The 144,179-nt window shown below is 30.2% G+C and overlaps 12 protein-coding genes, 3 long non-coding RNA genes and 4 pseudogenes across 23 annotated transcripts in view; 9 read left to right on the top strand and 10 right to left on the bottom strand.

The window, feature by feature from the left end:
- The first annotated feature begins 269 nt into the window (after positions 1–269).
- LOC149889540 (uncharacterized) lies at positions 270–1,052 on the top strand. Its single transcript, XM_090083746.1, has one exon. The coding sequence runs from the start codon at positions 270–272 to the stop codon at positions 1,050–1,052; it is 783 nt and encodes a 260-aa protein (XP_089939872.1).
- Positions 1,053–7,994: 6,942 nt separating this feature from the next.
- On the top strand, positions 7,995–34,911 carry LOC149889541 (uncharacterized). 4 transcript variants are annotated; one of them, XM_090084760.1, is made up of 8 exons: positions 7,995–8,087; positions 12,404–12,449; positions 12,720–13,208; positions 14,723–15,208; positions 33,177–33,416; positions 33,621–33,928; positions 34,439–34,593; positions 34,734–34,911. In XM_090084760.1, the coding sequence occupies exons 1-7, from the start codon at positions 8,079–8,081 to the stop codon at positions 34,475–34,477; spliced, it is 1,617 nt and encodes a 538-aa protein (XP_089940886.1). In that variant the 5' UTR covers positions 7,995–8,078; the 3' UTR covers positions 34,478–34,593; positions 34,734–34,911. The 4 variants fall into 4 exon arrangements, with proteins under 4 accessions (XP_089940886.1, XP_089940885.1, XP_089940887.1 ...); XM_090084759.1 differs by having other exon boundaries at positions 33,177–33,458; positions 34,734–34,903; XM_090084762.1 differs by having other exon boundaries at positions 8,034–8,087; positions 12,373–12,449; positions 33,177–33,458; positions 34,734–34,903.
- Positions 34,912–57,424: 22,513 nt separating this feature from the next.
- Positions 57,425–63,041, bottom strand: LOC145183104 (DDB1- and CUL4-associated factor 5-like). Its single transcript, XM_090085393.1, has 9 exons — positions 62,459–63,041; positions 61,394–61,540; positions 60,423–60,459; positions 60,205–60,338; positions 59,644–59,773; positions 59,267–59,480; positions 59,127–59,187; positions 58,783–58,895; positions 57,425–58,638 (listed from the first exon to the last, which is right to left on the bottom strand). The coding sequence occupies exons 1-9, from the start codon at positions 62,625–62,627 to the stop codon at positions 57,682–57,684; spliced, it is 1,962 nt and encodes a 653-aa protein (XP_089941519.1). The 5' UTR covers positions 62,628–63,041; the 3' UTR covers positions 57,425–57,681.
- A 5,710-nt stretch (positions 63,042–68,751) lies between these two features.
- On the bottom strand, positions 68,752–69,862 carry LOC149889542 (uncharacterized; annotated as a pseudogene). Its single transcript, XR_016451908.1, has 3 exons — positions 69,526–69,862; positions 69,178–69,412; positions 68,752–69,020 (listed from the first exon to the last, which is right to left on the bottom strand). The product of XR_016451908.1 is annotated as an uncharacterized LOC149889542 (transcript).
- Positions 69,863–70,404: 542 nt separating this feature from the next.
- Positions 70,405–71,359, top strand: LOC145192507 (uncharacterized). Its single transcript, XR_016452258.1, has 3 exons — positions 70,405–70,543; positions 70,893–70,955; positions 71,118–71,359. It is a non-coding gene; the product is annotated as an uncharacterized LOC145192507 (long non-coding RNA).
- Positions 71,360–71,803: 444 nt separating this feature from the next.
- LOC149889543 (uncharacterized) lies at positions 71,804–73,720 on the bottom strand (annotated as a pseudogene).
- A 350-nt stretch (positions 73,721–74,070) lies between these two features.
- On the bottom strand, positions 74,071–74,904 carry LOC149889544 (uncharacterized). The gene is made up of 2 exons (XM_090086420.1): positions 74,647–74,904; positions 74,071–74,422 (listed from the first exon to the last, which is right to left on the bottom strand). Exons 1-2 carry the CDS (start codon positions 74,902–74,904, stop codon positions 74,147–74,149), a joined length of 534 nt encoding a protein of 177 aa, XP_089942546.1. The 3' UTR covers positions 74,071–74,146.
- Positions 74,905–80,266: 5,362 nt separating this feature from the next.
- On the bottom strand, positions 80,267–80,900 carry LOC149889545 (uncharacterized; annotated as a pseudogene).
- A 4,174-nt stretch (positions 80,901–85,074) lies between these two features.
- On the top strand, positions 85,075–95,414 carry LOC145182909 (sphingolipid delta(4)-desaturase DES1-like). 4 transcript variants are annotated; one of them, XM_090084936.1, is made up of 5 exons: positions 85,249–85,402; positions 86,394–86,471; positions 88,698–90,304; positions 94,350–94,558; positions 94,641–95,414. In XM_090084936.1, exons 2-3 carry the CDS (start codon positions 86,414–86,416, stop codon positions 89,618–89,620), a joined length of 981 nt encoding a protein of 326 aa, XP_089941062.1. In that variant the 5' UTR covers positions 85,249–85,402; positions 86,394–86,413; the 3' UTR covers positions 89,621–90,304; positions 94,350–94,558; positions 94,641–95,414. The 4 variants fall into 4 exon arrangements, with proteins under 4 accessions (XP_089941059.1, XP_089941060.1, XP_089941061.1 ...); XM_090084933.1 differs by lacking the exon at positions 86,394–86,471 and having other exon boundaries at positions 85,075–85,402; XM_090084934.1 differs by lacking the exon at positions 86,394–86,471 and having other exon boundaries at positions 85,075–85,402; positions 95,074–95,414.
- Positions 92,019–94,686, bottom strand: LOC145182707 (uncharacterized). The gene is made up of 4 exons (XM_090084932.1): positions 94,532–94,686; positions 93,689–94,452; positions 93,348–93,575; positions 92,019–93,273 (listed from the first exon to the last, which is right to left on the bottom strand). Exons 2-4 carry the CDS (start codon positions 94,023–94,025, stop codon positions 92,474–92,476), a joined length of 1,365 nt encoding a protein of 454 aa, XP_089941058.1. The 5' UTR covers positions 94,026–94,452; positions 94,532–94,686; the 3' UTR covers positions 92,019–92,473.
- A 3,497-nt stretch (positions 95,415–98,911) lies between the features above and the next one.
- On the bottom strand, positions 98,912–102,071 carry LOC149889546 (uncharacterized). Its single transcript, XM_090085558.1, has 3 exons — positions 101,358–102,071; positions 100,404–101,294; positions 98,912–99,731 (listed from the first exon to the last, which is right to left on the bottom strand). The coding sequence occupies exon 3, from the start codon at positions 99,703–99,705 to the stop codon at positions 99,388–99,390; it is 318 nt and encodes a 105-aa protein (XP_089941684.1). The 5' UTR covers positions 99,706–99,731; positions 100,404–101,294; positions 101,358–102,071; the 3' UTR covers positions 98,912–99,387.
- Positions 102,072–106,942: 4,871 nt separating this feature from the next.
- Positions 106,943–110,735, bottom strand: LOC145182864 (uncharacterized; annotated as a pseudogene).
- A 2,527-nt stretch (positions 110,736–113,262) lies between these two features.
- On the top strand, positions 113,263–119,371 carry LOC145183376 (phosphoserine aminotransferase-like). 2 transcript variants are annotated; one of them, XM_090086228.1, is made up of 11 exons: positions 113,263–113,311; positions 113,400–113,486; positions 113,756–113,816; positions 113,972–114,041; positions 114,153–114,238; positions 115,048–115,106; positions 115,232–115,364; positions 115,501–115,595; positions 115,718–115,887; positions 116,010–116,276; positions 116,477–116,829. In XM_090086228.1, the coding sequence occupies exons 2-11, from the start codon at positions 113,427–113,429 to the stop codon at positions 116,580–116,582; spliced, it is 1,107 nt and encodes a 368-aa protein (XP_089942354.1). In that variant the 5' UTR covers positions 113,263–113,311; positions 113,400–113,426; the 3' UTR covers positions 116,583–116,829. The 2 variants fall into 2 exon arrangements, 1 of the variants encoding a protein (XP_089942354.1); XR_016452145.1 differs by lacking the exon at positions 113,263–113,311 and adding an exon at positions 118,478–119,371 and having other exon boundaries at positions 113,328–113,486; positions 116,477–116,763.
- A 2,590-nt stretch (positions 119,372–121,961) lies between these two features.
- On the bottom strand, positions 121,962–128,142 carry LOC145185497 (uncharacterized). The gene is made up of 2 exons (XM_090086236.1): positions 128,049–128,142; positions 121,962–124,689 (listed from the first exon to the last, which is right to left on the bottom strand). The coding sequence occupies exon 2, from the start codon at positions 124,356–124,358 to the stop codon at positions 122,997–122,999; it is 1,362 nt and encodes a 453-aa protein (XP_089942362.1). The 5' UTR covers positions 124,359–124,689; positions 128,049–128,142; the 3' UTR covers positions 121,962–122,996.
- A 359-nt stretch (positions 128,143–128,501) lies between these two features.
- LOC149889547 (uncharacterized) lies at positions 128,502–129,222 on the top strand. Its single transcript, XR_016452036.1, has 3 exons — positions 128,502–128,625; positions 128,800–128,918; positions 129,188–129,222. It is a non-coding gene; the product is annotated as an uncharacterized LOC149889547 (long non-coding RNA).
- Positions 129,223–129,263: 41 nt separating this feature from the next.
- LOC149889548 (zinc finger BED domain-containing protein 4-like) lies at positions 129,264–130,811 on the bottom strand. The gene has a single exon (XM_090085143.1). It carries the CDS (start codon positions 130,809–130,811, stop codon positions 129,264–129,266), a length of 1,548 nt encoding a protein of 515 aa, XP_089941269.1.
- On the top strand, positions 130,498–135,310 carry LOC149889549 (uncharacterized). The gene is made up of 4 exons (XR_016452035.1): positions 130,498–132,023; positions 132,233–134,127; positions 134,360–134,529; positions 134,624–135,310. It is a non-coding gene; the product is annotated as an uncharacterized LOC149889549 (long non-coding RNA).
- Positions 135,311–136,156: 846 nt separating this feature from the next.
- On the top strand, positions 136,157–139,862 carry LOC145182791 (vesicle-fusing ATPase-like). The gene is made up of 3 exons (XM_090083913.1): positions 136,157–137,360; positions 138,159–138,442; positions 138,606–139,862. The coding sequence occupies exons 1-3, from the start codon at positions 136,595–136,597 to the stop codon at positions 139,761–139,763; spliced, it is 2,208 nt and encodes a 735-aa protein (XP_089940039.1). The 5' UTR covers positions 136,157–136,594; the 3' UTR covers positions 139,764–139,862.
- Positions 139,863–140,318: 456 nt separating this feature from the next.
- Positions 140,319–144,179, top strand: part of LOC145182845 (uncharacterized) — an 8,997-nt gene continuing 5,136 nt past the window's right edge. Inside the window, exons 1-7 of the mRNA XM_090083914.1 lie at positions 140,319–140,533; positions 140,687–140,768; positions 140,858–140,989; positions 141,435–141,540; positions 141,963–142,020; positions 142,138–142,304; positions 144,134–144,179. The exon at positions 144,134–144,179 is cut by the window's right edge and continues 85 nt beyond it. Coding sequence (XP_089940040.1) covers positions 140,397–140,533; positions 140,687–140,768; positions 140,858–140,989; positions 141,435–141,540; positions 141,963–142,020; positions 142,138–142,304; positions 144,134–144,179 — 728 coding nt within the window. The 5' untranslated portion in view covers positions 140,319–140,396. The remainder of the gene's footprint in view (positions 140,534–140,686; positions 140,769–140,857; positions 140,990–141,434; positions 141,541–141,962; positions 142,021–142,137; positions 142,305–144,133) is intronic.

Genomic DNA, 144,179 nt, shown 5'->3' on the forward strand with positions numbered 1-144,179 from the left:
GCAAAGTTCATACCTGGAACGTGCATTTCTCCTGGAAACTTTGCCCATGGAAGCTTTATTTTTTTTGAAAAATTGTTGATCGATTCCACCAAGTCTCCTCCGCTAAGCTCATGCGCAGAAACAAACTTGCATTTAGTCGTTCCGCAGATGACGCAAGTCCCTTTAAGCATATTTCTATTGCTTTTGCTTATTGCATGGTGCAAGTTGCTCGTTTCTGTTATTCTTTTACATTTAACGCAATACATTTTTTATATTCAACATAATAAAAAATGGAAGTGATTGATTTGTCATGGAATGTAAATAAAAGCAAAAGGAAAAACAACAAACTTTTGCCTAGAAGTATACGTGGAATCATTATTGGAAAATCAGGTTGTGGTAAAACGACGCTGCTACTCAATTTACTTTTAAGACCTGGATGGCTAGACTATAATCATTTGCAAGTGTTTGGAAAATCCCTTTTTCAACCAGAGTATAAAATATTAAAAAACTCGTTCGAGAAGAAATTGTCTAAAGAGGTTATTCTTGATTTGTTTAACATTCAAAGCAAAATTGAGCAATTAAACGTGAGTCCTGAATGTGTTATTGATGAAATTTCAAAAAAATGGAATAACAAAGAGGATATGGAATGCCAATTTTTTGAAACAGCAGACGATGTGCCAGAACCAGAAGATCTTGATTCATCCAAAAACAATTTAATGATCTTTGACGATTTGCAATTGACTAAACAAAACAAGTGCGAAAAATACTACATCCGAGGAAGACACTCTAACGTCGACTGCTTTTACCTCGCTCAAAACTATTTTATGCTGCCTAGACAAACCATCCGAGAAAACGCTAATTTCATTTGTCTGTTTCCACAAGACTCTAAAAACATTAACCACATTTACCAAGATCATGTTTCAAGCGATATGAAAATAAAAGAGTTTAAAAAGTTTTGTAAATATTGCTGGTCTCAACCTCACGGTTTTGCCGTCATTGACTTGTCCTCAAAAAAAGACAATGGAAAATATCGAAGCGGATTTGACAATTTTTATTTTCCCAACTCTATATAAAAAGATGAGCGGATTTTATCTCCTTGCAAAAGCAAAAAAAGAAACTCCAACCGTAAGAAACAGCGTCATCCAAACTGAGTTTGACAACCCCATCGAATTCGAGCCTAATAAAAAGTATGAAATGGCTCTTGTTGGCTTTGACTCTGTTCACAGTTACACCAACATCAATTCGACAAATAATGTTTTCAGATACAGCCCTAACGCCGGTTCAAACAGCTACACCATTCTCATCGAAGAAGGAGCGTATGAAATTAGCGAGATTAATGATTATATTCAGAAGGAAATGGAAAAACAAGTTGGAAACTTGTATAGAGTGGATGGTGTTGTTATCGGTGCAAACCTAACCACTTTAAGAACTACTCTGAAATTTGGAAAACCTGGAGCCACAACAAAATATTGGGTGGATTTCAACGTGAATAACAGTTTAGCTACTGTTCTTGGATTTAATAAAGAAGAATATACCTATGTAGAGAAAAAGGAAGATCCAGCAAATCCAGATAAAGTTACAAGTTATATTGACTATTACGAGTCTGAATCACTTTCGAGAATAGATGATATAGCCATCATCAGAATCACAAACGATGTTATTGGATCCTCTTATGATAACGGAAAAAGAACATCTGACATTTACTCTTTTCATCCAGACTCTCCTCCAGGCTATAAAATTAGCGAAAAGCCTTTCCACTTGATATATCTGCCTATCATGGTGGGTAGAATTTCAAGAATGGAAACAAGAATTGTAGATCAAAACGGTAACTTGATCGACTTTAGAGGTGAAGACATTATCCTCCGATTTCACGTTAGAGAAAGAATAACCTCTGTGCTTCAAGATCTTTTTACGAGCAGCGCAGTTCAGCGATAATTTTTTTCTTTTATTTAAAAAATGAGTTACCAAAAAGTAAAAATTAACATCTCGCAAAGTCAATCTGACAAAATAAAAAAAGCCATTCAAGATAAGACTGATGTCAATATAAGACTGTCTCATTCAGATCTAGAAGGCGAACATGTTCTCGCTATCACTCGTGCGCAATTGAACAAAATTACAAAAGCGTATGAAGCTGGTAAAGGAGTCACTCTTAAATTGAGCAAGAGGCAATTATCATTCAACTCAACCATTGAAGGCGGATTCATCGGAGCTCTTCTACCTTTATTGGGTATGTTAGGCAGCACTCTTTTCACAAGAGTAGTTCCTGCTCTAGCCACCGGATTGTTAGCAGGTGTAGGCTCTTCTGCTGGTTCTGCTATGGTTGACAAAATTGCAGGAAGAGGCGTCGTTTACTTGAAAAAGAATGGAAATGGAATGAAAATGACTGCTGCAGGATCAGGAATCTTTTTAAGACCTTGGGTAAAACCTACTATTGGTGAAGGACTCTTTGTTAAAAATGGAAAAGGTTATCAATCTATTGGATCTGGCTTATTGCTCGGACCTAACTCACCCTTCTCAAGCATACCCTTTTTAGGTGCTATTCTATGAAAATGTAAATTTTATATATATTGCTGATATATAAAATTATTCTTTACTTGTATCTAAATTTGCTTTCATATTACTAACAATTTTTTCATTATAATGGTGATAAATTCTTTTTGCTGAGAAAGCATTCGATAACCCTTTAACCTTTGTTTTTTTCATTTCAATACGATTATATACACTCATAATAATTTTTAATCTTCTTAAAACTTCTTCTAATGGTGTCGTTTTAATCATTTCTATAAACGATATTTTAACACACTTTGGAAGCTTTCGAACGTTTTTTTCGAATTTAATATATCGACTAGATTTCTCAGTAGAACATTTCACTTCTTCACCACTAAGCATATTAATAAGATCATCTTTATATATCGCATCCATTTTTTATATATAAAAAGAAATTTATTTAACTCAAAATTAAAAATTTTTTTATTTTACTATCGTTGACGATAATATAGAACAAATACGATAGCTCATTAAAAGAATTAACTCGCTCTCATTAAAAAAATGAGCATTGTCTTATTAAACGCAAAAATCATGGAAAAGTTTGACAAGGATAACAGTGACGATATAGCGCAGTTAAAATCCATATTTCTTCTTTTAGAAAACAAACACGAACTATCAGATGAAGCTCTTAAACATCTGTTGGAGACAAAAGACGAATTGGATAAACGCAAGACTGAAAAAATAACGTTTATCGCCAGGACAAACCATCTCATTCAGCGATATCAAGACATATTGCAGACGCAGCTTTCGTTTGAAGATCGTGCTAAATTTGACGATGAAAAAAATCAACTTCAGCGTCATTATTTTACCATCGCAGAAGAAACGCTTTCTCAACGACAGTGGACCGATATTAAAATTGCTCAAAAACTTGTCTTGCATACGAAATGTAAATTTTGCATCAACGACGATCCGAGCCAGTTTGAAATGGACGACAGCGATAAAAAATACTGTCTCTTGTGTTCGGGTCAGCAAGAAATGTTAGAAACAACTGTCCCGTATAAAGACTACGACCGGTCCAATTCGGTAAACAAATATACTTATTCGCGTATTATTCATTAGAATGCATAAAACAATATCAAGGCAAACAAAACTGCAAGATTCCTGAAGAAGTCTTTGAAAAATTGGAGAAAAAATTCAAGGCGTTAAACTTATTGATCGATTCTGAAAACACAAATGTAAAATATTCTCGCATTACCAAAGAACACATTTTAATCTTTTTAAAACAACTCAACTATACCAATCAGTATGAAAATGCCAACTATATCTATTACGTGCTTGTCGGTAAGCGAGACGATATAGAATACCTCGAAGAACAGCTTATCAAAGATTTCAAAGATTTGTCTTTCTTATACGATCTGGTGTACGGAAAAGACAAACCAAAAGAATTGAAAAGAAAAAGTTTCATGAACGCCCAGTACATTTTGTTTCAACTGCTCCAAAATAGAAGTCATCCATGTCGGCTGGAAGATTTTTCAGTTTTAAAAACCATTGACAAGAAAAGATTTTACGACGACATTTGCTCCCATCTGTTTGCAAAACTCGGGTGGAATTTTACCCCGACCTTTTAATTATAAAACCGTGCTTTACATTTATGGACTATGATCAACTCTTCAGACCTGATGATTAATATAAACTCAGAACACGATGTTATCCTGAAAACATTAACTATAGCAAATCACAATATTATAAAATGTTAATGCTGTACTAAGAAAATGTCAATGAGCCAGAATGCACAATTCATGATTGCAGAAAATTAAAAACACGACGCCATCTTGAATTCCTTAAGTATGGAAAAATGTCAATGTGCCAGAATCGATATTGTGTCTTGAAAAATGTCAATGCATATAGAAAACTGTCAATGTCCTAGAATCGGCAATTCATAGTAGTTATGTATGTATGTATGTATGTATGTATGTATGTATGTATGTATGTATGTATGTATGTATGTATGTATGTATGTATGTATGTATGTATGTATGTATGTATGTATGTATGTATGTATGTATGTATGTATGTATGTATGTATGTATGTATGTATGTATGTATGTATGTATGTATGTATGTATGTATGTATGTATGTATGTATGTATGTATGTATGTATGTATGTATGTATGTATGTATGTATGTATGTATGTATGTATGTATGTATGTATGTATGTATGTATGTATGTATGTATGTATGTATGTATGTATGTATGTATGTATGTATGTATGTATGTATGTATGTATGTATGTATGTATGTATGTATGTATGTATGTATGTATGTATGTATGTATGTATGTATGTATGTATGTATGTATGTATGTATGTATGTATGTATGTATGTATGTAATATATGTCTTACAGAATACTGATTATACTTTGAATTAGAGCCTTAAACTCTAAATGTTTAGAAAAATGGTTTGTTATTTGGAATTCTGAAATGCCTTTGAAGTGTGAAGTAAAATGTAGTATAGCACAACCAAAAGAAAACTGTACTACCCATTTATTTGAAAGAAGACTAGCAAAAAAAACTTCTGATTTTTTTTATTAATAGAAAAGTCCAAGTTTGCAAATCAAAAACTAATGTTGAAAAATGAAATGACCAATGTTCGTGCATTGAATCAGGCTTAATGTCTCCTTACTGTCTTACTGTCAATTACTGATTACGAAATATACGAAATATAGAATGAAAACGTGATTTTTAAGTATTTTAGTCGATGTTCAATCTGTCCACCTAAGTAAAAGCAATATTAATTAAAAAAGGTAAATAAAAAAAAAAAAAAAAAATTTTAGAGATGAATCTTCCATCTAGGTAATGATGCAAAACCTACGGTAGATTAACAAAATATTTTTTAACGTTTAAAAAAAAATATTTTTAAATGGCTAATAGCTTAACAATTAAAAAAGCTGTGCGATTGCATCATTCTAAGAATATTACTTACGATGTTTAGTTAAAAACATTATTCACTTTTTTTGCTCTTTTTAACAAGGTATATAAAGTTTGTTAAAAGCTTGTAAAAAAAGTCATCTGAAAATAAATTTCTTTCTTTTGTTGGAGGCAATGTTGTGTTTACATACTATATTTTTTAAAAACAATAGTTGGTCAAGGACTAAAGCCGTTTTATGAGTTCAGTTAAAGATATAAATAAAAAATATATATATTCTATATTTAAAAAAGTTAGAAAACAGTAGGAAAATTTGAAACTTGCATCTAATTAAATTTTAAAAAGGTTCAAAAAACGTCCAACCAAAATCTATCTTAAATTTTAAAAAATATTCCTGTGAAAAATTTTAAAAATATTTCTGTATAAAATGGTTGAAAAGAGACAACTACGCATCTTGGCATATTTTCAATAGAGACCTTTTTGTGTGTAAATGCTTTTTCTGAGATTTGTCTATTATTGGATGAGTTATTTAATGCGAAGATCCAGCATTACCCGATAGAATTGAGCAATGACACCTGCAATGTATCCCACTCAAAACTTATAGTCATACTTTCTATAAATTTCGTTCTTTCAGAATGCAAAAAACTATAGACTGGTTGGATAATATATAGAGGAGAAAATGATGTACCAAAGGGATGTGCTTAATAAATGAATTGCTGCAAACGAAAAAGTACAAGCTATAGAATTTCGACGAGAAGGAAATTGTTTGAAAGCAAAAGTTTAAGTTCTACGGTGTTATGAAACCAGGGGGTTCGACAGTTCATATTTAAAGTTAAATACAAGATTGAGTTTACAACGTTAACTGGTAAATCAATTCACTTTACAATCAACACAACATCTTAATAGAACTGCTATATTTGCAGCAACTTGAATTATCTTCAGCAATTTGCAATATCTGACGCAATTTACAATATCTGCAGCTAAACCTCGAAAAATGTTGAAGACAAACACGTTTAACGAGAAAAACTTTTTGTGAAAAGATAAAGAAATACATTCAAGAGAGTTTCAGAGAAGAACCTATACGTTGATATTCTCCTATGTATGTGACCTCCATTTTTGTTCCTTAACATTTTGAGAATTTTTTATTTCGGTTTTAGAATCTCTAGAGAATAAATTGGTATTATTAATTTTTTTGTAATATTTAAGTAATTTTTACTCTTTTTATGTTATTGTGAGATTTTAAATTAACTTTTTAATTTCAAACTATAGAATTGGAAGATCAAAAGGAATCTCGCAAGAGAAACAGGAGCTGATTATTCAAAAAGTTTTAAAAGATTTTTCTCAGCATCAAATTACAGCTCAATTTTCAGTCTCCAAGATTTTATTGTCGTAGGACAAAAAGCGAGGTGGTGCATTAGTCAAAAAATTTACAAGACGACCTCGCTTTAGCTCTCAAAAAGACGATCCGAGACTAAGAAAGTAATTGGTAAAAAACCACTGTTAAAACAGTAAAACAACTTGCTTTAGCGTGCCACCCACTATTTACCGCATAAATTTACCCGATTTTATTATAAAAAAGATGTAATATAAAATGGGATCAGTTGATAAAAAAAGTTTATCCATGCGACAACTTTGAAGACATCTTTTAGATTACTAAAAATTGCTTAAGAACCATTATATATTACCATTTTTTTGCTTTTTTGTCTGATAATTTAATGCAAATAGTTTAAAGTACCAAAAAATATTTTTAACATGCCAGGGTAAAAGTGTAAGCAAACTGTATTCTGATCAAATGGAAACGACTTCAAGATATTTGATGATGTCACGAAAAGTTTTATTTACTTTTTTTTTTTTTAGTCTATTTTTTCTTAAATTTTTCATTTAAACTAAAAGAGGTTTAGGTTGTTTTTTTTTTTACTTTTGAGACACGGACTCTTCTGCACATTTTTTTCAAAAGCCAAGCCAATTATTTAATGATTAACTTAGCTCTTTTTGTGTATGTCTAGACAAGCTAATTCTTATTTTTGAATCAACAAACTTTGATTTTTATTCCAACTAGAACTTTTGACACCTGTCAAAAAGATTTTCTCTCTTTCTAAATTCATCTTTTGTCCGAAAGAGAGCAAATATTCTATCAACTTAAGGAGAAAATAACTTTACGACGTCAAACTTAAACATAAAAAAGAAGCACTACTCAAATGAGATCGTATCCAAATATACATTCTAGCCTTTATAAAAAGGAGATCGACAATAAGAATGAGGGGTAAAGGAATCTAAAGAGAGCCATCCAAGCTTTATGAGAATTATAAAGCTTAAATAGCGTTCTTTAAATTCCTTTCCCCCTCATTCTTATTGTCTATCTCCTTTATTTAGAGTATAATCTCGTGATCTCGTAATTTTGAACTGTGTCAAAAGTTCTAGGTTATGAGATTATATTCTAAATTATGAATGGAGTAAATAGCATCTATAAATATACTCAATGCATTATGAATGTTTACTTCGCGCCATGACTCAATATATTGAACAGAAAAAAATAATTACTAATTTATATTTAGCAATATTTTCAAAAATAATTAATTATATATAGTTGAATATTTAAATATACTGCTAAAAATATAAAGTAATAACTCTAGCCATCTTTTAGCAGCGCGAAGTTTTACAAAATTCATTTTCTAACGACTCAATGAAAGAGGTTAAGTTTAATGTTTTATTGGTATTTATTGTCATATAAATTTTATTGTCATATGAATCTTATTGTCATATGATCTTATTGTTTTTTTGCCATGAGAAAGATTTTTAACTATAAAAAGTTTTTTGAAAATTAAAAAAAAATTTGTTATGATAATTTTATTCGTTACGATTATTTGTTATGATAAATATGAAGTATTCCATGTTGCGATATGAGGTCTTACATGTTGCAATATAAGGTATCTCACGTGAATCGTTAACAAGTTATTGAATCAGAAATTTAAAATCTTTCCTATAGTTAAGTAAAAAACACTTTCGCAACTGAAAAAGCAATAGCCACATTTGCGACGAATAAAAATTCACGTATTTATTATTTTATCCACCACTGAATTTTTGACTTTAAAAAAGTCAAAAATTCAGTGGTGGATAAAATAATAAATACGTGACCAGCACATTTAGAAAAATACATTTTATTCTCTGCAATTGATGACAGTTTATGTAACATTTTTTAACTTTTGCAATTTTTAATGTTACCACATATATCTTTAAAAAAATTACTAAGTTCTCTTTGATTTTTCTTATTTAACTAACAATTATGTTTAAAATACCTGGAAAATTAGTAGAAAAAATAATTAATGCAGAAATAGTTAATTTCTATCTTCCTTTGTTTCAAATGCAATTGCTTTTAGAATATTTGTTTGACTGCGTAATATTATAGGCATAGGATAACTTAATATGTTATGAGAAGAAAGTCACATCGCACCTCGGCTGAGCAATTAGTATTTTAAAGACTTAAAAATAGTGTTGTTATCGACTTTGACTAAATCGACTAAAAGTCGACTAGTTGAAAGTCGAAATTAGTTGACTTTGAAAAATCGAATAGTCGATTTAATCGACTTTGGGTTTCCTACTAATCGACTAAAAGTCGATTTAATCGGGATTTTATCCTAATATCCTTATTTCTATTTTTTCACTTGATTTAATTTTATCAATCTTTAATATTGTTATGATGCTAACCAACTAGTAAAGAGGTATCTTTGTAAATAGTTTTTCTTGTAAAGATAATTTATTTGTAGATTGAGCCGTGCGTTTGAATATCATTCAAAGATTGAGCCGTGCGTTTGAATATCATTCAAAGCGGTTTTTTTAATTTAACCAAAATATCTGAACATTGAACCTAATTTGCTGTATCACATAAACTTAACTCTTAATTACTGTATGTACCACCACTTCATTAATATGTTTCCTTTTTCTCATTATGATGACCAGTTGATGCTTTTCAAAACAAAACGTTAAATTATGTGTTATGGTAGGGTAGGGTAGGGCGGGGCTAGGTGAGTAATTTTTACTAAATCTAATAGATCTCTTAAAAGGTACGTCGGATTTACATAATTTTTTCACTATTAGAAATAAAATTTTATCTGCTAAAAACTGCTTAAGGAAAAAAAGCGTTTTTAAATTTGTTTGAGAAAATATTCCCTAAAGTTTACCGAGCTGCTCAACCTTCCCCACCTGGGTAAGTCGAGCAGCTGTGTAGGGTAAAATAAAAATAACGTTAGAAAGTTATAATTTTTTTTCTGAACTTTTGATTTATACATATTATTTACTAAGTAATATTTAAGTATTAAAAATTAAAAAGAAGCAAAAATTTTATAGTTTTAAATCACATTTACATATTTAAAAAAAAAAAGGGTTTCAGATATTATTTTAAATTATTACGAGTATTTAACAATGCTTAATTTAAAAGTGTTTATGGACCTTAAAATGTTTACCAAGCGAAATTTGTTTCTCCGTATCCAATAATACCGTTTTATTAATTAATTTTTTTCAAACCTTCTCAACTTACCATGCCTAGAATAGGTGACACAAAAGCGAGGTTATAAAAAGAGCTATAATACTTTGGGAAAAATGGCTTAGCATAATCGAAAGTCAAATAAATGGGTAAAATATCAACACTTAAGTGATGCCAGATAAATGTTTTTTTTAAGAATCTAAAAGAAAAATAGCAAAAAAAAATTTTTTTTTTTTTTTGGTCCAAAATCGAAAAAGTGCCCGTGCATCTCACTTGACCGCCATCCAACAACCATTTGATGCGCATTTTATTACCATTATATATACCTATCTTTCATCCATTAGATGTTTTGTCATTTGATGCGTAGTTTTTGAGATATTTTAGTTTCCCAACTTGCCCCTATGTTCAACTAGCCCCGCCCTACCCTACTCAGTTAAGGATGCGAAAATGTTTTATAAATCTGTCACCACAAAAAAAGGTTAGCCGTTCCTCTGCCCCCACCTATCTACGCCACTGTTTTTTATTAATTAAATTTTTTGTTAATTTTTTGCTTTAGTTGTTATAAAAAAGAGATATGAAATGCCCATCCGTGCTTTTTTTCTTTTCTTTGTGATTGTAATTTCCGTTTCATATATTTTGTTTATTCAAATAAACAAACTGTCAAGCAACATTAAAGTATATGACTATAATAAAATTTTTTATTCAAATATTTCGACTAAATCAACTTTTAGTCGACTTAGTCGATTTTCAAAATGTATTAGTCGATTTTAGTCGACTTTGAAAAATACATTAATCGATTTAGTCGACAGTCGAATAATTTCAAAGTCGTAACAACACTACATAAAAAGAGTGGAAATTTATATAGAGAGATTTCAAGAGTAACTGAGCGTTCTGTTGGAATGGTTCAAAACACTTTAAAACCACAAAGAAGTGTGGAACCTAGAGGTCGCAAAAGAAAAACAAATTACCGAGAAGATAGATTTATTATTCATGATGCTAGATAGGATCCGTTTATCTCCAGCAACACTATTAAAAAAGATTAGAGTTAAATATAACCTAACGTTTTACGATTATAGGACGTTTAGTTGAAGTAAATTTATTTTTAGGATCACCTAGAAGTGTACTTTTATTTTAAAAAATGACATCTAAAAGCCAGAAAAGAGTTTTGTCTTGGAAAAATAAGAAACGGGGCTTCGTTTTGTGCGCAGACGAATCTAAAATTAATACTTTTACCATCAAATAAAAAATTTGACCCACATTACACTAAAAAAACTGTAAAACTTAGTGGTGGATGCATTGTGGTCTGAGATGTTTCTCGTCATCTGGTAATGGTCCTATTTACTTAATAACAGACACTATGACAGCTGAAATTTATGTTAATATACTTCAAGAAAAAATGCTTCCGGATGCTGAAGAAAACATGCCATTGCTTTGGATGTTTCAACAAGGTAACAATTCAAACCATATGGCTTCTATCGCTGGTTCCAAAATGATAGTATTAAACAATTGGATTGGCTAGCACAATCGCTAGATTGAAATCCAATAGAAAATTTATGGAAAATTGTAAGAGTTGCGATAGCAAAACAAAAGCCTATGAACAAAAAGGATCTGTGGGAGGCTGTAAAAGCATCATGGTATGCTATTCCATTATCAACATGCCAAAAATTGGTCAACAGCACGCCCAATAGTCTTATTGAAGTTAAGAAAAGTAAAGGACATGCAACAAAATATTAACTAATTGTTGTAGGTAATGTATAAAGCAATAACATACCTTTTTGCGAAGATAAAAAAATAAAGTTGTTTCTGTTGTTTATTATTTTATTATTTATTTTAACTATGTATTATATAAATATTGAACTTTCTTGATTTTTCTCAAAATGAAATCAAACTATTTCTGTATTAATCATTTTTTCCACTAAAGTTCAAGCTACTTTAAACATAATTGTTAGTTACATAAGAAAAATCAAAGAGAAATTGTTAGTTACATGAGAAAAATCAAAGAGAAATTGATAATTTTTTTAAGATATATGAAGACTCCACGGGAAGAAACGGCAGGGTCACATTTTGAAAGTTTTGACTTTTTACACTTTCTAGCTTTACTAACCATAATAGCATATTTTGTATTTGAATTCAAATCAAATAAATGATTTGATGCATATTTAAAGTTTTTCTAAATTTTCCTAAAACTTCGAAACTTATAAAGGTTTAAAAGTTTAATAATGATTTATCTCAAAATTAAAAAATGTGACCCTGCCGTTTCTTCCCGTGGAGTCTTCATATGTATTAAAACTAAACATTATAAAAATTAAAAAAACGTTATAAAAATTATCATCAATTGCTGAGAATAAAATGAATTATTCAAAGTGTGTTGGTCAGGTATTTATTATTTTTTCCACCACTGTATAATAAACAAGCGCAAACAATAAAACCTTTGACAAGGTTCGTTTACAAAGTTTTAGTAACTTTAATTATGTTAATATTATATTAATAATTACAGGTATTAAACTTAACGAAACTGCTTTTTACAGGTCAACAAGCTGCTTGCTCTGTTTCTATTATGTCTTGGAAGATGCAGTAAGTTACAACTTTTTTGATCAGCACCAATTATTACAACGTTATTTGTAAGATTCTGATAATTTGAACTTTATTGTGTTTTTTTGATGTTGAGTTTAATACTATTTTTTTATAAAATAAAATAATGAAAATAACTTCTCTCAAATAAGAATAAAAATAAACATAGAAATAGAAATAAAAATGGAGATAAAGATAAAAGTAGAAAAAAAATCTAGTAAGAGAAATAAAAGAAGAAATAAAAATAGATGAAATACTTAGTATATTTTATAGAGCTGATCTACATAAAGGAAGATGTTCAAATACAAAGAAGTCAGTTGTTAACAATTCTTACTACTCTTCCTTACGAATATGAAATATCGTTCGAAATCAAACCAACAGCTTACAGCGATCAACCTTTTGCGTGCATCATACATTTAACCCTCAATACGGATAGCTCAACTTTAGGAGACAGAATATACGGAATCTGGGTTAATAAAAATCATCAACTACATTTTAGTTTGTCTATAAGTGGTGACCTTTCTCAGTATTACGCAACAGCAGATATCTTACCAATAATGAAATGGACAAAAATAAAATTAACTCAAACGGTTGTTAATAATCAATACACTACTTCACTTTATGTTGGGGAAGTAAACGTGTTGACAGCTCTAAACAGCGATCGAAGAGCATTTGAGAATGTCAAGGTATATTTGAGCGATCCATGGTATGATATACAACCAGGCTTTATTAAGAATCTGTATATTACCAATGCTGTTGTAGGTAGTACTATAAAAATATTTATTTCTAGTTTTGTTTTTAGATTAAAATTTTTTAATGAAGTTAACAGCTATTGTTCATTTTTAAATGAAGTTAACTACCATTGTTTTGTGTAATTTCTCTATTGGGTTGTTAAAAAAGTAATTTCGTTTTTTCCCAAAAAAAAAAATACGACCCGGTCTTATTTTTTCTCACCCAACTTCATACTTAAGCCGCGTAACCATTATATATTTAGACAGCTGATATAGCAGGGCTTGTTTGTTAAAAGATTTGTTTGACTCTTAAAATAGTTTTTCTTTGGTGTCCAAGATGAAAAGTTGAAATTAAAGATGAAAAATCCAAAGTATTTTCGGCAAATGTTACTCTTTTACTATTGAAAAGATAAAAATGCAGCTCAAGCAAAGCAAAAGTTATCTGATGTGTATGGAGAAGATGTATTGACAGAACGACAATCCCAAAATTGGTCAGTTAAATTACGTTCCGATGTTGAAGATGCAACACATTCTGAAAGGTTCTTTGATGAAGGCAAAATAAAGGCATTGATAAGTGCAAACTGTTTGATAACAACTCGTGAGATAACTGAAAGATTAAATTTATTGAGTTCGACCGTTTATAATCAAGAGAAACTTTTGGTTTTATTTCAAAACTTAAAATATAAGTTCCTTATATTCTTAAAGAACGAAATTTGCTTAGTTGTATTAACAATGATTTACTTCTCAAACGTCAAGAAAATAATCCATTTTTGAAGCGAATGATTACTATTGACGAGAAATGGGTTGTTTACAAAAATGTTAAGCACAAGAGATAATGAAGTAAAAAAGATGAACCAGCTCAAACCACTTCGAAAGCCGATATTCACCAAAAATAAACGATTCTATCTGTTTGGTTGGATTTTAAGGGAATCGTTTTTTTGAGCTTTAACCAAACTATACCATGGTTAATTCTGAAGTGTACTGTGATCAGCTGGACAAAGTGAATAATTCACTCAAACAGAAAAGGCCAGAATTGATCAATCGAAAAGGTAAAGTGTTTTACCAACGTAATGCAAGATCTCATACAAGTTTGGTTACTGGCCAAAAGTTTTTGTAGCTTGAATGTGATATACTACCACAACCACCACAATCTCCAGATTTGGCACCTTCAGACTAGTTTTTTGCCTTCACTTAGACTAGTTTTTTGCCTCCAAAGATCATAAGCTTTATAAAGGTGGAATCCAATCTTGTGTCTGCAAGATGGCAAAAAGTTTTTCGACCAAAAAGGAGAGTATGTAATTTATAAAATGTTTACACACTCAAAAAAATCTTCAATTTTGCCAAAAAAATCTTCATTTTCACCACAAAAATCTTCATTTTCACCACAAAAATCTTCATTTTCACCACAAAAATCTTCATTTTCACCAAAAAAAAACGAAATGACTTTTAGAACAACCCAATATTAGTATGAATTCTACATTTAACATATTTAATTCTTTATTACAGTTCCTAGAATATGAACAAGTTTTTTCACTGTTTTATTAGACAACTTTTACATCACAGAAGAAACAAGTTTAGTTCAAAACCGTTTGGTTGCAGTTCTCAATAAACTTCCTAAAGAATATCAGCTATCATTTGAAATAAAACCAACTCAATTCCTAAATGATTCAACCTGTGTCGTCCATTTAACTAATGGGGAAGGTGATGGCTTATACGGTTCTATAACTCCATTACTATTAATTGAAGCAGATACGTTTGTTTCGGTGTATTCAGCTATTAATAGCGATTGGAATTATTCTTCACCAATTGAGATGTCTATGCCGCTATTAAATTGGACAAAAATTAAAATAACTCAAATATATTTTGAAAATAACTATATTTTCTTCATTGAAATAGACGAAACACGAGTATATGAAATTGTAAACAACAATGCAAGAGAGTTTGAAAACGTTAAAGTTTACTTGAGTAGTCCATGGTTCCCAGTACAACCCGGATATATTCGAAACTTCATTATCACAAATGCAATAGCAGGTAAAGAATTGTTGTGATCCATTTTAACTTTTGATGCTTGTTAAAAACAGCCGTAAAAAACTGCAATATTTTTCTTCAATAAATTCTAAAAAAAGAGGCAGTGATCTGCAAAACCCTTTTTTAATGCTATTTCCATGCGTTTCGCGCTTTTTCTTTAAGAATTACTTTGATTGCTTTTTCAAAGTTTACACTTTTAAAATTTACAGTTATTCAACATAAAACCAGACTCTAATAAAATACTCAACAGCAGATTAAAAACTAACTAAAGCAAACATACGAATCAAAGTCTTCATCTTTAACAACCCCATTTATTGCCTCATAGTTCTCATGATTACAACATTATTCCACAATGTTTGCAAGAGCTGTTTGTACCGTCTTTTTTTGGTTCTCTTTTATTATATATAACTTTTATTAAATAAGATAATACGCAGTTATTCTTCAGCAGCCGCTTCTGAGAAATCTGAGCTTTCTGCTAAGTGAGCTATTCCTTTTCCTTTAATTTTTATTGAATTGCTTCACACCAATTCCTTGACCTATTCCTTTTCTTTAGACACTATTTTATACTTAACCTCTTGAATCTTTTTGAGTTTCTTTAAATGTCAAGATGAAATATTTTGATTGCCCACCATATTTTTTGCAGTAGACAGTAAAATCTTTTTTGGGTATAACATTATATCACTATCTTTGTCCTCAGGATGTGATCTAAAACATAAGCTGTGAAGAATTGCTCCTTGATTATTTGGAAGAGTTGTTAATACAGGAGATAAAAATTTTTCCATACCAAAAACGTTTCATCACTTTCAATCTTGAATCTTTTATCAAAACAAAATAAAAAAAATTGGTGCTGTTGTTTTGTCAAAGCAGATTTCAAAATATCAATTAAATTGATTTGTGAAACAGCACTATAACTGCTATAACAATTATCTACATTAACTATCATAATGGGCATGTTCAAATCACCACAAAATGCATTAGTCACTTTTTTCTCTACATAATTAGTTTCTACCCAAAAATCTATCAGTGTATTACTTCCTGCAGAAGATTTATCCATTTGAATTGGTTCTTATGTGGCTGGGTCAGTAGAGGTTTTCCAAAAATGGATTATCAATATGCTTCATATTCAATTAATGATTTTTTTTGTGTGTAGCTTTAGGCGTAGCCATTTGTTTCATAAAGATTGTTTATAGATTAGCTTCTGGTGGAATTGTGAAAGAATGGAAAAATATCATTGGCACCAAATCCATTGTACCAAATACACTCCAATAACAAGGTAGAAGTCAATGGGATGTTTGTGCTAGCATTTCAGCTATAATGATGAGATTCTTCATAGCTAAATCAATTAATTCAATAATGTGATGAGATCCAAGGCCATCCGAAAAGAGAGTTTGAGGTTAATCAAGTCATAAGTGTGGCAGGAATGGTTCAAAAAACCAAAATAATGCTTTTCCCTGTTTAATTTATCCAAAATCGGAAACACCCCAGGTATTTCGTCTGGGAGCTGTAACAACTTCAAAGGTATTTAAGGCTCCCCTTGTTTTACTTACTACATTAATATGACGAGGCACACAACTGCCTAAGGCACTAATTTTGATAATGGTGGTTCTTATTTCATAGTTTGAGTGGGAGTCATAACTCTAGCTAAAACCAAAAGTTCATAAAACCAAATTTATAAACATTGTTTGAAAGAAAATAGTAACTTTAATCAAGTTCCATACTTTTAAATAAAATTTAAATAAAATGTTTTATAAATACATTTTAAATACAAATAAACACATTTTTTCGCTATATTCAACAAGTGCTTGCTATAATAAAGCGTGTACACGAAATAAATGTGAAAGTAGAAAAACAACTAAAAAAAAGTACTCCTCAATTTTTATTTCGAACTAATTAATAATTTTAATACAATAATATAAGAAGATCAAACATTAAAAAAAAATTAATTATTCCTGTGGGAATCTAATAAAATTTCGAGCTTTTGCTTTAGTGGTACCCATATGCTTGCGCACAGAATAAGAATCAAAACTATTTGATGCTTTTTTAAATGATATTTTAATATCTTTAATTTTTCTGCAAAGCTTTTTTGTTTTTTTCATTTTTCTTTTAATAATAGCCCAGTACTTTTCAATAACTCTCAATTCTGGGCAGTTTTGAGGATTTTCTGTTTTAGGCACAAATTTCACATTATTCTTTTTATACCATTCCATAGCTAGTCTACAATAATGAATTGATGCTAAATCAGGCCAGAACACAGGTCTGTTATTGTGTGATTTAATGAGAGGTAAAAGGCGTTTTTGTAAACATTCTTTAACATATATTTGACCAGAAAGTGTGGACTCAGAAATATAAGGTCCTGATTTTTTGCCACAACTGCAAATAGCTTGCCAAATCAAAGCTTTTTTAGCGAGCTTGTCATATTTTGTGTATTTAAATTTCTTATCTGCTTTTCCTCTATATTTGGCAATATAATAAACAGCACCAGGAGTTTGTTGATGATCGTACTTGATATAAGTTTCATCATCTTCAATAAAACACAAATTTTTAGAAATAAAATTGTCATACAACTTTCTGCCGCGGGTTCTTGCACTTTTTTGTTGGGTTTCAGAACGGTTGGGCACTTTTTGTGCTTTGAAAGAATGAAAACCATGTTTGTTTCTAACTTTTGCAACGAAACTATGAGAAACTCCATATATTTTTGCGCGTTCCCTGAGTGAAAGGCTTGGGTTATTCTTAAAACTGTTAACCAGTTTTCTAACTAGTTTTATATCTTTAAAACCTTCCTTTCTTCCACCACCAGATTTGCGTTTGATCAATTTTGTTTGAGAAAAACGTTGAATAACACGACTAACGGTGTATGGATGTATTTGCAACGATTTTGCTATCGAATTGTAATTGGCATTTTTGCATGAAGGTATCTATTCTCATCTGCACTTAGTTTAACCTCTTATTCAACCTCTTCTTTCTTTCTTTGTTTTTTCAATGAGATTCGTTTATTTTTCAATAATACAAGCAACTATGTATACGTAAAACAATAAATAGGTTTATCAAATGAAAGTAAAATCAAAAATGATAAAGATTAAATGGTTTTAATTTTATTTAAAAAACCTACTTTTTCAGATTGGGTTTAAAATTTATCGTTAAAGAATATCAATTTTTTTTTGTTGAAGAAACTAAGTATATATCACTACTACAATATGCGGATTCTGGGACATTGATACTTTTCCATACTTAAGGAATTCAAGATGGCGTCGTGTTTTTAATTTTTTAATTTTTTAATTTCTGCAATCATTTTTGTTGACTTACCTTTTTTGTGTCCTCGTGTTCTAGACCAAAGAGTTGATCATAGTCCATAAATGTAAAGCACGGTTTTAGTTTGTAATGCCCAATAGCCAAGGTGTGAATTCCGTCTTGCAAGATGTGTCTTTTGTCATCGTTAGCGCTGAGTGCGACTTTGTTGATTTCTTCGGTGTAAATGTTATGCTGATGTGATCGGATAACGTTCATGGTTTGTTATTTTTAAAAAAAATTTATTCTTTAAAAATTTCACCACAAGGTATTGATAACTTCTTGAAAGTCAAGACCTTCATTCAATTTTTTTAAGATGTAAAGACACAAATGACCACAATAAGACGTATCACCAAACTGAACTCTCTCGCTGTTATAATAAACAGAGCTTTTCAAATAGTCAACGAGCTCGACAAGAGGAGGCTGGGCATAAGAGTCAAAACTGTATTTTTTGTCTCCGTCTTTATACCAACAGACCCAATGAAATCCACCAGTGCTTGAATCTCCCGTATTCACGATTCCACATTCTTTTTTCATTGGCTTTTTTGGTAACTCATCCCTAACAAACACACCTTGAAAGTTTTTTAATTTTAACTGTTTAGCAGCCTTTATCAATTGAAAGTTAGTTAAAGCTTCATTAGGTAAAACAATTCCTTCTACATTAATCCATTGAAAGTCGATCATTTTTTTTTAATTTCTTAAAAAGTTTATCCGAATTTTTTAACAAGCGATTTTCATAGAATAGCACCTAAAAAGGGTATACTATTAAAGGGTGAGTTAGGTCCGAGTAATAATCCAGCTCCAGCAGATTGATAGCCTTTTCCAGTTTTAATGAAGAGTCCATCACCGTAAACATTTTTAGTCCATGGGGTGATAAACAATCCTTCTCCACCTAAAGTTTTTATCTTCATTCCTTTCCCATTTTTGCTCATGTAAAAAAGACCTCTTCCAGCAATTTTATCAACCATAGCAGAACCGGCAGAAGAGCCTACACCTGCTAACAATCCAGTAGCTAGAGCTGGGACTACTCTTGTAGCAAGAGTGCTGCCTATCATACCTAATAACGGTAAAAGAGCTCCGATAAATCCACCTTCAACTTTCGAGTTGTATGATAATTGTTTTCTGCTCAGTTTGAGTGTGACTCCTTTACCAGCTTCATACGCTTTTCTAATTTTATTCAATTGCGCATTAGTGATAGCGAGAACATGTTTACCGTTCAAGTCTTGATGAGAAAGCTTAATGCTAGTATCGGTTTTGTCTTGAATGGCTTTTTTAATTTTATCAGATTGGCTCTGCGAGATATTAATTTTGATATTTTGATAATTGCTCATTTTTTATGTATTAAAAATTATTTATTTCACTTCTCGAATATGATATCGTATTGCAATATCCTCTCCACGAAAATCAACCAAATCTCCATTCTGATCAATGATGCGAGTAACCATTGTTGAAATTTCAAACAGTTTAACAGGAAGATAAATCAAATGCATTGGTCTCTCAATGATTTTATAGCCAGGACTAACATTTGGATAAAAGGAGTAAATGCAATTGAGTTGGGTTCCATTAATATAGGATGATCCGATAACGTTGTTAACGATTCTGATGGTGCTAATGCTTGAAATTCTAACGATTTGATCCGACTCGTATTCGGAATTGGAATTTAATTTTCTTTTAGTAAACCCTAAAACTGATGCGATGCTGTTTTCCACGTTCAAATCCATCAAATAATTCATTCCAAGTGTGATGGTTGATTTTAAAGTGCTTAAATTGGATCCGATTTTTATGTTATCGGGAGAGTAGCTGATTTTATTTGCTGTGACGTAGCTAGCGCTTTGAGACGCATAATTTTTTATTGTGTTTGAGACGGTCTTTTGTAAATAATTGTTGATGTCTTTAATGTCATAGCTTCCTGATGGAATGTTAATGTTCTCCCAATGAGCTCCATTGTCCATGCTGTATTTGAAAGAATTGTTTTTACTGTTTACATTTGGAATGCTGTTGTAAGTCTCAAGACCGAGAAAAGCCATTTCATAACTTTTTCCTTCGTCAAAAACGATTTTATCCAAAAATTCAGTAGTGATAACACTTGATTTTCCATCTACACCGATGATTATACCTGTCATTTTTAAAATAATAATTATTTTTTAAATTGTTTTAGAAAAATAAAAAATCATCAAACCCGCTTCGGTACTTTCCCTCGTTCTTTTTAGAAGAGAGATCAATGACAGCAAATCCGTGAGGTTCATTCCAGCAATGATTGCAAAAGGCTTTAAAATCTTCTATTTTCATATCACAGGAAACGTGATCTTGATAAATGTGATTAACGCTTTTTTGGTCTTGTTTAAAGAGACAAATAAAGTTAGCATTTTCTCTAATGGTATGTCTTGGAATCTCGAAATAGTTTTGAGCGAGGTAAAAGCAGTCGACGTTAGAGTGCCTTCCTCGGATGTAGTATTTTTCACATTTGTTTTGATTAGTCAATTGCAAATCGTCAAAGATCATTAAATTGTTTTTGGATGAATCAAGATCTTCAGGTTCAGGTACATCGTCTGCTGTTTCGAAAAATTGACATTCCATATCATCATTGTTGGAATATTTTTTTGAAAGATCGTTAATAACATCTTCATGGATTAAATTCAATTTTTCCATTTCGTCTTGTACATCATCCGTTAACAAATCAACAATATCCTTTTTAGGAAGTTTATTTTCGAACGAGCTTTTGAGTATTTTGTATTCCGGTTGAAAAAGAGATTTTCCAAACACTTGCAAATGATTGTAATCTAGCCATCCAGGTCTTAAAAGTAAATTGAGCAGCAACGTTGTTTTTCCGTATCCAGACTTTCCAACGATGATTCCTCGAATGCTTCTCGGTAAAAGCTTGCTGTTGTTTCTTTTGGTTTTCCCAATTTTACACGACAATTTCATCACTTCCATATTTTTTATATTAAAAAAGTTTTTATATATGTTAAAAAATGTACTGTGTTAAGTGTAGAAGAGAGACTGAAACCATTCACTTGAAAAACGAGATCACAAAAAACAACAAGCATATAGTCAAAGGAGCTTGTGTCGTCTGCGGAAGAGGTAAATGCAAGTTTGTTTCTGCGCATGCGCTTAGTGGAGGAGACTTGGTAGAATCGATCAACAATTTTTCAAAAAAAATAAAGCTTCCATGGGCAAAGTTTCCAGGAGAAATGCACATTCCAGGGATGAACTTTGCAGGACCTGGTACCAATTTAGACAAAAGGCTTACTTCCACAGACATGTATCAAGAGTGGAGCAAACCGGTGGATAGAGTAGACAATGCTGCATATCACCACGATTTAGCTTACAAGTATTTTAACGACAAGCAAAACAGAAATTTAGCAGATCGAATGATGCTTGAAGAAATGAACTCCATTCCAAACCCTACTCAGAGAGAAATAAGCGAGCGAAAAATCATCGAACCCATCATCAAAGCCAAAGCTAAATTCGGATTGGGTGTGAGTGATTTGAAATGGACGGATCAACTTGCAGAGGAGCTTCATAAACCGGTGATTCATCATTTTAAGAAAAGAAAAGTGATTGTGAACGACATTGATGAGATATGGGCTGCTGATTTGGTTGACATGCAATCGTTTTCAAAATTCAACAACGGGGTAAAATATTTGCTCATGGTGATCGACGTGTTTTCAAAGTATGGATGGATTGTTCCGTTAAAAAGCAAAACAGGTCTTGAAGTGGCTGAAGCGTTGAAAAAGATTTTCACAGAAAGAAAATGCGTCAAATTGTGGGTAGACAAAGGAAAAGAGTTTTACAACAGACATGTGAGAGCGTTGGGTGTGCAACTGTATTCCACTGAAAATGAAGAAAAAAGTTCTGTTGTTGAACGATGGAATAGAACAATGAAAGAGAGAATGTTTAAATATTTTTCAGCTAACAACACTAATAAATACATCGACGTATTAGATGAGATGGTGAAAAATTACAACAACACAAAGCACTCTTCTATTAAAATGACACCAGTGGAAGCTAGCGATGAAAAGAATAAAGGTAGGGTCTGGTGGAGTCTGTATGGAAAGGATCAAACATTACCAGCAAAACCAAAATTTTCCATGGGTGATCAAGTGCGAATTGTAAAAAAGAAGTCTCATTTTGAAAAGGGGTATACACCGAGATGGACTGAAGAGGTTTTTACCGTGTCAAATGTTCAGTATACGAATCCACCCACGTATAAAATCGCTGATGCTAACGGTGAAGAAATTCAAGGTACATTTTACGAGCAGGAGATGCAAAAGACCAATCAAGACATATTTAGAATTGAAAAAATCATTCGCAAAACCAAGAGCAAGTCGTTAGTCAAATGGTTAGGATATCCAGACTCGTTTAATTCATGGGTAGATAATAATGAATTGTTAAGTTTGCAAAAATAGACACGCTGTTTTTGTATGATAAGAAAAAAAATTTGAATTTTGAGTTAAATAAATTTCTTTTCATATAAAAAATAACAATGAGTATGTCAGAAAATCAGCGTGCGATGATAGAACGGCTAAATGCAATGAATGAAAGGATAGAACCTCCAACGCCGGAAGAAATTACTAGTCTTGAAGAATATGCGTTAGAGTTGATAGAGAGAGATGAATTTACTTATGAAATAGAAGAAATTTATGAACAATTTATGGAAGAATATACTGAAAAATTTACGCAAGAATTTATGGAAAGATATTATTTAAGCGATGATGATTTTAATGTTTTAGACGAAGCTGCTGTATTTAGTTTGCCTAGTTCAGAAGATGTTGATCCTGAAGATTTACCTTACAATGGACCTTACAATGATACTATAGTTTTAGATTACAATTCGATGAGTGTTGAAGAACAAAATGAATATGATGATTATATATATAATGAATTGTTAGAAGATATGCGTAATGAAACGGGTGGAAACAACTTTATCATTTACATCAATGATGAGGAGGAGAAAAGAAATAGATTAAAGATTGAGGCGTTGATTGAAGGTTTTAAAAAGGATGAATATAGAGTGTGTGCTTCTGCTGCTTAAAACGATAATCATTTTATTCCTCACATATAAAGAATAAAATGATCTAAAAAATTTATTTTTAATATGTAAAATGCATGCTCCTCACAAGTTTTTTAGAAATGTTGCCTCAGCAGAAGTTCATAGTTTGGATTTGCAATTAAAAATTTTGGAAGAGAGGGTTAGAGAGTTGGAGGAAAGAAAACCAAACAACATTATTGTGTCTACGAAAACGTTAGATCATCCACCTTATTTCAACGTTAACAAACAATATGAGATTTTTGCTCAACAAGACATTAAATTTCCTCCTGTATCTCACAAGCAGATATCGTTGTCTGTAGGTTTACAATTAGACAAAGGAATTGCTGTCGTCACTTTGATGAATAAAATAAGCAACCAATTGAATTATTTCAAAAACGATGCTATTTTTTCCGAGTCTGTGGATGAGATATTTATAACCATACACAATTATAACAACAAGGAAGTCACCGTTAAAAAAGGAGAAAAACTTTGCAAGATTAACTATATTGATTTAAAATAGTTTTTTTTATTAATAAAAAATGGAAATATTGAATGAAAAACTTTATCCAGTTCTTCCATCAGCTCCTGTAGATGAAGGGCATGTTTATAGGCTTCATAAAATAAGCGAGATTCAGAAAGAGATAGAGAGTGAAAAAGCAAAGCGAGTTCATCTAAGCAAAAAGTACCATCGCGTGTTTAGGATCATTTCTAATGTAGATAATACAATCCAAACCTTATGCATTGCTTTGGGTGTGACTGGAATTGGTCTTTTATCAACCATCGCTGCTACCCCTGTTGCAATTGCGTGTGAAGGTGTGGCTATTGGAATGGGGTTTTTATCCATTGTAGGAGGACAAGTCAACAAAAAACTAGCATTAAAAGCAGAGAAGCATGAAAAGATCAAAGTGTTGGCAGAGTCGAAATTGAATACGATTAGCGAGCACATTTCCAAAGCGTTGATGGATGGAAAAATAAACGATTCAGAGTTTCAATTGATTATTGATGAGCTTCAAAAATTTAAATCCTTGATGGAGGAAATACGAACCAAAACCAAAAAGGGGATAGATGAAGTTACTAAAGAAAACTTGATCCAAAAAGGACGAGAAGACGCGATTCAAACGTTTAACAATTTGTTTAAGAAAGGATCAACGTAGTCGTAAAAACCAATTTATGTTTTTTTTCCACGTATTTTAAAAAGATGTTTTTCTTTAAAATACAAGACCTGAATAAAAGGGATGAAATTGTGAAAGAAATTAATGATAGACGAAAGAGGATTTATCAGAACAGCGTGAATGACAACATTTCAGATACGAATTTTCAAGCTGATGTGAGCAAGCTATTTAAACCTATCATTGAGAGCAATGAAAAGATGCTTAAAGGAAAATTTGTATCCAAAATGCCTTTTGAAGTGAACAAAGTTGGAGATAAAATGTACATTGGAAAAATGGAGGTTGAAATAGATGGAAATGATATCATTGTCGGTGAAGAAAAGTATAATGGAACAAAAGGTCTTTGGGAACTGATGACTGAATTAACAATACCAAAGAGCTATACCGATGAAGATTTGCAAAATTATGAAAAAATTTTAATGGACAGTGATGCTATAAGATCTGATTCGCAACCGCATAAACCGAAATCATCAAGAAGACCAAAGTATCAACAACTTATTGCTCCTATTTGGGAAAAAATGATGCGTATTGAAAAAGGTAAAAAAGGTCGCGGTGTCATTATTCTTCCAAGCGATCCTAATGCGTTGGTGGAAAAGCTTGAATTGAGTATAGCTGCTTGGCATGCTGGAAACACGGCTTCAAGAAACGAGGCTGTTGCTATTTGCGATGAGCTGTTGAGACAAGGAGAGATTAATAAAGAGGAATATAAATCGTTAATGAAGGCTATTGATAAAATTATTTAAAAAAAATTGTTTTATTTAAAAAAATGCTCATTGTGAACAAAAGAAGATATGTGAAAAAGAACGTTGTTGGTGGAGGTGGTATTGTAGACATGATTAAAAATTTCATAAAAAGAGCAGCTGCGTCAAGTGTATCAAAAGCAACAGTGAATTTGCTTAAAAATGCTGCATCAAGCAAAATTGGGCAAGAAGCGATTACAGCTGCAAAATCTGCTGGGACAGAGTTAGCCCTTTCAGCCATCTCCGCTGCTAAAGACGTGGCTATTGATAAAGGTAAAAAGACCATTGAAAAATTAAAGACTGGTTCATCTATTCAAATTAAGAAAATGTCTAAAAAGAACGCGATTCGAATTCAAGACCTGGTGAAAATGGGGCAGGGCATGAAAATAGTATGAAGATAGCATTCTATTGCGATGACTTGTTATAAACTTGCAATGTCTTGCAATGAGAGACATTTAAATGAATTAAATAATTTTTTTATTATATAAAAAATGATAAGTACTGAGCGATTAAGAGTTACTGAGAACCCAGAGTATGATATTGGTATTGAAAAAGTTGATTTTTTTGAGTACCTTCCAACCAATCTCGATTTAAATTCTTCAGGCACGATTACTTTTGAGATTGACTGTCAATCGATTCAAACAGTACCATCAGAGGCTTACATTCTTATTGAAGGAGTGTTGAAAAAGAGCGATGGAACCTTTTACGATGCTAAAGACAACATTGCACTGGTGAACAACGCTTTGATGTATTTGTTTAATGATGTGACTTATGACTTGTCGGGAGAGCAAGTGGAAAGAGTGATGTATCCAGGTCCAGCCACCACCATACTTGGATTGATGAAATATCCTTATGGATTTCAGTTTGCTGATGGATTAAAACAGATGTGGTATATGGATACGTCAAATCTTGTTGGAAATTCAGGATTCAATGTTAGACGAGACCACTTGTTTGCAGACACTACATCCGTTGGAGCTTTTTCGTTTAAAATTCCGTTGAAACACATTTTTGGATTTTGCGAAACCTATGACAAAGTTGTTTATGGGTTTAGGCATACCATCACCTTTACAAAGAAAGAATGTGATGATGCGATTTATAGAGCGGAGAGCGTTAGTGGAGGAATGATCAACCTTAAAAAATTCAGACTTTATATGCCTCGCGTTGAATTGGATATTTCGAAAAAGACTGATTTCATGAATTTAATAGCTCAAAAAATTCCCATTCAAGTGGCTTATAAATCAAACAAATGTGAAAGACAGCTTATTCCAGCCGGTCAAACAGAATTTACCTGGTCGCTTGGAAGAGTCACTGACAAAAGCATTCCAAGATTTATCTTGTTCGGACTTCAGACAAACAGAAATTCCAGTCAAACAGTTAATCCATCACTATTTGACCATTGTGATGTTAGCAATTTTTACGTGACTGTTAATGGAATAAAGTATCCAAATTACAATTACGACTTGAATTTTGGAGAAAAGAGAGTGGTCATGGCTTATTCAGATGCGTTCTCTTTTGATGATAAATATTACGGTACAAATGAACTTGTTTGTCAATCTGGGTTAAGCTTGCTTGAATATATAAAATTATATCCGTTGTTCTTTGTGGATATCAGCAAGCAAAAAGAAAGAATGACGTCGGAAACAGCTGAATTAGTGGTAAACCTTAAATTTCGAACTTCAACTATTGCAAATACCATTATTTTTGCAGTGGTTATTTCTGACAAACTGCTTAAATTTGTTTCAGATGGAACCAACATGACTGCTGTTTATTAGTTTTTTATCTGAATAAAAACGGATAGCAAAACGGTAAAAGAATTGCGTGAATTAGGTAAAAGCCATGCGATAAAAGGTTACTCGGAAATGAAAAAGGATGAGCTTGTGAAAGCAATAAAAAACACAAGACCAGTCATTGGAGAGTATTCTAAAGAATCATGATTTTTGAATTGACTTAAAAAAAATCTTGGTATAATAAAAATGAGATATACAACATCGTATTTGAAAAATTTGTTGAATGAAAACGGCGTTAGTAAAACAGCAGAAGATTTAATAACGTTGATGATGCTTGCGGTTGAAAATAATTTGATCAGTAAAGATGAGATTTTGGAAAGAGCAAAAGAAAAAAAAGTAAAGCCTCCTCCAAAAGAAAAAAAACCTGTTGATCCAAAATGGGAATGGCTTAGTTTAGTTAAGAAAAAGCCTATCACTGTGAGAATAACCAACATTGAAACAGGTGAGGTGACTGAATACAAGTCTCTTTACAAAGCGATGGCAGGGACTGGACGTGGATGGAGATATTTAGAGCGTCGAGATGGAAAGGTGGATGATGGAATCAAGATTGAATTTTTAAATTCTGAAAAGCTTGAAAAACGTAAAAAGCAGCAAAATTGATTTTTTTAACTTTTAGCATGTTAAAAAATTGACTTAAATAAAATTCTTGGCATAAATAAAAAAAGATGGAAAGCATGCAAAAGGATGATCTTTTAAATGCTCTTGATGATAGCTTTGAGTCAACTTCTGATACGGCTAAATCAAAAAGTTTGCTTAAATTTCTAAAAAACGTAAGAAAACTTCCAAAGGAACATCGAATCATTTTCAAAGAAATGGTTGAAGTAGCACCTTTTGAAGAAGTGATCAGAATTATAAAAGAAGACATTTATCTGCGTAATAAATTCCTGATCGGAACAAATTGGAAGCTAAATGCTAGCGGACGTAATAAATGTCGTATAATCACTGAAAATATTAGAGAGATTAAAAATATGTATTCACGTCTTTCTAAATAATTTTTTAATTCTTTTCACGGGAGAATTAAAAAACGGTAAAAACTTTTCGAAGAAGAAAATATGCTGAAAGTGTGCCAAGATTTAAAAAATTGAATTGACTTAAAGAAAATCTTGGTATAATAAAAATGAGTATCTATTCTTCAAAACCAGATTTAAATGCTAAAGAGCAAAAAATTGAATGCATCGAAAAAAAATTTCTTTCCATTAATAAAATGGGTGATAAAACTGATGCTAAAAAGCAAAAAAATGAAAGTGGCTTAAACAAAAATCTTTCCGTAATAAAAATGGAAAGTAAAACTGTGAAAGAATTAAAAGAAATTGCTAAAGAGCAAAAAATAAGAGGTTACTCTAAAATGAGAAAAGGAGAACTTTTAATGGCTTTGCAGCCACCTAGAGTTGTATCTGCTCCTGCTTCTTTTCGTAGACGAACGACTGAGGCAAGACCTTTGCATACTAATGAAAGGTCTACTGTGGTTAGGTTTGTTAAGCCAGCTGTAAAAGTTTCTGTTAAGCCGACAAAAGTTTCAATAAAGCCTGCAAAAGTAAGACTTGTTGTTAGTCCTGAAAGACCTGTAGTAAAACCTCCTATTGCTCCGAAACCAGCAATCATTCCACCAAGACCTATGGTAAAGCCTCCTATTGCTCCAAAACCAGCTCATTTGCAAAGGCCTATCCTTGACGAACCTGTTTTAGATTCATCGCCTGTCATGACACCTAGACCGGTTCCAGCACCAAGACCTGGTTTATTTTCAACTCTGACGAGAGTTACAAAAAGTGTGACGTCCTATGTTAAAACTAAGTTAAATGATGTTAAAGAATGGGTGGAGCCTTACGTTCCCGAAGTAGTCAAGAATCAGGTAAGCGAAGCAGTGAACAAAATCGATGAAAAGATAAAGTCTATCAAATCGCTTGTATCAAAAACAGAGTATAAACAACCTGCTGTAAAACAACCTGTGGTAAAACCAATTAAAGTAAAGTTTAAAATGACTGAACATTCAGCGGAGAGTTCTGTGAGACAATTTTCTTACACACCTTCTTCTCGATACCAAGACATTGCATCCTTTTTTAATTTGGTAAGAGAGTCTGCTATTCAAACCATGGAAGTGGAAAGAAACACCAGAGTAAGAATTATTTTAACGTGTAAAATGAAATCTGTAAGCATGATGACTGGTGAAGAAGTGACTCGGGAAGCAAGCTTTTCATCAAGATCAGAGATTGTTCTAGCAGCTACAGATGTAAGAACGCTCATAAGCGAAATGGAAGAAAAAGTCTTGGAAAGTAGTGCTAAATACAATGCTTTAGGATCTAATAGTATCCTGTCTAAGATTATAAGGATGGACATTAACTTTACTGCTTATGAACCTATCAGCGGTTCTTCCTATATGGAGCTGCCTAAAGAGCTGAAAGACAAAAAGGCGATCATCAACATGGAAAACAAGGATGATCAATGCTTTAAATGGTCAATCGCTCGAGCGTTGAATTTAAAAAATACGCATAACGAAAGAATCGATGAAGACTTGGTTCTAAAATCAGAAGAGCTGAATTGGGATGGAATAGAGTTTCCTGTTAAGCTTAATAAAATCGATAAGTTTGAGAAAAATAATCCTGACATTAGCGTGAACGTCTTTGGGTATGAAAATGAAAAACTTTACCCTTTGCGAGTATCTGATTTTACAGATCGAAAGCACTGTGTTGATTTGTTGTTTATTTCAAACGACGACACTGACCATTACTGTCTCATTAAAAGTTTGAGTCGGTTATTATCTTCACAAACATCAAAAGGTAAAAGAAAACAACATTATTGCCGAAATTGTCTGCAAGGTTATGACCAGGAAGAAAAGCTCCAAAAACATCGAGAAGACTGCTATAATAACGCTCCAGTAAGAATCGAACTTCCTAAAGAAGGAGCAACTGTTGAATTTAAAAACTATAGCAAGTCTATGAGGGTTCCGTACATCGTATACGCAGACTTTGAAAGTTTCACAAAGCCTATCAGCACTTGCACCCCAAATTCGAAAGAGTCATACACCAATCAATATCAAAAGCACGTTCCAAGCTCCTTCTGCTATTACATCAAATGCTTTGACGACAGCCTTTACAAAGAAAAACCAGTTATGTACACAGCAGAAAGCGATGACGATGACGTAGCTCAAAAGTTTATAACCATGCTTGAAGCTGACCTTATAAAGATTTTCGACAAGATTGATATAGTAAAAAAGAAAGTGGTAACGGATGAGGATGAAAAGAATTTTGAGACTGCAACTCTATGTCATATTTGTGAATCAGATCTTAACAGTGACAAAGTGTGGGATCACTGTCATTTAACTGGAAAGTATCGAGGAGCTGCTCATAACAAATGCAACTTGAATTATAAACTTCCAAAATTCATTCCTGTTGTCTTTCATAATTTGTCCGGTTATGACGCTCATTTGTTCATCAAGAAATTAGGTGGAAAGCTCAATTGTATACCCAACAATGAAGAAAAATATATCAGCTTCTCGAAAAAAATCAAAGTGAGAGAATTCACTGATAAGAAAGGTAAACTAAAGGAAGTAATGAAAGAGCTAAGGTTTATTGACAGCATCAGATTCTTACCCTTCGGTTTAGAAAAACTAGCTAAAAATCTAACTGACGAACAGTGCAAAAACGTAGCTGAACATTATAAAGAAAAAAAACAGTTTAATTTGATAAGGAAAAAAGGTATTTACCCTTATGACTGGGTGAACTCCATTGAGAAATTCACTGAAACGCAATTACCTCCTATTGAAGCATTCTATTCCAAGCTAAAAGATGAATCAGCAACAGTGAAAGACTATGCACATGCTCAAAACGTTTATAGCGAATTTGGATGTAAAACCTTTAAAGACTATCACGAATTATATAATATTTCAGACGTCTTGATACTTGCAGATGCATTTGAAGATTTCAGAAACACATGTCTCAGTCATTACGGTCTTGATCCTGCTTGGTATTACACATCCCCTGGTTTGGCTTGGGACGCTATGTTAAAGAAAACTAAAATTAAATTGGAATTGTTAACTGATATTAATATGCTCAACATGATACAAAAAGGTATACGTGGTGGAATTAGCATGATCTCCAATCGATATGGAACTGCTAATAACAAATACATGAACAATTCCTACAATCCTTCAAAACCATCTACATTCCTACAATATTTAGACGCTAACAATTTGTATGGATGGGCTATGTGTAAGCCTCTTCCTTTTAGAGGATTCAGATGGATGACTGAAGAGGAACTCTCCAATTGGAAATCCATACCTTGCATTCTCGAAGTCGATTTAACCTATCCTGAAAGTCTACACGATTTACACAACGACTATCCTTTAGCTCCTGAAAGATTAACTATTGGAAAAGTGGAAAAGCTGGTCCCTACTTTAAACAACAAGGAGAAATATGTCATTCATCATGAAAACCTAAAACTCTATGAACGGATGGGATTAGTTATTACAAAAATTCATCGTGGTATCACCTTTGAAGAAGAAACTTTTATGAAACAATATATTGACCTCAACACTAGATTAAGAACCGAGGCTAAAAATGAATCTGATAAAGAATTTTTTAAACTCATGAATAACTCTGTCTTTGGCAAGACCATGGAGAATATTCTAAAACGCGTTGATGTTAGGCTTGTTACCACGAGAAAAGAAGTCTTAAAATTATCTAAAAGCCCTCGATATGAACGAAACAGAATTTTTGATGAAAACCTTGCTGCGGTTCACATGAAAAGAACAATTGTCTACTACGACAAGCCTGTTTACTTGGGAATGAGCATCCTCGATTTGAGCAAAACACTCTTGTTTCAACACCACTACGACTACATGAAACCTAAATACGGGGATAAGCTGAAATTACTCATGACTGATACTGACTCTCTGTTTTACGAAATAGAAACAGAAGATTTTTATCAGGACATTGCTAACGATGTACTTGAAAAATTTGACACGAGCAACTTTTCTAAAGACCATCCTGCTATTGAAAACGTTGGGTTTAAAGTAGGGTTAAATAATAAGATTATCGGTATGTTCAAAGACGAGGCTGGTGGAAAACTAATTAAAGAGTTTGTAGGACTTCGTCCTAAGCTCTACTCCTATGAGGTCTTTAATGAAAAAAAAGAAGAGAAAAAATGCAAAGGTATTCAGAAATGCGTAGTTGAAAAGAAAATCACTCATCAAGATTATAAAGACTGCTTATTAAGTGGAAATGAAAAGCTTGCAGCTATGAACGTTATCCGATCACATCAGCATAACATTTACACCGAAGAAATCAACAAAGTCGCACTCAGCGCTAACGATGACAAAAGACACATCTTGCAAGACGGAATTCACACCTTGGCTATTGGGCATTACAAACTAAAACCGTGCTTTACATTTATGGACTATGATCAACTCTTTGGTCTAGAACACGAGGACACAAAAAAGGTAAGTCAACAAAAATGATTGCAGAAATTAAAAAATTAAAAAATTAAAAACACGACGCCATCTTGAATTCCTTAAGTATGGAAAAGTATCAATGTCCCAGAATCCGCATATTGTAGTAGTTATATCATATGTTACACATACGGTGCTTAAATGTTGCCTGTCACATCACCAACATTTAACATACAAGAAATTTTTCCGTTCGGTAAAATATTTCACTTTTGACACAGAAGTTTCGATTGAAATTATTAGTTTATACAACTTTTTTTTGCTCTCTCGAAATCTCGCAAAAAAAAATAAAAAAAAATAGCGATAAGGCTGTCTTTAAGATGCATCCATTTTGTAACAAAAAACTTTTTTACCATTCTGATTTTTAATATCAGTACTGTGATTATGTCTACGCGGTACTGCGATAAAATCCACGCTGCTAAAAACATCAATTAAAAGAAAATTTGAGGAACGGTAATACTTGTTGAAATTCTTTTTCAAATTTCTTTTTACCTAAATTCTGAGTGTATTTCTTTAAGCTTCAACATCAGTTAATACTTTGCCGAATTGGTCTACTGGATATTACAGTAATAGATTAAGAGGAGGGCAATACACAACCGACGAAAACTGCGTTTTATTTTGCTGGCAAAAAGTTCTTGCTGGAGAATTACTTATTGGAGCTGCAAGAGATACTTCTTGGTGTTACTGCACAGTAAAATCATTACTTCAATCTGTGGTTGCACCCGCGGTTCTTAGCAACCGACACATTGAACTCTTATGTAAGATACTACTCGCTTCAATTAGCTGGGAACTTATCACCGGTTTGGTTTTTAAAAAACTATCCTAACTAATCGAATAATAATAAAAAAATTGGATAATTTCCATCTGCTTAGCAGTGAATTTTTTTAAATAAATGCCTAAACTTTGCTTAATAATTTTAGAAAATAATTATTATTTTCAAGTTTTACAGTTTGTTTATTTAGTATCATACGTGATTAAAAATTCATCAAGCTTTTTGATCGGTGAACTGGTGACATTTCATTTGAGAATCAGGTTTTTTAATGAAGGAAACGACAAAAGTTTGTTTTATTTTATCGATGATCTTGAAGAGCCTTTAAAGCGTTCTGGAAGAGTTATTATAACCAACATAGCTGACTATAGGAGATCCTCCTTCGTCACCAGAATATTCCAAAGACATAACGAGACTTACTTAATCAATTACTTGGAAGAAACGTATTATGGGATCGAATTGTATACAGAATTTGAAAATTTGTATGATGTGTTCGCAAAGGTATTTGTTGATAAATTAATTCCTTTTAGATAACATGCGCTCTTTTATAAACCTGTGTCTAATACAAACACGTGAATAATATGTGTATTTTTTTAAATGTTTTTTTAAAAGAAGAAAAAAGTAAATTCGTGTCACTTAGTTGAAATACCCAGGTATCTAAAAAGTTTCAGCCGTATTTCAATCTTCACATTTAAATGCAGGGAATTATTTATCAGGAATCTTTTAGAGATCAAGCAGCTTTTTTCTTAAAAAAAAAAAAAAATGAGGCTGGAGATAATCATTAATTTCATTATTTGGAAAAGTCTGAAAAATCATGTCTAAAGCATTAAGTCTCTAATAAAAATCAAATTTGGTTCACTTTGAAAAAATATTTAAATAAGAGATTTCTTGTAAGTGCACTCACGTATCTAAACTTATGTTACTCTAATTTACATTGTATCTTTTAAAAAATTTTAAAAAAGAATGTTTGGCACAAGGTTGTTTGTAACAAATAAGTGTGTATATATTTAGATAGGAGACTTATCAGTCACAAACGGGCGTATTATATGAGCATTGCTTCTAATCTCAAATTCAAACAGCATTTGGGTATCGTTAACCCCATTTACCATTTTTCGCCCAGAAAAAAATTGCAGTTTAGTAGCTTTGCTTTCAAACTATACAGTCGTGTAAGTACACTTGTTAAGCTTTCATTTTCTTTGTTAAAACCTAATTAGTTAGGAGTATTTGTGATTAGTTATAAACTAATCAAATTAATTTATAAGTTTCATTAACATATGTGTAGTCTAATCGATTACGATTATTTTAGTGATAAGATGTTTTGTCAAGTGAGCATTACAACAAGTCGAGACTGTGTTAATGATCTTGAAAACGTTAATATTTTTCTTCGTCATGAACCAAAGTTGACTTTCAATGGTTTACAATTGGATGGTTTTGTTTTAAACTCCATGAAAGTTATGGAGGAGAAATATTTTACTCTTATTCATGTGAGGGATTGGCTTTACATTCTGTTATTGTTACACAAACATAAATAATGTAATTTTTTCTTACATTTCTATCATTTAGTATTTTTTAAAAGTTTTTTTTTTTCAGGTGGACAAGCTGTTTATTGACTGTTATATAAACTTATCAACATCCTATATTGCCAATAAAAATGACTTTAAATTTGGAATTGAAAATGTCACTGTAATTTCAGTTATCAATTGGTATGAGTTCTTTAATGACAAACCGGTCTTAAAAGTTATGAAACATGTGTTTTTCTTTCCCATTGAAAAGCAACATGATGAAGGTAAGAAAAAATAACAACAAATATAACATTCTAGCACACAATTCTGTGTAATAAAACATGATGCAATAGAATGTGATGTTATACAATACAATGTAATTTTAAACCAGTGTTTCCCAACCTTTTTCGCACCATGCCCCCCCCCCCCCCCTCTAAGCCCTTCTGAAGGGCTTCTTATGCCCCCTTTGTAACATATACATAAATTTTTAAATTCAAAAATTAAATTGTTGTTAAAGAAACTTAAATGATAAGGTTTCGAATTATCCCCCTTGTCAATCAAAATGCTCCACTTAAAGCAGTCCCCGACGTTTAAAGCAGTCCCTGACATTGGGACTGCTTTAAACAGATTTTAAACAAGATTTAAGTGGGTGAAATGAAATGTATAAATAGATCTGTTATTATGAGAAAAATACTTTACAAAAGAAAATTATACTTGTAACGGTAATGTTGGATATTTTAAAAAAAAAGCTATTTAAAAATTTATTTCATTTAGTTATCCTTTTTTTTTTGGGAACAAACTCCGATGAAGGTTGAGTGGTCCAGGTTTCTAATTTATATTCTTTTTATGTGCGTTTTTCCCTTATGAAAAAGATGTAAATTAGAAATCTGGATCATTCAACCGTCATTGGATAATTTAAATAACTTATGATAACGACGATAATTATGAAAAATAAATTATTTTTCTAAAATCTAAAAATTGATAAATCTTGGATGTAAACAAAATGTGCATTGAATATTGTATAAATTTGGATAAAATCCAAATTCGCGTACTTTTAGAAAGCAAAAGTACATTATGTATTTATAAATGTTACAATTTTTTTTTTTGTTGCATTTGTATTTATATCGAGTATAAATTTCAGGTAACGTTACTCGTATAGCTCCAATTTGGAATCACTTTTAGCAAAATGGGACTTCGTTCCTAACTAAAAAGTATCAATATGAATGTAGATCAATTCACAAAAGGTATGTGCTTGTAAAGCGTCCAGTTTTAACAACTAAGTACCAGACTTTTTTGGAGTTTTTTTTGTTTGCTCGATGGAGAAACGGTAAAAGAAGTATTATTTTTTAGTGACAGTTTTTTTCGTTTTTTTTTTAATTAAGTTTTTCCTTTTTTTTAAGATAATTTATGACTTATTTTTACCACGGTAAAAATGTATCATAAAATTGAGTCACAGTGAAACAAAGAGAACAGATTTAAATTGTCTCATGACTCAAACTTTATTACTATGGTAACTGAGGGCTTATCCAACAAACTGTAAATATTTGATGGCTTTAAACGTTAAATTTTAACATTAAATTTATAATTTGATATTAAATTTTAAGATTTAATTAGTAATTAATTTCCTGCTTCTCCCTCCTCTTCCCCTAAAAAAAAATCAATTTTATTAAAAATTGATTTTTTTTAGGGGAAGAGGAGGGAGGAGCAGGAAATATCCCTCTGCGACAGCCTATTTTTAATGGTTTGTTGCATCCTGTAATTGATTTTTAGCCCAATTTGCTCTTTTAGCATCCTTTTTTTTTTTTTGCATCCAAATGTTACTATTGAAAATAAAAAATAGGAAATAAACTTTATCCAAGAAACCAATATAACACAACAGAATATTAACAAAATGGATAATTCACAACAGCAGTTTAACTTTTTTAAAAAGGTAAATTTTTGTGAAAAACCATTACTTTAAAGTAAAACCAGACTTGTTCCAAGACCACTGTCAAAGTTTCTCTTCCTCTCGCAAACAAACGAAAAAAAAAAACATAAACCATGCTGTTTTTGGTTAACGTTTTAACAAAGAAAAAAAACTTGAATGTAATAAGTTTTATAAAGGTGGGCCTTTTTTACCCGCCAGGCTTTAATGCCCTCAGATACCTTAGTATAGCATTGGTAAAAATATTTTTGAATTAAAAATGATTATAATTAAAATATGATAATAGTAATTTGATATTAAAAATAATTTTTAACGCATACTGACGTATTAAAAACGTTAATTAACGCATAAAATACTTATTAGCAATTCGTTAAAAAAATGTCATCATTAAAGATATTGAAGCCAATGTCCAAAATTTATTTAACATTTAAAAATGCATTTTTAGAAAAAGAATAAAATTAACCTTCAGAAAAAAATAGTGAATAAAAACTTCATCTTTTTCAAGGCATATTGTCCTGCAATATCTCATGAGCTTGTTCTGCAATATCTCATGAGCTTTAGGTGATAAGAACAACTTCTGTTTTCAAATAAACCTTTAATGAACCATTTTTTTTAATGAATCATTAATACTAAACTGATAATAAAGGTTTTGATCAAGTGACATGACATAAAAGATGGTGATCTCTCTGGTTTAAAGGGGAACAAATATTTTTACAATCTCGAGTTATTTTTGCTGCAAAAGTTGCAACAGTTTAATGAATCAAAATAATTCAGATAAAAAAAAAAAAAACGAAAAATTATCAAGCAAATGAATTCGTGCAGTTAAAAAACAGCGCTTTGCTTTCGTTATGAAGATCATAAAATCATAGTAAACGATTTTTGTAGTATCTTTAAAATTCCGATTTCTCAATTTTATAATTGAATACGTTAGAATGAAACAAAAAATCATGGAATTAAAAATTTATTTTTATTTAACCAATAATAAATACACTGCACGATGTTAAGATTAAATCAAGTAACCAGAGTATTTATAGTGACTATTGTATTCATAGTAACTATTTAATCATTCGGTCAAAGATTGTTTTAAAAATATTGTGGTATGAAACTGAAACTGGAAATTAGCATAATATTCGTTAATCTGTAATTATTGGAAATTGCTATGATTCTTGGAAACCAAATTTGATAAACTATAACTGTTTTTGTTCATTTTTAATAGTAAATTCTAAAATTATTATCTAGACAACAAAGCCCGTGTTATGAAATTGACTTGACAACTGGGCGTATAAAATGTAAGTCTATGTTTTTTTATTTTTATTGTTGAAACAAGCATTTAGTCAATTAATTTACATTCTTCTGACAAACCCATGTACTAAAATGAATTTTCTACCTAATATTTACTACTTTATAAGTACAATACTTTGTTTTACTTGATTTTATTTGGTTTTCTTTAACTGTTTTTATCACTTCTAGTTCTTCCAATTCAAATGTTAGATGTGGTTGGCTATGATTCATTAAATTCGTTAATTTATGGTTACACGTTTCAAAATCATATTGTCGAATGTAATTTAGAAAGAATGAATCCAACTGCTATTATAATTTCAAATGAAAAATGGTTACGAGTCAGAAAAAGTCCTTACTATCAGAAAAGCAGCAGTTGAAAACTTTATTAATGCTATATCGATCAAAGCATAATTGATTGAAAAGTCTGAAGCAAGAAAATTTGATGCAAGAAAAAACGATACAAGATATAAAAATGCAAAAAAAAAAAAATGTTTGTATTCTTAATTTCTATTTGGTATTTCACAACTTGTAAAATCATTTAATTGAAACTGCATCTTTCAAATTGATTGCAAATGTATCAACAAAGATGTGTCACATCAAAGCAAAATAATATAAGAACTGTTTTTTTCTCTTCACCATCAAATATTTAATTTAGATCATCAGTACTTTGTAAGGGGGGCCCTTTGCATTAAAAAACAACCTGACAACGTCTCAGAATGAAGTCCACAAGCTTTATAATTATGTCAAATGGTGTCTCCTTCCAGGTTTTCTTGTGTTGTGCAAAAAAATCGTTTTGATGATCTTCAATATGTTTGATTTAATTTGATTGGATTAAGATCGAGATTTTGCAATGCCCACCTTCAAAACACAAAAATTCTTTAATTGGAACAATATTTGAACAGATTTTGCGATGTTTTTTGGTTAATTATCATGCCGATAAAAATCATTAGTGGCATTTTATGATTAGGGTGTGAAAACATAGCTTTGTCAATAATTTATGATCAACATAATAAATTGAAACAATCAAATTGCGATTAAAGCAAAGGCAAAACTTGTTTAGCAATCATACTCCGTTCCAAAGAGAGCCACTGTCTTTCATTTTTATCTTTTCAACTAAAAAATCTAAAAATTTATAAACAAGTAAATTAGAAAAAAGTTCAAATAACTGGCCCTAGTTTTATAAAATCATGTAAAACAAAATAAAAAAATACAAAATTAATACGATGGCGTTTGTTCTGTGAGTGCATATTATAGTTATTAACACGATGGCGTTTGTTCAGTGAGTGCATCTTATAGTTATTAACACGATGGCGTTTGTTCAGTGAGTGCATATTTTAGTTATTAACAAGTAACTCTCTGAAACTAAGATGTTTTATAAAAAATTTTACGTGGGTGACGTGAGTTATTTAGAATCGCGATCCATCCTCATGTTTTCGCATTGTTTTTTTACAGTATTATGAAGTTAAATTATTAGTGAATGTTCTCATGAATGTTATTTTTTGGGAAAACACAAGATAGCTTTACCTAACCGTGTGAAAAAAATTTTTAAACTCTAGACTTTTTAGGGAAATGCAAGAAGTTGCCAAAAAAAAATCCAAAATGCTTATGATTGCAGTAGAGAAAAGTTTCAAAAAAAATGATTCTAATTCCAGTTCAGATGAGTATACAATAAATTCAGAAGTGCAGCTGTTAATGATGGCTGAGAGCACAATAGATTCCAAAATGTGTTTGAAAATACTTTTTTTTATACCAAAATGAATAGCAGCTTTAGGTCTCAATTGAGAATAATTGAACTCTGCTTTCATTCAGCTGACAACAAATTCTTGCAATCAATATTAATGACTTCTCAAAAAATAAATTATCAAATATATGTCGAATGGCGTCTGTGTGTTTTAGAGAATAACAATATATCCGGGAATCGTCAGCTTTCCTTAGTCTCCATCATATCTTCGAGCTTCGAATTAGGAAATGTGTTTGATACTGAAATTCACCAAGTTAAATCCACATATTCAAATTTTCAATGATGAGAAAATGGAAAATCATTTTAAGAATTCCAAAATAGAGTCATCGATACATGGATTATGTAATAAAACTAAACAAAAATATTGTAAGGTTTTATTTCTAACCGATGATTTTAGTGGATACGGATTAAAAGTTTGACTTTCAGGAGCCATCTAGCAAGCTTTTTGGATGGTGAGAGCAATTTGCTCCTTAAAAATTCAATTCTCAATTAAAATTAACCATGAAGCACTGCAAAATGTTTGCATATTTATCATGATAACCTATATTAAAATATGGATGCAGGTTATTCTTGTTTTAAAAGTTCCTCACTGAAATAAAAAAGCATTTTTAAGCCAATGAACGCATTAAAATATTTAAAATATTACTTGAAAAAGGTTCTTAAAAAAATAAAGTCAGCATTTTATGGTTAATGAAAGATAAAGAAATTGTTTTGTCACGATTTGGCGCCGAGGTTCATAGCTAAAAATGAACTTAAGCAAAGAAAATATTTCGGGTTTTGGGAAACAATATATTTCATCATATGAAGAAATTTCATGAAGAAATTAGCAATTCATTGTTGGTGAGTTATATTAAATAATTCGTAGATCTTTATCTATATAAGATTAATTTATACACAGTAAATACTCATTAAATGTAATTGTTATATAATATTTATTTATCATTGTTATGAGATACTAATTTTTCTACGATCAGATTACTTTACATCCATCAACAGTAAGAATTTATTCTATATTATATCTCAAACTTAATAATGTTTTTCTCACACAAGTGTCCGTCTTCTTGGGACAACAACGGTACATTTTTTAGAACTTAAAGATACCGTATTTTGGGGGACTTTTGACAGAGGGGGTTTTCACAGAAACGTTATAAGGTGATTTTAGAAAACACGAGGAGAAAATTATTATTTGTTGGAATATTATGTAGTGATATCTTGCTTCTATTATACATATCTTATTTTGAAGTATATAGGTAATAGGCATTAAATAATGATGATGAACTTTAATGTTTTTTCGGTGTAAGTTTGTCGTGTGCATTTAGTTAAAAATAAAAATAATAGAAATCTACAACTTAATGCCTTATATATCGCGTACATGCTTTTAGAAAATTTTTATAAATTAGGATATTTTATATAAGCATTAAGCTAAACACGCCAAGAAGATATAACCAAGATAAGGGAGCTCGGAGGTACTATGATTACAGGAAAGAAAATCTTATCGCAGCTATGAAGGATTATAATTAAAGGTTATCTTTTCAAAAATGTAAAACAAATCATGGCAATTCATTAAGCACATTTCAAAAAAGTGCTAAAAACAACCATGTTTTTACATATGTTGGACAGAAAAAATTTACTGCATCGCGAGAAGAATCCTTCGTAAAATTAATATAAAAAAATTCGAACTGGAGTTGCGATTTTAATAACAGAAATATCAGCTTAAAGTTCTTTCATTAAAGCCTGAATAGAAATGGACTTGATGGTGTACTAGCACACCATCATGTCCACTCTTATTCAGGCTTTAATGAGCATCGAAAGAACATTTGGTAATAAAAAGCATGTCCATTTGAATAGGATGTTAAAAACTTTTAAATTACCTCATGTTCCAATGTTAAGAGCCAGGAAAATTCTCTTGGAATAGAAAATTATCTTGTAAATTCATAATTTCTCTACTAAAAGTTCAACTGGTAACTTAATAAATCTATTTACATAACCTACCCGAGAGTCAAATAAAAAGGCATTCGTTGAATTCTTAATGTACAAGAGAAATACATAAATTTTAAAAAGGAGCTTGTCTTTAAATGAAGTTGATGAGAATAAACTGCAAAGTTAAGAAAAAAAAGCAAAATGAAAAACACAAAAAGAAAGTCAAAGAAAAGAAAAGAGAAGAGAAAGACTCACCACCAAACCCTATAGGAAATTTGAAGCAAACTACTATTAATGATATTAGAATTTACTGAGGTATGTATCTTGTAGCTGTGAGAGGCCATCCACTAGGCTTTAAACTATAACCCAAAGGGGTTGGATGGCCTTTTCGAGTTTGTTCACTAACTATGCGCTAGGGTACGTTAGGAAAAAAAACGGAAGGTTGGCAGCACTCTTCCCCTCATTGTGTACACTAGTCTTCGACAGTAATACTATATGTATGTATCGTGCTTCAAGGTTAAAGTCTGAGCGTTATTTTCGTATGTAACATTACGCTGTATTTTTTAATGAGATAAGAAAAAAATAATTTTCACTCTAAACATGACAGTGGGACAAGTTGACCCGGCACAAACCAGGCATGTTGACAATATGGGCTAACGTGCCTCGTTTATGCATACGCATTTTTGATTCATATTAAATAGTTTATGATGGAAAAAGGTGTGGTAGGATATTGTTTTATAAAAACGCAATTTTTATTCAAAAAGTTTAACCGGTTTTCAATCCACGTTTTCAATGCATGCAAAAAGTTTAAGTCTATTAAATCGACATGTGTTTGATAACTTTGTTAGAAGTTACAGGAGTTTATAATATGGAGGCAATATATAAAGATTATTAATAACGGCTTCAACTTCGGCTAATATGGTCAGAAGTTCTTCTTATATAAGGCGGGAATTTGCTATTACTTTGCGGAGGCAACGTTTGGTCGAAACAACAAGTCTTTCGAAGAATCCTCTCCTCACCCCCCACCCCCACCAGGGCGCAGCGGCAGCGTTAAAATGCCATGATATACCACAAGATGAAATAAAATTTTGAGTAATTTTAGATATGAATTGTGAGCCGTTATCGGAAATGATTTTAGTAGGTGCGCCTTGTTTCGCTATAAATCGTTGTAAACTACGTATACAGGATTCAGCTGAAAAATCCGGAACAAGATCTAAAAACAAAGAGCCAAGAAAACCAAGTATATAAAAAATCCAAACTTTATATAAATTACTGCTCTCATATATATTCTTAACGTATAATGGGCCTGCGTAGTCAACTCCTGTAAATTTAAAAATGTGATCATCATTAAGTTTGCTTAAAGGCGACAGGGTAAGAGTAAGGTTGTCCTTCGAAATACTTGCACAAAGTGCATCTTCGAGTCTTTTAATATAATTTCTCAATTTCGGTACCTAAAACATACAGCGTAGTTGATTCAAAGTTTAGTGAGTGATGATAGTAAATAACTTAGTCAGTAAATTCTGAATCACGAGGTGAGAAGATTGGATGTTTCGTATCTGGCGTAATCGGTGCATTTTTTAATCGTCTATAGCATCGTATAACACCATCAACCCCTTAGATCATGTTGAAGCATATTTGTCAAGGTTTTTTGTGCATATTAAATCCAAATTTTCAAGGCGGCTTCTCGAATCTCATTACTAAAGCTGTAATAAACATAATACGTAATAAACATAAATAGTTATTAAACCTTTTGGTGTCAATTATTTTTAAATCAATAGCTATGCTGTTTGTAATTACATTAGTTAAATATTCGTCTGACATAATCGTAGATTGAATTGCTAAATCAAACTTCGGCCAATCTTTAGGATTATTATATTAAGATGAAGGTCCATTAAACCAAAGCTCACAATTGTGTAAATTTGCCAGAGTTGTACCTCTTGATACTATATCTGCTGGATTGCTTTCTGAGTCAAAGTATTTCCAGTGGGAAATGTCAAAGGTATTTCGAATTTTTTGTACACGTTTTTGAATAATATTGTTTTCATCTAATTAGGAATTAGGGATTAGAAGATCGTTACAGTACAAACATTTATGTAATAAACCCTTGAGCTCTTTTCATAAAGTTAAAACACTAAATCTACTCTGCACCGGGAAGGCTGTTTCAGAAACTTCCCTAACTTGGAAGCCACTCATTATTTTCTTTAGAGTTATAGCATTGGAAAGTGATATTCTTACTATACCAGGTACGCCAAAGGTTGCTTATTTACAGTTATCCAGGCTATCATAAAAACATTTCACTTCTGGACACCAGCGTGTAATTTCGCATAGTGATAGTGGACGGTATGAGCTACAGAAATATAGCGAAACACAAACTTTTTATGCATTTGGAAACGTTTTACAGATGAATTATTCAAAATGGCTGCCATTGGCCATTTTGAATGAATTTAAATGGTCACAACTGTAGAACCAGTAGTGATATCCACTTCAAATAAACGTCGATTTGTTCTAAGAGAAAAGTTGTATAAAACTGACTGAAATAAATCTTTTGAAACGATGACTGCCATCGGCCATCTTGAAATTTTTTAAATGGTCATAACTTTAGAACTAGTAGTGACATCTACTTAAAATAAATGCCGTCTTTCGATGAACCAAAAACATTTAACAATTTCGATGAAATTGTTAAATGTTCTTGGTTCATTGTTCTTGGTTCAAAAATTTTGAGGTCTTGTTATCGTTAACAATTATGGAAAAACAACACATTGGAATGCTGATCAAACAATTACATAACTCATCGTTTTTATATAGAAAGTATAAGACAAATCTCAAAACTTGTTAGATGTGTTAAAACTAAAAATTAAAAAGTGAGCAAGCATTGGTTGCCAATAAGACATAAACGAATTTCTTTAGAGTTATGGTAGAGGGAAATGATAAAGTATAATAGCAGTATTGTAAACAGAATAACCTTTTCAAGTATTTACATATTTACAATACACTTTTGGATTACAATTCGTCATGGAAGGAGATCTGGAGAACATGGTCGAATTCCGGGTCTTCTTCAACTTCTTGCTCTTTATATGAATCGCCAATTGTTTCTTTGTAACAATAGCTGTTACATGCACACAACTTAGTGCATGGTAAACCATGTCATTTGCATGAACAGTTTTTACACTCAGTTTTGCAACAAGGTTTTTCGACATTGCCAGGAACGAATTAGTTCCTGGCAATGTCGAAAAACCTCCGGCAGTGTGCACCAAAGTGGTGCATAGCAGTCATCAGCAGTATCTTTCCACCCCCATTCAATGGGTAAAAATCCTGGAGTAACAGCAACCAAACATTGTTTCCATGTGTGCCTGCAGTGCTGCTCTCTTTGAGTGCTGCAGAAGAGCGTCTGCAGTCGGCGGAATGTTTTCAATTGCTCTATTCTTTATGGTGTAGAGAATACGGCGGCGTTCGTTTACGCCAGCAGCGGTTGATGATCGATCGTACATCAATACTACAAATCGCTAAATGGCCTTCATTGCCGTATCAGTTAAGACTTCATTTTTTAAATCTGACATTGAAAGGTTGTGAAATGCAGCATCAACTACTTGGTAGTTCATCCACGTTTTCCATGCCGTTTGTTTTCCAATCCCACAGAATGTTGATACTGTGTCACATCTGGTGAAGGCATGGAAGAATGGTAAATTTGATGATAAACCATCTGGAATGTGTTAATGTAGATGGTGAACTCCTATCATTCATCTTCCTTTTCCAACTCCAAAATTAATCCACAACTCTTTCACTCCAATCATCTGGCTAAACACAGAGGGAGCCATAACGACCTCATCGGAGTCCACAGTGCGTATAGTTATAGTTGAGTTGCCATTTTTCAGTGCATGATTAGCATGGAGCAAAAGACGGCCATCTGCCTCTTCAGCACTACATGGCGATATGGACGATGCATCTAAGTCTTGTTGACTGGCACATGCAGTTTCTTCAATGGTACAAACAATAACTTTTCAAACTACGGATTGCGTTAAAACGAATCTGGAAATAAGACCGAACAGTTGCGTCTTATTGAAGTCCACAGATAGGAATTTGTCAAACTTTTTTGGAATAAGTGTACCCTTTGTGACGTTTATGCGTTGCCCTAATCCATGATCTTCCCGTGTTTCGGACTTCAAGCTTTTTGGGACATACTGATCAAAAACAATGTCAAGGCGCTGCACGGATCTTAGAAGTCTGTCCCCGAGGTAGTCAGAGAACGTCTTTGACGATCTCGGGTGAAGTATGTGTACGAGTGCTGCACCATCAATAATCAGACCTTATAGCCAGAGTTGAAGCCTTGTTGTTTCTTGCTACCATACTGTTCCAAACAAATGAGGACATCTGGTTTTCTGGTGGCCTTACGCTTCCTTTCGAATTCAGAAACTGACGGCGGAAAATGGTTGTTTTGGTGTGAAAAGAAATCCTCTTTATCACCAACACGATTTTGACTTGCTACATACATTTTACAAAAGTAGTTGGAGAATTTTACAAAAGATGTTTAAGATCAGTGATTTTAGTTTTATGTTTGGAAACTGGAATTTTCAAACTGTGGAACAATTCAAATTTGTTTCTTTTGAAAGGCTCATGGATTGACTAACAAAATATGAAAAAGTAAAAACAATATAAAATCTTGTTATCCCGAGTTTTCTCAAATTTTCGAATGTTTCCTTTCTTTTTTCATTAATTTTTAAACTTTTTTTTGTTTACTTTTATTTTCGTTACTTTTGTAGTTTATTTTATATTCTTTCAAATATTTCGTTCTTCATTTTATTTTTTTTTTTTTTAGATATTTCGTTTTTTCTTTATAATTGATTTTATTTTTGAAAAACTAAAGGAAAATTTCTCCTGATTTATTGATTTTTCTTTTTTCTTTTTTCACTCTTTAAAAAATAATTTATAGTCCTTAATAAAAAGCGTCCACCATTTCCAATGTCATTGCAAAGTTCAATCGTTAACAACCTGCCATGTTTGTATTTATTCGTCCGTTATTCGTCCGAATTCGGTATTATTACGACCGTAACGTAATATAATTGCGTCAACAAGACACAAATCTTTCTTATCTTTAAAGACCAATTAAACAATCCTTATTAGCTTAACAGTTTGTCTCGATTGTTTTACATACAGGAATATAACCTTTAGTTGTGCAAAAGGATTTGTTGGTGTCCGGCAGTGAAATATTGTTACGTCAAAAAAACATCAACCGACCGCACTATAAGCATTAATTTCCCATTTTATTAAAGATAATTATTAAAATTTTTATTAAACGTTATACGGTAGAATCTCTCTAATTCGAACTTTATGAGGAAAAATAAAAGTTCGAATTAGACAGGTTTTCGAATTATAGAAAGTTGATTTTTCATAAACGCATTTCAAGGTGAGTTTGCATTTAATCGAATTATGGAGGTTTTCGAAATAAGGAGATTCGAATTAGATAGATTGTACTGTAATAAAAGAAAGTTTTTAATAAATAATATTAATTAATTTGATGATTGTTGTAACAAGATACAAATATTTTTACAGTCTTAGTATTGTTTTTAAGTTTATAAAGTGAAGTAATAATCAGCAAAACAAGATTTATAAAGAGTGAAAAAAATACCTCGAGCAAAACCTTTTTGGGAATATTTCATAAAAGATGGTCATGGCAAAGACATTGCTCAATGTAAGTTGTGTCCAGCTCAAATAAGCACAAAACAAAGTTGCTCAACAGGGCTAAAATGTCATCTTAAAGGTTATCACAAATTAACTTTTATTAAAATTGAAAAATTAAACAGAAAAAGAGTTGCAGAAACTACCAGTGAGAATTTGGCGAAGGAATCTTTACAAGTGCCATCAGAGCATAACTCACAGGTTGTTTCAATTCAAGGATGGATATATCAACATATTGCAAAGTGGTAGCGAAGTATGACAAGAGACAACTCTTGCCTGATTTAGAAATGAAGAAATATCTTTGTATGGATAATCTACCATTTGCACATGTTGCAACATGTGCAAATGGTAGATTACACCTGAAATAAACATAAAGTCTCCCACAACTTTTTCTCGAAACAAACTTCCAATTTTGCATTTTAATATTCAAGAATCAGTGATGAGCATATTAAAAAATGATTTATCAAATGTTGCTTCAGTTGGCATAACCTCAGATCAATGGTCAAGTCGAAGCAATGATTCATATGTAGCCTTAACTTTGCACTACATTAATTCAAGCTTTGAATTAAAGTTCTTTCTGCTAGGCTACAATGCATTTCCAAAACTGATGTTATCTTATCAGAAATACCTTTTAATAATGACTGTTAAATGACAGCCGTAACCGACAGTGGAGCCAATATGCTTTTAGGTAAAGTCTTTTTTAAAATACTTTTTTCGCAGTGCGCTTATTTACTAAACTTAAAAGCGTCCTAAATTTTGCTTAAAGTTTAACTCAATTTAAAATTTAAAACTCTCTTCGATTATATAGATATTTTACTGAAAAGCGTGCAAAATATTTTTCTTAAAATACACTCATTCATTTTATTTTAAATCGAATATTTTAAAAGTAGGGATTGCATCTCGAAATCCGAAATTTCGAGAATTCCGGAATTCGTTATAATAATATAGTTTCGAACTCCGAAAATTTTTCCAGAAAATTCCGAAATTAAAATTTATTTTTTCGTGCTCTCTCCAACTTTTAAATTGTGTTTTTGTTTCTGTACATTTAAATAACACCTGTTCCATAAAATTTGAGACTAACTTAAATAAGCGATATTTGATTAGTCAGCTTGATAAAATAGTTAGTATTTGGTATCAAATGAAAGCTCTATCTTTCCTCTTTCAATTAGCATATAAATTCTCTGATTATTTTTTGTTTAGGTAACAAATTAAAATGCCAAATCAACAAGCCCTAAAAAGTCGTGTGTATAATTTTTATAAAAAAAAACATGAAGATGGAAAAGACGTTGTTTGGAATGGAGGGCTACTCAAAAACTACAATTTAAAGATATATGAACAGTTATGATCAAAATAAACCATTGGGTCGCAAAGCTGGAAGTGGAAGAAGACCTACTCTTAATACACAAAACAACCGCATCAAATTAAGGAAAATGTTTAACAATCGAAGAGGTGTGTCACTTTCAAAGGCTTCTAGAAGACTTGGTTGTAGCAAAAGCATCATCGGACGAATCTTAAAATGCTTTAAAAGCATATTCTTTGTTATAAAAGAAAAAAAAGACCAAGCAGAATTCCTGAACAGAGGCTTTGGGGTCGCCGAAAATGTGGTCGACTTTATTCAAAATATCGCAACCATGAATTTATTATTGATGATGAGTCATACTTTACTTTGTCGAATAGCACACTGGCTGGTAATAATACATACTATTCAAATAATCAAAAATTGACACCAGACATTGTTAAGTATTATGATGTTTCAAAATTTGAAAAAAAATTGCTTGTATGGATGGCAATCTCCCCTCGAGGGGTCACCTCTATTTACATTGCTCCTTCTGGCCAAGCGGTAAACCAAGAGATCTATTTAAAAGAGTGTTTACAAAAGCGCTTGAAACCTTTTATTAATAAATATTATCGAGACACCAAGTATATCTTTTGGCCTGATTTAGCAACATCTCACTATGCTAATTCGGTAACAAAATGGTTAAAAACCCAGAAGATACCATTTGTTCAAAAAAAAAGACAATCCAGCAAACCAGAAGCTTGTGCTATAGAGGATTTTTGGGCAATGCTTAAGCGGGATGTGTACAAGAATGGATGGTCTACAAATAATATATCTAACCTTGAGCGTCGGATTCGCTATTGTACCAGTAGACTTGACCTAAATGCTGTACAAAAGCAGGTACAAGGTATCAATACCAGACTTGATCAAATTCGAAGATATGGAGTCTTGTGATAAATTTATTTTTATTTTCCTATTCTGCATAATTTAATTATAAAAACATACCAAAAAAAAAATTTTGTGTTTATTTAAGTTTTTATTCAAGTTTAAAGCCAGTCTCAAATTTTATGAAACAGGTGTTATTCTACATTCTAATTCTATAAGAAGAATTAAAGAAAACAATTGTAAATTACAGTTATCCTACATAATATAAGCAGAAATAGAGAAAACATTCCTAAATTGCAGTTAACGGTTTCGTGTCTTCATTTCATATCCACATGTAATAATTTTAATATTTGGTATAACCTCGTGTTCTTATATTTTACGATTTTCAACAGCGTTGAGATTTGCTTATTGGAGTCCGGTGTGTATTGAATTTTTTGGATCAATATTTTTTAAATAGGTAAGCAAGTAATAGCAGGAATAATAGCAGTTTTAATTTAACAACATTATTTGATAACTATTTAGTTTTAACTTTGTTTTGTTTAACAAGTTAAATTATTGTCAATAGTACATCCTAAAATGTCTTCAAAGAAAAGTTATTCGGAATACACAAAGCAATGTAAAAATCAAAATTCTGTTTTGATTCATTTTTTAAGAGGATCAAAAAAACTAAACAACAAAATGTAAAATATGTTATAAAATAGTAAAAACCGCTGGTTCAACGACAACACTGCAGCACACGCATTTAAGAACAATACACAATATTAATGTATTAAAACGGGATGTCGTGCAAGTTGAAGGTCCAGAAAGCAACGTATCAAAAATGATAATTACAAACTGTTAAACAAAATAGATGAATCACTTTCTGCAATTGTATCACGAATATGTGCCTTAGATAATATACCATTCAAAATTTTCTGTACGTCTATCGATTTGAGAAACTTGTTTTTGGCTAGAGGCGCTCAAGATTATGTATTACCAAAATTACATAACTCGATTCGCAAAATGGTTTTAAAATACGCGCAAAAAATGCGGGCTAAAATGATGCTGGATTTTATAAATTTAAAAGAAGATGGAACAAAATTTTGTTTAACTCTAGATGAATGGACATCTTCAAGAAACCGATGTTATTTAAATGGAATGTCCATGGCAAGAAACAGTTTTGGAATTTAGGTTTAGTTCCTGTTAAAGGACGTTTTCCTGCAAAGAAATGCATTACGGCCCTAAAAACCACATTGCAAGACAACAATTTTTATATCGATAAAGATATTACGTCTATAACAGCTGATGGGGCAGCTGTAATGCAAAAGATTGTACGGCTTTTGCCATGTAATCAGCAGTTATGCTTCGGACATGCGATACATTCAGCTGTAATTGATGTCCTGTATAATAATTCGAATAAAACTGAATTGGTGGCTCACACATATACAGAAAATGTTAGTGTAGAAGATCAAGTAAGTGACTTCTTTGAATCGGATGAGGAATTCATTGAAGATGAAAATGATGGCTTGATTGAACAAACTTAGAATGAAGCTGAGCTTGTTGAAACTGAAGAATTTGGATTTAGTATTCTCATCAAAAAAATTCGTTCGATTGTAGAAAAATTTCGTTTTTCGAGAACATCAAATGATATTCTTCAAGCATACGTGAAACAAGAATTTGGAAAACAGTTGAAACTTATTATGGACACTAGAACTAGATGGAATAGCTTGTTATAAAAGGATTAGTTGGCATTGCATCTGATATCGTTATTCTAGATGCTGAAATTTTGTCGATTAAAAACATTATCTCTGCACTTCTCCCAGTAAAGCTTACTGTTGAAGCCCTTTGTGGTAAAGATGCAAATCTGCTCTCTGCTGATACAACATTTTCATTTATGCATGAGAATTTCAGATCTGATGAAATTAATATTAAAGAAGAAGTTAGAAGACCGAATAAGCGAAAGACAAACTAATGTGTCTGGAACTCTTCAGTATTTACACAATGGCGGAAAAAGTGAGATTCACGCATCTTTCACTAGACCATTGAAAAAAACAATAACCAAAGTTATTGAAAACTTTGCACAAAGATTGATTTTTAACACTAACATGGAAACTTCCTTAGACGAGCAGTCAGAAGCTGACGATGTGATAGAAGTGATGTTGGAAAAACAAACTAAGTCATTAACATTAATGTAAAAGTTGGAGAACAAAATTCAATTGAATTTATCCTCCAACATAACGTCAAATTCAACTCCACAAATAATAAATAAGAGCTTAATTTCAAAAATCAAATCTGAAATGAAATTCTTTGAAGAGAACGGCGTTCGTGGCAAAATATCAGAGTCTGTCTACTCACATTTGATTTTGATTCCGCCATCGAGCGTGGAGTCTGAGCGAGCCTTCTCAATTGCTGGTAACTTTTGTACAAAAGTTTGAACGAGACTCGGAGACGCAGCTTTAAGTGATCTCTTCTTCCTCAAGGCATATTTTAGGCAATTAAAACAATAATTTTATATTTTTTATTATTAAATGATATACCATTTGAATGTTTTTATAGTAATTGAATTTGGCATAATTTTATGTTTCATTTTTATTGTTAAAGATGGTATTTTTTTATGCAATAAATAACAATGAATAAGTTATACAATAAATAAGTTATATTTATTATTTTATAGACATAAAAAAATTTAAAATATTTTAGGAATTCTACCGAATTCCGAAAATATTTAATTTCTAATTTCGAATTCCGATTTTTTTATTTTCGTCAAAATTTGCATTTCCTATTTAAAACATTATGCACGAATAATAAAAAAACAAATTAAGTATTTACAGTGTTTTTTTTTATTATCAATCCGGAAAGTTAGTCGGGCTGTTTTGTGAATAAATAATGTTTACTTCTGTTTTTATATATATTTGAATAAAGATATATATATATATATATATATATATATATATATATATATATATATATATATATATAATATGTTAATATAGATTATCTATCTTTCCACATTACTTCATCCAAAAAAATGCCGCAGCGGTGAGCTCCCCTCCGCCAACGAATTTTCTGCATTTTTACCTTAATTTCTTAAGTTTTAGATGGGGTTTAACTGCCACAAAGAAAGTAATAAACAGCTGCTTTACTGAGCATTTTAAAAATTTTTATAAACCCACAAGTGAAAATGTATATAAAATGTCAAGTTTTATTTTTAGTATTGCTTATATTAATTGTTTGTCAAACAGTGTTAGTTGATTTAATCCATACGATGCCTGAGTGCAAACACTCTGATTAAATTCTCCGAACTTTCTCCCCAAGGTGGTAATGGTACATAACTATGCCCATTGATCTCAATGAAAAATTTGAATTCTTGCATGATCTGAGAATACTAGAAATAATTAATAATAAAAAACGTTATGTTATTTAAAAAATGTCAAATGTTGAATTATGGGGAACTAAAATTACTTTATAATGTCAAATCCATTTTTATTTTATTTTAGGAATGAACAAATCAACTTCAATTAGCAGCAACATACCGTGTGCAGCACATCTACTCCATTTAGTGGTTATCGAAAGATTTAAAGCGGTTAAGGAAGTTAAAGATGTAATCAAGGCCTGTAGATTATGGGCAACAAAAACACACGAGTCAGATGGAACAGTGGTTTAATGTGCATGGAATCAATTTTGTACCTTAAACAAGGCTTTGACATTATTTCTGCTAGTAATTTAAAACCTGATGACATTTTGAGGGCAATCATCCCGACTCAAGAGCAATTTGAAGTCATTGAGAAAATTGTTCTGATTTTAAAAGTGATTAGTGATTTCTCAGAGTGTAGGGGAGACCGGAGCTAATTGCAACAGGAGTAAGTTGCAAGATTGCAGTTTAAAGAATGGTTTTTACAAATTTTTCTTAAATTTTTCTTAAATAGTATAACTATAACTTTAACACGTCAGCTGTAAAAAACTTACATTTATTAAATAAAAATTTCAAAAGTTATTGATATTTTTTTTTTTTTTCGATATAAAGTTCTAAATTTCGTTTTTGGATTTTTTTTGGGTTTTACTTTAAACTTTGAGGTATATGACCATATAATAGAGTAATGGTAAGTTAAAAAAATCTTTTTCAAACACAAAAAGCTAAAAAAAAATAGATTTTTTTAATATAGATAATTATATAAAATGATTAGAGTTTTTATGATGCCTATGGGGTAAGTTGCATCAAATTGTAAATTAGCTGCGGGTTTTGTTAATTTTACGCACTTTTCTAGTTTTTTCTAAAATAATGGACGTTTATTTTATATAACAGCTTAACCGTAAACGAAAACAAAAGTTTTATGATAAAGATAAGTTTATGTAAGTTGTGTATGTATATAATATACATGAGGCATATGTATATATATTTATGTATTACATATTATGTATCTACACATATATCTTATATGTATGTTATGTATAAATTTATATATATAAATTTATACATATTATACATATAACATACATGTATGTATATATATAATATATAATACATAAATATATACACATATACTTCATATATATTATATACATGTACAACTTAAGTAACTTATCTTCATCATAAAGTTATAGATATATATATATTTTCAAAAGCAGTTTTTAGTTTACTAGACAACTCTAGATTATAGATATATCTTCACCATAAAATTATATATATATATATATTTTCAAAAGCAGTTTTTAGTTTACTAGACAACTCAGGTATATGTGAAGTGTAGCATAATAAATTTTATTGCAGCTCAAGGAAAATACTACTTTCTTTTATTGTAATTATAAAATTTTTGTTGCCAAATAGAAATTACAGATTTACTAGTAATTTTTCTGTGAACTCTGCAAGGTTTATACTTTTAGAGTATTGTGTTGCAACTTACCCCGTTTACTGTTGCAACTTGCCCCGATGCGGGGTAAGTTGCAACATCTTTTTTTTTATTTTTATTTCACTATTGCGGAATAACTAAGTTTTGTATTACATTTATCAATGTTGAATTAATATGTCACTAAGATCTATTTTATAATTAAGGAGATAAATGCAGTTTTTTAAATTTTGTTGCAACTAGCCCCGGTCTCCTCTATCTCTGCAGAGAAACGACCCACAGGACATCTCATAATTCCTTGCCTATATGATATCCAAGAAAAAATTAAGAACTTTATTTTGGCCAATGATAAAACAACAGCTAATTTTGTTTCTAAAATTCTTGCAAATCTCAACAAAAGGTTCCCTGGCTGTTATAATATTACCAACAATTCATTGTCGCATTTTTTACACCCAATATTTAAAGGTCATTTATTGTCAAGGTTTGAAAAAAGAGTGAAAAACAATTAAACAATTGAAACTAAGTGCAACAGGTGACAGTTTATCACTCAATTCAAAACAAACTCTAGCACCATCTCCAGACTAAGAACTTACCCCAGCAGAAAAGCTCTTTTTTGAGATGACGAATCAAGACAGTCCACAGTATTGGTTATTGGATACATCAATATCAAACCCTATTGATGCAGAGTTAGATACTTACAAAAGATTTGGGCTTCCACAAAAGAGCTATGACATTCTGGAGTGGTGGAGGGTTCATTCACCACAGTTACCATTACTCTCTAACGTAGCAAAAAAAGTTTTATGCATTCCATCATCTACTTCATCTGAGCGTGTATTTTCACAAGCTAGAAATATTGACAGTTGCAAAAGAACTCTTCTAAAGTCAGAAACAGTGGAAAAGCTTGTTTACATTAAAGAAGATATCTCCAGGGTAACAATTAAAAAATGGAAAATTGAAGAAGATATTCCACAGTCTGTAGTCGATTAATTTTAATTAAGTTAAACATTATTTTATATTGTTTCCGCTGATGCATTCAATTTGAAATAAATAATAGAACAAAGCTGTGAAACTTTTTTACTACCGAATCTTAACAAGAGTTAAAACATATACTACAGTTAGTAATACCGATAAATAATACGCGAGGTTAGAATTATTTTGTTCTCCAAGTTTAAATGTTGGGAGAAAGTTTTTGATTTTTTCTAAAGGTAAAAAATTTTTAAAGTTTTTAGCTTTTATTTTTAAAGAAATAATAACTTATGCTTTAAATAATTTATGTTTAGGCAAATTATTTAGAAAAAAAATTAAAATATAATGCGTATTTTAAAAGTTATTATTACTAACTAAAATAAATAACTCATTTTCTCCCAACGTTTAAAATTGGAGATAGAACAAAATAATTCTTACCTCGCGAATAGTAGACATGCTTAACACCGATGCTCTCGTCACTCCCGACTTTTATCACTACCGCATTCCTTAATCCAGGCATTACACGCTAAATTAACTTTTTAAAAGGACCGTAAACACTTCTGTCCAATGACTCTAACTTATGAATAAAATTAAGATAACATTTTATTTGCACGAATTAAGTGCTATATTGTAACTAAATTAAATGCGATGAATTGTTTTCACTCTATGCACTTTTCTTACCTCAAATTTAACTATAAGTTGTTTTGAGGGCCGATCTGCCTGATTCCATAAGCCAACTTACCCTGAGGTAGGACACGTTGACCCAAGAAACATCATTTTAAGTAAAATATTATAAGAATATTCACAAACTTATGTAAGCTTTTAATAATATATTTTTTCAATTGTGTATATATTTAGCAACTTTCAGAAGAAACCACATAAAAATCGAGAAAGTCACAGAAAAAAAAACGAGCCAACTTTCCCCGATCTTTACATAGGGTTGTCAAAATATGTAAAATGAAGTTAAAAACTAAGTGTAACGATATTACACATTCGTTGCTAAAAATTATCGAAAACATATTCTACGCAGCTCCAAAATAAAAATGCAGAACTCCAACAAATATAAAAAACATTACCACATTTATGTAAATGTGATAAGCGCTAACTTCCTCAAAATATAAATAGAACATTGTATTTTCATTTGTTTAAATGGCACATTTTGCCAATAGTTTAACAGAGGAAAAGAATGTTAAATATTGGCAGACATCATAAAGAAGCTGAATTCAAAAATACAGGTAGATATTTAATATCAATTAAAAAAAAAAAATTTCAGTTAAAGTTTTTATCATGAAACTTACAAAAGAAATATAAGTTAAAACTTTGTTTCAGAAATTGTTATATCCCATATCAAGCGATGTTGTAGCTCTGAATATCATCTAAATGAAAAGCACTATCCTAATTCCATTTGTCCCATGTGGCTGTAAATCCGGAAGGAAGTAAGAATATTAAGGTAAGTATAATATGTAAGGCAGGATATTGGCGTGGAAAACCTCGAGATTATCATCTACATCAGCCAAAGTTCTACAAATAAAATGTCAGATAAACAGAAGTTACAATTGTTTTCATGTAACCTACATCAAAAAATGTACCTTTAGAGAATTTCATAATAGAACAATTTATTAACGAAAACATGAGTATTCTTCAGAGTAAAATATAGAAATTTTTAAACTCGTAGATGTCTTTGAAACTTTGTTAGGTAAATCATGCTATGCTGTGTTCTTATTATCGAGGAGAACTACAACGACCTAAAAATTATATTTTATTTGACAAGAATCAACCAGCATTCTTTTAAAGTTTCTTTATTATGGTAATATAAAAGTTTTAGGCGTCGTTTTCCGAACAACAAAACCATTAATAAAAGACTAAATTTTTTTTTCTAAAAAATCATTTTTTCATATTACGAAAACTTTCTTTCATCTTTTAGAAAATTTCGCATGTAAAATTTAGCCCAATAAACTAATAACAGATTGCGAAATGCAATTTAAAGCAATGGAAGATCTTTAACGTTGAAGGAGAGACACGTTTTTATAACTGAATACTTTTATGTTAAGATATTAAATCTCAACAGATAGGGTTTATAACTGATAACTCGAATATTGAAGTTTTATTTGTAGCGGTTGATTGTAAAACGAAGCAGGATTAAAAAAGGTGTTCAAGTGGTTTATTTTTAGTGAAAAAACAATTCTTTTTAAATCCACGAGGTATGTACAACACTAGTTCTAGACCCAATACATTCTTGGTCCAGCACATACAGCAGTAAACGTTACCTTTCTTTGTCATTAGTTGCTCTATACTTACGTTTTTTTCGCTTTTCAGACCTTTTGAACTGGGTCATACTGCTAGTTTGAACAGATTGTTCGCTCAATTGTGAGAGCCCGTCTATCAAGGGCGCAGTCGCTAAAGTATTTTTAATTTCTGGACAAGCAATTGGCACCACGCTATTTGAAAAAGTCCTTTCTGATGAAAGGTTTAGCGTATCAACTGAAGATGTTGCCGAAGCAAAATTAAAAACTGGTGCCACAATTTTACTAACTTCATAATGCTTGCTAGAACAGATAGTAGGCAACTCAGCACAACTTTGATTTGAAACACGATTGATATGCTCAGAGTTTAAGACGTTACTACTACCTGAAAAAAGCGTTTTGTTTGACGAGGTAATGTTAGTGCTACTTGTAATGTTAGACGTTTTATTGACTTTCGTGTATTCTAATGACCCGCTAGTATTTTCGATAACTGATGTGTTTAGTTCACCAATATTACTTTTAAATGACGTCGTAGGTTCAACTGGTTGCGAAACTCCCCGAAATATTCGTCGAAGCTCAAAAATATTTGCTTGAAGATTACTTCGCTCTAAATGTGGTGCACTTCCTAGGTTGGTCCCATCGCTACTTGCTTCGTCTGATACTTCATTACTTGGCGATATTTCGGTACTTAATGGGGGTAAGTCAAGTAAGTTGAGTACTGCACTTAATGCTCTATCGGGATGGTCACTATCACCATCACTAGAGTCTGAGGAATCTTCTCGCGATTTTTCTATGAGAGCATCAAAGAAAGCCAACATGTTAGTATCTTCTTCCAAAGACTCAGCACTATAATCATGGCTCAGATGATGTCTAGATAACCTCTCTCGATCATGCCGAGTGTAACACTTTCGTTGAATAAAACTTCCTTCGCCGGTTGTATCACCTACGCAACCACACATTTCATAAGGGCTCCAAATCTGTTGAAAAGAAATTTGTTTAAATAAAAATAATTACAGAGCGGCAAAACAAAGCCGATAAATATCGTGCCGAAATAACTTTAGAATGATAAGAGTTTACAATAAGTTATTTTTGAATGTTACTAGATTGAGATTGACATTTACCTTTATTGATTTCTCCACACCTGATGAAGCTATCAAACAGAATTGCCTATTAAATCGAACTTGATTTACTATGGAGCGATGACCGTCTAACGTCAAATGAGCATCGTGAGTTTCTGAAGATTTTTATAAAAAGACAATTTTAAAACTGCTGAATCCCTTAATGCTCATGATACAGAAACCAGCTTATTTACTAAACAGTTTATTAAACAGAGCGAAATGATCTTAATGAAGATTGTTGAAATGATTAAAATATCTTTTTCTTCGAATGTTTTTTTTTTTTTTTTTTTCAAATAAAATTATGGAATTATTAAACTAATTAGTCAACAACCATACTTACTACAAACCTAAATAGCGGTTTCTATCCCAGAGATAAACCTTGAAATCTTCTGAACCAGCCACAACGAACTAAAGAATATAATTTTGCGCTTTTAATTCTAAAAGTCAACTTAAAGGATTAAACAAAAGTTTGGAAATCAATATTTACCTGATCTTTATCGCCAGCAAAGCAAGCACTTTTCATTGTACATTTATTGCTAAACCCGTAGCTTGCAAACTCTTGGAGAGGACTTTTATTGGTGATATCAAAAATCACAGGGGTATCACAGCGTAACATAGCTAACAATTTTCTTCCAGTGTAATCAAAACAAACAGACATAGCACTCTTATTAGTATTTAAACTTCCATACGTTAAAAGTTTCCTAAATAAAAACGAATGCTTACATTGAACATTAGCTCTATATTGAGTATCATTTATGTCTTAGTTGTGTATAACTTATAAGCTGTGTAAATAACAAAGTGTCACTGGAAGACTTAAAGAGAACTTTTTTGAAAAAAAATCACATTCACTATTAAAGTTCATACTTTTCAGGGATTCGTACATCCCATAATGAAATTCCATCCACAGAATTAGCTGTTGCAACTAATACAGAGTCAATAGGGTTAAATGATACACAGTGGAAGGCACCTCCAGAGAGAGCTAGTCTTGTGTATTCTAAAGTAATGTGCACATGTTATTTTCAGAAAAAGACCAAAAACAGTCTAGAAAAAATTATATAAAAACCATGACAACCACATAAGTAAGCCATTGTTTGTATATAATTTTTCACTATTATTCATCTCTAAGTATATTCATGTATAAATATCTTGAGATATTTATACATGAATATACTTAGAGATGTTTAGAATTTTTAGAGGTTTAGAGATTCTATTAAAAGTGTTAGGATGGATGACAATCAGCTAACTTAAAAATTTTATAAAAAAATATTTTCATAAAACATGTTAGTGTCTGAATCTGAGACATATTCTTTACAAGATAAATGAGGCGGTGAGCTCTCTGCTTGTTATTTTCAAATGCAATCTTTGCAAATAATTTAAAAAATAAATAAATAAAAACGAATAAACTTTTAACAAACAAATTGTTACCATGGCTGTTCCTTATATCACAAAGTTGAACAGTTCCATCTTCTCCTGCTGTCACAAAAAGATGACAGTCATATGGTGAAACATCTATTGAGTATATAGCTTCATCGAACAAAAATGTACCAACTTCAGTCATGCTTTAAATACCAGAAAATAAACATTCAAAAAGGAGTAAAAAATGGTAACAAATGTTTATCTACTTTAATTATCTTTTGTCATACCTTTCTATATCATGTCTAATAACTTTTTCATCATTACCTTTAAAATAAAAAAGAGAACTTTGTTTATATATTTATAGCATAGATTGATAAAATCCTGAATGTAATGTATATCAAAGTAAATGACATTTTCGATTATTAATTAAAGTAATTTTTGTCAGAGTTAAAGGTAGAAGTAGAAAAGTGTGTCCATAAGCTGCTTGGCACTCCAGGGAAAAAAGTGTGTCCATAAGCTGCTTGGCACTCCAGGGATCCCATCATTACTTTCTTCGTCTGATACTTCATTACTTGGCTATACTTCGGTACTTAATGGAGGAAAGTCAAGTGAACTTTATTTTTATCACATCAAGGTAAAAACATGGTCAGTTAAGCCACTTTTCTAAGAATTCATCTAATTTTACAAAATTACAGAGAATTAGAAATCTGAAAGACATAAATCTGTTAGTATCTAGGTTGAAATAGTGCTTGAAGCAATAATCGTAGCTACTGACAAATGGTAGTCTGTATTCCACCATTTTTTTCCAACAGACTTTGTTCATGCCAATACTCAAAAGTTGCCAGTTTTATACTTTTTTGCATAATATGCAATTTAAGTGTAAATTATTCAGAAACAAGGCTATCTTTTATTTGTACTTTGGGGGCCTGCTAAATTGTTATACATAAAGACTAATGAATACTTGATCAGGCTCTGATTATAGTGCAAGTGGAGAAGTTTTTCTTTTTTCTAGTTTACTCCCAAGCTTATAGCTGTTTTTCTTTAAGAAGAAATTTTAGTTTTGATTAACAAACTTTTTCTTTGACTAACAAAAGAAAGTTTTTCTTAGAAAAACAAAACAAAGACTAACAAAAGAAAGTTTTTGTTAGTCTTTGACTAACAAAAGAAAGCAAAAAAAAACTAAAACCACTAAATATCAAACTTATTTTGAAGTTTTATGTTAACAAAAATGTAATCATAAAATTTGAAAAATACAAACCTGATGAAAGTATATGTTCTGTAGAACAATCAAACATGGTGGCAAAAATATTTGAATGATGAGTACTTTTCATGACAACAGGCTTAACAATTTCATTATGAACTACTTCATTTGTATTCCATAAAATAACACGTCTATCATCTCCACCTAAAAAATAGCAGATTCTGATTTCAATAGCATAAAAAAAAGCTAATAATGCTGGAGCAGATTCTAAAACTACACTATCAAATTCTCAGCTAATGATAAGTACTTCTGTAATTTAGTTCTACATTGGTATTGCTATTGGATTGGTATTGCTATAGTGTTAGAACTGTATATACAGGTGTAAGTCAAGACTATTTAGAATAAAATCAAAAATGTTAGAACAAGAGAAGAGAAAAATACACCTTGACTTGTTTATTGGTTATAAAACATTAATCTACTATTTTCAGTCAAAAACAGGAGGTTGATTTTCTACACTGTGTATATGAAACTATTTTTCGAATTGAATTGAATTTATTTATTTACTTTTTTGATGTACTAGAGGATATAAAGGAGGTGTTAATTTTTTGTTTACAACTTGCACTTGTTTATTGCTTTTATTTTCCAATAGGTTAAAATATTTTAAAAAAATTCAGTAAAACCAATAAAAAATTTAGTTCGCAAAAAAAACAGAAGGAAAGCTTTTTAAAGCAGTCAGGTGAAACTTTTGAACATTTTATAAATTGTACTTTCCTAATGTACATGCATATATATGAACAGATAACATTGTTTTAGTTGTGCTTGCTCACTGTTGCTCTAATCTCTTTTAAAAGTCTACAATAGGTGTAAATGACTATGTAAAAGACTATTTTTGTTAAATTTTTTGTTATTTTTGTAATGCAACATCCTTATTAATATTTAGATTTTTGCAATTTACTAGTAAATAACTATTAACAACGCCCTGTGATTTGTAAAATTAAAGATATTGTTATTGATTTTTTTTTTAAACAAATTTACAAATTAAAAAAAATAGTGATTGATTTTATAAACAAATTAAAAAAATGTAAAACTATATTTAATTGTAAATTTTTAAAATATATCTACCTGAAACAAGCAAATTACCACTCCTTGAAAAATTAATTGCATTTACGCATCCAAAGTGAGCCAATAGATCTTTTCTATAAAGACTATGACAATGATTTGCAAATTTTTTCTGAGTGTAATATCCTAAACTGGCTCCAAAAACTTCAGCATGGAATTGGCATGGAAGCATAATTTAGACTAAAAATAATGGGATCAAGGAACTATTTAATCAACAGTAAATATAACAAGTTAGGTAGTATAAAGATTATTACTTAAATCTGAATTTATTAAACTTTGCTAAAATAGAAAAGGTTTTTAAACAGAAATAACTTTTCTCCCTTTTCAGCTAAAAGAACATTATATTACCTATGCCTTGCTGCAAACTTAACTTTTACCTAACATTTGGAAAAATGCACTAAACTTACAAATTTTTATAAAATAATAGGTAACTAACAAATATTAATAACCGTTCGTTTGTTCATTATTATGTTATCATGTTAGTACGGTCATATAACCAACAAACTTGGTATTTCCATTTGAAATACTAAGTTTAATAATTTACAAAATTAAAATGTATGCAGGATAAAAATTTCCTGATGGTAACTGCGTTTATTTAGACGGGTCGATTCTCGTCGAAAATCGTCAACGGTAAAAAAATCTTATAAGATTTTCTTATCCTACAGGATACACATTAACTTCATTTTCGAATTGAGGTAAATGTGAATTGAAAAATTACATTAAGGTGGATTGCAAACTTTTTTTTTTTTAACTTTCAATTTAAATTATGAGGAAAAGTTGCCTTTTTTTATCAGTAGTCATGTGTAAAAGTTCAAATAAGGTAAGTTATGATTTTTAGACTCCCCACAAGCTTTGCAAAGTATTTTTTTTTTTTTTAAATTATACATTTGAGTGCAAATGCAATTTATTCATAGGAACTTAAATACTTCACAACATTTGTTGTAAGTCATGTACAGTTCGTCAAAAGATCGTCAAATTGGTGTAAAACAAATGTACTTTCCTAAATTGACAGAACATTCTACACTCTCTAAAATATTGTTGTTAACAGAAAATAAATATAGTTCTTCTTTTTTTACATTAATTTTTCAAAATATAAGTGTGTATGTAAACCTAGTTGATGAGTAAGATATAGTTCTTTGAAATTTGTTCTGTTAATCAAGAGAGCAACATAACACAATATAGTATCTTGTAAATTGTAATTTAGTATCAATCTAGTAAAAAGAGTAAAAGAAATAATTATAACATAACTATAATAAAAGTGAAGAATACAATCCAGGTAAATTGTAAATGTAATGAACGAAGTATAAATTACCGATAAAGAATTTAAACTTCGTACATTTCATTTACAATTACAGTTATTATAATCAAGTCTTGTGTATCATTTTTAAAATTTGGTAACTTTTTTTCTAGCTTTTCAATGTCTACCCATTGAAGTACATTTATCATGAAATATGACAAAAGATAACTTCGTCTCTTTAATATCACGGATGCCGCTTCATTGACTTTACTTTAGCGGTCGCAATGGTTTCAGTTCATAGCAACCTTAGATCATTAAAAACTATAGACCCGGCCTAAGCTCAATAATTCTAATCTTCAAGTGAAGCCAAAAAAAAAGTTGACGCATGACGTCAGTTTGTGGCAAAAACTTTTTTAGATGATAAGTTTGCTCTTGCATTTGCATTATATTTTTTGATTATCATCAACTATGGTGCATTCTTGCTGTGCATATAATTGCACAGAAAGACAAAGCCGGGGCAGATATATCATTTTACTGTAAGAGTTTATTTTAAATAAAAAATAATTTAATATGACTACTATGATGTTATTTATCTATTGATTATTTAATATGACTAAATATTATCATATTTAATATTATATAGAAAAATTATATATATATATATATATATATATATATATATATATATATATATATATATATATATATATATATATATATATATATATATATATATATATATATATATATATATATATATATATATAGTAAGCTATAAATATGATGAGCTATTTATTTTTCATCCTAATTTATAATGAATGATTAATAGATGATTATATACATGATAAATGTTTATCTTTTATTAAATTATGATGAAAGATAAATGGCTTATCATATTTATACATAGTAGTCATATTAAGTCATATTGTTATGTCATAATAATAATTTTTGTTGCCCACTATTACTATTATTAACGACTCAATGGTATTTTTATTTTGGATTTCTGCAATTTTGGCCAATATTGATTTATCCTAGCATATGTTTTGATTTATGCTAATATTTATTTAAAATGTTTTAATATTTTTATATAAATATTATTTGTTGTTTGAAACTTAAAAGTTCTTTTTTCTTGATAAGAAAGTAAACATAATACTATATTGAATATATCATAGTTTAGAACCACATCCATTATGTTTGCCATTATATTGCTAAATGTTATTACTAATATGTTGCTATAAACCATTATATTGCTATATGTTACTTTTTGATAAACATGCAAAAAAGTATTTTTATTTATTAATTATATTTTATGTTACAGATTTCCAAAAGATTTATTGTTACAAAATAAATGGATTGCTGTCATGCGTAGAGAAAACTTTATTCCAACAAAAAGTTCAAAAATTTGTTCTAAGCATTTTACACCAGATTCATATGTTGTTAGCGGTTGGAGTTCAAAAAAGCAACTTAAAAAGGATGCTATACCAAGTGTTTTTAATTTTCCAAGTAGTTTGGTAAAGAAAATTAAACCTAGAAAACCTCCAGCTAAAAGAAAAATCACAAGTGAGAGTGAAATTAATATTAAAACAATAAAAGATGATACTTCATTTGAAACTACCCTGGAAACAGCCTCCTTAGACAGAGCTAAAAGACAGAGCTGCAATACCTTTAGGAATTTAAAAAAAACAGCCTTAGAACCTCCTCTAAAAAGGAGAAAATGTTACCTGAATGATTTTAAAAAACACCGGTCTTTTAATCTAGCATTAAAAATAATTTCAAAGCAAGAAAAAAAAATTAAAATTTTGCAACAACGAAATCGGCAATTTCACAAAAGAGTATCTAACTTACAATCTTTACTTAAACATTTGAAGGAAATGCAAATGATTGACGAAGAATCCTCCCTTAAGCTTTCTGTAAGTGATATTTACTAAATATATAAGGTAACAATCTATGTGTACTTTCCATTCAAACTTTTTAATTAGGTATAGGTAATAATTTCTTAGATATTTTAAAGTTATTTAAATTTTTTAGGACACAATGCCTGCTTCTACAAAAATAGTTTTTAAACAATTACTAAAATTTAAATGCACTAAAGAATATCCAATGGAGTTGAAAAGCTTTGCTCTTACCCTAAATTTTTATTCTCCTAGAGCTTATTCATATGTCAGAAAAACATTTACAAAATTGCTTCCTCATCCAAGAACACTTCAAAAATGGTATCAAAAAGTCACATACGAACCTGGATTTCAATCTGAATCAATTAAGGTCTTAAAACTGAAAGTAGCAGAACTAAAAGAAAAAGGAAAATCATGTATCTGCTCATTAATGATTGATTAAATGGCAATTCATAAAAAAATAGAATGGGATGGTGAAAAGTTTTCAGGGTAGGTTGTGTTAATACAGTTATATATAAGTACAATTATATATGTACACAATAGTGGAAAGTTTGTGTTTGTTTAATCAAAAAAAATTTAATTATAATTTTAGGTATGTTGATATTGGTTCTGAACTTCAAATCGATTCTGAAGTTGAAGCAAAAGAAGCAATTGTGTTTTTGATTAACAGCTTAAACAATGCGTGGAAGCTACCAATTGGCTACTTTTTAATTAATGGAATCTCAGGAGTTCAAAAAAGTAACTTAGTAAAAATGTGTTTAAAAATATTAGAAGAAGCTGGCGTTACTATAACAAGTTTAACTTTTGATGGTGCTTCGGCAAATATTAGTATGGCTAATCATCTTTAAGCTGATTTATCAGTTAACTGTACTTGTACATACTTTCCGCATCCAACTGCAATAAAACCAATTTTTATTTTCATGGATCCTCCGCACATGTTAAAACTTATAAGAAATACATTAGGTTTGCACAAAATAATGTTTGATAGTAATAATGAACCGATAAAATGGGATTTTACTGAAAAATTAGTAAATATTCAAGAAAAGGAAGGCCTTCATTTAGCGACAAAAATTACAAAGAGACATATAAATTGGTTTCAAGAAAAAATGAAAGTCAAGCTAGCTGCACAGACATTCAGTCAAAAAGTTGCAAATGCAATAGAATATTTACGAGAAAGTCACCACTTGAAGGATTTTGAAGACAGCAAATCAACAGAAAGATTTATTATTGCTATTAACAACATTTTTGACATCTTAAATAGCAGAAATTTGTTAGCAAAGAATTTCAAATCTAGTCTACAACATAATAAAGAAACTATTTTCAAAAAAATAAGAGTCAATAGAGTATTTAATAACACTTAAATGTTATAAAAATGGAGAACCTCTGCATTTAAGTCAAAGTAAAACAGGTGTTATTGGGATGATTGTAAGCCTGAAATCATATATGGGAATATGGAATTATTATGTTCAAAATGGTAATTATAGTCTTAGGTATATTTCAGCTAATAAACTATCTCAAGACCATTTGGAAGTTTTTTTCAGTGCTATAAGGAGCCATGGAGGATATAATAATAATCCCACAGCAAAACAGTTTCAAGCTGCCTACAAAAAATTGTTGATTCATACAAGTGTTTCAGGTTCTTCTCAGGCCAATTGTATTGAACAGGCACCATCAATAATTTTAGCAATGAGTTCTTCAAAAAATATTAAAATGAAAACAATTGATCATCAGCTTATTGAAGATTTTGATAAAGAAAAAAATTGTGATGACCATGAGTATGCTGTAAATAGTTTAAGTTATTCAAGAAGTTCATCATTATATGTTAGTGATGTTGTGGAATATATTGCTGGATTTGTTGTAAAAAAAAATTTAAAAAGTTTTAGATTGTGACATTTGCTTAAACTTAATTCAATCACAAATCCCAACTTCAACATTAATTAAAAAAAAGAATTACAGTGACATTAAACTATGCTTGGTTCAACCCTCCAAAGATGTTATTCACATATGTAAAGTTGCAGAAAGCGAAATCAGAATTTTTAAGGAAGAAAAGAGGTTGTTTCAAAAAAATTTAATGACAAAGTTAATTATTAATATTCTAATCAGTGTTCGTAGCTCTATTTTTATTGATAACAGAGAACATGTTTGATAATGATGTTCAATCTAATCATTTGGTTAATTTAGTCAAAATGATTAGCTTTTATTATTGTAACGTTAGATTATATCACCAAGAAGAGAATTTTAATAAAGATTGGAAAAAACTTCGAAGTAAATTAACTAAAAGTATTTTATTTTTTGGTCAATAAATATATATATGAAACTATATTTTTACTGTCTATTCAAATCGAGTGTTTTTAATTGAGTAAAAAATTAAAAAAAAAAAACAAAGTAATAAATGTTTTTATTCTTTAAAAGAAAGTATTCAAAATATTTTTAATATTTTTGTTTTAATGGAAAAAAATTTCCTAAATATTTTAAACTAAAATCCTACATAAACAAAATCCTATTTTATACTAAAACCCTACATTATTTGCGTTTTTGCCACAAAGTGACGTATATGCGCAAAAAGTTTGGCTTCAATCAATTTCAAAAAGCCGCGTCTATAGTTTTTAATGGTCTAAGATAGCAACAGGTTCAAAAATATGAAAAGCCATGTAAAAATAGTATACTAGCTAACAGATGGTAGTTTTAATTTGATAGACAACACGCTTACGAATTTAGTCAAATTGTCATTATAGTCTAGTCAAATTAGGGTCCAACCTGGACAAAATTTGGATAAAGATGAATTTGGTATCATTCGAAGCGTAATTTTATCTACTTTAACATATCCAAAATCCATATTGGGCAAAAAAAGTTATGATTATTTTAGCTCACCTCATTTTTATTCAAATTTATTGAAAATACAAAAAAAACCCGTTGTGTCTACTATCAATAAGTTGTAATAACTTATTATAAAGTTGCTTAGCCTTTATGAAACTTTGCGCAGATATAGCCTAATGTGTAAAAATTTTAAAAAATGAAATGTGCTTCAGAAATCTTTTAAATGCTGATGTCAGCAGTTTTTTTACAATATTTTTTTGAAATTTTTTCTTTCATAATAAATATATTTTTAACTACTTTTGAATAATTTTTCATTTAAGGTTTAAATATTAGTGCTTTTTACACTCGACTAATATAATTAGAAATAATATCAAAAATCAAACATTTTTTCAAAAATGTTTCCATCTCCATCTTCACTACTTTCATATTCATTTTCGCTGTCATCGATATTGACGTTATTTTTTGGTGCATTTGTGCACTCCAAACCTTGACACTGTCCGCAGGCTGTCATGCAATTTATTCCATGACGTCGACATTGGCATTGTTTTCCACATGGTGTTTTAGTATTAGTGCCGCAGTTGCATCTTATGATATTAAGAATGTGAATTGGTGCAGGATCCTGAATAAAAAAATACTTAAGTTGAAAAGTTAATTAGAATTTTAGTTGGGAGCTGGTTTAAACTTAGATTGTTTATTGAAAAATGAGTATTTTCAAGAAATCCGTTTTGAAAGTAAATCAGCTTTTGTGGTTTATTTTGCTGCTCCAGTAAACGTACTTTGTCTGTCTTTATAGGTACTAAAACGTCATTTTCCCTTCTCCATCCCCACTTTGTTTCATCCATATTGACTCCCAACCATTGCTGAATTTGTAAATACACTCGAAGTGGTACTTGATCGCGCTTTCAGTTGGTGGTAGTCGTTCTGGCTGAATTCCTTTTTTGGAAGTTGCCACCATTCTCATATATTTTTGTTTACTAAGTTGTGCTAGCGAGACTTATTTATTTTTTTCACCTATAGTAATAGTTGAGCTAAATCAAACCTCTGCAAAACAATATGGACGTATAATTATAAAATAAACAATATTGTAAATCAATAAAAAAAAATATGATCACTGTCTTGCATACCATACATGTTCAAAACCACTTGTATTCCAACATTAGCTACCTGATCTTGTGTTGCAAAGGGATCTTGGAATACTGCACATAAAGATTGAGCGAACTCACTATTCGATTCAATAAACTTCAGTACAGCTATCTTTCCTTGACCAAAAAACGCAGAGGTAGTATCACATCCACTCCATGCATGGATAAACAACAAACATTTTTTCACGTGATATGATAAACTTAATGTAACATTCTTTATGCTGATTGTTTCCGTATTTTTTTTCATACTTTTTTTAGCTTTGCGGCGCAAAAAAATTTCACACATGGTTTGATCCCACATGTGAACCTACATAACAAGAATGTCTGTATAATCAGCTATGATAGTAACACATTTTCCATTTTGTACAAGCTCAATTCCTTTTGTAGCAATGGTTCTGTCAGCGTCTCCTTCGCATTCCGCTACTATATGACCTTTTTCTCTTAGCTTTATTACCACCCTTACGGAAATTTTAAATGGAATCCCATGGGAATTCCATGGAAAACCCATGAAATTCCATGAGTAAACCATGTTTTTCCCATAAAAATCGAAATCCCATGGGATTTCTATGGGTAAAACCATGGTTTTTTTATGTATCGCTCATATTGCACCATGGGTTTTGGAAATGCTAGATTAAAGATGCCGTCATAACTTGTTACAATCAGTTATACTTTGAATAAATAATATTTTTTGCAATCGTTTTAATTGGGTTGATTTGCGTATAAATCCTTATACTTTTACATTATTATTTTATTTAAATAACTACATTATGAGTAAACAGGTTTGATTGGTGATATAAATGATGTTGTTCATTCATATCATATTGATATTGTTTTTATATGCACTTAATATTTTTAAAGATAATTCATTTTGAATTTCAAAAGCTGTCTAATTCAAATGGCGAATTGTGTACAAATTAACCATAAAAGATATAAGCGTTATCTTTGGGATGCAACTTATAATGATATTCCAAGAACAACAAAGTGGAGAAGGAAAACAATGGTAATGTTTTAAAAATATTAGAAAGAAAGATTAATTAATATGGAAGATTTTACTTTAAAGTTAAATGTTAATATATAAAAGCTATGTTTATAAACAATACATTATTATTTATTATAGTTGTTTTTATTTGTTTATATTTAAGCCCTCATCTTAAGTAAAAATAAATTATATTATGCACACACTTTTTTGTTTATTAAGTTTTTACTATACTTAATAAGTTATGTATTTATTAAATTTATTATGTTCTAAATAGTAAAGTAAAGATATAATAAATTTTTGGCTGTAATAGTGTATGCATAAGTTTTTTCATTTTAACTTTATCATTTTATTTTAATTACTACATTATCAGCAGACAGGTTTGACTGGCAATCTTAACAATGATGTACATCATGCAGAGAGCTCAGATGAAGAAGTAAGTTTTTTTGTTTTTTTTAATTATAATTTAAAAGTAATACTATATTTTTTCTATGCAAATTTACTAACATGCAGGTAACATTTATATATGTAATAATTTGTGCTTAAATCTTTTTATTTTATTTTTATCATATTATTTAAATTATTACATTATAAGCAGGAAATTTTGACTGGCAATATGAATGATGTTTTACACTATACAGATAGCTCAGGTGAAGAAGAGGTAAGAATCTTATAACGATTATTTATAAATGATGATATAACCATTGCTACTTTTTTCTATATAAATGTTATCCGCATGCTGGCAACATTTAAATAGAACGTTTAAAAAGTTGTGTTGATGCCTAATTTTAAAGTAAGTTATAATAGATAATAATTATAAGTATAAATAAATTAGTATATAAAAAAATTACATAGTATGTATATATTATTTTTATCTAGATTGGTGAAGTGGACAATGACGTTAATTTTGATGAAAACAGTAATGAATATAATGAGAATGATAATATATTTAAAGATCCTTTGTATGAAGAAAAAATTTTACCTGATTCTGCAATTACAGTTGGTGGTGCAATAGCACTTATAATGGCCTTTGTTTTGCGGCATAACTTGACAAACAACTTTGATCAAAGCATTGCAATGCTTTGATCAAAGCAGTTTTGTTATTGCTGTTTGACAGAAATTCAGATTGTTTGCAGTTCACTTGGTTTTTTGGTTGGAATACAATGTTGATAGACTTTCTTGCTCTCCTTTGATGTTCTTGAATCTTTGATGGATGATTTGTAACCATCAAAAATAATTAAAGTATGATTACCATACTTTTTTGTAATATATGTACAATATTGTTCAATAATGTCTGAATATGTAGCTGGGAGACTCCAAAAAACTTGATGCAGCAAAGCTCCGCCGTCAAGAATATAGGTTGTGTCATTATTCACTGTTAAAATTGTTAAATCCTTAATGAGTTCTCTACCAAGCTCTGCTTTGTTTGGTTTCCTCATTAATCCATCTTTGAAGAGAGATGTGGGCTCCGGTGTTAATTCATATTCGAAGCAGTCAGTCAAATCTTCAACCCTCTCAATTAGCATGATTAGTCTTTGGAACAAAACATTAGGATCTACGTGGACTGCATCGCCATTAACTTTAACAGATGGCATCAATTTGGCAAGTGTCTTGACCTGCTTTGAACGCTTGATAACTGCTTGATTGACTGCGATATTATTAAGACTGTTTTGAATCTCTAAACCCACATTTTCTGCTTGATCACAATTGATTTCATCATCCTTATCAGCACATAGGCCAGTAAATATACATTGAAGTCCTGAGTGTTGAAATTCAAATGGGTTAAACAGCTCGAGCTGCTCCTTTAATGCTTTAAAATCTTTAGTATCTCTTTTTCGCCGAGACTCACCAGATTCACAATGTTGCTGACTGCTCTCAAAACGATGCTTTGTCAATGTTGACATGGAATCATGGATTGCTCCGCATTCGTGCAAGGTACTGACCCAAAGATTCCTTGTAGTCTCTGACATACCCCTTCCTCTGGTTAAGCCTCCATTGCTTTTTATTGATTTCATCATGCACTGTTCAATTACTAAATCAGGCCAAAGACCAGCCCAATATCGATCTGTGCGTCTAATACAATGGTAACCTGATTTACAGTACTGCTCATAAAGCCAAGGATGTTCTGAATTAAGTGAGTGCATGGATTGTAGATATAACCGAGCACTTTTGGCATAGTTTATATGCCCTGTTGTGGCAAATAAATTAAGCATCAGCCTGATGGCTTCCAGATGTTCGTGCCAGTTCCCAGTTCTCTCTGCTCTGATGAACATCTTGATAATGCTAATGTATTCAAGATATACCAACCATAGTTTTGCTGTTCTGGATGAATGGGAAAGCTCTATTTTTAAATTTTCAATAAGATTTGTGAATCTTATAACTACACTGCTATTGTTTATCTCTTCCAAATCCATGTTTCCTTGGACCAGATCCTGATACATATTTTCTAGAGAACTATCAGCTTCATCTTTGGGGCTTTGTTTAAAAAGTAGACTCATTAAGGCAGACTCCACTAAGAAGTGAGCTCTTAGTGCTCTAGCTACTGCTTTACCAGTCATTATATGCGTGACAGAGTTGCTTGCATAAATAAGTTCGAGTAATCTATTCAGCCCTGATCCCTCCATGACCATACCAATACTTCCTAGGAAGCTCATTAAGATGTGGAATCCTCCCAATCGAATAACTATATCCAATTGCTTAGACTTTGCAATTTCGTAAGCTTTTAACCATAAAGGCTGATCAAAAGTTACACTTGGAGTAGGTAAATTGATTAATTTCGCTTGGTTTTGTATAAAAACTAGCGCAGAATAAATGCAGTTTTCATCAGATGGGTTTAAGTTAATGATAGGCGCCATGAATATCTCACTTTTTCCGGGATGACATTTACTATTATGATGAAGTTGCATAAATCCACTCCATTGTGCCCGGTTCTCACCAGCCGTTGAAGTGAACGAACGTTGCCAGAAAAGATCAATACCGAGAGACAGTGAAAAAGTCTGTGGTGACTGAAGCTCAACAATGGGCTTGAACAATATCTTTGTCAATGCTGCTGTGTCAGGAACGTCATACCACAAAATCGGAATATTTATTTTAGAATTTATTTCTGCTGCCTTTAAACCATATCTTATTCTTTTAATTCGATGAAGATTATCCAAAACTTTAGAGTTCATCATTCCAGCAGCGATGATTCCCATCCCATGAAAAGTGTCTTTACCATCTAATGTGCAGATATTATGATCAACATTGTCTGCCTTCCACTGAGTAAATAATCCATTCAGCACTCCTTCAACAATGTTATCGTTGTTAGCCATAACAGAGTGCTTAAAGCGTGTTATTTCTGATGGACTTATGCAAAAGCCTAGTTTAAATAGCTCATTTGTCAGCCATTTTGATGCAAACTTGTGATCTAGTTCTATTCCTAAACCAAAAAGCAAAGACGGGACGTAAAACCGAAATATGTTAGGACTTTCTAGATTAGCATATGAAACATAAATATATACACAACGATTATAAAAGTTCAAAACTTGGTCAGAATTGGTCAATATGTTACTTTATTATGGAAAAACTACAAATCACTTTATCATTTGCAATTTAAAATATATTGGAATTAAGTAAAATATATTGGAATTAAAACCTGTTGGTGGAAACCCTACTGGTTGAAAATAGCTTATAACATTCAAAGTGGTATATAGCATCACTTGCAACCAGATCACAACAGCAATTCAAACGAGATTTTACTTCAACTGCCCATATATCTTTTCTGTCTTCACAAACCTTAAGCATACTTTGTTTGAATTTTATTGTACGCACCTGTATTACGGCTTTACGATCACGATGTTTAGAATCGGGTAATGCTAAGTTGCCACAAATGAAGCAGCATTGCTTCCAGTTGAATATGTCGGTCTAAGTTATAAATAAATTTGTTTACAAAAAAATACAAATATTAAGCTACTGTTTTGCTTTTTTTAAGAAAGTGGGATGTCGTTATTAAAGAACCGCACAATGAATTAATAAAAAACAGCTAAAAGAACATAGTTGAACAAAGTAACTCATTCATATATAAATATAGTTAATTGTATGGATCAGTGACACAAGCACAAGATTGACTAAATACGAAAATATCTTACTGAACGCAATTTTTTAATGTTAGGGCTTTCCATTTGACATTTTAATACTTTTCTTTTCGGATTTGTAAAATCACGCCTGCATGCCACATGAACAGCAACCGTGTCCCTTTCCTTAAGTTCTTCTTCAAGGTTTTTATCGTTGCGTACTTGTGAATAATGAATTAAGGTATTAATACCTTTCCTTCCAACATTAATCGTTTGATTAGCAAGGTCACTATCTTTGCAAAGCAAACAATTTTCTTTTAATGTGTTCAACATTGTATATTTTAATTTAAGGTATATTTTATTTAAGGTATAAATTAAAACATGAAATTTAAAAATAATATTTAACAACATCAACATTCAGCTCTACAGTTTAGCAAGTACACAAAATATATTATTTGAAAAGAAAAATTAGCGCATTTTGAGCATGCTATGCTGATATTAAAGTAAAAAATGATGATGTCAGCATTTTATGTAATTAATTTTTACATTTTTATAATTTGTAAACTTTAAACTATATTTTTACAAAATATTATATGAATCGCGTCATTTTTCGCTGAATTATCACAACTTATTGACAGCAAGTCGTACGGGTTTAGTTTATTTAAAAAAAAAAAATCTACAAAGTGAGGTCAACAATAATATTTATAACTTTTTTTGCCCAAAATGAATTTTGGTGGATTTTGGATATATTAAAGTAGATAAAATTACGCTTCGAATGATACCAAATTCATTTATATCCAAATTTTGTCCAGGTTAGCCCTTTTTTAGGCTTATTTTGACTAGACTATTAGGAAAGAAAATTTTTTATACATGCATAACAAATGTTGTTTTATTTTTTATACATGCATAACAAATGTTGTTTTATTTTTTATACATGCATAACAAATGTTCTTTTATTTTTTATACATAACAAATGTTGTTTTTATGTGAAAGGTGACAAAGTATTACCCAAAAGTGTTTGATGAACAATTTTTACTTCAAGTTTTTTATGAAAAGTGGAGCCGATGATTTAATTGTATGTCTTATAGTCAATAAGGAATATTATAATAATGCAGCATTGGTGGATACTCGGAATGTAGCCGCTTTGGTTTTCGGGGGCAAAACAAGTATTTTTAAATTTATATTTCCGCCTAATCTTTACATGATATTTAGGATCTCGTACAGAAATTTGTGGGTAGATTAGCTCAAGTGAAAGATTCAAAGAAAACTAATTAAGACTGAGGAAGAAGATTCAAATAAGAAATAAGACAATATTTCAATTAAATATGCGCAAAATCCTTATTGAGCATTTTCGGTTACCATTAATTATCCAATGCTGAATTCGTCAAAGTGTAAACAACTGAAATGAATTCACTTTGAAGATTTGTTCTAGTTTCTCATCTAACGTTTCATGGTTTGTGATATCATTCCCGATTCATCCATATTCCAAAGGATGTTGAAAAGATGGTGAAAGGATCGTGAAAGGATCGTGAAAGGATCGTGAAAGGATCGTGAAAGGATCGTGAAAGGATCGTGAATGGATGGTGAAAGGATGGTGAAAGGATCGTGAAAGGATCGTGAATGGATGGTGAAAGGATGGAAAAGAATTTTAAAAGGCTATTTTATATCAGTAATGCAATACTTTCATCGTTTTTATCGCTGCGAATTTGATGTAGTATTTCTTTAACTATTTTCACCAACATAAGCTTTGATGAACTGATAGATAATCATCTGTTTTTCCTACTTAATTGGTTGATTTCAAATATCTTAACAAAGCAAGAAAATTGCTGTTGTCTTTCGCTATATCTTTTTAATACAGCTTCTTTCATGATTTATTATTTTCTAAGTTATTGATTATGATTTGGATAGCTCCATGTGCAGTAACCAAATTAGCTTCTCTGCTAAAATTTTTTTTCAAGACAATTTCTACTGACTCAAGAAACAATACTATATTGTTTAAAAGTCAATTTCGTCACTGGTAAACTCAAAGTCTACATCAATCTCTTTAGAAACAACCTGAACAATATCCAAAACTTGGAAAAATCTCGTAATCATGACAGTTATGATGTTCCATCATGTTTTCACATCTGTAAGAAAAGAAAGTTTTTAATTTCCACTGCAAAATCACCAGTATATTTTGATATTGATTTCTTGGATCCGGATTCTTGACCACATTTTATAAAGTCATCTTAAACTTTACTGACCTTTTTAGTCGACACTTTTATTTGTTATTATATTAAAAATTAATCAGTCAAAAACATTTTAATATAAAAGACTTTTGATAAATATACAGTACTCATATTTCAAATATAATTTCAAAATAAATGTTGCAAAAGGTTTAAATTTAATTATCATTTTTTTATTCATCAATGATTTAATAGATTAATCTTGAATTTATTTCACACATTCATTTTTAAAATTTTTAAGTAAGAAACACAAAAGAACTCGTAATGTAACATCATTCAGAGAAGACATTTTTTCAATATAAGAGAATTTTTTAAAAATATTGGTAAAAACCAGTAACTACCGGTAATTGGATAAAAACTTACCGAAAACTGGAAATCCAAAATTCCCAACACTAATGAATAGCCAATAAAAACGCACGTTTTTATTGCCTTGTAAATAGCAAATTTTGCAAAGTAATATGCAAATTTTTTTTGCATACTTAAAACAAAGTATGAAAAAAGAACTTTTTTCACTCTTTTTTATTTTTTAACTGATTTATTAAGTGAGTCTTTTTTAACTGATTTATTAAGTGAGTAGTTATCAAGTGGGTAGTTATCAAGTGGATAGTTATCAAGTATATAGTTATCAAGTGGGTAGTTATCAAGTAAATCAAAAATGTACACTTTTTCTAGATAGTAAATGGTTCTAATTATAAATAGAAAACTTGTCATTTATTTTAAAGTGCTTTCTAACACACCTTAAAATAAATCTTTAAGGGAAAAGATTGATAAAATTTTCAGTATCGGTAAAATGTCTTTTTTTTATCATCAAGTAAAGACAACACTTTTTCAATCTTACACACAAGACAAGGCGCTGACATGGCAAAATTAAAACTTGTAAGTGATTAGTTAAGCAAATTTTACAGAATTGTCATTTTCTTGATCTTCAGCTAATGGAGGTGGATTTAGTTCAAACAACTCATCTGAAATACTTCTACTTTATTTTCGGATGGCATTTTTAAATCAACAAAAAGATAAAAAGATGATTCAAAATATTTGAAGATATTCCGCTTATCTAAAGTTAGTTATCCCTTATACAAAGATTATTTTTCAAAAAGAATATTCCTAACTTTTCTTCTTATTCTTCTAAGATTCTCTCTATTCTGCACCTATCTAACCCTAACCTCAGTTGGTAATACTCTTTGCTGGATTAATTTTTTCGTCAAGAAATCTCTAGAAGCATCAGCTGTCGTTGTTCTTTTTGAATGAAGGGATTCAAAAAAAGTTTCTCCAATTCAAAAATTGGAGAAACTTTTTTTGAATCCCTTCATTCAAAAAGCACACATAGCAAACTGTATGTGAAGAATTTTTACATCCTCTAGTAATCATGAAATTAACAGAACTTAGCCATTGATCTTTGAGAAAATTAGATGTATATTCAGGAGCAGAACATATAACAATTCAGAATATATGATAACACTTGATAATAATTAAAATATAATAATGATATAAAAGTAATAAAATTCAATCGGTCAATGAAACAGAAAAAAACTTACATTTTTGGAATATGGAGAGAAAATTGATCAATAAAATAGTAAAAAAAACCACAATAAATAAAACTTTCTTAAAATTTTGTTAGGTGGTATCATTTATTTTTTGCTTTAATCCAAGAATAGAAAGTCAGCATGAAACTTTTTCATTTTTAATTTAGAATGAGAGTTGGGGGGGAGGAAGGGGGGGAATCGATCAACCGGCTTAAGTTTTTCCAACTTATCTTGAACTTAATTAACAGGTAGCATAGAAAGGGCAACATATTTTTGACAGTCTTTTCTTATGTAGAGTCATTTTTTTCAAAACAGCCGAGCCAAAATGAAAATGGTATCTAGTTATTCTAATGTTAGGAAAGCAATTTTTTAGACCATTAGATATTGCTTTTTCATAATCTGCTTTTACCATAGAATCTGCTTTAGCGATACTAGGTAAATTGAGCTTTTGAAATAAAGTCAAGTAAAGATTTTGCTTTTTTCAAGACATTAGAAATTTAGATAAAAATAAGTGCATAGTATTATTTTAAAAATAAAAAAATATCTAATAAAAAATTATTAGATAGATACATACCTTTAAACACTTTTTTATCCGTTTTTTAATATCGTTATAAATAAAATATAAAAAATGTGCTTTTCTTTTTACTATGAACCAAAAAATAAAAAAGTTGTGAAATGGTTAAAAACTACAAATCTCTAATTATTGTCTAAAAATTTTATTTCTTATTTAAATATGCAAATTATTTTATTACATTTTGGAGTAATTTACTGTACATTTCATTAAAAAATATAAAAAAACGAAGAAGAAAGCCGTGGAATTCGTGGTAATGCTTTTCCCCTGATAGACGTCCTCAAGTATCTAAATTGGATTTGTCAAGGCATAAGCTTGGTTTCCAATAGTTGTAGGAATGTCGTACAACAAGTGCACAACAACTCTGTTTTATAATGGAAACATTTTCTAGTGCAAGTTGCACAACTTTAACGTTGGTTTTACAACAAATTTCATGTTGTACAACTGCGGTTGTGAGTTTTTAAAAAGATCTATTTCTGCATCAGTATTTTGTTTTTTGTGCAAAACGTGCAGCATATTTTTTTTAATGGAAACCACTCAGCTGTTGTATAACAATAAAGTTTACAAAATATCACCATTTTTTACATAGCATGGCGACGGCTCCATCTTGTGTGTTAGAAAAAATCTATATGGCAGATTTTATGAACGAAGTTCAAATATTTCCAGTTTTGTATGACAAGTTTGAAAAGGAATTTAAAGAAAAATAGAAAAAGAAAAATGCATGGGAAGAAATTGGTCGTCTGTCAAACTCATCTGCTAATCAAGTGGAAGAAAAGTATAAAAGCATTCGAAATAGTTATGGAAGGTGGCTGAAATCAAAGTGAAATATCCTGTTAGGTTCTGGAAGTTTCACCTCAGTTTATTCAGCTCGATTGGCTAAATACTTTAATGAAACATCGTGAAACAACATCATGAATATTTGTTCACCTTCTGATTTCTGATTAGAAACAACTAATTTGGAGGAAAACGTTGCTGTGGTTTGTGAGCAAGTAGAAAATATTCATCATCCATTGAACAAGGAGCTAAATAATCATTTATTTGAAGATGTGACTGAAAAAAACGGTTATGTAATTTCTTGTGTGCAAGTAGAGTCAAGTTAATCGACAATTCGTACTAATAACAAAATTATATTAATGTAAAAAATTATAATAATGTAAATATTACATTATTTATTCAAATTAAAGCTAGCTTGTTTAACCAACTGATGTGAAAAACTACACATTTTAAATAAAATCATTGAGGTATAATATACATCTTTTATTAACTTTTAAATAACTATTGAGGAATATCTAAAATTTAAAAAAGTAAAAAAGTATTATTTTTTTAAATCATATTGTCATTCAAAAGAAAGTTTATTAAAGTATATTACTTATAATCTAGTTATTAAATGGATTGTGGTCACATGATTGAACATAGTCCAATTGCCACGAAAGGCTTCCTTCACGTGAATTAAAATAATCTTTAAAAGTATTTCTTATTGCAATTGCATCAAAAACAGATCTATTACTTTTTGATTTCGAGAAATTAAGCAAACATGCTTGATCTTTTAATTCTTTTTTCCGATCTCCTTGAATGACAATTCCTGAATTACTTTCACTATCAACAAAACCAGTTGGGATATAATGTGCTCCATCTGTTAAACACAAATAGTTGTGAAGACAGACAGTAGCCTTTATTATATTTTCTACTTTCGATGGTTTTGCTTTAACTGGAGATTTGTAAATTCTCCATCTAGCAGCTAAAAATCCAAAGCTATTTTCAATTGTTCTCCGTGCTCTTGGTAGGCGATAACTAAAAACTCTTTGCTGAACGGTAAACCTGGCTAATGAAACCTGGGTATGGTATCATTAACCATGGTTTAAGTGTAAATATGTCATCTCCAACAAGGACTTGTGGAACTTTAGGATTGATTTCAGACATTTCTGGTAAATGAAAATTTCCCTTATTAAATGCTCTAACAAAAATGCTTGCATTTAAAATGGCAGCATCATTAACCCTTCCATAAGCCCAACAAGTTTGAAGATCCGATTAATGACAAAAGGCGTTCAAGTCTGTTAGGAGACATTTTTAAGTACCAATAAAAAATTTCTCTATCAAATAGCATCATTTCTTGCACCGAAGGACTAAACGCACAACAATTCAAACGAATGTTGCAAGATTGTTGTACAATATTTCTACAACTATTGGAAACCAAGCAACAGACGTATAAGAGATGGACGTGCAGCTTATTGTTTGTTTTTTTTTATCAAAGAGGCCACAGAAATCAGCGAGCCATGCGAGTTTTTTGACAAACTCTTAACTTTCACCCGTCAACAAAAAAAATCTATTAAAATGGCTGTCCAGAGTTTTAAAACAGAAACTCTGATCAAGTGGTATTAGTTTAAACTTTTATAGTATTTGTTTAATTTGTAGTATTAATTTTAATTGTATAGTATTTGTTTAATTTGTTTAAGACTGTTCATGATAAAATAACTACTTCACGCGTTGACAAATTACTAAACAAATTACACCGAGGTAAAGGAAATTACATGTCGGCACAAACAGATTTTCATCATTTTTTCAAGATGAACATTTGTAAATTTGGGAACTTTTTTCGTGTAAACAAAGTCTGTCAATGATAAAATAGAACTGAAAGAATAATTTTAAAATGACTAAAAATAGTATAGCGAAATATAAAAAAGTTTACGTAAAATTTTTTGTCAAGATCTGGTTTCATTCAACTCCTTGGTTCTTCATTCACCAGCCTTAATTTTGTGTATTTTTTTAGTATTTTTTCCGACATGTCGCAATTTTTTGCCCCGACTACTTTATAAGCTCCAGATTATATATTCCTTTATGCATTATTTTTTTAGTAGATATATTTCCTAATGGGCTTTTCTATTATTTCATTTGATAAAGCAAAACCTTTTAAAAAGTTATTCAAATTTATGATTATCTCGCAAAATACGGCCAGATATTTTATGTTTTCGCTTTTCATATTTCATATGCTATTTAATTGGTCGTAAAAAGCACATAATAACCCATTTGTTATTGTCAAATAAAAAATAGTTTGTATATAGCTGGTAAATCAAGTTATGTTAAAATTAAATACTTAGGTATTCTTGCGGTTTGCCATAAATTGGCTTTGCTAAATTCTTTAAAACTGTGACAAATTATTTTTTTCTTTATTGTATTTATAATCATTTTAAGTATAAGTTATTTATTCTTAACTGTATATATTTCTGTTGTTAAACATAAAAATAGAAAATTCTATAATATTCATAAACTGGAAGTCTACAGAATTATGGTAGATGTTCCCTGGACATGAAACCATTGTGCTCTAGGTAGCTACAAAACAAGTTGATATTTTGTATTATTTATTATATCTCAACTTATACAGGTACTAAAGTAGTCAAGCAAATGATCTCAATTTCATTTCATAGTCCGGGTTATTTCTTAAAATATTAAGAATGTCTATCTATATAAAAATAAACTTAAAACTTGGTTCTATTGCTGTTATCTTTAATAAGTGAAAGGAAGTTAATGTGATTGGCTAGGTGAGACCAAAAATTTTCGAAGAATCCGACAGACTTTAATATAATTTAATTCCTATTGTTTAAAACAAAAGATTTGTAACAATGCGCAACGAGCATGATTTGCAAAAAAAACAAAATCGTTGCACGTCCATCTCTTATATGTCCATGGTCAAGGCGACAAAGAAAAACAATCTTTACGTAATCTGAATTGTCGATTATGAAGGAAAGTATGTAGGACACTTTATTTGCGACTATAAATGTTAAAATTTAGTTATCTTAAATATGCAATGCGTATTTGGATGTTAATTACTGCATATTACACAATAATTAACTTGGCTGAAAAAAGAAGCCATCATAAACATTGTGTTAATGGTAAATTCTTTTTAATGAAAATGGGTGATATATTTTTATAAAACCAACGAATATGTAGAGTCGGGTGCCAAAAAAAGTCTTGCTAACATTTTTATTTCAAATTTAAGTTAAAATTGATATTCAAGCTGGAGAAATACTATCGGATGTGAAAGTGAACAATACAGGACGAAGGGGTATGCTTTTATATAAAACAACATTTATACCACCAATAACTTTGAAAAACCAGTGAAATCGGTCACATTCAATATTTTAAAAAAGGATGACGGACAAAAGTCGGGCGAATTATCAAAGCGGCTGACCAAGGAGAGTCTCACTGAATTATTAGAAGGGTTTTACACGGTAAAACTCAACTAATAGTATCAACTAGTAGATTGGTGAAGTAATATCAACATACAAGTAAAATTGAAAGGTCTGTTGGATAAGGGAGTAACCTTAAAACTTCTGAAAGAAAAAAAATGATAATTTTTTAAAGTTGTGAAAAAAGTCACTTTTATAATTAGATTTAAAACTTAAAATTGTATCTCAAAGTGGAAAGGTATGTCAAAGTAGACAATATCTCACCAAACAATCCTCTTGCCAAAATGGTTTGATTTCTCGAATTGTTTTAGGGTACACAAAGTTAGAAAACTACATCGGGTGAGTGGAATAATGGACCTGCATGTGTATCAGAGGAAGATCTACCGTAGAGGAACTTTTTCCCAACGATGACTACATAATCACGTTTATTGGGGGGAAAACTGCAGGATTGTAGGATTGTAGGCCAACATGGACGAAATGTTTAAAACTCTTCTCAAAAGTTGGACTGCATTTTCAGTTGCCTTGTTAACAAGACTTTTAAACAGTATGCCTAGGGAATCTGCAGAAGTCATAAAAAGTATTGATGGTCAATTAAATACAAAAACTGCTGAAAACTTTACCTACCTTCTTTTTTTTAATATTATATACATTATAATTATAAATGTTTTATCAGCTGTAGTTGAGTAACCTATATTAAATAGAGCTGCTTATGTCAAAATTGCCATCATTCAGACGACATAAAACTATTTTTTTAATTTCTGTGATACATTGGTACAAATATTTTTAATAGTTTTAGGCAGTTGTCAGCACAACAAGTATTGTGGCAAGCAAATCTTTACTTAGTATGTCTTAATTATGGAGAAAGAAAATGCTATAGGCATATTTAGAGATTATAATTCCAGTTCTAAGGATCGGAGGAGGACTTGTGATTCAGGATGATAACAACCCTAAATTCCCTTCAAAGCATTGCAAAGAATATTTGTGCAAAAATGAAAGAAAAAGAGCGCGCAATTATACGGAATGGCTGCCTCATTTATCAGATTTAAATGCCTTCAAAAGTTTATGGGATCACCTATATTAAAACATCCGTGAAAGAATCCTAAACCAAAATCTGATCTTTAACAAATTCTTCGAACTTAGAGTATGATTAATGAACGTGGAGTGAGATTGAAATCGAAATCCTTAAAAATTTTAAGAAATATTTATCATATGGTAAAGCGGTCAATAAAATGGGAAGAAAGGAAAGGGAAAAGGATGATTTTTTTAAAAACCAGAGTTTTTTTAAAGTGTTTACAAAATGATTTATTTTCACACAACGACTGAAATGGTTATTATTCATAGAATTAAATAAATTCATGAAGTTAAATGTGTTCTACTATTGTTTTTGTAAAGAAGCTCAATTTTTCGTTATGAATATTTAGAGCGGTACTCTTTTCTCAACATGATTGATAAGTGAAGATTACTCAGCCTATTGCTATAAGATTTAAAAGTAGATCAAAGCTTCAAAATAGTTTTGTGATTTAAAAAAAATTTACTTTCAATAAACTCTAACGAAGTGATTATTTTTATTTTCTTTAACAAATTATTTGAATTTCGGACAACTGCATCTAATGTGCCTGCATGCATGCGTTGTTCGTGCAATTAGACACACTTTAAATATAACAAGCTCAAGCTAAAACACGATCAGTCTAGCCTGTGCTCTAGATCATAATCCAAGCACCATGGTCTTACTAGCCATGTGTTTTAATAAACACTAAAAAGTTTTTAACATAAGACTAAATAAGACGTTTTAGAGTATGAGATAAAACAAGAATACTCTGGTTTATCAAATTAAGTTCCATTACTCTAAACGTTGGTACTTTATCGTTTCAATACGATTAACGTCTGGATTTTATCTTTAACCTTATAAAGTTAAAAACCGGACTTTAAAATAAGAGAACGTTAAACGTTGCACCAATAATATTGCGAGTTCTAAATAAAAGAAGTTCAGGTATTCGCAGGGGAAATACAGTATTGCAAAATAAAAAACCGCCATTCTGTCACTTTCTCTTATGACAATAAGCGATTTTCCCGACTTAACGGGAAAAAGTGATGCAGACTTGAAACAGGTCAATAAATAAAAAAAACAGTGCACAACACCGTGGGTATTCCCTGCTATCGTTCAAAGTTCAGCATAGTGTTTTTCAACAGTCTGTTCTTGACACCAGATTTCAAAACACATTTTGTAAGAAAATTATTCTAATAACATGGGAGGGTCAGTTTCTTTAACAGAATTCAACTGGTCCCAACAAGAAGAACCTCATGCGTCAAGAAGAAAGGAAATATTAGGTTAGCTATTTTGTTTAATGATTGTGTTTTTAGTTATGGTTGTAAGTATATGAAAACTAGAATTCTAAAGCTCTAGAATCATACACACACATAACTAGCACAATAACTTTATATTATCAGTATATTTTATACATACTTATTTGGTGTGTTTATAGAAAATGCTGTTAACTTTATAAAAGCTACTTTTAGTTGCTATAGTAATATATATTTTGTATGATAGTTATATAACTTTTGAAAGTTAACTCTAAGCATTGTTTTTATTTATGAGTTGATTTTTTTACAGTCCCGTATTACAAACATACTTGTATTATATAGTAGTAATCTTGAATTCTGTGCAATTATTATACAATTTAAAGCTGAATTGGACTAGCATCCTAGATACACAAATAAATTTTTTGGTATTTAGTCAGATGTATCTAAATTTTGAAAATTTATATAACATAGCTGTTATTTTCTTTACTAAGAATGTATTGTTTATAAGTATAACAAATACTTTAAACTGGTATTTATAAACCTTTCTTACTCTAATTGAAAGTAATTAGGATTTCATACTTTTTTTGTTTGAAAATTTACATATTCAATGGCTTTGGGTTGGAAAGAGATTTTTATTAAGTTCTAGAAACCTGTGTTAAAGTTTAAATTATGACATGATTTAAATTATTACTTTTTTTTAAAGTTAAAAGTTATGTAATTATTCCCATAGTAGAAAATGCCTTTGTATTGTTTAATACTTTATTGACAAAATAATACCATGATAATAAAGGTTCTAGGAAATAGTCTGCCTTGAAAGAATGTCCCTCCTACCCTCCCACAAAAATTACCCTTTAGAAAAATTACCCTTTAGAAAAGAATCCTATGGTTGTGTTTATCATATACACTAATATTAGCATCATGATTGCAAAGTTATAAGTATGGATTATTATGAGTGTAGTCAGCTAGCTTTCTGGTAGTTTTCATCATTTTAGAGTAATAAAAATTAATTTATTTTCAGGTTGAGTGGCAAAAACTGTCATGCCAATGATTTGTCTATTGTACCACATGCAATCCTTCTATTATTCAACTTTTAAATGTATTCCAGATTTCTCTTTACACTGTTACTATGTATTTGTTATGAAATATGTCTAATTTCCATTAAATACAAATTTACTCTAAATAAAATTTCTCAATATAGTTTGCTAAAAAATATTTCATTGAATATTAAAAAAAATGAGTGGAAAAGTTGTTTCTTTTTAAATCCTAAATTTAATACTGGAAATGATGATGATGATGAATTTAATACTGGAAATGATGATGATGATGATGATGATGATGATGATGATGATGATGATGATGATGATGATGATGATGATGATGATGATGATGATGATGATGATGATGATGATGATGATGATGATGATGATGATGATGATGATGATGATGATGATGATGATGATGATGATGATGATGATGATGATGATGATGATGATGATGATGATGATGATGATGATGATGATGATGATGATGATGATGATGATGATGATGATGATGATGATGATGATGATGATGATGATGATGATGATGATGATGATGATGATGATGATGATGATGATGATGATGATGATGATGATGATGATGATGATGATGATGATGATGATGATGATGATGATGATGATGATGATGATGATGATGATGATGATGATGATGATGATGATGATGATGATGATGATGATGATGATGATGATGATGATGATGATGATGATGATGATGATGATGATGATGATGATGATGATGATGATGATGATGATGATGATGATGATGATGATGATATATACATATATATATATATATATATATGTATATATAATATATAAAAAAGTATAGCAGCAGTCTTTACAGAAAGACATGAAATTTGCATTTAAGTCACATTTCTTCACTTAATAAGGAATATTTTAAAAGACTCTTTAAAATGTTCTTTTGATAACTTTGATAAAGAAATAATAATGCAATTGTTGAAAAAAAGAATATATATATATATATATATATATATATATATATATATATACAGTGCTCGAAGTGAGGCGGGATGGGGTGGGATGCCATCCCGTTACCTTTTTAAATTTTGAAAACCATCCCACTCCTTTTTTTAATGCATATTTTGGGGTGGGATGCCATCCCGGTACATAATAAATTAATGGAAATTTTATTTTATTTTCCTCCTATAAATAAACTTGTAAAAACAATTTTAAAGTTTGCGGCAATATGAGAATTTAAATGAACTTAAGTCTCAGCTGTTATTTAAAAATTTGCGGTAGAAAGTTCAAAAACTAAATCGATAATTATAAAACAGTGCGTCTTTTCTTCTGTATTTTAAATAAAAAGTTACCAAGCAACAAAAAGCGACATTGGCTTTTTTTTTCGTTAAAGTGTCATTAGAGTTTTTTTTTTGGTGAAATAAAATATAGTACACAGTAGATTTACTCAACATTAAATGTTATGATTTTAAAAAAATTTACTTATTATAAATATGGATAAATGGCTAGCAAGCGGAAGGAAAAGAAAGTTAACCAGTGATAGTTCTAAAAGTAATTTGGAAAATGACACTGAAATAAATAAAGAAGTGACAGATTTTTCGAGTATTGAAACTTGCCAATCCTTTCCTCAATGTGATGGTATTTTTTTTCAATTATTTAAAAATTGGTAAATACAAAAAAATAAGACTTGTTTAAAAATAAAATGTTTAATTATATCATTGTTTTTTGATTGCTTAATGACGTTTGATGTGAAACTTAACTCAATATTTTACGGTGACAGTCTCTTAAGAATATAACAGACCTCAAGTTGTTTTTTTAATATAGGTTTTTTACTATAGGGATACTCTAGGGATTTATAATTCCTTTATTTAATCTACACAAAATACGAAATCTATAATTTTAGGATAGGTGGGATGGTGATTAGAAAATATTAAAAACCATCCCGCTACTTTTTTTTTCCCACTTCGAGCACTGTATATATATATATATATATATATATATATATATATATATATATATATATATATATATATATATATATATATATATATATATATATATATATATATATTTTCAACAATTGCATTATTATTTCTTTATCAAAGTTATCAAAATTGAATTGTAAAGATTGCTGCTATACTTTTTGAAGTTGTCAGTATAATGTAATGAATTATTTCCAATAGGTGCTAAATTTTAAGTAGATAATTTCATGAGATATGTCTTTATTAAATTTCTATGATATTTATATGAATATAAATATGCAAGAGGTTTCTTTTCCTTTTTAGCAAAACATCCAGAAATCAAATCATTGATGGTTATTGATCATCTCTTTAAATACCAAGTAACAGCTCTAGTACTACTTCAATTTTCCATCATATCAGCTCTTTCATATTTTGATGTGGCATGGCCCATTGTAGTGTTGATTACATATATTGTTAGTGGAACAATAAACCAATCTCTATTATTAGCTATTCATGAAATATCACACAATATGGCATTTGGGCATGCCAAACCCATGTACAATCGTATATTCAGTTTGTTTGCCAATTTACCTATTGGTGTACCTATGGCCTTGTCATTTAAAAAGTATCACTTGGAGCATCATCGTTATCTTGGTCATGACATTATTGACACTGATATTCCTACTGAGTTGGAAGCAAAGATGTTCTCAAACACGCTTGGTAAAACAATATGGATGTTTTTGCAATCATTTTTCTATGCCTTACGTCCATTAATAACCTACCCAAAAGAAGTCTGCAAAATTGAAGCTTTTAATTTTGTTATGCAATTTGCTTTTGATGCTTTAATTGGTTATTACTTAGGTCCAAAAGCGGTCTTTTACATGATCATAGGTTCCTTATTTGGAATGGGAATGCACCCAGTTGCAGGACATTTTATTGCAGAACACTATATGTTTTCTAAAGGCTTTGAAACATATTCTTACTATGGGATTTTAAATAAAGTTACGTTTAATGTGGGTTATCATAACGAGCATCACGATTTTCCAAATATTCCGGGATCGTTATTGCCCAAAGTTCGTGAATACGCACCCGAGTACTATAACACTATCCCTTACCATACATCGTGGGTTAAGGTTATTTATAACTTCATTACGGATCCTTCTATTGGTCTTTATGCTCGAATGAAAAGAAACAGATACGACGAAGAAAAACTTAAGCTTGCCAAGAATTTGGATAAAATGGAATGAATGAAATAAATTTTTCTTTCCATTGACTTTTTCTATACGAGGTAATCTATCATGTCATTATAGGATGTATATGTTTTGTCTTTAAAAAAATGTAGAGAGTGATGTAAAACGCTGCTAGTTATCTTTTAAATATTGGTTTCGGTTTGTCTATTTCTAAAGGTGGGATAACCTTGATTTGAAATTCAAAGCGCAGAGATTTATGATTATGCGAGTTGGAAAAAAAAAGTCTCACTAATATTTATAATAATGTTTAACTGTGAAACATTAAGTCATAGATATTAGTTTTTGTAATGTTTGCTTATTTTCTTAGTCGACGCATTTTTAGACGATTAATCTGATTTGAAAAAGAAAAAGCTTTAAGAGATGCAATTAAATTTTGTTGTGTGCTGTCGGAAACTTATGCTCATTAGAAAATAGAAAAAACTTAGCATAGATGCTAATTTTGTTTTTCTCTTTATTCGAGGGTTTTATAAATCCATTTGAGTTTGCATCATCACTGTTTCAAGTAATTAAGCTTTTTTTTTTAATTTAACGAATTCATTATAATCTAAAGCTGATTGGTGGTGGAGTTCCGCACGAATGTTTACGCTGCTTTAAATTTTTTTTTTTTTTTTTTATTCATCATAAGAATTATCGACAACGACACTTACTAAACAGGCTCATACATTGTGCTTTTCTAAAAAGGTAATCAAGTTTTCAAAGAAAATATATTTTCAAAGCTTTTTACTTTTTTTTTTTTTTTTTGTAATATCTTTATCTAACTTCTTTCATATTGTTTTGATATATTCATGTTTTTTCTATTAACATCTGATATATAACTTCTTTCATATCGTTTTGATATATTTATGTTTAACCTTGTTAAAGATAATAATAAAAGTTGTTTCTGCTCTGGTATTTTTCATTTTTAAAGCAAATGCAACAAACTAAGGAGACACTTGCACGTTTATTATCACTGCTATTAATCTTCCTTCGATTGATTTATTTACAATTATTTCTCTTCGTAACTTCTACCAGCTTGTGAGGCAAAAGTAGTGAACAATATTAATATTCTCACTTTAACATCATCGTCCTATGAATAGTACAATAATTACATATAATTTTGGTAAAATCGTTAAATCGTCAACCAAAACACAAAAATTAGATTTCTAATTGTAAAATATTACCAGATTATACTGGTCAAATTGATTTACTGGTAATTGATACTGGTCAGTCTATTTTTGATTATGATTTAGCCTAAATAAAAAGAATTTCTTTAAGAAACTGGAGGAATCCAATAAGAGTATTAAGACCGAATTTCATTTTCCCAGCAATTGTTAAGAGCAGTTTAGAGATACATCTTAAGTTTTCTATTCCGTCCATGGCGCAATAAAAGACATGCCAGGATCGGGTAGACCGTATGCTTTAAATTTGAATTAAATTAGTTAGGCAACGCAATTTGTCATTTAAATTTAACAACGTTTAGCGCTTCGCTACTATAAGTGGACTAAAGCCCTCTATAAACTTTCTCATTTATCGGTTTAAGTTCTTTTCTTAAAAAAAACCTTGATTAATTTCTCGATGAAAAAAAAACTGCAAAAAGAAATCCTGGCAATTCACTATTATTATTATGATCCAATTTTGGATGTCATTACTGATTAAAAGTTAAAAAAATGTTTTATATAAGCATCGGGGTTTAGATTTTAACAAAAAATTACAAAGTTCTAATCAGTTTTTTAACAAATTCTTTTTAAAATTTTCACAAGATTCTAAAAATTTATGTTTTTTTTAAACAAATTTTTAGAATCTTGTAACTTTTGGATGTCTCAATAAGTTTCCAAAATATCTGGAAACTATAAGATACTCTTTTAGCTTTTTAAACGCCATTTTCTAATCAATAAGTCATACAAAGAATTTTATTTTGAAATAAAAATTCGAACTCGGAAGAGTCTAGAAATCAAACACAAATAACGTAATTAATTGCAACTATCATCTTTAACAGCAAGATTTTCCGTATTGACATTCATATACATTTAAAAAATAAAAATAAGATTTATCTATTTAGAAAATAAAAAAATAATGCCTTTTGATTTAGTAAAATACAGCAACTAAAATTACGTAACAAAAAAGAGTGGACAGCAAAACTAGAGTGTACAATTAAGATCGTTTTCTTTTCAATGGTAAATAACCTTGGTCAGACTCAACTTAAAACATCAAACACACTAAATAAACTAAAGATTTTCACAGGAGGGAAAAAATTAACATCAGCAGCTGGTAAAAACTTTCAGACAAGTGACCCTTTCAACTCAGTTCAAAATTTTACACATGTATGTATGTATGTATATATATATATATATATATATATATATATATATATATATATATATATATATATATATATATATATATATATTATATGTGCGTATATATGTTTACATTGTAATATGTTCCTTTTTCATATAAATACTTAGAAAAATTGAATTTTAAACAAATATATCATTTTAAAGTTAAACAAAATAACTAGCATATACACACTTTATTCTAATTTGCTGCAATTAAAATAATAATTTCTAAAAATAGTAATACTTTTTTCAAATATTTTAAATATTTAGATTATGAAAAGCTATAGTTTTAAAGCTAAAAATGCTAATAAAAGTAAAAAAAACCACAAGCAAGCTTTTGATTTCCTACAATACACTTTCTCTTTTAAGACTATCTATAATACTATAACATAAATATTCTCTCACAAATGATACTCTCTTACAAATAGAACACTTACTAACATGCATTTAAATTTAGAAAAAACATGCACCATTTGTTTGCACTATTATTAGTCAGTTGCCTCATAAATTTTAAAGCAAATCCTCAGATTTAAGATTATCCAACAAGATTCATTCCATCCCAAATCATATTAGACAGTTTAAGCTCCTTTGATGTTTCATAAAGCTTTTCTACAACTGCCATTACAGCTCCAAAAAATGGTTTTGAGTGGTGTGGCAAACCATGCTTTTTACATAAGCTTTGCAGTCTTCCTTGAACATAGCGAAGCTTGCTTCTTGTTAAATGGGGGAAGATATGATGTTCAATTTGAAATTGGAGTCCACCATGAAAGAAATCCATCCAAGGAGGACAATCAACATTCATTGTTGTTTTTAACTGAGATAAGAAATATCCATCATTTTCATAATTGCTTTGAGGTACTCCCATAAATGTCTCCATAGAGAAATGGCTTATACAGATTTGTATGTGCACCAAACCTGCTGTTGCATGAGATAAAAATAAAAAGATGACAGCATGGCTGAAAGACAGTGTTGATCCTATATGCACCAATAGAAGTAAAAACCAAGTCCAGAAGCCTAACAATGAAATCAATTCAGCCAGTTTTCCTTTTGAAGAAGCCCCGACTCCAACGAGATTAAAAATAAAACTCTGGGCATAGAGATTGAAGCGAGCCAATGCCATTATTGGGAAAAACATATAATGTTGAATAGATACAAACCAATGAGCAAACCTATCAAACTTTAAAACACGATGATAGTAAGTTGAAAAAATGTTGTTGAAAAAAGATTTAGAAACAGCCAGCACTGGTAGATGTTGAATATCAGGATCATGATTGATTGAGTTAGTAAGTGTATGATGTGTATTGTGACTATGTCGCCACCATGCAACACTGATTCCTTTAAAAAAAGAGGATCAAAGAAAGGAATTGATTGACTATCTATTTTATGAAAACCTAAAAAAAAATTAATACCTTGAAGAAAGTTTCCAAATACATATCCAAGTGTTTCATCTTTCTTTTTGTTATGAGTAACAACATGATGACCAAGGTCATGTCCTACAAATGCCAATTGTTGCCAGAATAAACCAAGAAACATTGCACTCAAACAAATTGACCAGTATGAAGTTGAGAAATGTAAAAAGAAGATGCACGCAACAAGAAGTGATGTAATTATAATTGCAAGATTAACATATAGCCAGTCTAATAAAATAGTTTACAAAGATTTTTGTGCTTTTTTCTAAACAGCAAGTATATAAAAATATTATGACAGCCTGTAGCATTAAAAATAAAATATAAAAAAAGAGAAAACTTACAATCACATTCAAATGCTTTAAGTTTTTTCAGCTCTTCAAATAATACATGCAAATCTTTTCCTAATTCCGTATCTTTATATTGTTGCCTTTCAGACAACTGTCCGATTAGAAATGGCTTGAGTCTGTCGTAATTGGGTTTTAGATGGAAGTTATTGAATTCAACTGAACAGTCTTTTCCTGCAAGATTCAATATTAATGAAATACCACCTGGATGCTTTTCTAACCAATTTGTGACATTGTAAACCTTATCTTTTATTATTACCCAAGCATCAGATTTAGAGGTGTGCAGAGCAACTTCCTCTCTACTATAAACAGGAAGTTCAGGACCAGCAATCATTATAGTGTTATGTTATTATATTTATGTCAGATAATTTGTTGAACGGAAATGTGTTCGAACTGCTATAAAACAGCAAAACAAAAAAAATCACATCAAATTCATTCAACACAACAAAAGAAATATTAGTCTTACTCTAGTAATGCCAGATATTTAATTTTGACCATAAATTTCAAAATTAATTTTCAAATACTAAACAAATATATATTATAATTTAAGACTCTTTAGTATATATTCCTTCAATAATAATACAAACTTTTATCTTTAAATAACGCTGGCGAATCTAAGCTTTTTTTTTAACAGTCGTGACCTTTTGAACAACTCTAGAATGCTTTCCATCACTAAGTACCTATGCAAAGTTATGAGGAACACACTAGATTTAAGGGTGGTGCGATCTTAAGTCAGCAGTTAAATAGTAGCACGAGTTAGACTGGTGAAGAAAAATAGATAAAATTTTAAATCAACAGAGGGAATCACCTTTTTCAAAAGTTAAGAAAAAGCGACATTACCTTCCCAGCCGTTTGGCGTGAAAAAAGGTGAGTTCTTTTTTTTTTTTTACATTCCAATTATTATTTATATGAAAGTAAACTTTATCATCAGTATTTTATTTCATTCAAGAGTAAAAAGGCTAACGAAGAACTGAGCTGAAAAGTCAAGCGAGTCTTAACGCTTTAAATAAGCTTTTAACTTTGATTTTCGAAGGTGTAAAATATTTATATACTTAGCAGAATAGTTTGTTTTTTGAACACCTGGACTACTTCGTTTAATCAATATTAATGAAAAGGTTTTCCTTTAAAGTATAGTGGCTGAGTATTTTTATAAATATCAGGCGACCGCATATTGTGATTTTATTCTTTTATTGTTGTTTTGCACTATTTAACACACACACATATATACCTATTAGTTAATATATTTATAACTATTTTATAAAGGTTATTTATTTATGATTGAACGTTGACATGTCGATAGCTAAGTCTTTTTATGGCAATCATAATTTGCGGTAGTGTTTACATTTGAGATGGTTTTTAAGTGATGTAATTTTACTCCACAGGTTCAAGTAAATAATTATGCAGTGGAATTGTGTAAAAGTCTATTTCGTTGAAGAGACTTTCAGAAGCACACGCTTTTCAAATATTTAATTTATTACGCACCGCCTTTTTTGAAAATTTTGAAGAATGAAGCAATAACATGCAGAAATTATTCAAATATATCGCATGCTTGAAGTTCTAAACAATATACGAAGATCTAACTATGTTTTATTTCCCCTTATGCAATTTTATTTTGTGTTTTTGATGTGAACAGTTTTTTGTTATGATTTTTCAATTAATTATAAAATTCTTGTAATGTTTCGTTAGAAAATAAATTTTTTTCGTGAGGAAAGAATTAAATTTATTTCCAGATTCTTATTTTATATTGCGCAACTCTTAAAAATCTCATTTACAGTTCGGAGCCATTGTTTCAACATTCTTTGCATAGGTAACTGTGGTAACTGTGACTTTTTATTGCAAAGAGTAAACAATCGACCCGCAGTTTAGAAATGCATTAATCAAGATCTAAATCTCAACTTTTTAAAACAAAAAAAAAAAAAAAAAAAAAAACAACGAAAGTATTAATCAGAGAAAATGAAACTTTATAACACGGATTTTTTTGATTGGTAGGAAAACACGAGCTGCTGAGAGATTTGGTCCAGGAGCTCTATTTTTGGGTCTTCCATGTTAAAAGGGCAAAAGTTAAAGCTATCAACGAGTTACAATCCGTAAAACGGATTAGTAACGTAAAAAATTCTAAGCATTTTTTAATTGTAAATCCAGAATCGTCTTTTGCACGCGTAATAAAAATTTTTTTAACAGCATTAAGTTAAACAGCTGGTTTCTTTTAAATGGGGCCAGCTAAACATATATACAAACCTAATTTTTGTAACACGTACCAGTTTGAAGTTCTGATAACTTTAGGCTCCATTAATGAATAAAAACAATATGTAAGTTTCAAATCTAAACATGCTTATTTACCTGTATTTTGAACTTTTACTCAATAATAGCTATACTATTCACTTATACATCTATTGTAAACAGAAACTTGCTCAAGTTTAAGTTATGAATAGAAAAATGAGCCACATGCTATGAAAGAAAATGACTAAAAATTAATTTTTCTTTTTGTAAATTGTAAAATCTTCTTGAATTACAAACTAACAGTAATGCGCTAACATTTTCACATTCTTTCTTCTTTGGTAACGTTCTGCTATTCGTTTAATATTCTGAGGAAAGTGTTCAGCTTTTCGTTATTAATCATTCCAAGATTAGTGGGGAAACATTGAATGCAAAAAATGTAATTTTAAATACATTCTGCACCCCCATCGTTTTATATTGTTGTCTCCACTAAAAACTTAACGTTCTTCGAGACAATCAAGCCGCCAGTTCAAGTCGCTACTTCTTTCTCGGTGCAAAGCCGTTAGTTATTTATCGGTAAGATTTACATAGAGTTCATTGTTCTTTATAAGTTTCCTTATTTGTGGACCGAGAAAAATACCTTCTTTTAATTTAAAATCACTTAGTTTCGAAAAAATGCCTTTCGAATTCAAAAATCCTTTATGATTTTTATCCATAACCTTGACAAAACATTTCATTAAACCCGATTTTTATGTATAAGGGCGGAAGAGTCACATTTTCTTGTGGAATCATGTATGGTATTTGATTTACCAAAATTAAAATCAGTTCTTTTTGGCCTATCTTTAACTTTATAATGGTTTTTTGTGTCTCTACTTCCCATAAACAAAGAAAACAAGAACATTTTGTAAACCCTCCCTGTAGTGCATGCAATACTAAGGGTCTACGTCTCAGAATCGTTTTCTCGAAATGAACCGGGACAAACATAACAAGACGAGAAATGTCCCGGAAAAAATAACGAGACAAAAGGAAAAATTGTCCCGGAATAAAGTTATAAATCGGAATCAAAAAATTGTGTCCCGGATATAATCGTCTTGTCTCGTCTCGAAAAAAAAAATAACGAGATGTAGATTCTTATGCAATATAGCAACAATTTTTAAATCAGCACAAGCTTTCCAATTGATTCTTTGTTTTTAATTTAGTCTAAGATTAGTTGCATGTTTTTATAGGTTTCTTTCAAAATAACTGAGCATTCAATTGGTATGGAAATATATTGACAGCCATTGTGAAGTAATACGGCTTTTTTGCTAGTTTTTGAACCAAAAATAAAATACTTCCATTGGTTTTTGTCGTAAGGCACTATAAGTTTTTCCATTAACTCACTAATTATTCGTGTTATGAGGTGCCCAGAGCCATTCTTTCAATCTAGATTCCAATATTTCAGCTTTCCAAAGAGGCAAATCCAAAACCCGAACGATTTACGTTTGACTCTCGCTGCGATTATGTAATCGCTGCAGGAAACTACTGGAAGGTATTTACTCCAACTTATATTTGTCTGCTTAGCTCAACGTTTTCTTTACAATTACTAAAAATACCAGATTATTCATGTGCAATTTCTGTTGATAAAGGAGCTGTAAATTTCTCACTGCGAGGAATAGGTTAATAGATGCTACATTCGGATACTTTACTTCACTAGTGACTTTTATTAAAATTCCCCTGGTACTAGTCAACCAAAATAGCAACTATCGTGATGATTTGCTTGTTCCCGTTAAATCACTGCTACAGCAAAAGACATAAAAACGGATTTTCCATTAAACTAATCATATATACAACTTAGTACGAAAGACAAAATTGTTTCGGAGGTCCATTCTTTATTTTACACCACTGAATGACCAAAATAACGTAAATACGCAAGTTTCACCTTGTTAGTTGAAATTCTTCCTTGAGATTTGATACTATGTTATCCACAAACATAACAAAATTTTAGGGTGTATGATTAAGGGTGGTTTATGCATTTGGTGATACTCACATTTCTCAATAATTTTTGAATATATCATATGTAATTAATATATCATATGTAATTTTACAAATAAACTCTTAAAATGACATAAAAGACACCAAATGTTAAAGTTATTAATTATGTAAACTTCAAATCTTAAAAATAAATGTATAGTTAGCTTATTTCTTTCTTTCTTTAAATGAAGTTACATAAAAATAATGTAGAAATTATAACTAAGAAACGTGTCATTTTAGGTACCCATAGAATTAGACAATATTGGTTACAATTTAATAAGTAATTCAATACACGTAACGTTGTTAATGTTTGATAAATTGTGTCACACAGTGTTCATCTCCTATGCAATCTAAATCCAATAAAATTTATAAAGTAAAAGTAAATGTATTTCTTTTTTCATTACTTCATAAACAAGGCGCATGTACCACATGTATTAAATTACTTTAGAATTGTATTTAATTTATTTAATAAATTATATATATATATATATATATATATATATATATATATATATATATATATATATATATATATATATATATATATATATATATATATATATATACACTGCTGCTCACGGAAGTTAGGACAATGGAGATTTTTTCAAAAAAGCAATATTAGTATGTAATTACGTTATAGAATTTTTGATTTATATTAATCAAAATTATATTTTTTATAAATTTTGATTAAAAAATATATTATTAGTTTTATGTAATAAAAATTTACAAAAACCATTATAATAATTAAATTTTCTTTTCGTCAAAAAAACCACCCTTTGATTTAATAACTGCTTTAACTATTCTCGGCATTATTTCAATTAATTTTTCTAATTGTTTCTTTCTGAATATTAATTCATTTCTGTTCTATAATGTTCCATAAATGAGATTTTCATGTTGGACATACAGTTCTAATTTTTCTATCCAGTTCATCCCATAGTAACTCAATGGGGTTGAGGTCTGGGCTTATGGGAGGCCAGGTCATTACACTTAATAGATTTTCAGCTTTTTTTTATTTGAATAATTTCTACATAACAATGTAATATGTTTAGGGTCATTATCATGCATCAGAATAAAATTATCTCAGGTTAATCAAAGTCCCGAAGGGATCGCACTTGTTTCCAGGATATCTCTGTAATGTTCTTTTCTCATTATACCAGCAATTTTACGCAAATCTTCCACTCTATCCAGAGAGAAACAACCCCAAACTATCACAGAGTCTTCACCATGTTTTATAGTTGGAACCAGACATTGAGTTAGCATTTTTCCTTCGGCAGATCCTCTGATGTAAACTCTTCGCTTATTTCCGAAAACTTCAAATTTTGATTCATCGGTCCAGAGAACTTGTTTCTATTCATCCATCGTCCAATTTTTGTGGAACTGTGCCCTAAGGTATCTCTTCTTTCGATTACCTTTTCGTAGATATGGTTTTCGGAAAGCAACACGACCATGCAAGTTAGTTTTTGCAACCTTCATTTGATTGTACTGACAGAAACTTTTTTTTCTCGATCACAGTTGAAAATAGCTGTTTTTTGTGGAGCAGTTAACATTCGATTACGTTTACTGATAACTTTTACACAACATTCATCAGTTTTTGTTGTTATGTGAGAAGGATCTGGACGATTTTTGTCTTCCAATCTACCAGATTCTCGATATCGACGAATTGTATAGCTAACTGTTGATTTACTCAAATTTATCTTTTCAGCTATTTTTCTAACTGTATTGTCTTCTTGAAGCAAAGTGAGTATTGCTGCCCTTTTTTCTACACTTATTGGCTTACCTTTAGGCATATTTTTTTCAATATTTTGAATTTACACTAAAAAAAAAAAATTTAATTTTAGCTTTGAACTTCTCCACTTGAAGTTTATAAAATACTAACACAAAATACACAAAATATCTGCATATAAAAACAGAGTAAACAATAGAAATACTTGTTAAATGACAAACTTAAAAGATTTGAACCGATAATGTAAAATATAGGTTCATACGTGAATTTAATATGTTTCTGGGTTCTCTTTTTATTAATTTAAAATTTTTTTACTTTTGTACTGACTTTTACTTGCGTGTACAATTTATGTTATTTTAATGTATTTACATTAAAATAACATAATTTAGAAATTTTTTATACAAATTTCATTTAACTTGATTTATTTTTATATGAACATAAATTTTACTAATGTAAGTTAATAATTTTATAACGTTATTACACTTTAATATTGTTCTTTTGAAAAAATATTTTTTGTCCTAACTTCCATGAGCGGCAGTGTATATATATATATATAAAGTATATGTTTGTTTGCTAAGCAACTCATGAACAGCAAAATTATTGTGAATAACAGTTAAACACAAACATTCGTTTTTTTAAAGAAAAAATAAACCTTACAGAAGGTGATAAAAAAAAAGGGTAAGTTGTTAGTTAAAAAATTTCCAGTTATTAAAACACCTATTGTAAATATTGTAAATACTAAAACATATAACTTTAAGTCACCTTTAATTTGATTGCTATATTTAGAATCTTTCAGATTATTTATCAGTTTTTAAATAGCTGCATCCCACTTTAATACTTAAATCATTCCCTATATCTTCTCGTCAACAACCTTCTTAATAGAGTATCTTCAGAACATCGCTCAACTCTTTTTTCACAATTAGATTTTTAAAAAAATTAATAAATTACACTTTCATCTAAAAATAAAAAATAAGTATAATTAAAAATCTTCAAAATATGAAAGTTGTTGTGATATATGAAAACATTTCAAATGAGCCTTAATTTGTTTCCACAGAAAATCTGCAGAAGCTGGTTAACTGTCAAATAAAAGCAGGAAAGATTATTTTAGATCACTATTATAACTTTCATGTCTAACGTCTTTCTTCCAAATGTTCGCAGATTCATTTAGCATGCATCTTTCTGTCTCAATTAAGATTCTGCCACCATTTATTTGGTGATACTTGGAAAATCTTATAAAAAATCAGTTTGAAAATGTGAAGATAAAGAATATTAATGTCCTTCTTAGAGAAAATTGCAAATTAGTTAAGTGGTACATCTTAATGTTGCTCTCATAACTTTGATACTTCATTTGAAAACCTGCTAATTTTCTTAAAAATAGAGGCTTCATAACACCAAAGATGGTTGCGTTTCCAAGACAAAAATTGATGTTGTTTTTTTGCTTAAAACTGTTTAAAAAACGTTTTGCAACTATTTTATCTAAAAAAGAAATCTCAATAACTGTAGAAGTACTGTACTGAAACTTTACAAGTTTCAACTATTGTAAGAGTGGGAGGCACACTTTTTCTCCTATGTGCATTAGTTTGTAAGTTTATTCAAATGCTTTTTTAGTTTTGACTGAAGTTATTGATTTTTTCTCTACACATCATGGAGTAACTGTCATTATACTTTAGTTTTGACTGAAGTTATTGATTTTTTCTCTACACATTATGGAGTAACTGTCATTATACTTTAGTTTTGACTGAAGTTATTGATTTTTTCTCTACACATTATGGAGTAACTGTCATTATACTTTAGTTTTGACTGAAGTTATTGATTTTTTCTCTACACATCATGGAGTAACTGTCATTATACTTTAGTTTTGACTGAAGTTATTGATTTTTTCTCTACACATCATGGAGTAACTGTCATTATACTTCTTCTGTATGCACATTAGTAAAATCACAAATTCGTTAAAAAAAAAAAACAGCTATCGTTAACAAAAATTGTTATGTAAGCTTTTGTGAAGATAGAGTAGGTCTAAAAATCTATTGTTCTGCTTTCTTTTGTACCATGCAATACTATTAACATGGATGTAATACAATTACCACGGGTGTCAGTTCTGTAATTTTAAACTAAACATAAATAAGCTAAAACGTTAGTAGAGTGATTATGAATAATTACAGCATGAACATAAAAATCATATTGTTAAAGATTTGCAATACATTAATGAAGCAAGTTATCTACCATCCATTTCTGCTTCTAGTTTCTGCTTCACTTCTAGCTTTTATTGTAAAATTGATTTTTTTTTTAAGAGAAACAATCCAGAATTCCATTCCGCTTTTACGTAAAAAGCCTTCATTGTTTATTCCTATCATTTTAACACTGTTAGTGTGCTTCCTTCTATAGATATATCTCGTCCATTAACAACACTACAATTTATCAACTTTATCATAGCATAATAGGAATTTGATTAATTTTTAGTGGTTTAAGCCCACCTTTATTTAATTCTTCAAGAGGCTAAATGATAGGAAAAAAACTGTTCAAACAAGAGTCTTTGTTCTTGTATAATGTGGAATAATAGAGAATAACATGTTATAACGTGGAATAACAGAGTAAAAGTGGTTTCTTTGTACTTTATTAAGTTCTATCATTAAGGCATTCGGTATTTCTTCAAGAAATTTATTCCAAGGATATCTTCTTATGGAATACTTAAATCCTCACTCTTTTTTTGTGTTTTAAAAGCTGAATTTTCTTTCAAGATCAGTAAAATTTAAATCATTTAAACTAAAGACCAGACAACCGACCCACGTAATCGTTTTTAACTGAAAAAAATGATTAATTTAACCATAAGATGAATATTAAGTGTCTTAGTTAAAATGGTGCATTAAAGCAATACTGTTACTCAATGAAAAGGGCTTTAAAAAATTTTTCACCTTTAAAAAAATAATTAAGAAGTATGAGTTTTAATCAGAAAAATCAATTTCGAGCATCCACTTTAAAGCTTTCAATTAAAATAAAACATTTTCAAGTTTTTGAAAGTTTAGTTTTATTTGCTGACGTGATAAGTGATAAAACAAAAAACAAACAAAAAAAACACAATACCATTTCTTATATGGCAATATTTTTCAAAATTTGAAGGTAAGATTGGAAAATTATTTTCATTGTTCATTAATGTATTTGTGAGATTTGGAGTTACAGACTTTAAACCTTAACAAAAATTTTATTTTAAACCAAAACAAAAACATGAGAATAATGAGGAAACCAAAAGTAGTATCAGGTAATACAAATAATACACACATGCTCTTGTGCGTATAAAATAATTGTTCAGGACCTTCAACAAAGAAATCCTTAAAAACTCTAACGCTGATGCATTTCAAAACTTCTTTAAAAAAGTCTCTCTCTGAACAATTTCCTCAGAAAGGAACTGGCATTACTGCCGAAGTTAGGAGCAAACACAAATATTTTGATTAAACACAAATTGTTACCAAACAAAGACATAACTTAAAGCCAGAAACAACAAAGAAGGTCATTTTCATTAGCAAAAACTATGACAACCTCAATCCACTTGTTAAAAGAAAATAGTACCTTTGCAAAGATGATGTACCACAGGATAGCCAAGATGGGCTCTCTGATTCAGAACCTTGCCCAAGTGAATTGTTTGTAAGACCAAGTCAAGAAACCAAAAAAAAAAACCAGAAAAAGGGCAAATTTCAATGCTTTCGGACACTTCTTTTACACAGAGTACAAAGCAACCGTCCAAAAAAATGGAAAAATCATAAATCATTCCTGTGTATTTTTTATTTCAAAAAATGTTTTTATGTTGAAATATATGTGGGAAATGTGTATAAATGTTTTTCTATAATTGTTTCTAACTCATTAAACACATAGATGATGAAATAAATTATTTTATTTATTTATTAGATGTTTAATTAGATGTTTAATTATTAGATATTTAATTATACACAAAGATGATGAAATAAATGATTTTATTTAATTATTAGAAACATTTTACAAGGATCAAAATGATTTAAATAAATTTTTTAAAGCTATTTTAATGGAGTAATCAATTTAATTAATGACAGTTAAAACGATGTCATAGCATTAATCATTTTGTTCGTTACATTTTTAATTTGGTTGACTATTAACCAATCATATCGCGCGATTGTCCGGTGTTTACTTCTAACATTTTTTCTTTTTCTGTGAAGGGACATTCTGAATTTTTAATGATTGACAAACAGGTTTTTTTTTAACAGAGTCGGAAATATTGAAGGTGTTATATTTCCTGCGGAGCAGTAAATACTTGGAACAGGGCCCAATATTATAAAGCTAAAAAATGTGTAATTTACGCAAAAAAAAAGCAAGATTTTTTTTGCGCAAAAAAAGTTTCCGTAAACTGCAATCCTTTGAGAAAAATTACGCAGAATTTTTGAGTAAATTAAGAAAAATTTCTTACACAAAAAAATCTGCTGTAATATCTAAATTTTGCATAATTATGCAAAATTTTAACCAAAGAATGATTGTGCAAAGTAGTGTAAAGGTTCATGATTTTTTTTTTCACACCATAGATATCTATTTTTGTAAGCAAAAAGATAAGTCCTTGAAAGACGTCGAGTTACATAGTTTTTAAAACTTTCAGTGATTGTTAAGTGTTTCAATAATGCTTTTGACATTTTTCTAAAAGTAAGCATTGGTTGAAAAGCGTTGTTTAAATTTATTTAAAATATTTAAAAATCCATTAAATTGAAGTAAAAACTTTTATCGAAATGGTAAATTTACACTAGAACAAACTCACGATTGATTTTAATATAAGATATGAAAAACCTAACAATAGGCGTCTTTCACTCACAGATATTTATCATAAAAGACGTTAGAATTCAATCCCTTCTTTTGTAGAGTGAAGGACCCCTATTCAAACACTGTGATTGTGTGATTTTTATGTAAAAGGAGCAAATGAGCTAAAGAAAAGTTTTTTGATATTTACAACATTATTGGCAGTGGCGTACCTAGGGTAAATAGCGCCTGGGGCAAACACCAATCTCGCGCCCCTCCTCCCCCACATAATTGCTTAATTACAATTTTTTAATAAATGATGACACAAGCTTTTAATAAAACTTTATTATTCATTATAAATAAACAATTTGTTTATGTAACATATATTACAAATTTATTTTTCTAGCTTTAATTGCTGCAAATTTCTTAATAATATTGTCAAAATTAATTTCTTCGGTAATTTCTCACTCTATGCTTAGTAAAGCGAGATCACAGAGACGGCTTTGGCCCATCGGCGCTCTCAAGTAAGAGTTAATCAGTTTAAGTTTACTGAATGATCTTTCACAACTAGCTACAGACACAGCTATTGTTAGCAACATTTGCAATTCTATATGCATATTAGAAAAAACGTTTTCGTCTCCATATTCAACTATAAACATAAGTAGTTGCTCGGGACTTGATATTTTTTCCTTATGGCTAGTAAGCAGCATTCTTAATTTATTTTATATAATTCTCGCTTATTGTATCGCAACCAAGCCTCTTTTGCGCCCCTTTCAGGTTGGCGCCCATGGCACGTGCCCTGCCTGCCCTACCCTAGATACGCCAATAATTTATTGGAGAAGAGGTTAAACATCCATTAAAAAAAGCAAATGAGCAAATTAGTCATCCACCGAAATTTGTTAGTCATCTTCATAAATTAATAAAAACTGAACATTATATATCACTGAGTACACGAATTTTTCAACCTCTAAAGTTAAAAAATGTTGACCTTTTTTTGATACACATGGTGAACAAGGAATTTAGTATATATATATATTTATATATATATATATATATATATATATATATATATATATATATATATATATATATATATATATATATATATATATATATATATATGTATATCTTAGAATTCTAATGCTTTTAAATTTACATTTGACTTTTCTGAAGAAGTTTTTACTTATATTTACAGGCTATTTAATTTAAAAAATAAAACATTAGGCCGGGTGAATAAAAATGAGCAATTGCTTTTACTCAGTAATTGGTCAGCTTTACGTGAATAAAAACTTCAGGAGTTTTCCTCTTATTTTTATTCACGTAAAGGTAAGCAATTTACTTAGTATTTGCTCAATTTTACGTGAATAAAAACTTAAGAAAAGTTGCAGTTTTTATTCACGTAAAGCTGGCCAATTACTGAGTAAAAGCAATTGCTCATTTTTATTCACCCGGCCTATTAAGCCTTAACCAAGATTATTTAGGCCGGGTGAATAAAAATGAGCAATTAATTTTACTCAGTAATTGCTCAATTTTACTTTAATAAAAACTTAAGAAAAGTTGTTGAAGTTTTTATTCACGTAAAGCTGACCAATTACTGAGTAAAATCAATTGCTCATTGTTATTCACCCGGCCTAAATAATCTTGGTTAAGGCTTAATGCTTTATTTTTTAATCTAAATAGCTTGTAAATATAAGTAAAAACTTCTTCGGAAAAGTCAAATGTAAATTTAAAAGCAGTAGAAATCTTAGAAATATTTAATAATACAAATCGGTATTATTCTGTGATCACCATCGGATCAAAATCTGTTAGCAGAGGGTAGTTCATTCCAAAAATGCTGAAAGAAAAAAGAAATCGAAAATCTACAAAACAGAAAGTTAAAGATGAAATAACTGTTCGAAGCGAAATAGCTGCATTAATTATGAGATAATCCCCGGTGGGAAATTGGCTAGCGAATAGCTAGCGATATTCGTAACGATTAAGACAGCGATTTGGCCACGAGGGTTGCTAGCTTTTTAAGCTAGCGATATGCTAGCTTAAAAGCTAGCGGATCGCTAGCGACAAGTCGTTACAATAAAGACAGCGATTTGGCCACGAGGATCGCCAGCTTGATAAGCTAGCAATTCGCTAGCTAAATAAGCGAGCGATCCGCTAGCTAATTAAGGTAGAGAATAGCTAGTGAAAACTCGTAACAATAACTACACTTTTAGGCTAGAAAAAATTGGCTAGGCTTGAGATATTCCTGAAAAAATCGCATGCTATATTTTTCAGGGGAATGAATTATAACCATTGAAATATGATTGCATTTATAACAAATTAAATACAAAATGTTAAAACTGGTTTCAATAAAAAATTATAAATGTTAAAGTCGTTATAAAATGTTAAAAGAAAATGCATGAATTATTTTTAAAAAATAAAAAAAATCATTAACAATTAAATGATTTTGCTTAAATTAAATTAATAATATTAAAAGTTATTTAAAAATATATTAGAAAAATAAAATAACTAAAAAAAAAAAAAGGTGAATAAATGATAAAACAAATTTAAAAAATAATTTAACTGGAATCACCACACGAGTCAGTGTTTAATTTTCAAATTTTTCTAACAGGACTGCTTAAATCACTTGTTAAAGAAGAATTTCTCTTTCTTGTTGCAAAATATCGATCTTTAGATTTTTTCAATTGTTTCGCAATTAAGGTAGTCATACTGGATTCAGTAGCAGTTGGAAATAAGCAGTAAGCTGCATCAAAAATCAAACTTTCGATTGGTCCTATAAACCTACGGTTTTTATCTGCAGCAGTTCGATTGATGCTGCAACGCAGCTTGTCTGTTACACAAGTTTTTAAAGTATTTTTTAAAAAGTCACTTACATTTTTCCCACCAATTTGCTTCATCTTTCTGCAAATGATATCTTTATCATTAGAGTTAACTTTTTTTTTTCTAGTGAGTCAAATTCTTCAACTGAATTTGCTGGTAATTAATCTACATTTATATTTTCGCTATTACCATGGTTAGTGTCTAAAAGTGAATGTATAGTACGCATTTCTGTTTCCAACCCACAAACTTTTCTGTACATGGCATTCACTATAAACTGAATGCCTTCAACAGTATTCAGTTCAACATTTGTTTTCAGAATAAAGTTATTTATTTGGTCTATCCCATTTTTTTTGAGATGGTAACGAAAAGGAAGAAGATGAATGCAATAGTGGTTGAATTTGTGAAACAGACTACAACTTTGATGGAAACACTGTCTGTGTAACTGGCGAGTCATCTACTTGATCCATTGAGGCAGAGACAGACAGAAAGTTCTAAAACAAGATTAACAATTATTATAAATACTCTTAAATGATATAAAAACTCTATCACAATATTCTAATTATTTTATACTGACTTTTTTCACTTAAAAATGGTAGCTAAAAAAAACAACAAATAAACCATTCAAATGAAACCAAATAAAAATTCTTATTTTCACAAATGGGATAAAAAATTGTTAAAAATGTATATTGAATTGGAATCGGGGAGCTTTGGTGACTCCCACGATGGCCATGATGGTAAAGAGGGTTCTTCAAAAAGGCTATATCTTTTCTCTTTCTGTTTTGTAGATTTATAGGAGTTGTTTTTTTGACGTATTAAAATGAATTTCTACTTCTGATTCTGCAGAAAGAATATGCTACAAAACAAACAACTTTTTTAGTATACGTACAATCATAGTTTTATATGTACAATAAACATATACAAAAATCTATATTAATAAGAAAGTACATCAGAAATCAAAATAAATACAGGTCATAAAAATTAAAATACCTAAATTAAATACTCAACACATTTTTTGCAACACTTAGTGTATTGATTAAAATATAAATAATTTATTAAGATGGTTTAAAAACACTCACATTCAATGGTGGAATGCTCTGCCTTTTGCTTTGACCCACACGATCAATAAGTCTAAGGAGTCCATTTTTAGGAGTAAAACTTTTTTTTACTAAAAATTTTTGAATTTTTTGAATAAGTGATTTCGTATCAACTCTAACTGAAACCTATAAAATAAATAAAAAATAAAATTTTGTAAGATTAATTTACTAGCTACAAAGCTACGATATGTAACTAGCGAAAAATCGATAGCTAAAAAGCTGCGATATGTAGCAATCGAATAGCTATAGATTTATCGCTATCTAGTAACCAGCTACACAAATGCGATATGTAGCTAGCGTCTTTTCGTAATAAAATTGCTTTCTTAAAAACTGCGATATGTAGCTCGCGACATATCGTTACAAAATCGACATGTTTAAAGTTCAGTTATTTTCATAATTATAAGAGATCCAACCCTAAAAATCGAATTTTTGAAGATGTAAAAGACATTACGAAAGAATAAAATAAGAAAAGAAAAATCGCTAGAAAATCGCTATAAAGCTAGCTAGTCGCTCGCTAGTCGCTAGCTCACTTCCCACCGGTTCTGTTTTAAAATCTTCATTTACTCGAACAAGATATCAGCTCGTTCAGCTACTTGGTGATGACGAAGCTCCAAGTAAAGACGAAATTTGATTTATAAGTAGAAAACTGTGACGCAAGACGAATTCATCGAGGCATTAGTTGAATTTTCAAACAATTTTGAGTTCCTAGACGAACAACACTAAGAAAGTCTCAATGAAGAAATTTAGAAGATAAATAACGACTTTGAAGATGCTTTGGAGCGAGTTAATGAATGGATGCTAAATAACTGTGTTGATATGCTCCCTGTTCACGACGCTCTTGATTTGACACAGGCGAATGAAGCTAAAAGCAATACCATAAAGAAAACAAAGGCTTAAACAAGCTTAACAGCGATTAGAAGATGAATATATGACAGATAAATCTGTAACAATATGGCAATGGTTGGAACAAAAAAGTAACACTGATTTAAAAGACCATACCAATGAAGAAGATAACAGCAAATTTGGGTGGATAAGTACTGATGGAACGTATAAACGGGCAATAAAGGCTACAAGTAACCATGGTAAAAGGATAATGTAACAAATAATTCAGATGAGAAATCTACCAAAATTGGACAAGATCTATGGAAAAAGCTAAAACGTGTCTCCATACCAATATTTATTGGTGATAAAAAGTCTTACAAAAAATTGGAAAGCTTCGTTCAACGCCTGGATTGATCATGCTCCTGCAACCCCAGAATATAAATTACCACAATTACGGCAATATCCATCTGGCGATGCATTAAAAGCCATTTAAAGACTCGGACATTCGTCATTTGCCTATGAAGCTGCTAAAGAGGAGGCTTGAAAGAAAATATGGTGGAACTAGAAGGAAAGTCCTCATGTACCAAGATGAATTGGACAACTTCAAGCCATTACGAGAGAACTCCCAAGAGATATCGAAAGATTGGCTCGACATAGCCGTGAGAAATCTAAAAGAAGCTAAAAGAATTGAAGAGCTTTGTGCTTAGATGCTTGAACTTTAACCATTCTTCAAAGCAATCTAAAAATAATAGAATTTGTGGAATCGTTGGTTGTACAGAAACACATAATCATTCGCTTCATAAGAAAAATACGAAAACGAAACTGATACGATATCTCACCAATTAGAAACAAAACACGAGAAAGGGGTCATTAAAAAGTCTCTTATAGCAAACCCACATTCAAAGAATGCCATGAGCTACATATCTCTGTGAACATTACCAGCTGTCCGACAGAATGGAAATTGAAAGGTTGTGGTCAACGCTTTACTTGATGATGGTAAAACCAAGATGTACCTGAACGCTGATGTAACAGCTGAATTGTTATTTCAAGGTAAAATAAGAAAAGTAATTATCTACATGATAAATAGCCAGGTTAATTCTTTTGAATCATGATGCAATAAATGTAAAAAAAGAAAGTGCAATCCTGCTCATCAGGTAATGGTGCATCTATCAGCTATTCGTCTAAAAAACCACTACGAGCTTTTGGAAGAGCTGGTATGAATTTTAATGGATCATTTCTTACTATTCAAGGAAGAGGGAGAACACGGAGCAAAAGATATTTATGTTTGTTTACATGTTTAACATCAAGAGCAGTACATCTCGAGTAGTGATTCTTCCCAGGAATTCGTTCCCGGGAAATTCCCGGAAAAATTTTATTCCAATTTCCCTGAATCCCGGAAAACATTTTACCGGGATCCCGGGATTTTGATTTAAAGATTTATTAAAGTTAAAAAAGAATTTTTTAAATCTCTAGTGGATTTCAGTTTAGAAAACCTAATGTTGCCTGATGATAAACTTACAGTAATTGAAAATTTAGCAAAAAGTCTGCAACCTATTATCTTAGGTTCTGAAATGATTTGCAGAAGGGAAGCAATTTTATTAACAGCTGACGACATATTAAATTTATGGTTAAAGAATTTGATGTTCAAGATTGCTACCTAGCAAAAGATCTTAAAAATGCTTTAATTGAAAGAATATGTCAAAGAAAAAAAAAGATCTCGTTGGTTTACTAAGATTTTTAGGTAATCCACAATCTTTAAAAAGTGATATCGATGATGACTTATTTAGCATACCATCTAAAGCAGTTATGATAAATTTAGCGATTGATATAGCTAGTCGACTTTTTCCCATTATTGAAAATATAGCAAAAGAAGAAGATAGCGATAGAAAACTTAACAAAAGTATTATTAATATAAATTAATCATCTGAATCTATGGCTGTCAGTTTAGAAAAAATTGTAAAAAAAAAGATCTTTCTGAAGTCAAGTGCAATAAATCAACTATGCGTCAAGAATTCAATCTGTTTGAAGCTACTAATAAAAGATCGCATAACTTAGATATGCTTAACAATTCGTCCTTCCAGTGTAGAGGCTGAAAGGGTGTTTAGTTCAACTGGATTTTTTTTTACCAACTATAGAACTAGATTGACATACAGCCATCTCTATGCACTGGTTTTTCTCAGAAGTCTCTTTAAAATCGTAAACAGTTACAAAAAATAAATAGAAAAATAGAAAAGTGTAATTAGCTATTTTTATTTTCTCTGATGAAGATTTTCCCGGGATCCCGGGAACAATGTAAATAAAAGTCCGGGAAATCGCAATCCCTAATCTCGAGGTCGCATATAACATGGATACTAATTTGTTACTGAATGCATTTTATTGGATGGTTAATAGAAGAGGATTGCCAGTGGAAGAGTACTGTCAGATAACGGGACAAATTTTGTTGGTGGTATTAGTGAATTAAAAAAACTTCATAATAACTTAGATAAAGATAAAATAAACAGTTTAATAGCCAATGAAGGAATCAAATGATACTTCAACGATCCCTTAGGACCACACCTCGGTGGTGTATTTGAAATAATGATAAAAGTTGAGAAACGAGCAATTACTGCTGTACTCGGAAAAGCTGATGTTACAGACCAAGAACATTTGCAAACATTTAACCATTTGCTAAACCATTCAATCATATTTTCTAGATCATTATTCAGGAAGTATATATCATTGTTAAGGTAGTATATATCATTTGCTAACTTCGCCGTTTAACAAGGTTAGCTGAAGAGTTGTAAAATGACATTTTAAATTTTTATAAATCAATTTAAAAGCAGGTCTGAATTTCAAAATGTTTTTAAGCAACAAAAAACTATCAATATACAATATTCGATTTAAAATTATTCGACAATGGTGGTTTCTGCTACTCATATCCAATCGCCACCATGATGGCATGATAAGATTCTGCTTAAACTTGTTATGTTTTTTCTTTAGTGCTTGCATCCATCTTAACACTACATTTACAAGGTAAAAAACAATATTTGCATAAAACATTATGTAGTAACTTATAGCAAATATACTTATAAATGAATGTAAATCATACATATCTCTCAATAATAATAATTCGAACATTTTAACACATCCTTTCTCTTTTTATACGTTAATTTATATATAATGATGCAATTATAAAGCCTCTTTACACTTTGTATATATATATATATATATATATATATATATATATATATATATATATATATATATATATATATATATATATATATATATATATATATATATATATATATACAAAGTGTAAAGAGGAAGCCTACGCCAACCCCAGCTGAAACCCAGATTTAAGCATTTGTGTCTCGTTATTTTTTTATTCGAGACGAGACGAGACGATGATATCCGGGACAAAATTTTTTATTTCCGAAAAGAAAATTTATTGTCCCGGTTTATAACTTTATTCCGGGACAGTTTATTCGTCAATTTTTTCCGGGACATTTCTCGTCTCGTTGTTCCTGTTCATTTCGAGAAAACGATTCCGAAACGCAGACCCTTACCCAGGTAAATTTTGCGGCAGACATTAATACATCATTTGGGACCCATTTTTTACCCAGATCAGTTTTCAGTCAAAACTAATACTAGTAACTCAGATAAATGTTAGCTGGGTTCCAGCTGTACTGGTTAACTGGGTAATTTTTTGAGCTGTTTATGTAAACTGGTACTTTAAAATAATGAACGGCGTTGGGCTCCCAACAGAGTACGTTGGTTCGGGCCTCGCTCTTCCTCTCGTCTGGACTGGGTAAGACCTAGCATATTGTTATGATAAAATATGTCTCAAGATGGTATTAAGATAAAATTCTCCATGCAGAAGAATCTCAATGATAATCACGTTTTATTGGGGTTTATTTCAATTAAAACGTTTTTTTTTTTTCTTTTACAACACGCTATTTACACGTGAACATGTTGCGCACACGTGAAAACACGCTCTCTATCATTTGAACTTAATCTTACGAGGTCTATTTATTTTAATATCATTTTATGAATAGTCCAAAAAAAAATTTTTTTAATTTTAGAAAAAATTACCTGTATTTCAAATAAAACGTCTTTTATTTGAACAAATTGATTAATTATTTATAAATATTCAAACGTCATAAGTTTCTCAAACCACAGTTCTATTTTAAAAATCACCAACGGTAGAGGGTATTGCTATTTATTTTTGTCTCTAATAGTTTCATAACTTCTTAGCAGGTTTAAAGAAATTTTCTGATGTGATTTTATCTATTTGTAGCTTGGTAGTTTCAGCCTAAAGGAAGAAATGGGTTTCCATGAACGTGTCATAAATTTTTTCCCTGGACCAAGTGCATTACCCATTGAGGTATACATATAATATGTTTAGATAATATACATATATATTCATATACATGTATATTCACTATTTTGCATCTATTTTGAGCTGACTTTTCAGTTTTACAGGTAACAAATATAATTAACACTTAAAGTTAAAATTAAATCGGTTGCTTGTAAAGTTTATGCTGTACTGCTAATATAGTTTTGTTTTTAAATTGGGATTTAAACATGGGAGAAAAAGTTTTTAACATAACTTAAGGTTAGTTTTAGCTCTTCAAAATTATTTATTCCTTACAGGTTCTTCAGCAAGCAGCAAATGAAATGTTTAACTATGAGGGAATGGGATACAGTGTTATGGGTAAAAAAATAAAGCTTTAAAGTTTTTATGACATTTTAGTAAGATTTTTAAAAATATTGCAAGTTCTTATTAGATTTTTCCAATTTCTTGATATTCAAATTGCATCATTGACTTTATTAGTATCCTTATTATTTTTAATGTTTTGTTGAATTCAGAAATGAGTCATCGCTCACCACAGTTTATTGCAATATGCTCACAAGCCGAGGCTGATACAAGAGCACTTTTGTAAGTTTGTATAAAAATGCAACAAAATGAATTTTTCTGAAAGACGTCATTTTATCAAAAAAAAATTTTCCTGTTATGTTTGGGGTTTACTTACTTAAAATTAACTTCTAGGAACATTCCTGACAACTATAAGATCCTCTTCTTACAAGGTGGATGTACTGGAATGTTTGCTGCTGTTGCAATGAATTTTTTTTCAGGTATTTGTAAAAGTTTAGTTATGTAGTAATAAAAAAGATATGTGTATAGCCATTGCTTACATAAATATTGTATAGCCATTGCTTATATTTTTATACAGCTTGTTAAAATTTCCTTTAACTTTAGTAATTTCAATATTATGAAAACTACTAAAGGTTATAAACTGAGGCAGCAAAGTATTATTCAAGTGTACTTTAACAATAAGTTTTGGTTGATACCTTTTTTTAAAGTGTTACATTTTAATTTTGGCTTTATTTGAGCCAATACATGAAGAAGAACTTATATTTGGTTTAGAATTTTTTTTGTAGCAGTGTTTCATATTGCAATGGCAGTTACAAGCATCTAAAAAAAATGGCAGTATAAGCATCTAAATTTTATAGATTTGTTTTCAATCAAATCGATACAAGAGAAAATTTTCCAAACCTTTAGGTGATGTAATTTTTAAAATCTTGCTTTGGTTACCAATCAAATCAAAAAGATATTATGTAGAAATTTGAAAATTAACATTGAAAGGTATTTGAACTAATAAAGAATACTAAGTATTAAAATTTCTTACAAAAAAAGACCCAATTTAAAAAAATCCTCCATCATTTTTATTAGGTACTTCTAAAATTTGTTAAATTTCTTCAATACCTGTAACACAAATTACTGTTATGCATACTTATTAAATATTTTTATTTTGTTTAAGTTTGCATAACAACATATGAAAAACAAACAGAACAAAGCAAACAATCTAAACAAAGAGACCTCCATTTTTTATTGCAGATCTGTTATATATATATTTTATATTTAATGAGAAGTTTTTCTTTAGAAAATGGAGTAGCTGATTATTTAGTCACTGGAACATGGTCTGAAAAGGCTGCTGTTGAGGTTTTTCAATTTTTAAATAATTTTTTTATTCTTGACATTTATAAAGTCTTTGTAAATATGTATTTCAGTAAATAAAAATTTTTGATTAAATAAGTTCCCCTAAATTTACTTTAATTTTTTTTAAGGCTGCTAAGTATGGGAAAGTTAATTGGGTTGTCCCAAAGGCTACCAAGTATTCTGGAGTACCACCTTCTGAATCATGGAAGCTGTCAGATGATGCTGATTATTTCTATTACTGCTCAAATGAGACAATTGGTGGTTTGTGATATTACTGATTTTTTTAAACAGCATAATTTAATACATTCTTTTTTTTCATTCATTTTTTATCTTATATTAATTATTCTTGTTAGGGAATTTTTTACTTTTTTTGTTTCATATTACATTTTCTTGTTAGGTATTGAGTTTGATTTTATCCCTGAAACAAATGGCAAGCCTTTGATTTGTGATATGTCATCAAATATTATGACACGGCAGTTAGATATTTCCAAAGTAAGTTTTAATATAATAACAAAACTAAATTTGTTTAAAATATAAAAAGTTATATAGTAGTTCTTTTATTTGAACAGCACCATCTAAAAAGAACTTAAAAAAAGTTTTTGTTTTTTATTTAGTTTTCTTGTATCATTGCTGGAGCTCAAAAATTACTAGGTCCTGCTGGTGTTGTTTTGGTTATTGTTCGGGAAGATCTCATTGGTAGGCAGCTCAAGACATGCCCTTCAATATGGAATTTCAAAGAACAAGTTGAACTAGGCTCGGCACTTAACACACCGCCATGTTACAGGTTTTTAAAATAATGAATACAAGTTTTTATTTTATCTTGTAAGATTTAACTCTGTTAAATATTCCTAATGTTTCAAATATTCCAAAATGTTTTAAATAATCCAAATTTTACTTTGTCTTAAGCATATACATTACTGGGTTAGTCTTAAAATGGATGAGGAAACTAGGTGGCGTGGAGTACTTTGAGAAAGAAGCAATTAGAAAGTCACAACTTCTCTATAACACAATAGCAGAGTCAAAAGGTTTCTACACAGCTCTTATTGATAAAGAATCACAATCTCGTGTCAACATCCCTTTTCGTGTTGGTGGACCATATGGAGATGAGCTTGTTGAAAAGTCGTTTGTACAAATGGCTAAATCTTATGGCTTAGATGGCCTAAGTGGACACAGGTTGTTACTTAATCTTCTAGTTTATAGAATATTATGAAAAACTATTTTTAATAAACTTTTTTAAGAAGACTTTTTAAGTAATTTAGGATTTTATATCTTTAAATTTATTCTCTAATGATTGCTTTTTCATTTCTGCATTTTTTAATTGTATGAAGATTGATAAACCAAGTAATAGTTAATGTGAATTTTTTTTCCACTAGATCAGTCGGTGGCTGTCGTGCTTCCATATACAATACATTATCATTAGGTGACGTTGAGAGACTTTGCGTTTTTATGAAAGAATTTCAACTTGAAAATCAAAACTAATTCTTAAATATTCTTTTAAGTATTTTCTTTGCAATTCTTTACATGAAATTTAGGATTGAATTTTTACTTAAATTATATTTTATTAGGTTTTAAAATTTTATTATATTATAAAAATAGTGGATATTCATCATCGTTATCCTTTCTCACTTAAAGTTGGCTAGTTATAATAGGGAATATAAAGGTATATTATCTCTAAATATATTTTTAAATATCTGGTTTCAACTTAAATACCTTCTTTTAACTTAAATGTATTGTTTTATTTTGGAAATATCTTGTTTTAATTTAAATATTTATTTCTAACAGTAGCAGATGGCATTTTAATTTCCTCATATTTTAAACTTAACAAGATTCTATTAAGTATCTGAGAAACAAACCGTCGGCCTTAACTTTATTAAACTTCTTTATCGTTTAATTATCAAAGTATCTTTTTTAAGTATTCTTTTTCGTCAAGAACATTATTTATAATTGCTTAACTTGTCTTCGTTAATGTTATAATAGAGTTCTTCGTTCCTTGCCCACATAGTTACGTAAGTAAAATTAGTGTTGTTATCGAATTCATAAAATCGACTAAAAGTCTATTGACGAAAGTCGAAATTAGTCGACTTTGAAAAATCGAAAAGTCTATTTATTCGACTATGGGTTTTTTTTACTAATCGACTAAAAGTCGATTTAATCGGGTAATTACCACTTCATTAATCTTTCCTTTTTCTCATTATAGAAACCAATTGATGCTTTTTAAAACAAAATATTAAGTAATGTGTTATGGTACTCAGTTAAGGATGCGAAAAAGTTTTGTAAATCTGCCACCCCAAAAAATGTTTAGCCGCCCCATCTGCCCCCACCGATATACGCTTCTGTTTTTTATTAAAATTTGTTGTTAATTTTTTGCTTTAACTGTTGTGAAAAATGATATAAAATCCCCATCTGTATTTTTTTTCTCTACTTTGTGATTTTAATTTCCGTTTTTGTTTGTTTATTCGATTTTAATTCATCTATAGATTAGATGAATTAAAATTGAACAACAGCATGTGTTATTATAACAGTATTACATACCACCTAGTTTTTTTGTTTACTCTCTTAAAGTTCTATTTGTTTTATAGCATTTAAAAAATAAATTGTCAAGCAACATTAAAGCATATGTCAAGCAACATTGAAATATTTCGACTAAATCGACTTTTAGTCGAATTAGTTGATTTTAAAAATATATTAATCGATTTTGGTCGACTTTTAAAAATACATTAATCAATTTAGTCGACAGTCGAATAATTTCAAAGTCGTAACGACTTTGAAATTATTCCGGTTGTCGAATAATTTCAAAGTCGTAACGACTTTGAAAATATTTGGTTGTCGAATAATTTCAAAGTCGTAAGGACTTTGAAATTATTTGGTTGTCGACTAAACTGATTAACGACAATTTTTTAGGGTTGTTTTTTTGTAATCAGGGTGACTCTAGTATATAAGGTACCCTCTAAGGTCAAGATTCTGGGATGTTTCTAGTTGTTTGTGCCAAGCTGCACTATTTTAAGTTATGATCTAAAATGCAGTTAGAGTAATACTAGGGATACCCATAAGTAATCAATTATTTAAGTGGCAACAAAAAAAAAACTAATTTAATGACATTTAATTTTATTTTTAATCAATTATATAATTTCCATCGTTATCTACAACCTTTTGTCATCTTGTTGATAGATTTTCAATTCCCCGTTGATAAAATTTAATTTTTTTTTGAAAAAAAAAAAATTTTTTTTAGGTGAATTCGCGCATCATCGACATTTTTGAAATTTTTATTCTTCATGTTCCATGGAACGGAATAAATAAAAATCGGATGGTCCTATGTCTGAAAAATATGTAGGATGTGGTAAAACCTCCCAGTTTAGCTGCCTTTTTTTTTCTAGGGTTAATTTTGCAGCGTGCGGCCGGGCATTATCATGTTGCAATATTACTTCTTTACGGTTGACCAGTCCTGGTCGTTTTACCAACCATTGGTTGTGCAATTTATCCAATTGTTGGCTATACAATTCAGCCGTAATTGTTTCTCCCACCAAGTGCACAATAACACTTTCTTTAAAGTAAGGGATAGTTTAGAAATGGGTATAGCTCGTTGATTCGGAGAAAGCCATTGGTTGGTGCGCATTTTGGTGTTGAACAACACCCATTTCTCATCACTAGTAACAATCCTTGTAAAAACGGCTCACTTCTTTGTCTGCACAAAAGAGATGTGCAAATTGTACGCCGTTGATTTTTATTCATCTCAGACAATAGATGTGAAACCCATATACACTCCCTGTTAACCTTCCCGATTTCTTAAAGATGTCTTTGAACTGTTGACCAAGTAGTTTGAAGAGTGTTTGCTATTTCCTGGATACTCAGTTTGGGATTCGTTTCCACAAATGTTTTTAAAGCGTCATTCTCAAAACTTACTGGGCGCCCACTTCGATCGCCATCGGACAAGTCAAAATCACCATTGGAAAATTTTCTTAACCAACGTAGGGGCTAATTGACCTTTAATACCTTTCCATACACATCACAAATTTTTTTTTGTTGCTACTGTTGCACTAATACCTGATCGAAAGTAAAACAGCATGCAATGACGTAAATATTCTTCAGTTTGTTGATCGTCCGCCATTTTACACCAGAAAAACAAAAACGTTTAAATTCACTTTAGTCCCTAAATTCTATCACAGATATGGCGCAATAAAACACGTCTGTATGCATTCACGTTCTGAGTAGAGATGGGAAACGAACCGAACGAACCGAACTAGAACCTTATCTACGACAGAACCGAACCGAACCCAAACTTTAAAACTGTTGGGAACGAACAGAATCAACCCAACTGTTCTTACCCTAACCAAGCTAAATAGAGGCTTGAAAAAGTGAAAATTTTGCAATTCGCACATTACTACAATACGTAACATGATACATAACATAACTCATAACCTAATGCATAACATACGACGAGTTTAGAATTATTTTGCTCTATCTCTCATTTTAAGTGTTGGAAGAAAATGAGTTAGTAATTTTAGTAATTAATAATTACTTTTTAAATATATTTTATTCTTTAAATTTTTTTCTAAATAATTTGTTTAAGTAAAAATCATTTAAAGCATAAGTTATTATTTCTTTAAAAAATTAGCTAAAATTTTAAGTAATTTTTACTTTTAGAATAAAATGAAAAATTTTCTCCCAACGTTTAAAATGGGAAATAGAACAAAATAATTCTAACCTCGCGATAAGTGTACAATTCATAACATTACTAACCAAAATGGAAATGTTGTTTCTAAACATTTGCGATATTGAGGTGTTGTTAATGTTCTGAGTTTTTATTCATATCTTAGTAATTAATGATTGCAATAATTACATAATATTTTAGTAATAATAAGTAACAGTAAATTAACTCGTAAATGGACTAAAAAAGAGTTGGAGAAATTGATAACGGACGGAGCGGCTCGCTTAGTACCTGGATCATGGACAAAGATTGAATGCTGGACACGCTTCCGTTGCGTTGAAGTTGGGGATGAGGTTTGTCGCTATATTTACTGCATATGTAATTATTTAGTTTTATTAATATTTCAATAAATCAATAGGGTCCAGAGTCCCCGCACTACCATCTCCGATTTTAATAAAATTTTGACATTATGTTGTTAAACACGTTTCATGAACATTGCCAAAATTTCAGATCAAAATAATTATTATTTCGGATTTTGTGGTACCTTTTGTAAAGCTTACCCAAACTTCAATATCTGTCAGTAGCTAAAATTCGTATATTTGGGGTCCTATAGTTTTGCAATGAAAGGGTAATATATCTTAAAACGTGGTTTCTTAGTAAACCAAAGGTGCAGATCACAAATAATTTATTACAAGTTTCATAATATGTCTATATTTTAGTCTATGGTTCGCCAAATATCTACACAAACGTAACACTATAAATATTTTTTATTTATTTGTAGGGTCATATCTCTAAAACTAAAAGTTTTTAAATATTGCTATTTTGTCAAAAGGTTCTACATACTGTCATAATGATATGGATTAAAAATTTGCTATTTTAAAAATTTCTCTGCTGAGTTATTCTGAGTGCAATATGGCGAAAAAAGTGAAAAACCCTAAAATAACGTGTGTTTGAACCCCTAAAACATGATGTGGGAAAAATTTTTTTTGTTTTTTTAATTGTATTATTGGAAAGACCTTATTTCAAAATTTTAGAAACAATAAAAACTGTCTTGGAGAGATTTTTCTTATGAACGAAAAAAACTTGGTCAATATATAAATTTTTTGAATTTTACAATTCCGTCCTAAACATAAAGGTTTATCATACTGCATCAAAATCAAAGCTTATTGTGCCAAAAATCAAAATACTTTAATGTTCAAAAAATATTTTTTAACATTTGCTTGAGTTATTTCTTGGGATTTTCGGGTCTGGGTACCCGGTTTTTTTCGGACACGGCGAGTCTGTGGCTGAATACCCGGTCTAAGACTCGGCGAGTCTCGTGATTTGAATGCCTGGACTTGTTTCGGACGCATCAGGGTGTTTTTTGAATCCCTGACCTCTCTAGTCATCTGTATGTGATGCATAATAGCATGCTTAGATAATGCTGTAGTTATATTATCGCTAGGGCAAACCACGGTAAAAAAAGTTCATAAAATTAACGGTTGGATCAAAACTGTCAATTACAAAATAGTTGGGTAAATCTAATCCAGAAAGAGGCAAAATATAAGTTATAATATTTTCTAATGTATTTTAAAACAATTTTCTATCATTTAAGAAACTCTTCAAGGTATTGGAAGTGTGCACTTTAAGAAAATATTAATATGGAACATGAGTTGACAATACGCTAAAGCCTATTAAATTAAATGTTGAAGCTTTTAGTAGAAACGCTTCTAATCTTGCAACAACCCAATTAGCAATTGATTTTATGTTAAGAAAATTAAAAGAATCTAATGGTACTTTAAGTAGAGAGCTTTTAATGACAATAAAAACTAGAATATATAGCCATTAAATTCAAGATTTAGAAGAGCTATTTTAATCTCTTGAAAATGGTACTACGCCAAGGAAAAGAAAAAAACTTACAACAAATTTATTGAAGAGATTATCTTATTATCTATAAAATACTGCGGATAAATGCATGTTATTGGCAATTTAAAATACAAGAGAAGTTGAGGCAACTGACTATGGGCACCAACCAAAAAGGGGCGCTTGTTTTTTTGTTATATATGTATTTTTTTAAATTTTATTATGAAATTTTAGGCGACGATTATTCATATGCCTAAGAGCACCATCAATCCAACACGTCACAAATGCGGTCCTGGTTATAGATGCAAAATCTTGTTTAACAATACAGCTTTTACAACACATTTTCTGCAACAAAAAACTAAAAACAAATATTTTTATGTTAACATATTGTTTCTTATCTACAAAAAAAAAAATTTGTGATAGAAAAAATTCAGTTGTACGAAACTATAATCAACTTGATTCCAAATTACATATTTAAAATAGCTTCAAATTTGGAATTAATGTCTGAAACAACAATTGACGGTAAATTGTAATATCGACCTGTTGCAGAACTGATTGGATTTGGAATGACTGCAATAACATGCTGCTCAGGAACCCAACAATTGTCCTTGGTGCTAGGCCAGTAAAATGACTGAGCCATACCATGAGGATGCATAAAATCAATGAAAACATCTTCCTATTCTCCTGAAATTGTGGATTGGACAAACATGTCCAATCCACCAATGTGCATCGTAAATACATGCAACAAAATTTCCAGGACTAAGATCAGACAGTGAAACTAATTTGGTTGAGTTGTTGTTGTAACTCTCATTAACGTTTGCAATAAAAGATGTATTGTCATTTGAAATATGACTGACACAAACCTGATTTTCATTTACAGGTACAAATTTGTGATTATTGCGAGTACCTGCAACTGTGTTTCCAGTACTAAATCATTTCTCGTGATTGTCTTTAATATTGTCTACTTCATCACTATCAACATAAATAAATGAAATACCCATGATACTTTCCTTGCAAAAATCATATAAATTTAAGGGCGTTAAAATTTGATTATCAATTGGCCGTTGAAGACTGGCACGTGCTACTAAACGCTTCACAGTTCCTCCAATTCCACTACAGGGAGATTTTCCATGACTAGTTGCAAAGAAATTCCATTCTGCTCTAATACCATAGTCAGTGTAATGGTGACATAAATTCACAAAATATTTGAAGCTTTTGTACTGTGCAGCTGAACCGTCACTGAAATAATGATTAAGTTCAAAAGATAAAAATGTTTTAAGTTCAGTTAATAATTTACTAAGAAATACATGAACAGAAATAGTATCGTGATGCATGCAATTACTGATAACACAATAACATTTATTTTTAAGTATGTCATTAAGTTTGTAGTAAACAGCAAAAGGATGCTAAGTTGTTAGGCTGTTTTCCCAGTAAAACCCTTGAACAGCATTTTGCACAACAAATGAATAGTTTTCAGAAAAATCCATCAAAATGATCAACTCATTTGATTTCAGTTCATTTTTCAATAATCGCAAATAGTTGTTTTGGTTTTTGGCAATAAAATGATGCTTAGATAAAATAGATACTTTTGAAATTAAATCATCTATGAAGTCGTCTACTGGTAATTGCAAAGATTCTAAAGTTTCATGATCTACTTTTATCCATTGCTTGAATGTTATAGTTTCATCAGATTCAAAGTCTTTAAATTGCTCTTCAAGATAAGCCTTTAACATTTCATTCCCTGGACATTTATTGCAACGATGAAGCATGCATTCTTTAGATTCAATATCACAAACTATTTTTTCAATTAGACATTTATAGTCTACCGTAACTGGGCTACTTGCAAGCATTAATTTTATATTCTGGTGAATAGTACATACACAAATACGATGGGTACCTGAAGATCTAACAGTTATACACCATTTTGGACGTAACTCGCAGAATTTAGAAAATCCGACTTCAGCTCCATTTTCTTTTTTATACTCCAAAAAAAGTTCCTTTAAATTAACTAACAGAAATCTTTTTTGCATATGCACATTTTTTGCACCAATGCCTACAGATACAAAATCCTTTTTCCCTGGACATGTTCTGCTAAAAGCTTCGTGTTCATAAAATTTCAAAATTTTTTCTTTAACATGTTCTGGCAATTTCTTTGCTCCATTTCTTTCTGGAAGTGCTAAGATTCCACTTTTTGCTTTTAACTTTTTTGCTGCTTTAGCCATTCTGTCTGATACTTTAAAATCACTACATATTTTTATTCTTGACCAACTGTTTGGTATAAGAGTTAAAACTTGAACTTTTTCACGGGGATTACTGATTGTAGATATTTTATCTTTCAATTCTAATATGAAATCTGACCAGTCAATGCAATTCTCACACTCTACACTTGCACTGCTTAGTGGTAGGACACTATTATCTGGTGATAAACCACTAACAACAACTATTTTTTCTGCAACTGCTATTTGCACTTTCAGAATTTTGCTTTTTACATAACTAGCATGATCTCTCTTACTAACACGTTTTCTTAAAAGTGAAATTCCAAGCTCAGAAAGGCTAGTATTAATAGTGTCAGTTGAACAAAATATATCATCAATGTCATCAATATCGTCAATTTTTTCACTTGAAGAGCTTGTGGTTGAATAAGCTTTTTGGCAATATGGACACAATTTTTGACCTGGGCAAATAACTTTATTTGTTAAATTCGAAAGACAGTCTGCAGTCTCTTGGTCAATACATCTCAAGCCTTTAACTGAGCAACGATTGGCCATACCAAAAGGGTTTAAACAATGGCGCTGTAAATGCGTGTATTTAACCAACAGCAGTGATTTGTGGTGGAAACAAATTAAAGTAATATTTTTAATTAAATTATAAGTTCATCTCACAATCAAACTCTGTTCCTCGTTCGAAAGTTCTGAGCAAAAGTCAATAAAACCCTTTTTTCGAGAATAAGTACTTAAATGACATAAACTTCCATCAAATTTTCCAATACAACAAGTAGTTAAGTTTTGTTCAACAGACATGTCAGGATAAATTTAAAATAATTCTTATTATAACATCTATTCTAATTTTCGTCTTCGAATATTAGATGTTAGTGATAAACTTAGGGTGGAATGCAAGAACCGAACTTGAGTCAAGTTCGACTTGAAATCTCAAGTTCGACTTTGTCAAGTCAGACTTGAAAAATTGACTTGAGCGAATGCGTAAACGAGACTTGAAAATTTCAAGTTCGTGCTTGAGAAAGTCGAACTTGAAAAATAGTCGAGGCGTTGAATTTAGGGCGTTTATCGGAAAATGCACTTCGCAACCAATAGCGGTAATGGATTTTTTTTACGGGAAAAACCTTTTACTGAAACAAATTCCGTGTAATGATATTTGTATAATATACGATTAAATAAAAAGTTAATAACAGTAAAAATAAAAAAAGTTCTTGCTATGTATTTTTCATCAGAAAAACAAATTCATCTTGGCACTTTCAGTTCCAAATCCTAAGTTGTTGGTAAACAACGGTTGGTCATATGTACCACTTAAGTGATCAAGACAATTTCTCTTGATTTCTCCATTTTAACAGATTCCATTTGAATTAAAATACATGGAAATGTTCTAGAAAATGCAGAATCTTATTTTGACGCTATACTACATCATTATTATGATACTATACTACAATGTATTTTTATTTATCTATTTACTAATACTTTAATGAAAATAATGGTTTTTTTTTTAAAAATACTGAGAAAATTACTTTAAACAAAATTAGTTTTCTCAATACTAATACTACATAATACTATGTATGTGTGTGTGTGTGTGTATATATATATATATATATATATATATATATATATATATATATATATATATATATATATATATATATATATATATATATATATATATACCTACACATATATATACCATTTACATATGTAAGTATACCATTTACATATGTAAGTCAATAGAGATCACATATGGAGACAGGTCTTCTGAAATTATTGGGCCACTTATAGAAACAGAAAAGAAAACTTTTAAAAACCATTGATAGCATCTTGCTCATTAACACATGAAAAAGAACAAAGTTTAACGTTAAACAAAAATCTCTTAATAAAAAAAAATACAAAAAAGCAATATAATGAAATTCATGATCTTGATAAAGAACTAATGCAAAAACAAATAGAAATAGATGATATAAAAAAAAACTCTTTCCAGAAAAAGCAACAATACAAACAAAAAACAATACAAACAAAACTTTGTGAAAATTTTCACAGTTAAAATTTTCACAAAGTTTTAAAAAAGCAACACAACAGAATTATTCTATGTGAGGATTATTTTTTTCTAACAATATCAGATCCAAATTGCTTTTGGAATGTTTTAATTTATCACTTTATTTTTTAGTGAAATTGTTTTTTTCATATATAATACTATTTTGAAATATAAAATGTAATTCTTTTGAAATAATATGTAGTATAAATATTTGAAAATAATGTTTTTGTTATTACACCCTTTATCCATTATCAGACACAAATTTTTTTTTAAAAAAATAAGTCTGAAATTTGACTTTTGCTTTGTTTCTGCAAAAATATCTTTAGTGAATGCTTTAGCACCACATTCTTCATTGCTATTTTGTATTTCATTGCCTCCACAATAATCATTTTGTAGAAGGGCAATGTTGTGAAGCACAAAACAGGATATTATTATAGCTATGGAATTTTGCAGTTTTGTTCCTAAGGGAATGTTAAGACAAGGGTATTGTTTTTTTTTGATATACCAAAACAATATTCAACAACAACATTCAACATGTGTGTACTTCTCAAGTTGTAATTGTATCTGATTTCATTTTCATTTTTGGGTTAGAAAAAGGTGTCATTAAATATTGTTTATAAGGATAGCCAGAATCACCTGAAACATGAACAACATTAAAAAAAAAATCCCTTTTTGTTTCGGTAAAAAAAGGGATTTTTTGAATTTGGTAAAATCTAAATAATGGTTGATAAATATAAATATTTTCTTCATCTAAGAAAAGTTTGAAGTTTGTATGAAATAGCAAAATCAGATATCCATGAAAACTTATAATCACTTTTGCTGAATTATCAAAGAATCAGCTTCTGTTGGAAACTTTATGTACTGATATCTTTTGTTAGCCATTTGAATTGAAATGTTCTAAACCACTGGACAAACAGTTGAGTTTCAGCTCTTCCAAATCTCCTGTTATTCTATAAGAGAGTTTATTTATTGTTACTTAAGTATATTATCATTTGTTGGTATAAAATGTTGTTATTTAAAAAGGTAATGTAAAATCTACAATAAGAAGGTGCCATTTTCTGATACCATTTCTTGAATATCTACTCACTTGGAATGAACCAGTAGCATAAAACCGAAATGCAATAGCCAGTTGTTGTAAAGTTGAAAGAGGGCACCCTCAATTGTTAACATTGTTGTTAATAATGTCATTAGCTAATATTAAGTGGTTTTTATTGGAAAATCTGTAGCACCTTTTAAATTCTATACCGCGGTAAACTTCTAAAGGATTAGCTCTGTCAATAATAAACCTTGGTATGTGACTTGGCTTATTTTTTCTTCTTCTTCTTCTAAAATTCAGCTCATACCGATTCATTTTTGAACATTTAAAAAAAAGTTTTTTTAATACTTCATGTAATTGTAACTACTTCTCATGAACTCTCTTTTACTCCTTTTACACGTATCACCTCTTTGTATAACTGCAACTATTTATTACTAAATGGAATTTACTTTTATACTGTATCACAAAAATGTGCCTTAATCAACAGCCTTTTATAATGCTAGGATGTTCGACATTTCAAAAAGCTAATAAACATTTCTAATGGCATCAAAATATGACATGTTGAATCATTACATACGAGTTACAGGATGTTTTAAAAGACACACGTTTTCGCAATGTTAATATTCAGTTTTCTGTAATGAATTCATTTAAAAATATACTTTCACAATGTAACCTTCTAAATTAATTAGGTGAATATGCCCAAGTAACTACTTTTGCTTGTTAAAAACTCATTTTCATACTTGCAAAGGTTGTAATAAGTTATATAGTAATAGTAAAGTTTTGTTACGCATCAGCAAAATGATAATGGCGGTCTGTTTTTTTTTTTCAAGTTTGGTTTCAAGATTGGTCTGGAGCAGACTTGAAAAAATGACTTGAAAATTCAAAAATTCTCGTTTTTCAAGTCTGACTTCAGTTCAAGTTCGCTTCTTGCATTCCGTTCAAGTCAGACTTGAGATTTGAAGTCTGACTTGAAATTTCAAGTTGGGTTCTTGCATTCGGAAGGAATTTTTGCTCTCTCAAGTCTGGTTTGAAGTCAGACTTGAAAAAGGTCTATTTTTAGCGGTTTTCAAGTCTGACTTGAGTTGAAGTTCGCTTTGTGCATTCGCTCAAGTCGCACTTTAGGTTTGAAGTTCGACTTCAAATTTGAAGTTCGGTTCTTGCATTCCACCCTTAATTATTTGAAATTAATTTAGAGAGATTTGTCCGTAGAATAATAATATACTTACTTACTAAAATTACCTCTACATGGCAATAGTTAATATAAGGACCTTAATATCGTTTTTAAAATATTAAAGACTTTGCAGACCTAACTTAGCTTATAAAAACTAGGGGTGTCCCGGATAGGTTATCCGGCCGGATATCCGGGCCGGATTTGTATATTATCCGGTATCCGGCCGGATAATAAAATTATCCAGTTGGTTATACCGGATACTTCATGTTTATAAATAATAAGAAAAAAAATTATATAAGCTATTGCTGCAGTCTTAAAGATACACAATTTAACCATGATCAAATCCTTTGGTAATTGACAGAATGACAGAACCTAGAACACAAACTTTAATGTGTTCATCTTTTTGAATAATCTAATAATTAATTAATCTAAATGAAATTAAAAAAATGATTCAATAAAATATCATTCAAATTGAATTAAGAACTAACTGTACACAAGAACTACAGATTTTATCACTCATTTGTAAATTTATTTGCATTATGATGTATAAACAACAACATTTCTCCGTGTTGAGGTAACAGCCTTGATCGCTTTTTCTCATAAATATTTCCATATTCAGAAAACAATCTCTCTGAAAATACAGAAGATGCTGGTGGTGCTAATAATTTAAGGGCTAAATCTTTTAGCAGTGGAAACTTTTCTTCATATTTCCAATAATTTAAAGCATCATTGTTTTTATCTATAATAGATTGATTAAAGAAAACATCAACTTCTTGAGCAACTTGTACAAGAGAGACTTGATCTGAATTTATATGACCATCATTTTCTGAAAAATAATTACAAATGAAATTACAAAATAGGAATTTTGTAAGTATATTTTATGAAATAAGATAAAATTGGCAAAGCAATTTTCATAACTTTTAGAAGTATTAAATAAATATAACACTAACATCTGTTGTCGATAATATACAGTAATATGTTATAATAAAACAATAATTAAATGAATTTTGATAATAATAATAAGAAAAATTGATATTCTTATTTAGTTTTTGATAATAATAATAAAAATTGATATTCTTACTTAGTTTTTAAGTACTATTAAACGACAAGTTTGTTGTAAAATTTCTTACAAACAGAAAAAAGTTCTTACCTCCATTTCCTTCATATTCCGCAAGTTCTAAAAAGCAAGAATCAAAGTCATTTTCTGTCAAATCAACTTTCTTTTTTTTTGGCGCTTGGTGTCAAATTATTGGAACAAGTAGCAATATTAATAACTTCTGGTGAAAGTTCATTTTTATTTCGTTGATTTTTTACTACAGCCTCTAATAGCATTGATCTTGCTTGCTCTCTTTTATCAATAGGAAGAAATTTGAGCTTGTAGCGAGGATCAATAATGGTGGATAAAACATATCTCTCATCATTTGTAATATCTAGATTATCTTGAGAAAAGAATCTCTTATTTAGATGTTTTGTTATTTGAACTGTATCATCTTTTTGATCAACTTTTGATAAAAATCTTTGTAAAGTACATATATTTGGAACAACTGTTGACAAACTACAAACATCAGAACTCATAAACTTAGTAAGTTCATAAAAAGGTTTCAAAATATGCAATAGACTTTCAATGAATTTCCAATCATTTGATGTGAATGTTGGCAGCTCATTATGATCAGCTAAATATATTTGAACTGCTCTTTTAAGTTTCTGAAGTCGTTCTAACATTAAGTATGCACTATTCCAACGAGTGGGGACATCATGCACTAAAAGTAGAGGTGTTTCATTTTGTTGTTGTTGTAGTAACTTAAATTCTGTACATGCCTTTGATGAATGATTAAAATGGCCTGCTATCCTACGTGCTTTAGCTAACAAATCTATTACTAATCTTTGGGATAAAACTGCATCCTTAATCACAAGCTGTAATAAATGAATTGTGCAATGAACTGATGTGATTTGAGCAAGTTTACTTCCTAGAGACATGTTTGCAGCACCATCTTTAACTAAAAGATGTCTTCTTTTTGAATTAATTTCCCAGCTTTCTAACATATTGATGAATTTCCCAGCTATATTTATTCCTGTGTGAGATTCTGGAAAATGTGAAGCATAGAGTACAGCATGTTTGCGTTCAAAAGTATTTTTTATCCAGTGTCCTGATAAAGAAATAAATGTTTCATTAGATGAGGAACAAGTCCAAATATCAGAAGTGAAACTTATGGACTCTGCTTTTGTAATTTCATTAAAAACTTTCTTCTTTATATCATCATACAATTGAGGAAGAGCATTCTCTGAAAAAAAATGTCTGCTTGGGATTAAATACCTAGGCTGTAAATGAGCCATTAAACCAATAAATCCATCATCTTCAGTAATACTGAATGGTTGGTTATCTAAAGCGATCATCATGGCTATTTTTTTATGCATTTGCTTTGACTTTTCATTATTAATATCCCATATCTTTTTTGATGAAATACTATCTTCAATAGACATTTGTTTTTTCATTTCACACATTTTCTTTAAAATTAGCATGCTACCTTTTGAACGTTCTTGTGGAACTGAAGATGCTGAAGGTTCAATATTATTTTCTCTTTCCTCTTCATACAGTTTTAAATGAAACTTTTTGGCGTGATTGTGCAGTGGAGTTGTAGAAAACGATTTTTGACCAGAATTATTAGATCCCTTGCTTATCTGCTTTCCACATGGAATGCAAATTGCTATCGATTCAGAAGGATCATTTATTTTAAAAAGCTTCCAAACAAAACTTGTCATTGTAGAATCTTTACTGTTATGATATTTTGGAATAATTGGCTTAAAAAAATACCTGTTAAAGGTTTTGTAAATAAAAATTATCCGGCCGGATATCCGCCCGGATAATTTTAAGATATCCGGTTATCCGGTATCCGGCCGGATATTTAAAACAAGCTATCCGGGACACCCCTAATAAAAACTAGATTTTTTTCGTTCATAAGAAAAATCTCTCCAAGACAGTTTTTATTGTTTCTAAAATTTTGAAATAAGGTCTTTCCAATAATACAATTAAAAAAACAAAAAAAATTTTTCCCACATCATGTTTTAGGGGTTCAAACACACGTTATTTTAGGGTTTTTCACTTTTTTCGCCATATTGCACTCAGAATAACTCAGCAGAGAAATTTTTAAAATAGCAAATTTTTAATCCATATCATTATGACAGTATGTAGAACCTTTTGACAAAATAGCAATATTTAAAAACTTTTAGTTTTAGAGATATGACCCTACAAATAAATAAAAAATATTTATAGTGTTACGTTTGTGTAGATATTTGGCGAACCATAGACTAAAATATAGACATATTATGAAACTTGTAATAAATTATTTGTGATCTGCACCTTTGGTTTACTAAGAAACCACGTTTTAAGATATATTACCCTTTCATTGCAAAACTATAGGACCCCAAATATACGAATTTTAGCTACTGACAGATATTGAAGTTTGGGTAAGCTTTACAAAAGGTACCACAAAATCCGAAATAATAATTATTTTGATCTGAAATTTTGGCAATGTTCATGAAACGTGTTTAACAACATAATGTCAAAATTTTATTAAAATTGGAGATGGTAGTGAGGGGATTATTTCGGAAATTGGACCGTTTGGCGTGGAATGACCCAATAACCACCTGCATCTCTCAGGCATTGCATATTGCACACAATGCCAAAATGAGCAGCATTCAGAATTGATAATTAATTGAATATCAAATGCTAAATAGAGTCAATTGACCTTAGTTACAATACATTTTATTTGATTTTTGTATAACTGTGAGTAATCATGTTATGATAAACAGGTTGTCAAGGAGTTTGCCGTTTGTAAGCAGTGTGGATTATGGTTGTCAGTGCCAAATGGTCATATTACAACTTTACAAAGACATAATACAACACACATCAATAAGATAAATTCAGAATCTGGACAATTAAAAATGATAAGCTTTTTACCTAAAAAGAGCGAGGTTAGTAAATATAGTTAGCGGATCTTGCTTTTTTCTATTTACTGTTTTAACTTTTCACTTGTTACTTGCTGCCATTGATAGCAAAATATATTTGTTACAAGTTGTTAGGAATATTTTAGAAATACAATGTTTTTTGTAGTATAAAAAAAAAGGCCATTATGTATTGCTATATATTTAATGTCTATTGTTTATTGCTTTATACTTTACAGGTTCCTAAACACATTTGTGAATATGCTCAACGTGCAGCCCTGTACATGATTGCAAAAGACATTCAGCCATTCTCGTGTGTTCAGGATGATGGGTTCCGTCACTTTGCTCAAACAATAATTTACATTGGATCGAAGTATGGATCAGTGAAACTTGAGGATATTATGTGTGATTGAACAATGCTGTCTAAGACACTACTACCAAAGTTCTACAACGAATGTGTTCGAAAGCTGAAAGACGAACTTGCTGGGGTTACTCATATCGCAATAACAACTGATCACTGAACCGATGACATTCTAAAATACTCTTATCAAACTTTTACAGCACATTACATTTACAGCAGTTATTGCCTTATAAGTAAGTGTGTTGGATTTTTTGATTTTAGTGAGTCTAAGACTGGTATTGCCGTAAAAGCAAAGACAACTAAAATACTTAAAAAACTTTTCCGTCAGACTATAAAAAGTGACAATTTGGTATTTGTGACTGATAATGGGAGTAATATGAAGTCGGCTTATCGCAACGATGTTAGACTTAGCTGTGCAGGTCATAATCTGAATTTAGCTGTTGAAAAGGCTTTGAAATCCCCTGGTGCTAATTTAATTCATGAAATGATCAAGACTTTAAAGGAAATGGTGGGCTACTTTAAACATAGTGGGAAAAACCAGGAACTAAATCACACTCTCAAACAGGAAGTTGCGATTCGTTGGAACAGTCAATTTTTTCTTTTAAACTCATTGTCATGCCAGTTAGATCATGTTAAGTCAATTCTTGCTAATTCAAAGCAGTTTGACAAATTTGAGCAATTAAACTACGTTAATGAAAAATTGTTGCATGACGTCGTAGAATTTTTGCATCCCTTTAACAAGGCTACTGTACAATTGTCACATGACAATGCGCCGAGGTCCCCTGATTTATGGCCAATGCTATTTTATCTTCGATCAGTCTGTAAGATCGATAGTTCAAACAGCGACAGTATGCGTGATTTAAAGGCAGTTTTTCTGTCCAGCTTGAATGAAAAGTATGTTATTCTTCACCAAATCAGGTGATACGAAAGGACTTAGGCAATACAGATATAGACAGCTTTAGTGAATGGAGTCATTCAGATCAGCTGCCTCCTTCAAAGAAGAATAAAGCTGACCCTGAATCGTATGATTTGCTGGAAGACTTAAAAACAGCTGCCACTCCATTGTTTAACGCCGACAGTAATGACACAAGACATGAACTTGACAAATACGTGGCACTGCCCGTGACAGCGTGTAATGCATTGCAATTCTGGAAAGACAATGACCGTGAACATAAGCTTCCAACAATGGCATTGGTTGGTAGAAAGTTGTTAGCTATTCATGCTACAAGTACTGCCAGTGAAAGAGTGTTTTCAGTATGTGGGGTGACGATGAGTGAGCGCAGGGTTCGCCTAAACCCAGAAACATTGGAAATGCTGAGATTTCTCAAATACAACATGCAGCCCTGATTACTAGACTGACAGTAGGCTACTTAAACTACCGCTATCTGTGTTCAGAAAGCTACTGCTTTAATGTTTTGTGCACTTTAACTGCAGCTATTAGCAACTGCATTGTTTTTTGAACTTTTGAAGTTGCAGTATAAAAGCATTACAAATTATTTCAAGTTATTTGCAATGCTTTAACTACTTTATTTTACTTTAATTTATTTGTGTTTTATCAATGTGGATGTAAAGCTTTGTAACTAATAAAAACAGATGTGTTGATACCGAACAGAACCGAACCCGAACTGTGCTTAAGACCGAACTTAACCGAACTCGAACATTATACAGTACTGGTCATAAGTTTAGAGCCATCTGTTTTTTTCATCATTTTGCGGCATAAGTATGGTGAGGTTAACATTATAAGCATAACAATGCATATAGTAATTTGACAAGGTACGAATCTATTGATATTCATGAATAGTTGTGTATTAAACCAAATATAAATATTGTTTTTCATGAGTTCTTTAACATTATAGCCAATTTTTGAACATTTTAACATATTTTGGCAACTTTATGATGTATTGGTATCAATGTTTTGGTTAATTCAGTTGTTATTTATGCTACTTTTTGGAATGTGTACACTAGTTAGATAATGTATTTAATGTTATTTTCGTTTTTGTTTTAGAGTTTAAGTGAAAATATTTTCTGAAATGGGCAAAACTAAAAGCCTTGATTCAACTGTTCGGGCCCTAACAAATCGTCGCCTTTCTTCCAAAATTTTGTCTCGACAGTGGCATGATGTTGGTGGACCTTTAATATCTCCAAAATCTGTTCGTCGTCGTTTAAATAAACAAGGTTTGAATGCTCGTGTTGCTTTTAAAAAGCCTTTTATCTCAAAAATTAATCAGCAGAAGCGTCTCAAATTTGCACACGAATTTTTGCATTTTAGTGTTACTGATTGGCAAACGGTGTTGTGGTCTGATTAGTCCAAATTTAATTTAGCTGGTAATGATTCTCGACGTATTTTCATTTGGCGTCGTCAAAATGAATTATATAAACCGGAATGTTTGCAGGGAACTGTAAAGCATGGTGGTGGTAGCATCATGGTGTGGGGTTGTATGTCATCTTTTGGGCCGGGCCAGTTGCATCAGGTGGAAGGGATCATGAATGGTGCCATGTATAGAGATATTTTGCGAAAGCATTTGCTACCTTCAGCAACAGAATTGTTTCCTCCAACTTTTCCATGGATCTTTTAGCAAGACAATGATCCTAAGCACACGTCCAAAGTGGCTAAAGATTTTCTAGCTGCTAATGGTGTTCAAGTCTTGCACTGGCCACCCCAGTCACCGGATTTGAACCCCATAGAAAATTTGTGGGATGAAATTGATCGCCGCTGTGCAGGCAAACGTGTTAGTAATAAACATGAGCTTTGGGACTTTATTTCTGCCGCTTGGACTAGTATTACTGCTGTTGATTGCAAGAAGCTTGTTGACACTATGCCAGCCCGGTTGGGTGAACTAATTAAAAATAAAGGTGGACCTACTCATTATTAATATTTTAATACTCATTTTGGTACTAAAATGTTATAACAATATATTTTGCATGTTTCAGTAATATATTATTTTGCTGCACTGGGGTTATGACTTTATAATCTGCAAAAAACTAAAAAAAATGGGGTGGCTCTAAACTTATGACCAGTACTGTATATAACCGAACCGAACCGGACCCGAACTTTAAAAAAAGGGTTCGATTCCCAACTCTAGTTCTGAGCTAGCCTGAAACAAATATTCCTCACAATAAATAATTACTTATGGGTACCTCTATTATTTGATCACGAGAGATTCTGCATACTATGCAAAACAATTATTTTGGCTCACTTTAGTTTTAAATGTATGTGTATACTTTTCAAAAACATCAGAGTAATTGTTCGTGCATTATTTTTAAAGTTCAATCTTTTTATTACTGATGAAAATAAATTACTTCACTGCAAATAGAAACACCTAAATTAGAAACAACATTATAAACGAACATCAAGGCAAACCATCTTAAATTGATATAAACGACTACAAAAAGATTTATGTTGGCGTTCCCAATACAACCCCGTTAAAGACCAAATATCAGTGATAAATGGACTGATATTTTCCCTTTAACGAGGAATAGTAAAAACTGCTATGGATATACCAAAACAAATCTGGGCTGATTAGTTTTATTTTACTAATTCATAGACAGTAATCTAAAAACCTGAGGTGATAGAATAAAACTGACGTGTTTCTGAAATCAGCGTACAGAATTTAGTGTAAATTAAGTTTGAAATCCAACTCAAAAGAAAAATTTTTTAAATGGCTTCCTAGTGTTATTCACTGATAAAGAGTTGTACTCTAAGCTATTATTCCACCATTTTATTTATTGCGAAACTTACTCTTTAGTACGTGTAGTAAACATGAAAAATGGCGTCGCTTCAGATGGCGCTTCCACAAGACTTATATTAAGTTTTATTTATACAATTCTGTTACAGTTATTTTACACATACATACATGCATACATACATACATACATACATACATACATACATACATACATACATACATACATACATACATACATACATACATACATACATACATACATACATACATACATACATACATACATACATACATACATACATACATACATACATACATACATACATACATACATACATACATACATACATACATACATACATACATACATACATACATACATACATACAAACATACATACATACATACATACATACATACATACATACATACATACATACATACATACATACATACATACATACATACATACATACATACATAATTTACATTAACAATAATTTTTTTTTTAGGAAAGTAACTATTTAGTACCAGTCAATTAAATTTAATTCATTATGGAAATGTTGATTGTGACCAAATCTCCTAGTGATGAGTTGTCACTAACTAATTGTCTTGTAGTTAATCCAAAGATACTCAAAAATTATCAACCGATTAATAAATTTTACATAGACATTTCTAATGATAATGGTTTAGAGTTTGCATATGGTATCTGTCAATCAGAAAAAATTAATCCAGATTCTATTGGACTTAGTTATATTCAAAGAGAATGGACTCAAATTGTTCTGCAGTCTAAAGTAAAAGTAAAAGTTGAGATTAAGGCAGTTTCAAATGTCTATATTCAACAACTTAATTTGAAAGTTGATTTTATGTACAAGAAAAGCAAGATATCTGAGTCATTTAACTCTGATGAAATGTTTGACGTTTTCAGCAACAATTTTGATGGGTTACCATTTGCCAAAAGTCAAAAAATTATTTTTAAGCTGAATGATAAAGCTCCTTTGTTGGTTTTAACTGTAGAGGAAATGGAGATGATGGGAGGTAAAGTTTCTAGGTTTGGTTTCCTTACTAGGAATTCACAAGTAACTTTTGACAAAAATGAAGGATCAGACATTAATCTTAGTGGTAAATATCGTGGCACAATAACTACAACTTCAATATTAAATCCTGACTGGGATTTTTCAAAAATGGGGGTTGGAGGTTTAGATAAAGAGTTTTCAGTTATTTTCAGACGAGCATTTGCATCTAGGGTTTACCCTCCTGATTTAGTTTACCAGCTTGGTTTGCAGCATGTAAAGGGAATTCTCCTGTATGGACCACCAGGTACTAATGTGATTTTTTTTTTATTATAACTTTTTATTATAAAAACGTTTTATGAAATGTAATTCAATGCAAATCCATTTACAATAAAGTTATCTATGGTATAAATTATATATTATTTCCTTACAGTTAGAAATTTAATGAATACCTGTTATATTTTTAGCTTAAAAATGTAACAGGTATTAGCTTTAGTTAAAAGCATTTTTATTTTCAATAATGTTTTAATTATTCTTTTTTAAACTCTTAAAACCTAGAAAAATGTGTTGAATGTAAAGTTTGTTTTCAGACCTATTAATGAAAATTTGTCAAATTCATGTAAGTTCTAGTTAGTTCATAAAACTTATTTTTGAAGCTAAATTTAAAACTTAATTAGATTTAAATAAAAATCTCTGTAAAGTAATTCAAAACAGATTCAAATTTTGATATGAAACATTTCTTTATGGTTCATAGTGTAGTGATTTTAAAGATTTCTTTAAAATTACAACTTTATGAATAAAGCAATTCTTTATATTGAAATAAATGATTTCAAGTGGGTTTACCCTCCTCAATTAAATAATTTTACTTTTATTTAAGTTTCTAGTTTCATGCAAACAGCTAAAATAAATTTGCTTATTGTTGAATTGGGTCACATTCCTTTACAATAAGTATACTCCATTTGAAGAGAAGCTGTTTTTATATAATATTTGAAAAATTTTTATAATACTTTCCTTCCGATTTAATACCTTTTTTTGTTTAGTTCTAATTATTAAAGTCCTATTAAAATGTTAACATTCTAATATAGGCAATCACTTTTACATTCAGGTACTGGAAAAACATTAATGGCTCGTAAAATTGGGAAAATGTTAAATGCTAGAGAACCAAAAATTGTAAATGGTCCTGAAATTCTAAATAAGTTTGTTGGTGAGTCAGAAAAAAATATTAGATTGTTGTTTGAAGATGCTGAAGCTGATCAAAAAAAGCTTGGTGTGAATAGTCCGCTTCACATGATCATTTTTGATGAAATAGATGCAATTTGTAAACAAAGAGGAACTGTTACTGGCAGTACTGGAGTAGCTGATACTGTCGTCAACCAACTTTTATCAAAGGTTTTTTTAATGAATTTATATTAAATAAAGAATTTTTTAATGAATTTATATTAAATAAAGAATCTTTAACATTTTCAAAACTTCAATAGTTTCTCAAAATAAATGCTGATCTGAATTTGATCTATTTAAAAAAATGTAACACTTGTAAAATTTATATTTTTAGATAGATGGTGTAGAACAGTTAAATAATATTTTGATTATTGGAATGACCAATAGAAAAGATTTAATTGATGATGCATTACTTAGGCCTGGAAGATTGGAGGTACAGATGGAGATAAACCTTCCAAATGAAGAAGGTCGGCTACAAATTCTTAAGATTCATACTTCAAAGCTTCAGGAGCATAAAAAGCTTCATTCAGATGTTGACCTGGAAGATATCTCTAAGCAAATAAAAAACTACAGTGGGGCTGAAATAGAAGGTTTGGTCCGTGCTGCAACTACTAGTGCTATGAATAAACTTGTTAGTCAAGGTCAAGGTAAAGTTGAAATTGACCCAAAAGCATGTGAAAAGTTATTGGTTACCAAAAATGATTTTGATTTAGCAGCACATGATGTTAAACCAGCTTTTGGTTCTGGCGATGATGATGCTGCACGTTATCTTGACAATGGATTAGTTATGTATGGTAATCCAGTGTCTAGTGTAATAGAAGATGGTGAGCTACTAATTAAGCAAGCTCAATCAGGTGGTTTAGTTTCACCAGTTAGTGTTTTATTGTTTGGTCCAGCAGGAAGCGGTAAGACAGCCCTAGCAGCGCATTTGGCATATAAAATATCTCAATTTCCATTTATAAAAGTTGTGTCTCCAGAAAATATGATTGGCTATTCTGAAAACTCAAAATGTCAAGCTATAAAAAAAATATTTGATGATGCTTATAAATCTGAGTCAAGCTGTATAATAGTAGATGATATTGAGCGACTTTTAGAATATGTTCCCATTGGTCCCAGATTCTCAAATATGATTTTACAAACTTTGATTGTACTATTTAAAAAAAAGGCACAAAAAGGCCACAAATTATTGATCATTGGAACAAGTAATAGTTCTGAAATTCTTAGAAACTTGCAAGTGCTTGAGTGTTTCAATACCTCCATCCATGTTCCAGCTATAAAGGACTTAAATTATATAATTAATGTGCTTACTGAACTCAAACTATTTACTGATAGAGAGCTGAAAGAAATTGAAAGAGGGATGGAAAAAAAGAATATTAGTGTTTGTGTGAAAAAACTAATCAGTTTAGCAGAAATGGCAAACCAATCATACGAAAAAGATAAAGTTGTTAAATTTATTTGTTTGTTAGAACAACAGTGTGGTATTTTCTATTGAAAAAGTTTCATAAGGGTATCATGAATTTTGATATTTTCATTGTTATTAAATTTATAAATAGTAAAAATATGGATAATAAATGTGAAGATCATTTTGCACGACTTTCTTCGTACAATATGCTTTCACTTCTCTAACAATCATAATGAGTTGCTATAGAATACATAAATTTAATATAGATTATAAATTTAATGTTTTAAGAGTTTAAGTTTTAACAGAATTCATTTAATTCTTATTTATTCTGTTTTACTTTAATCTAGTGGTAGAAATTTATTGCATTTTTTTTTTCTATAACTTACACAAAAGCCCTGCTATAATATATAGTTTGAATGTATCCTTGTTTTAATTTTTTTTTATTGATATTTTTTTTAAGTTTACTCCAGTTATATATAAACTTAAATAAAACGATAGAGTTTATGCCAAATTTTATAAAACTGGCAGTACTTTACAAATAAAATATTGAGAAAAACTTTGAAATTTTATCTCTCTGAAATCATATTTAACAGCTTGGTAAACAAATAAAATTTATTGAACTTTGTATGTTTTAATTTTGTTTTAACTTTTTAATTATGTTTTAATACTCTTTTTCTATTGATGCTTATAAAGTGACAAAGAAGTTTTTTTGTTTGTTTGGAAATGCATTGGTATCATACAACTGAGGTTATTGAGTTACAAACCCCATCACGCAATGATGGGATCGACTATGAGACTGAAGCTAGGTATAGGAAAGAAGGTGCACGGTTTATAATGGAACTGGGAAACAAACTTGGCTTGTATCTTTTCAATTTTATGTTAGCCTTTAATAATAATTTCCATAAAATTAAGTTATTAAATGTTACTATTAACATTGAAATCAATAATAGTTTTTTTGCACAGTACTATATATAATCAATAAGGTATTGTATTTTTCTTGAAAGTTGACAAAGGCGTTATCTAACAATGGCTACTGGAATTGTTTTTTTTCATCGCTTCTACATGTTTCACTCATTCAAAGAATTTTCCAGATGGGTAATTATAATTTTGTAGTTCTATAAAAGTTCAGCAGATGAAAGTATACAAACTTTTTAGTACATGGATATATGTATATTTTTTGCCAGGTTACAGGAGCCTCTTGCTTATTTCTTGCTGGTAAAGTTGAAGAAACACCCAAGAAATGCCGAGATGTTTTAAAGGTAGCTCAGCAATCTTTGTCAGACAAGCATTTCAAAACATTTGGTGAAAATCCAAGGGTAAACTCTAGTTTTAATTTTTTTTTGTTTTTAAATTTTTTGAAAAAAAAAAGCATATTAGCAAGTGTGTTATTTAATATTTGTTTTAGAATACTAGTAAAAAGTTCAAAAGCTTTTGTATTTGACAAACTAATCTAATAATAAGAGAAGTTTAACATAATTAAATGTCCAATAATCTAGTTATAAAGCATTCAGTTATAAAGTTTTGATCCTCTGACCCAATTTGTAAATGAATACTTGTTCTTTTGTTTAGGCATTTGATTTGCTTTGGACAAAAATACTTTTAATAAACTGAAATATGTTGTTTTATTTTGTTTATCTTCTGTTTAAATTTGTTGAAATTTTGTTTCTTACATCACAAATTTTAATATCTTCCTACAATGATTTAAATAACTTTTACGTTTTAAAAAGAAAGATTTTGCTGTTAATTCTGAGCTTCTTTTAGGAGGAAGTGATGATCTGTGAGAGAATAATCCTACAAACAATCAAGTTTGATTTGCAAACTAACCATCCTTATCAGTATCTTATTAAATACGGAAAACTGTTAAAAGGTACATGTTCTGACATTTTTACAGCTTATAGTTCTAACATTTTTACAGCTTATGGTTTTATTGTATTAGATGAATTGTTGGAGGATTATTTCAGGGCTTGAGTGTTTGGAAAGTTTTTGGCAGGGAAAAAATTTCTTTGACTAAAATTTAAAGTCTTAACTAAACCTAAATAAAGACTAAATCTTGACTGAATCTGAAATTTGACTGAAAAACTAAAATCAAGAAATCTCACTACTCTTCCAAAATTTGTTAGACATTGATATATCTGATTAGGGAAAGATAATCAATTGCCTGTTGGTTTATCATTAACAAGGTTTCCCATTTATTGTAAAAAAAGAACGCCTTAATTATCCATTTTTGTAAACTTAAACTTCTAGATTTTTTAGATGTAATATATGTATTTCTCTGTTTTTTATAATTAGGTGAGAAAAGCAAAATTAACGAATTAGTTCAAAAAGCCTGGATCTTTATAAATGATAGGTGCAGTATTTATTCATCAGTTTCTTTGCTTTTTTTTTTTACATTTTAAAAAATGTAATCAATATTTAAATGGATTTTTTTTTCTTCATTCTTTATATGTAGCATTGATCTTTTTAGTTTGTCAACCACACTATGTTTACTTTACAAACCTCAAGTAATTGCTATCGCTGTGTTGTTGCTAGCATTTAAAATGTCTAATCAAAATATACGCGATTTTATATCAAAACCAAGAGTTGATTGGTGGAAAACTTTTCATGTTGATGCCACTGAAGCTGACCTCGAAGGTATTTTTTTGCTCCTTGTATTTTAAAAAATTGTTAAATTTAAGATCTTTTTTCGTGTTATTTAATCTTTAATCTTTATTTACTTTGCTGTTTCTGATAGAAAATTTTTTCTTTTTTTTTTTTTGTTTCAAAAAGAACACATTTATTGTCAACTTAGTTAATATTTTATTGCTCTTGCATAAAATTTACATGATTCATTCATAAAATTAGAAAACAATAGTTTTAACTTAGCACCCATCAATGTGCTAAGTTAAACATAACATTTTCATTCAAAAGTTATGTTCTTTATTCGTGTAAAGTAACAAAACATATTTTTTCATGTAAAATAACAAAGCATTTTAACAATCATGAACAGTGTGACTGTCAGGTTTGATGGCTCACCAAGTCTAACAAAATTTTTAATGTGATTATGTTACTGAATACATTTATATTTTATTGTGACCTCTTTTTAAGTGAAAAAGTATTTTGATGATCAAAAAAGGAAGAAAAAAAAGTTTCTTTTTGAAATACTTCCATAATACTATGTAACAAAACTAAACTTTTTCTCTAACTTTAAAGTGTGTTTTGTATTTCCTTATCCCTGAAATAAATAGATTGCTACTGTTCCAAAAAAAAAAAAAAAAAAAAAGGTTGGTTTTGTAGTCAATACATTTTGAAAATTATTTGTTTCTAGAGTACTCATGATTCATATGTAGCGTTGAATAAACTCAGAATGTAAGAGATCTCCAGAAGCATTTATAATGTTTGAGAATTTTCTAGAAATTTTATAAATGTAAGTAAACAGAACTTCATACTCCCTAATCCAAAAAGACATCAACAATATGATCAGAGTATTTTGTAATACCAAGTGGCATTTAGACTCAAGCAATTGAACATATTAAACAAAAATGTGTACTTTTTTTTCCCCTTTGCCTGTAAGTTAGTCAGGACACTAAGATGCATAATCAGAGAAAGGACTAGCCAAAATAGACTAGGTTCTCTGTAAGGAAGAACAATGTCTGCAATTTTCTAACACTTCCAAGATCTTTTTCCAAAGCTTTCAGGTACAAAGGTCAAGGCAGGTATTTTTTGTAAAATCACAAAAAAGAAGATTGTGGAATAATACAAAAAAATTGTAATTTAAGTTCTTAGATGTAGAATAATACAAATTTACTAAGAAGCTGAAAAGTTACAAAAAATCTAAAGCTCAACCTTCTAAATTGCCTACAAAACCATTTTAACTTGAAATAATAGCTTGATTAATTAACTGACTTATGGTTTTTGTAATATAAAATAGTAATTTATTGGCGCTATAATTTTATTAAACTTTTTGTCTTGTATTACAGTTTAGTACTAGTAATTTGATTAAATCAGCAGAATCTTGATCCTCTGATGAACATATAACTTCAGGTAAAAAAAATACAACATTTTTTAAGACAACAGTAATTAAATGTTAATTTACAGAAAAAAGAATAAAATGCCAGAAAAAAGAATAAAATTAAAAACAAAGGCCAACAAGTCTAAGATTGAATAGAATAATTTAAAAACAGCAAAATGTACATAAAAAACTTAATCCAACTGTATAAAATAATTTTACTGTGTAAATGATCTCTTAACTCTAGAAAAGTGCAAGCTATGATTTTATTTTTAATAAAAAAATTTCCCCTGAGGTTTTAGTATTAGAAATGTTAATTATTTATAAAAGAAACAATATTTGTATGATAAAATCAGACCAGGGGAACAATCAAACCTGACGGGCATTTGGGCCATGATAATTTGCACCACAGAATTAAAAAAAGCGTAATTTTGATAACTGCTAAGACTGGCGCTATATTTTTTTCCTAAACTAGATATATGCAAAGAGCTGATGAACATGTATGAGGGTAAACCTCCTCG

This window comes from Hydra viridissima, unplaced genomic scaffold (assembly GCF_058129835.1).
Source record: "Hydra viridissima isolate aposymbiotic clone 2 unplaced genomic scaffold, HvirCarnegie_v1 scaffold_4, whole genome shotgun sequence".
NCBI lineage: Eukaryota > Metazoa > Cnidaria > Hydrozoa > Anthoathecata > Hydridae > Hydra > Hydra viridissima.

What these genes read in the sequence shown, in the direction of transcription:
- LOC145182707 (XM_090084932.1), bottom strand. Translation starts at nt 94,025, where the DNA reads ATGATTGCTGGTCCTGAACTTCCTGTTTATAGTAGAGAGGAAGTTGCT. An exon ending in TAAAGCATTTGAATGTGATT is followed by an intron (nt 93,576 to 93,688) that starts GTAAGTTTTCTC and finishes CTATTTTATTAG; the next exon opens with ACTGGCTATATGTTAATCTT. An exon ending in ATTTGGAAACTTTCTTCAAG is followed by an intron (nt 93,274 to 93,347) that starts GTATTAATTTTT and finishes CTTTTTTTAAAG; the next exon opens with GAATCAGTGTTGCATGGTGG.
- LOC145183376 (XM_090086228.1), top strand. Translation starts at nt 113,427, where the DNA reads ATGGGTTTCCATGAACGTGTCATAAATTTTTTCCCTGGACCAAGTGCA. An exon ending in CAAGTGCATTACCCATTGAG is followed by an intron (nt 113,487 to 113,755) that starts GTATACATATAA and finishes TATTCCTTACAG; the next exon opens with GTTCTTCAGCAAGCAGCAAA. An exon ending in CTGAAAAGGCTGCTGTTGAG is followed by an intron (nt 115,107 to 115,231) that starts GTTTTTCAATTT and finishes ATTTTTTTTAAG; the next exon opens with GCTGCTAAGTATGGGAAAGT.
- LOC145185497 (XM_090086236.1), bottom strand. Translation starts at nt 124,358, where the DNA reads ATGGCCAATCGTTGCTCAGTTAAAGGCTTGAGATGTATTGACCAAGAG.
- LOC145182909 (XM_090084933.1), top strand. Translation starts at nt 85,321, where the DNA reads ATGGGAGGGTCAGTTTCTTTAACAGAATTCAACTGGTCCCAACAAGAA. An exon ending in AAGAAGAAAGGAAATATTAG is followed by an intron (nt 85,403 to 88,697) that starts GTTAGCTATTTT and finishes TTTCCTTTTTAG; the next exon opens with CAAAACATCCAGAAATCAAA.
- LOC149889541 (XM_090084759.1), top strand. An exon ending in TATTACCAATGCTGTTGTAG is followed by an intron (nt 13,209 to 14,722) that starts GTAGTACTATAA and finishes CTGTTTTATTAG; the next exon opens with ACAACTTTTACATCACAGAA. An exon ending in TAGCTGGGAACTTATCACCG is followed by an intron (nt 33,459 to 33,620) that starts GTTTGGTTTTTA and finishes TTGTTTATTTAG; the next exon opens with TATCATACGTGATTAAAAAT.
- LOC149889546 (XM_090085558.1), bottom strand. Translation starts at nt 99,705, where the DNA reads ATGCCTAAAGGTAAGCCAATAAGTGTAGAAAAAAGGGCAGCAATACTC.
- LOC149889544 (XM_090086420.1), bottom strand. Translation starts at nt 74,904, where the DNA reads ATGTTGAACACATTAAAAGAAAATTGTTTGCTTTGCAAAGATAGTGAC. An exon ending in ACATTAAAAAATTGCGTTCA is followed by an intron (nt 74,423 to 74,646) that starts GTAAGATATTTT and finishes TTTATAACTTAG; the next exon opens with ACCGACATATTCAACTGGAA.
- LOC145182791 (XM_090083913.1), top strand. Translation starts at nt 136,595, where the DNA reads ATGGAAATGTTGATTGTGACCAAATCTCCTAGTGATGAGTTGTCACTA. An exon ending in TCTCCTGTATGGACCACCAG is followed by an intron (nt 137,361 to 138,158) that starts GTACTAATGTGA and finishes TTTTACATTCAG; the next exon opens with GTACTGGAAAAACATTAATG. An exon ending in TCAACCAACTTTTATCAAAG is followed by an intron (nt 138,443 to 138,605) that starts GTTTTTTTAATG and finishes TTATATTTTTAG; the next exon opens with ATAGATGGTGTAGAACAGTT.
- LOC145183104 (XM_090085393.1), bottom strand. Translation starts at nt 62,627, where the DNA reads ATGCTTCCATGCCAATTCCATGCTGAAGTTTTTGGAGCCAGTTTAGGA. An exon ending in GATGTACGAATCCCTGAAAA is followed by an intron (nt 59,481 to 59,643) that starts GTATGAACTTTA and finishes GTTTTTATTTAG; the next exon opens with GAAACTTTTAACGTATGGAA. An exon ending in GGATAGAAACCGCTATTTAG is followed by an intron (nt 58,896 to 59,126) that starts GTTTGTAGTAAG and finishes AAAAATCTTCAG; the next exon opens with AAACTCACGATGCTCATTTG.
- LOC149889540 (XM_090083746.1), top strand. Translation starts at nt 270, where the DNA reads ATGGAAGTGATTGATTTGTCATGGAATGTAAATAAAAGCAAAAGGAAA.
- LOC149889548 (XM_090085143.1), bottom strand. Translation starts at nt 130,811, where the DNA reads ATGACAAGTTTTGTTTGGAAGCTTTTTAAAATAAATGATCCTTCTGAA.